Raw genomic sequence first — 121,896 nt, forward strand, 5'->3', positions numbered from 1 at the left:
GCCGCTTGTATTCGTGACCTTATTCTTTCGGTCATGACCCACACTTCATGACCATAGGTGAGAGTAGGAACGAAGATTGCTCGGTAGACCAGACGGGTGGCAGTGACAGCAGAGTCTTCAGTTACCACTTGAAATAAAAGATTTATCTGGGAGCAGAAATTGGTATGCAGACTCTTTTTAATCTTGAACTATCACTGTTTTTGCCGGTACCCAGCAGCCTATGAGGTTGTAGATGTGCGTGTCTTTTTGGTGTTTTCTCAGCCTCCTTTGCCACTCGCCATGATACTGACATCATACTGACATAACATGATATTGATACTGACCATGATACTGACAAATATATTGACATGATATTGGCCATGATATATGATATGATAATAATGTTTAAAAGAGAAAAGTCTGCACACAGCTCTGCTCCACAGTGCCTAATTTATTTTAAAACACTGGCATTGGTATCAAACACAACCATCATCAGGTGACAAAATCAATGACAATGACAGCCTCCCTGATACAGTATGGTATGTGGGTCACGTCACGTGACCGACAAGAATAGTTACAAACACCATTCTGTGAAAATATAGAAAAGAACCACCACATAACAAACAAGTTGTTAAAAAACTTGCTGGCTTGAGCATTTGTTACATTTTTATATAATATAAATATTTGTAAAGATTTAAACATTTTAATTTGATAAGATTCGTTTTTTTTTTTTTATTACATTTTGTACCGGGACTAAAGTGCTTAACGTTTTGACAGTCTGCTCTAAATGGTACATTCAAAGATCAATGAGAACAATTTTCCCCAAAACAAATGTGCACCGCCACCTACACACAATTCAGAAGCCACACCTTCATTTGATTGTAAAATCAATATATGTTAATGACGTTTAGAACACTTTCCTGGTAGTGTTTATGTGTGTAATATGTGGTTTTAGATATTTTAGATTTTAGCAGTGAGCCCAGTGTCTCTGATGTCATGGACACTGGGCTCACTTCCTTTCTGGAGTGTCCCTTTTAATGGAAAAAAAAGTCTCGGATTAAATTAAGAAAATGTGAACTTGACTATATTGAACTGAATGAAATATGAATCTTTTTGGATACTTTATCGCTTTTGGATAAAGTACTTTATCACTGTTGGACAAAACACTGTCTCCCTTTCAAAAGGGTTGACATAGAGCTTGTATCCAACTGAGCTTTATTTCTGCAGTCAAACATAGCTTAATATATTTTTTATGTTTTCTTTCAGTGCATGCTCCTTGGCACACACTTCCCATTTTTCATAAATGGCTCTTTTCATATACTGTAGTTCCGAGGGTTCATCTTGCTGTTAAACGTTAAAACTTCTAAATCACTCAGACATTGACAGAATCACCATGAAACTCAAAGCTACACCAGCATGCAGCAGGACATAATACCACATAGCACATACACCATAATGTTAGATAGTCACGGAAAAACCAGACGATACTTTTTTTTTTGTATTTTCTGGCAGAGAAAGAATTGCAGTATAAAATGTCACGGTGACATTTTCATTTTGCTCATCACAACTGCGACAAACCCAGACGTTGTCGTAGCTTCAAAGTGATCAGCAATCAGCCACTTGTCAACTCCGGAGAGGACAGGACCAGCTTCCAGCCACCTGAGGAGTCCCTGGCCTGTCCACAAGGATTGATGGGAAAGCCAGACATCATGTGTACTCTTTTTTACTATGGGCCGCTCCTCTGTTTTTCTCGCTGGAAAAACCTCACATCCATGAAACACGTTTGCCTTTCAGCTGCCCGGGCGAACAGGAAGGGGGCTATATAGGCTATAGCATGACATGTGTAAGTAGATCTAGCAGCATTTGAAGTTTTAAAAGCTTCTGCCTGAAAGATTTAGTATTAAGAGGGGGAACTGTATACGACACCCTTGCAGGACCCCTTATAAATTGGAATCAATTTTTCAAAGGGAAATCATAAAAACCCTTTCCCTTTCCCCCCTCTTGCAGTGCCATGCTGATGGCTCCATTTAAAGTGGGCCCATCCACATTCTTTTACCATTACTGCTAAGTATCTGCAACAGGCCTTACCTTCAGCAACAGAGAGCTGGAGTTGAGGTAATTCACTTTAATGGTCCAATTTGAAACATTTTTAATATATATATTAGGAAATGTTGTGGTATTGTTTGGGGGGAAAAAAAGGTTAAAGAATAATAATACTGGGCCGCAGAGAACGACAAAGCCATCCACTTCCTCCAAATTGAGTGAGCTGATGAGAAAAGCAAAGTGCGTGTAACAGCTTGGACGGATCCTAAAAGGCCCCATATGTTTTAAGAGGACGGTTAAGCGGTTCTGGTCCCGTCACACTTGACTGGGTGAGCTTGTAACAACGGGGACTCTCCGGAGGTATCGGTGACGCAAGTGACCGCCTGTCATATGGAGACTCTGGCTCTCTCTCGGCCGGCCATCACGTCTTTCATCGAGAGCTACAAAAGCTCTTTGAATAGTAGCATAATAACATTTATCACTTCAGTTTATTGTTTCTCTGTAGCTTGTCGAGAAGATCTCACTCTCTGAACAAAACCTCAAATGACGGGGAGTTCCTGGAAGACATTATGCCTCTCCTGATTGGCCACCGCAAATAGGATTTTTTAAGATGCTGGCTGAAACGATTTGTTACAATGTGGAGACTTCCTGTCCCTCTCTGACGTGCCATCCTATACAACAAGAAGGTCACAGAATGGCTGCGTAATGGGGCTGTGTTATCAGCCAGATCCTTCCCGTTGGGAAATCCCAGCGAGCGCAACAGTTACTCGTTGATGGCATTGATAATTTATTTATTCCTTTACGTCTCCTGTACAAGCTTGTAGATCTGCTATTCCCGTTGAATGTTAAATATTGGAATCTTCACCTATTAGGTGATATCATATGGATGCTAGAGTTCAGGTACAAAATGTTGTGAATAAATAAGACCTATGGGTTTGTGATAAACAAGTTACGGTATTCAGTCGTGGGCCTCGTTTTGGATAGCCTCAGTCAATGATTTGTGATGTATTCTAGAGGAATAAGGACCAAATTCCTAATTACACTGGCGGCAGAGTGGAGAGCTGTGGAGTAATGTGTCCATTTCTCCCACCATACTCCACTCAGGCACACTCTTTCTGTCCCTTGCCGCTCCCCTCTCGTTCCTTCCCACAGGATTGTAACAAATAAACGAGGCGAGAGAGGTGGGCCTTGCCCTCTGTAAAGAAAGTTAGTGGCATTACTTGATAGCGTGATGGCAGGGTGGTCTCCTGTGAGCCAAGTCCTCATAAACATAATAGACCCTCCCCCCCACCACACCCTCCCATCGCCTGAAGGCTCCAATCTGTTTGGCGTGGACGTGGCGTGGGTCTCGCAGCTTGGCGATGACCCGCCCAGCTGTCACTCAAGGGCTCACGCACACCGAGCTCCGATACGGCGGGCCCAGGGAGCACCAGGCAATGTGTACGCCACAGCTGTGAAAGGTATGATAGATGGACGACTGACTTTAAAGTCAGTTGTCAAGTTGAATTTACATTTACTTGGCATGCTTGCAAACTGGCCAAATACTTGTACACGTGTTCAGACCATTTTGAATGGTCTTTAGTGACAAAAGGAGGTTGTTCTTCCTCATCAAAATGAACGTATGCCTCCATGTGCAATGTGTATGAAAATCATCACCATCTTCCGGCGTGGTTGTGATGAGCCCCTGCCGCCTTCACCCTCGCTCCTCCCGTGTGTGTGTGTGTGTGTGTGTGTGTGTGTGTGTGTGTGTGTGTGTGTGTGTGTGTGTGTGTGTGTGTGTGTGTGTGTGTGTGTGTGTGTGTGTGTGTGTGTGTGTGTGTGTGTGTGTGTGTGTGTGTGTGTGTGTGTGTGTCGGGGGATGAATAGGGGTTATCCAGGATTCTTCGCTTCCCTCTAACACAAATACTTTCTAGGGGGACACCCTGATGGGACCAGCAGGGGCCCTTGACAGTCAAATCATCCGCTGAAGCCAGCAGTCCAGGCCCCTCACAAGCTGGGCAAAGAGATGAACTAATCGCAACCAGACATTCCCTGCCCCTCTCTCAATCCCCCTCTACCTTTGTCTCCCTCTCCCTCCCTCCATACTTTCTTTCATTCTCTCTCTCCGTGTCTTATCCGGTGCTCTCTCTATCAGCTCTGTCATTTCTTCAGATCTTCCTCTGTCCTTTCCCTCGCTAGTTACATTTACAAACTCCACAGCCTGGTGAATGTCCAAGTTAATTTCCAAGTCCTTCGTTGCGCCTGAATTAGGCACTTCCTCTTGTCAAGGGGATTGAGTTTGTGGGATGTATAGACAAGCCATGTTTTGCCACTGCAACGCGTTGTGAGCTTGAAGATCGGTTCTTTTCGGCGTAGAGGGGGAAAAGTAGGGGACCTAGTATAGACTCCTGGGGGACACCTGTCAACGAAGTATAGGGTGTAAGTGGATATGGGTTTACTTTTTCATAGTCAAATGTTCTCTCAGCGATTTACAGTATGTTTCTATGTTACTGTACTGGCATCATATCATTTTTGTGTGTAACAGATGTTACACGAAACTAATTTGCAGAAGGTCGCAGATGTTGTTTTTCTGACATCTTAGTACTACATTGCTCAATTTGTCTTAATGCCGTTTTGTAACAAGAAAATGGCCTTTATTGTTCTGTGACCCGTGGAGAGCATTGTCCCACGGGATATCTTACATTGTTTGAAACCCGAGGTCATCTAAAGCCCGCTGACGTCTCTAAACCTCCCCGAACACGCTGTCGTCTAGGCTTACAAATTCTCAAGCAGCCTAAGTCCACATAGGCCCACCAAGGTAATCCACAAGGAGACAAATGGGAGTGTGCCTGAAATGGAGAGGGTTAGTCTCAAACCTCATCAGCCGGACTGCATCTCAGCATACACACAAATATATACACGTATCACAGTATACATACAGGCTGGTGTGTGTAGTATACACAACACGCAACACAACCCGAGTTGCAAGCATTATGAGCTCCTGACCTGCACTCCTACACGTCAGGTTGGTCACTGGAGGATACCTGCACTATGATTAGTTAAGCTTTGGGTTTGTACATTAACCGTCTTCCTGCCATTGCCGAAGCCCTTCGGCAATCAAAGCCTCAATTTGATAATACACCTTGCTGCCATTGCCGTAGCCCTTCGGCAATTATACTTTTATAGTGCATATGATCGATCGAGCCATAATGCTACTCACGTTAGCCGGTTAGCTAGCAATGTTGTTAGCACTGCACTGGATCGTTCAGATTAGATCGCGGTCGCCATAAGAATCCATTCTATCCGTTTCTTTCAATCGCCTGTATCTCCTATTCCTTGTCCCAGATGGCATTTTTGGTCAAACCAGCGTTTCTTTGACGGCACAGAGCCGACGTTGTGCAGTGCTATATGTACCGGCATTGATTCGATTATGTAAACAAAGGTTGTCTTGGCAACGTAAAGCTGGCAGGGATAAGCTCACTTCCGGTTGAGGCAAAATGTGGCTTTTCAAAATAAGAGCTCAAATTAAAAAAATGCTGGCATGAATTAGGTCCTAATTTCTCAATAAATGGCAGCAGTAAAAGGGTTAAGGAGATCAGTGCATTGACTGTGTACTGTATGTAAAAATTGTGAATTTGATGCATTTGCTGTGTGTGTGTGTGTGTGTGTGTGTGTGTGTGTGTGTGTGTGTGTGTGTGTGTGTGTGTGTGTGTGTGTGTGTGTGTGTGTGTGTGTGTGTGTGTGTGCATGCGTCTTAAGTAATAATGTTAAACATAAAGCCGTACAAGTTTTCTTTTACTGCTCTCCCTCTGAGCTCATCCTTTAAGTGTGTGTGTGTGTGGACTCTGTTGGGGAGGGGAAGATGCCCTCCTCTCTCACTCGGTCAGCAACCTTCCTGGAGATGTGCTACATTGTAGCTCCTCCAGCCAGCTCTATACCTCCACCCAGAATGCCAGCTGGGACAGGTTCACTGGTTTGGTGACCCCGGCCCGGCCGGGCCAGGCCAGGCCAGGCTAGACCAGGCGATGACTAGTCCAGCCGTGTCCACAAATCCCCTGTGTAAACAATGGTGACTGGCTACATGCAGGCCAGACGGGCCACTGAATCACTCAAGGGCTGGGTGTTGGGCGGAAGCAGGCCACAAATCACTGCCAATTGCCATGATTCCTTTTGTGGAGGTTAAGTAGGGTCGTAAAAAGAATTTGCTTGCTAACATCCAACTGGACAGTGAAAACATTAGTGGCACTTTCTTTATGTTCCTTATCAATATACAATATAGCACATTTTTGCCCACAAGCATTCGGCTTATACCTCAAGCGTGGAACTAGAGTTATACTTCTGTAAAATCAGCAAGCATATTTTGCCATGATAAAGTGTTGTAACTTTTCTCCAAAGTTTTGGTCATGGTTTATTTGTTTTTTGAATGAAGCTTTTACATTTACAAAATTGCCTCATACTTAACTTTGCAACACAACTGCAAAAAACCTGCTAGTACAGATACAAAATAAGCAATGTATTGAGGTATGTAGTATGTAAGCACCAAATATACTGCACTGTAAATAAATATAATGCATTTAATTTAATGCATAATACCCTCTCAAAGCTCGAGGCCAAAAAGCAAAACATAATCACTTAAACCCTAGTTATAAAAAGAAAATGAAAATAGCAGACACATTGTGAGCCTGCATACATGCTATTTTCACTATTTTAGGGAAAGAAAATCTTTTTTTGTCAATTGACAACGTAAAAACCTAAAACAAAACAACTGTATATTTGCTCGCAGATCCATGTTTGAGTAACACTGGTTTAAAGGACCAAGCCATTGGCCTGGCATGTTTATCCAAACATGTTATCTGGAGAAAAGCTTGATTAATGAGCAAAATTCAAAGTCTGTAACTTAATAAATAACTGCAATGACGTTTTCTTAACACTGGCCTCAGTTATTCAAACCTAAACAGGCCTATATGGTCGAAGCTGTGACATTGAATAGACAATTAGACATAGATCACGAAAATAAAATGTACAAGCATTTTGCTGAATGCATATGAAATGAAATATGTTTAAAACATGCAGCCTATAGCTACAGGGGCTGCTGGACCTTAGATAGAAGATACATTTTGTCTGACACATATGTCCCGCAACCCCACATAAAAGAAAGGTGCAAGTCAATGTGCATGACCTTGCATAAACACTTGCTGTAAAAGTTAACACAGAGGATTTGAAGTGCTTTAGCTCCTTGATGTGGGCTCACTGATGACCTGCCCAGATCTGATCCTTTCTGAGAGACCAGCTGCCTCATATAGCCCAATGTATACTTTGTCGTACAACAGTCCTGTGCGCCCGGAAAAAGATCGATCTACAAGCTCACAACGCTTCGCGTCCGTAACACGTTGTGAGCTTGTAGTGCGGCTAATTTCTGCTCTCGGCACGGCTGTGTGAAAGAGCATAGCTCAAGCATATGGCTAAATGGGGCGGCTACTTCAAATCTTCAGCCTGGCAAGTATGATGCAGCTATTTCCGTGCAAAGGGGGCTACAATAGCGAGAGGAATGCCTGCGAAACCATAAAAGCAAGAGGGATCTGGAATCTAGATTGGAACATATATAAAGGAGTGCATTAATCGCTGCTGGAGGTTTTCGTTTCGGCATCCTGGAAGTCTCTTTTCCGCAGGGCAATGGCCATTGCCGACCTCTGTGTCTGCCTGAGTTGAGGTTTAACAAGTGCTCTCCACCCCCCCCCCCCCCCCCCCCCACCCACCCCATTGGCTATATGAAGACACTGTAGGGTGGGGAGAGATGGGATGGGAGGAAAATCTGTAAAGGATGTAGGGTGATGTGATCTACTGAACTAATCTTGTTCTCGGATACACAAGCCCCAAAGCTTGGAATAAATCAGTAGAGAGAAGCCGCCCTACCATCTCCCTTTCGGACTCGTGTTTTTGTTCTTTCCGTCTTTTTTCATTCTTCTTTTTCTCTCTCCAAGATCCCACATGTGCTCAATATATCACTTTAGAGTGTATCACCTTCTCCCTTTGTTTATCATCTCCTAGGATAGCCATGTGGAATCCTCATCTACTCCCCTTTTCCCTCATCTCCAGGATTTCCAAACGTATTTTACAAGCGACCAGTTACTGAGCCTAATGGTTTGCAGCAGCGGAGCTGGTAGCGCACATGATATCTCGAATGTAACAATCAAAGAGGCATGCAAGATTTTGGTATTTCCGCTGGCTTACAGATGTGCAACGGATTCCAGGTCCAGAGGCAGTAATCTCAGTTAAGGACATGGAAAAACACCCCTCCACTTCAAACGGGCCAACATCTTATAGCCATGTGTCACTAGGTCATACACAAACACTGGAAGGCAACAGCAGTCGGCATCAATGACAAAGTGTTTATAGTGCATCCCTTAACTTCACTGGCTTCAGTTGTCTACTGTGGAATGTCAAATAAAGAACACGGCGAAATGAAAACCAAGTGTTCATGTGTCCATTAATAATAATCAAATACATACGCGTGCGTCATATTGTTGACATATCTCTTTAAGTAGTGTGGCGTGCCAGCAGCAGCACCTGCCATGATTTCAGCCAACCAAACCCCCCACCCCCCACACACACACACATGATTGGGGAATCCCAGCGGGACTAACATTTTGTTCACTGGGGCAGTTCTTTGTTGACAGTAGGCTAGTTAAAGTATTGATCAAATGCTGTTTTCTCATCTGTCTTTGTTAATAAATAAGGCTACAGTTATGTGGTAAAAACATTGATCAACTGCACATGTATCATTGCTCTCATTCAGATGCCACAGGCATAGCTGCATCAACTCTTGTCTATGGCTCGCACCTTGATATAGCAGCCCCTGGCCCTTGTACAATGACAAAAGCTATGGTAATTCTCTCTCTCTCTCTCTCTTGCATATGGATAAAAAATAAATAAATGTATATATAGGCTAGTCCTATCCCTTGATCCTACACTATTAAATGCTTTACATTGAATTACAACTTTGCCAAAGTGACAGGAGAGAGCTGGCGCTGACAGAAGGTTTTCATTAAGCCATTAAATAAGGTGTGTACGTTTCCCCAAGAAAGACTAGAAGGACTCATCTCACCTGTGCCACGGGGGACCAATGGAGATCTGAGGAATGGAGAAGAGGAATCACTGTTGTGTTGGGGGAAAGAATCACTACATCATTTCTGTCAGCCAATCAAGCGGCTCCAGGGGAGCTGAGGCAGGGGGTTGGCATGGTTTCAGATGCACGCTCCAGTATGGAACACTCGGAGGCCCTGCGTATTTTCCAGGGTCAGTTTGACTCACTGCCAGGCCTGATAGATAGATGTGCTTCATGGTTCCAATCTCCTGTCTACATAAAGTAATCTCTCAGACATCTCCTCAGCACTGCTTCAAAACCTAAATAAGTTATACGTCACTGCTGGGAGAAACACAGGTTTTTATTCTGGCATAAGTACTTATTTTTTTGTTCGTCCAATGATAGCAAAAACAGGCACTCTAATAACCAGAAGAGGCAGCAACTGAGAGTTCAATGCATCAGAAATGGGGTTTCTAAAATAATCATCCCAGGTACACATTAGATTTATTTTAAATTTAAAAGATGAAAATGTAATGCCACAGTCCGGAAAGGAAGTATTCCAGGGAAATTCCTCTTTGAACGCCATCCCTGCCGTATAATTAACTCTAGTCTGGACAGATTATGACATAGTCATTTGTCCAACCACAGTGACCTACTGATCTGTAATATTCAGAGGGTTTTATTTTATTTTATGTTAAGTAAGGCATCCATGTCCTGCCAATGTTATTATTAGTATTTCAATGTTGATTTGCACACTTATTTCTTATAGTAAAATATATTTACGGTAGACATGAAATAGTAGTGGTGTGGTGTGGTAACACCTGTGTTACCAATGATGCTAATTAAGGTTCCATTCCATTTACCATAGCAGAGCCATTTCAGTGAGCCAACATGCATGCACAATATGGGCACCCTGACTCTGTTTGACCTGAATCATCTGGTCATCCTTGATTGGAAAGCACTTCGGGTCAACTGCTGTTGTTTTGCTCCGAGTGGAATAATAAGAGAGTGGCGACACTCTTTGATCTCGCCACAAAGCGGGTGCCTAATGCCTATGGGCTATAGTTCCAAACATTGGAACTATCCCATTGAGATAGAATGAGCACTTCCGCATTCCATTGTTACAATGGGAGTCAACACTAGTGTCGCCACTCTCTTACTATTCCACTCGGTTTTGCTTGACTTAAATGGAATGGACTCTTAATTTGTATAATTAGTAACATGCATTTACCCTGCTATATCATGTCAGAAATTGGTGGCCTCTGTGGAAAAGATCTATACAGGCTAAGAACTATGAGTGCAACAAGATAGCAAGACACTGAACCCCCAATTGCTCCCGATGTGCTGGTTGGTACCATGAATGGGTGAATGTAATGCACAATCTATGTAAAGCGCCTTGGATAAAGGCGCTATATAAATGCACCATTTACCATTTATTAAAGCTGTTCTTTTGAGAGGAACAAGTATAAGAATAATACAAAGACAATAGGCTAGAAAGGGAGTGAGCATTGAAGACAGTTGGGATCACATTTACTCTTTGGCAAAATATACAATGCTAATGTAAGCAGGAAACGCATATTAATTTTAATGTTTCACATGCAAATACTTTTTTAGTCTCCCACCATCTTGTGTTACACAATGGCAATGCTCACAAGACAAGCCAAGCCCTTCTCATATTTCTGACCCCAGCAAACCCTCGCTTGCACGAGTCCAGCTTTTCTTCTGGGTGAATGGGAATTTGCAGGCAGTGAAGTTTGTCTGTGATTGGTTAATGCCACAGCATATTGCTCCCAAGGGGAGAGTTTAGCTCTGACTTTATTGAGATGGAGTGAGCCATTTGATGATCTCGCGAGACTGGTGACAGTGCTTTGAACAGACACAGTACACTTTTTGTTTTGCAGCACACATTGTGTTGTTGAGGGCAAAACAGAAACTGATGCTGTGCTGTGAGCAGAGGTGCCCTGCAGGGACTTTCCATGAATTTGGCTACTTTCCAACTGATTTCCACAAGGCCAGCATTGCTTGTTACAATGGAAAAAAGGGGAAGCAATGTTGGTATATTAAACAGCATGTGTCATATTTGACGAGACCACTATGGCTAGCTGGTTGTGTAAGAACAGATGTTATGTTTTGCTTGACTGTGAAGTTTACCTCCAAAACAACTTTAAATTAAGCAAAGGAAGTAGAAAGCAATTTAAAATAGATAGATTTATTGCCATGTTTGAAGACGGCTGATGAAGAGAACTTTGCAAATCATTGTTGCAGAGATTGTTTATTATATTATTTATTATTTATTTAAGTATTATTTAGTAAAAATGATAAAATTCACATGCATGTAAGTTAAGACAGATATACTTATAGTGTTAAAATATTGAACATACAATCTGAATACAGTACATTTGTTTTAAATCAGTCAATCAATTATGGTCTATAGGTTTCAAGAGTGAGTGGGCATTTTGTTCAGTCTGTCATCACGGCACCAATTTATTCGTGCATTCAATTTCCCCATTGGCATGAATGGGAAAATGCGAACACTCACATTCAAGTATTTTTTCCTCGGAGACCGTAAGGGCTATAGTTTAAAAACTTGGAGGGGAGGTACATAATTATTACTAAAATTAATTAACTTATAATTATATTGGTTGGCCTCATGGTGGCGGTACAACAGCCCACTTTACGTTTTGGCTTATAACTCTTGAACCGTAGGTTGTAAAATCTAGATAAAAATTTCCCTAGTTTAGTCTGTCATCACGGCACAGAACATTAAAGGTGTTTTTTTTCTTCTCCATATTCTGTGCTCTCCGCAGTCTCCTGGGGGGGTCAAGAACTTTATTAGTAAGTAAAATGCTGTTCAGTACGGAAAATAACTTTATTATTGAATGTTAATAATTCCTTTTTGGAATCAGCTCGTAGCATAACTAATGGGCATCCGTGTCCATCTGGGGATATTGAGGCTATGGAGCAGCCTCCCAAACAAGATGAGAGAAAGTACAATGGAAAACAAAGGACAGAGATGTGTTTAGAAAGACACCTTGTGAAAAGGAGGAGGAGAAAGGGAGGAGGTGAGTAGTGACTCATCACCTCCTCTCAGATTGTTTTTCCACTTAACACATTGACTACATAACCTGTTAAACCAGCGTTTTATTCCATTGCGTAATACGATAAACCCGCTATTTGTTTTATGCGTTTAATTCGCAGATGCTTTATGATGACTTAACCGGAAATCAACCAACCACCGGCTTGCAAGGGCTTCTGGGAAACTGAGTCCAATGCAAAGTGAACGAGGTAGTATGGACGATCTTAGCCCGCTTTCCTCTTTGTCTGTGAGTTGGATTGCGGAAGTGGCTTATGTGTCTGCTCAATAACAAATCATGGGACTATTTTCAAGCGGATTTTCATCATAAGGAGGTATAAAACCCTGTGGTGTGGTTATGTGCAATGCTGTCTTATAGGGTTTCTTCCTGGAGGCTGAAACCTTGACAGTCAAACGTGCCAATGAAAAATAACATGTATAGTGATTAGTGAAATAGTGACATCACAATATCTTCCCCTCCCCTAACCCCTCCCCCTTTATCATACAACAACAGCTGTGGGTGCGGCTTCAGTTCAGGTGGATCACCACCCACCAGGCAAACCAGGGCCAGGCATGCTGAACTGGGTGGCATGTCCACATAAAAACATTTTAACAAATACTGTACACTTTTTTTGGAAAAAAAAAAATGTATATAAAATAATACCTGATCATGTTTTAGGGTGGAAAAAAATCACTGCACTCCATCTTTAAGCATTAAAACATTTCAAAACTCAATTTTTAGGATCAATTCTAGTCTTATATATTGCACTGATCAGAGCAATGGGCAACAATGAGTTATAGCCATTTGAAGAGTTAAATATTGCTCTAACACCTGGTCGCTGGCCGGCACTCAGTGGTGCACTGGTAAAGTGGGGCGGAAACTTGGGGGCGGAATTATGACACACAGCAACAGCCAATGGCAGCGTTTCCTCCTGCCGGTCAGTGCAGCGGACGCGGCAACTGCCGATAGCAGACACGGCAGTGTACCGTGGCTGGCTCCCGACATGCGTTGCCGGTAAGACACATGCGTGGCCAGTTAAAACTCACCCGTGGCTCCCGACATGCGTTGCCAGTTAAAAATCACCGTGGCTTCCCTGTGAGGTTAGGGTTAGGTTAAGGTTTGGAGTATTGTGTCGGACTAATGTGGAAACACCGCTGCAGACTTTAACTGATTAACTAATTAATTACAGCAACAATAATGCAATTAAAACATTAACACATTTTAATCGCGCTTAGTTTTTGCATCAGGGAATCTTTCTCACTGGACGAATTTCAGAGGTATCGATCATACCGGTGCACGTAATGGAAGAATAAGCCGATCAGACCTCTGCGCTTTGCTTGGACCAGTGGATGGGAAATTTATATAAAAAAAACTCATTGATTCACTCATATACCAAAGTCGCTGCTTCTTCGCCTGGAAAGGAGCCATTTTAAGTGATTTGAGCATCTGGTTAGGATGCCTCTCGGGCGTCTCCCTAGGGAGGTCCTCGAGGCACATCCCACTGGGAGGAGACCGTGGGGCAAACCAAGGCGCAGTTGGAGGAAACACATCGACTCACTGGCCTTGGAACGTCTCGGGATCCCCCAGGAGGAAGTTACTAATGTTGCTCTGGAGAGGGACGTCTGGAGCACTCTGGTGGAGCTGTTGCCCCCACGACCCGACTATGGATAAGCGGTTGAAGATGGATGGATGGATATACCAAAATCTGTTATATATATCTGTTAATATATTTTTTATCCCACGATTTTGTAACCCACATTTATATGTAATGGTTATTGTGACATATATATACTGAAATATTACATACAAATATCCTTTAGATATAATTTTTGAAATGGTTATACGGTATGACCTTTAAATTGTAACTCAGTGCATGATGCATTATCACCATGGCAACTCCCCCTGAGCCAAAGCTCTAATGCAGAAAAGCTGATCCGTGTTTGAGCGCTACAAAGTAGCTCCAGTTTGCTTGCAGTGGCTAAATGATTAGGCACATGTTGAAATCATTCCTGTTGACTTCCACTGTGTGGTGGACTCGTATCAAAGAGATGCTGACAGTCCTCATATAACTTAATCCTTCGCAGGAGGAAATAAAACAACTGTGCCGTTTGAGAGCGCACAGTGGAGTGGAGAGACTTAACCTGGCCAAGTGTAACTGAGAAGGCCATGTCTGGTAACCCCAGGTGCATGCGAGGTGTTAAATGATGTGAGGAAATAAGCAATAACTGGGGAGTGGGCGCACACTTTTCAAAAGCAATGTCAAGGTCAATAAGTTTGTCTGGCGGTGGCAGTAGCCAGCTGTAAGTACCAGGGAGCTTGGATTCTGTGGTGAGAATTTCAGTCCTATATAGTGAACATGTGGAAGGAAGCTATATGCACTTTCTGCCACAGACAGTTCAGCAGCCTGTCTAATCAAACCTTTTGTGCCCAAGGCACACCAAAGGGCAAGTCAACTCTCAACTGTGTGTGTGCGTGCATGCGTGTTTGTCTGAAGGCTACTATGCCTGAGTAGTTGAAAAGAGCTTCATGCAACTCCATGAGTTGCCATATCGATCAATATCTGTACAGTTTGTAAAGATGTACACTATGTGATGTGTGGCGCATAATATGATTAATCCACAACTCATTTAAAGCACATTCATTCAGTCATCTGTGTGTCCGTCATAGGGTTGAATTTAATGTATTACTTTAACACCATTAATTCCCATATTCGCTAAGACATTTATCATAATAGGAGCCAATAATATTAACCCATTTTGGGCGGGAACCCCATTTGGTATTTTTGAAAAATCGAAGAACCACTGACATAGAAACATAGCTTTTTCAGAAAACTGTCAGGATGTAGAAGACATTTTCCTGACAGTTCTCCCCAAGTCAACTTGACGAGAACGTTCTTCCCAAGGATGCAAGTCTGTTCTTTTCATTGTGATACAGTTGAGAAATGGCCCTCGTAATCTCTGCTTTAGAGTTTTGCCCTGCTAGATATTCCGTGATACAGAATACAGCCGTGCAGATATTGGGAATCAGCTGACCTTTCGGCTATCTTTGCAGTGTGTTCTAGTGCAACTTTGACCAGAGATAGGAGATGACGCAAAGTGATTGTAGTAGTTGCTATAGTTAGTTCTTAAGTCAGCGGCTTGGTGTGTCAATTAAGGCCCAGGGCTTTTAGGCTCTTGTTTTCAGTATGTTCACAACACTTGAGTTATTTTTGATTCACTAAATACAAATATTCAGCGTGAGCCTGATTTACATAAATGTGCAGATGTTTTACCACATAATTAAGGAAATATCTGAATAAATGAATGTCTGCACCATAATCACTCTGAATTTCCAGACATTGACCATTACATTATATGGAGGTATTAACGAAGCCCTTTTTTAAATTAACTAATTATTTGTTAATTACATTTATTTGTGAATACATTTTCTCCATAGACTTATAAAGAGAAAATGCAAAAACTCACATTCAAGTATCTTTCTTTCAGAAACCGTAAGGGCTACAGTTACACTTGGAGGGGAGGTTAATAATAATAATAAACTATTGAACCGTAGGTCGTAATTTTCTGGGATCATGACGCTTATCATCTCCCCATATAGGCGCCATTTGCGCCCATTTGCGCTCATTTTCCGCCACCGGTACACTATCTCTGGACCTATCCAATTAAAACACCACAGGCAGAATTTTGATGGTCCGTATGGTTCGGCCGTAATCGGCTTCCAAATTTAGTGGGAGAGGCCTATTTTACAAAAGATTCCACAAACGGAATGTTCAATCCACGCCAAATTGTAATCGCATGTCGAGGGTGGTTGAATCAACAGTTTGGCTCTCTGCAATTTTCATCCATAGGGGGCGCCACAAATGCAGAACAATTACTTTCACATGATCACAGGGGTGACTTGACATTGTAATTGGCTAGCTAAATCAGTGGGAGGGGCCTATATTTCCCCAGAATTGCACCTTTCCTGTACTACTTGACCGACGCGCAAGTGCCTCTGACACCAGACTGATTACACCTCAAAACACATACACATCTTGTTATACAGCCCTTCTCCGGCCATATGACAGACCTGAAAGAACACGCTTAATGGGACTCTAAAGCCATTTTTTATCAAGTAAGGTGTTTTGAATCTCACTAAAAGCTTCTTTTGTTTTGCTATCCATCACAGATACTTCATGGATGAAGAGCAAGGCCTACTGTACAGTATAACATGACATTAGTCATTTCCTGACAGTGCAGGAAACCGATAGCAAGTTGTTTGGTGGTGAATTAGCCCTTGGAGCGATTTGAGGTCAATCGATCAGCAACTCCTAAACGTGATGGAAAGGTTTCAAAGTAACATTTACTCACTTAAGTAACATTTTTAGGTACTTTTACTTTACTGGAGTATTTCCAATTTCTAATATTTTTTACTTCTACTCTACTACATCTTGGATCCAAATATTGTACTTTAATTTTATTTGAAAACTTGAGTTACTAGTTACTGTATATTGATTATTATTATGAAAACATACATGTCATTAACCACTCCATTTTGGCCATTTGAAAATAGCCGATCTACAATCTCACAATGCATCGTGGTGTGGCACATTGTGAGCTTGTAGATCTGCTATTTAAAAAAGGATTTGTAAATATTTGAAAACTGAAATGGGACATTAACATAATGAGTACATTCTACTTTTGATTTAAGTACATTTTGATACCAATACCTTTGTACTTTTACTCGAGTACATTGAACTTTTTATTGTAACGGAGTACTTGTATTGCAGTATTGATACCTTTTACGTAAGTAAAGATTGTGAGTACTGGTTGTACATGCTTTATATTGTGCTGTAGTTGCATAACGTTACAGTAGCTTTGTCGAAAAACTATAATGGGAGAGGTGGTAATTAGAGCATGTACCTCAAAGGAACTGGTCCAGAAGCTGAGATGTTCCGGGAGAAGAACAATGGCCTGTGGTTTCTAATCCAAGAGCTCTTCATTGTAAACCAGTGACAAAATGGAGGATGACATATCTGCCCTTGTTGTAGCGCTTTATGGCGATGTATAAGAAGAAAAAAAGTAGAGCTCATTCATTTCCAGCTTGTGGTTTTGTCAGGTTATGAGCACATTTTCCAAGGAGCTCTGGCACACAACCCCCAGCCTGGTGAACGACACAGCACACGCACGCATGCATGCATGCATGCATGCATGCACGCACGGCACGCACACACACACTACCAGCTTGTACATGGAGTGTGAGACTGGCCTGGTTTTCACACACTGTTCTTGGAGTCTGTCGAGCTCTGACTAATGATTTTGGAGACTGAGGTCTCCAAGGTCTGCGATCAAACTCCACTTCCTGGATCTACTCTAAAGCTGTAGTAATAAAATAAATGCTCGGCCCTTGAACTTAAAAAAAAGGCCCAAGACTCTACACTACACCCTGTCCACCCCCCCATATAAAGTATTCCCATTTCTGAATGATCCCTTGACAAAAGTTCAAAGGGGAAGTGAAAGTGGAACGACACTGGTTAAACATGATTATTCTGATCATATTTTATTTTAATAAAACATAATGATCACCAAAGATCCCACAGTTACAGATCAACTCAATTGATTTCAAAGACAATCTTTATAGACAGTGATGTCATGTCAGTGAAGAAACTAGCAGCTGGGGCTTTTTACCTTAGCAAAAAAAAATACGTTGGCACAGATTTGTTTTGTGTGAAATTAAAACCATGTTTAAATGTTCATTGTGTAGTGGCTGTTGAGTTTAGATGGTGATTATTTTAAAGATGCTAAATAAACTCATTAATTGGATAAAAGTTTTTAATCTATTCATGTTGAAATTATCAATGGACAAACGATAAAAGATTCATTACACCAATGCTTCATGAAGTAGAATCTGCCCTAATGATAATGTACCCGCTCCAACTGTATACTTTTATTTTGACACTTGCTTTGGCAATTTAAATGTATGTTTTCTCATGCCAATAAAGCTCCTTAGAATTGATAATGTCCTTTGAAGAATAAAAAAACAAAACATGAATTTTATCCCTCTATGAACTGCAGTGCATTTCAGAGTTTAAGATGAATTGTTCTCAAAGTGGGTTTTAGGACCTCCAGGGAGACCACAAGAAATTGAGGGTCCATGTTAAGCACTTTAACCATATTATATAGCCTACTTTGTCTATTAAAATAATACAGATCTATAAGCTTGATCTCCTTAGGAGCTTGGAGATCGGCTATTTCACACAACACACAACAACACTTATGGGGGTCCCTGGCACAACATCAGATGAGGGTCCACTGCCAAATATATATCAGTTTTGGGCTCCTTGACATGAAAATGTTTGAGAACCACTGGCTTAATATAATCAGACAATCATATTAAAAAAACCTCCAGAATGTTTGCATTGATTTAAAGAGACTCAACTTATTATTCAAGTGTGGTTCAGTGCCCTGTCTTAATCAATCAATGATGGACGTAAAAATGATATGAAACTTTTGTTCTCAGTAGCACTCTGTCCAGTCAAACTTCACCGAGAGGTACTTGAGGGATGGTGGGGGGGGGGTCACACCAAACATCTTTTGTTTCACCCCACCGTCCACCGCCCCCCACAGATGGAAAAAACATGGGAAGCAATTAAAGGCCCACAGTAATCCTCGCAAAGAGCCTTCTCACCACTGATGGTCTTGACACTTAGGAGGCCAGGGCGCCTGCTAAAGAGATAACGCTTCTTCTCCTACTTCTGTTACACCCCCCCCAGCACACACACACACACACACACACACACACACACACACACACACACGCCAGTGCTTTCCCCTCTTTAACGGATGTCTATTTATTTGCTTACACAGCTTTCCAGTGGCCCATTCACTCTCTGGAGGTTGATAACCTTCCAACACCTGTCTTACTCCACACTAATTACAACAAAGTCTGTTTTGTTATCTTTCCTTTTTGTGGACAAGAGTGGAATTCTTTCTTCATGCACACACACACACACACACACACACACACACACACACACACACACACACACACACACACACACACACACACACACACACACACACACACACACACACACACACACACACACACACACACACACACACACACACACACAGTATTTATGGTGAGGTGAAGTGGGTAGACACAAGGGAACCTGACACCACATTTACTGCCAATTGCTGTAGGATGATAAAGTGAAGCATTTTGTTCAGATACTGTACACTATTTGTCCAAGGCAGGCTTTGTTCTGTGGGCCTCCAGATCCATCATTATTGTAGTCAGGAGCAGGCCTTCCATTCAGTTTCCGTCATACACTTGCACATGGAGCAACAGAGTTCACCTACAGTATTATATAATGTCAAAATTGGAGCAAATAAATAGATTATATTATTTCCAATATCACTATATTAATCCAATTCATGAAAAGTGTTACTATTTTATGCTGTATGTTGCAAGTAAAAATGTAATCCTTTTTTTCCTTTCATTCAAAGATGCAATAGTTAATTGTGTCAATGCATTATCGGTAAATATACTTATACGGTATGTCAGTCAAGTCAGTGTAGAGAGACAAGAAACAAGTAAAGGGTTTGGAGACACACACACACACACACACACACACACACACACACACACACACACACACACACACACTACAGTATTTCCATATTTTTCTGTATTGAGATGTATCAACAGCTGCACATTTCACAAGTACCAACAATATGAACAGTTGCCTTGCGGGTAACCCCATTTTTATGCACTCCGGAAGGACAAACTATTGTGTAGCAAGGAGGAGAATGACATCTAAATCAATAGGATTCAGTGACCGCTGTTGTTTTAACTTTTGGCTGCTTCAGGTTTTACTGCCGGACAGAGTTTGGCTCTCTTCTTCCCTCTACTGAGGCCTACAATCCGCACCAAATGTTTCACATTACCCAGTGTGAAAATCCTCCTATTCTTGAGATTTTTTTACAAGTCCATACATCCGTGGAAACTTGATATTTCATATTTCATTCTGGTTTGTGGATGTCATTGCAAGTGGACGCCAGTTCACATGCAACTGCCCGACCGAGGCCTTTGATCAGCCTGACCATGACTAATTGTGGTTGGAGAACAAATGAAAGAAATATCAGAAGATTTCATGGGAATTGCCACAATGGCATGAGCCTCCTAGCTTCATTATTAGCATTAAAAATGTTAAATGACCACACTATGGATAAATAAGCCTGTTTCCTCCTGAGGCTATATACAAAAACAATTTGATGAGGATATGTTGAAACACATGTCCTTTGACAGCTTCTTTGCTTTGGCAAGTGCTTGTGGTCCCCCACAAAAGCCAAAAGTCCCACATTTCATGGAAAACATATACATAAACAGCACATAGAAACATAACTGTGCTATTTTCAAAAGCTTTTACATTGCCTTGGTCTAGTAACAAGTCATCCTTACATTTAAGTGACCTATTTCATGCATTCTGTTTTTATCTGTAATAAACTGCATTTAGAAAATGAATACTCTAACCACAAAATCCCCATATGTACTTCACAATAGAGACACGAATTGTTCTGGCAAACAAAATTCATTCCATGGGCCGAATATCAAGATGTAAAAATAAATTTAAAGCGGCGTAAATGTTCCAAGTGTTTAAGAGTGGCCGGGGTATCCCGAGGGGCTCATTGAGGAAGGCCCTTTGTTCCTTGTACAGGATGTAACTTTGCAAGATGGTTTCATTCAATTTCATGTGCTGACACACCTATATGCATTCAATATCTGCATCACACATGCCCTTCCTCACTACCAGGCTTCAGCTTAGATTGGCATGTAATGCACTGATTTTTTCCCCCTCCTCTTTCTTTCCTTTTGACAAAACAATTTCCACCCACAGTGTTGGTGCACAAACATGTCAAACAGCCAAGGTATGTATCCGTCCAAGTAGCATGTTGACCTGTGGAGCTTCAGGGAGCATTTGTAAAAAGGCGGCTGATTTTCCGGTTAGGAGGGCAGGTTAGCCACGGTCCCAGCAGCAGGTGACTGGAATGAGGTCATGATGTGGTCATGGGAGGGGGGGACTGTGTGTGTGTGTGTATGTGTGTGCGCGCGCACGCACACATTTTGAAACCTGGCAGCAACTGCTGTGAGGGAGGTGAAAGATATCAGAGACTATTCCTCCTTTTCCAGAGGTGTCGTTTCACACCGCCAAACCCTTGGTTTCTTCTGGTACAGAATCTTCAGAATGACAAGCGAAGGATTGATATGCTTATTCGTGGCAGAGATAAACTGCCACTTAGGGCCTCAAGAGATAGCTGGATAAAGGCAGGCCACACTACATACCAAGGAGATAGGCTTTGTACCACCTGTGTTGCATTTGAAGTGCTCTCCAATGTCCTGACTTTCTCTGATTATTTGTAGCATGTCATGGCTCCTTGTTTCAGGGGCATTAATCACTAGAGATGATATGTTAAGTGTTGTGTGTGCACTGGTTGCAATGTGCAGCACATCCATAGAATGAATATACCGTATACTTTTTTCATGTTCTCCAACACTGTCATTTTTGTTTCAAATTAACAACCCTTGGGGTTTTTTTGCCTCTACGCTAAACCATAAAATATCTATCTATATTGCAAGTTTGAAGTGCTGCTATTTTTGCCAAATGTTTGGCCGTTTTCTTTGAATATTCACCTATTATGATATGCCCAGAATATAGACACAATGGTCATGTGGTTAAGTATGCAGCTGGACCAAGGAATTGAAAATGTGGAACACGGTTACATCAAACCTCTTTATGATGATGTATAAATTTACTTCTTTAAATTTTCCAATTGTCAGTCCAGCTCAGTATCTCTTTTCCCTGGAGCTGGGATGCATTTAAAGGACATGCTGACTTTGCTGGGCATCCAGAATACTTGGCATGTTTTGGCAAGTTCTCAGCAGTATATTGTGCCTAGTGAGGTATTACCTTACGCTTCTTTCCTTCTCATCAATTGGCTGTGCAATGATTGTGACAAAGAGGCATAAATCTCTTGAACTACCTGTTTGATAGTCAGCCAGAGGTATCCACCAACAGTTGCCAAGGCTAGGAGGGGATTCCTGGGCTCAGCAGAGACGGTGCGACTGCATGGGCATTAGTTATAATAAGACTGAAATGTACATCCCATGTCTGGAAAGCACACACCATTATTGATAAGTCCCAAATCTCCTCCAATTTTCAATGGCTCGAGAATTTTACCCGCTATCTGATATGATTCATAGACTGTGATAAGAAAGATTAGCGGGTGTGAAATTCCCTCCCTTCTGTGCTTTGGGCTTTCATATCCAACAAGATGAATGAGCTTGATGAGTTCTTCAGTTTCCATCTAAAGCCTGATGTATATGTTGTTGTACGACGGTGTTGCTCACCGAGAATAGACGCGCTACAATCTGACAACGTGTCGTATCTTTGACACGTAGTGAGCTTGTAGATCGGCTATTTTCAGAGAGCGACACTGTCGAACGACAGAGCATAAATTAGGCATCAGCCTCGCTGCATTTGGCCTTCACGGTTCCCCCCCTCTCTCTTGCAATACAGCCACTTTACGGGAGCCATGAGAAATGCCGCCATCCAAAGAAAAAGAAAAGACTTTGTTAGGCTCCTTATGAGCTGATGTGAGGTATAGGAGCCAGGACGGGGAGAAGGGGAGAAAGAAAGAAAGAAAGCTAAAGAAAGAAAACATTGGTAATGGATCATAAATTATGCTTTTTACGGAACAATGTGATTCGATCTGGGTGTCAGCTCTTCAAAAGTGATTGGTGAGAGCAGAGCCAATACATTCTCTAAGGCTGTTGTGTTCCAGATGAGGTTACGTGTTTCCTCAGTGGGAGGAAGGACACTTAGGCAGAAACAATTAGTCTCCATGGACCAATAGGACAGACCATGCCAAAGCGCTGTAGAAATGGGAAAATCAGATGTGCTCTCAGACCAAACGTCAAATCAGATTGACTCATTTGTGGATCCTGTTCAAATGTGTGTGCATCTCTATCTGGACAGAACTCTATAGCTCCATAAATGATTTCCCATTGTGGCCTCCCAAAATCAGTGGCGGATAATAATGGGGATTTGGTTCAAGTCAACAACTTGGAAGGAATCCTTCTTTATGCAGTACAGAAATGGAATGTTATAAAAAAAACCTGTATTGTGTATAGGTATTATGTATTCAATCTCTATTTAATTTGACCTCTAATATTACTAACCGGAATAACCTGAAGATCATAGATCATACAAATTACTGAGGTATTTACCAGTGATTTGCTTAGAAAAGGTTTGCAGCATTTCAAGGGGTACACTGTCAAACAATTTAAAAATGTTGTGTCTATTGTGAATTGTTGTTGTATTGAATTGTAAGTAACCCTTTTAAGAAAGTTACTATACTGTGAATAAAGATGATTAAAAGAAAATAAACACAAATTAAAAGATTCACAGGAGGCAGGCAGTGATCACCCCATTTGCACAGTGGCCATGCCACTAAGATTACTGAGATGTTTGACAGCTAGATGTATTGAAATATGAACAAAAAAAGCAAACCTGTGATAGTTAGTGTAACTATATATTACCCACCCTTTGGTTGTTTGGAATCACATGGCGCCTTCACACATTTAGCTACTGTATGATTGGTTGCATCATCTGATGTTGAAAGGATGAAAGCGTCCTTGTGTGTTAGTGTGTTGCAGTGACATTACAGCCCTGCTGGCTTTTGAGCATGATATTTCTAACAGCTACTCCTTGCCAACTGGTTACAGCATACTCCTGTGAATGGAGTTTAGTTAATATTATCAATTTGTTATCTTAAAAATATATAGTATAGGCTACCGTATACCTGTAACGGTCATATCGCCCACCTCTGAGTGAAAGCATATTAGTGTTACTAATATAAAAGAAAGAAAGAAAATAACTGAATACATGCATTTCCTTTTTTAGAAATGTCTGATATGTTTGAAATTTTACCGGTTGTTTTATTTTCTAATATCCCAATTTTACATTTATGACTAGCTTCGCCATCACTGTCATCACTGCACTAGCGCCACCCTTTACAACAGTTGCAGTGTTCATTTGAGCGTCCTTGACATTCCCTCTATAACACAACACCCCCTTCCCCAAGCCCTCAACCCGCCGCTCTGTCCCAAAAGCAAGGAGCAAAACATCACACGGTGGAGAAGACTCTCAACAAGTGCAGCCGCCACATACCACACTTTAACAAGTATCTTACCACACTCACGCTGTAACCAAGTCAAACCATATGGTCTGGGGAGGGGGTTAAGGGGGGGGCAAGGCCCAACTGAGGAGCCCCATCCCCATCCCAGGATCAAGCCATAAGTCACGTTGAAATACCTTGGAGGAACAACATGTGGACAACTATCATCCTGAAGGTGGAAAACACAAACCAGACAGTCGGCTAACAGAGAGATAACAGCTTCCACTTATTGTAGCTGGAGTTGTTGCAATTTCTGTTAACTTATTAATTACTATATCCTAGAGCCACTGACACAAGGTGACACTGTGCCCTCAATTAGAGTGTGAATCATTTTGGACATTTTACTCCACACAGCAGAGCTAAACAAGGGGATGTTTTGAGGAGCTTTTCCTTCGACTCTTGTTGCATAGCCATGCATTAAATTACCTTGAACATCTTTGAGCTGTTTAGTCTAAGTCTAAGACAATGTTTTGTACAAACAACACTTTTGTAAAATGTGTACAGATAAAAGTGTTTAGTGTGCAGTTTTAAATTGCATTAATATTTCATTTGTACTGTATGTGTGGCTTAATTCAGCTAAATGTTTTCAAATGGGGTCCAATGGTCCATGGCCTAATCCTAATACATCAATTTGGGGTTCCTGACACGAAAATGTTTGAGAACAACTGCATCAAAACATTCAGTGCTTAATAGGTTCTTCAGAAAGTAGCCATGTACCACAAAGCTACTGGGTAAGGGTTCAAATGTATTTAACTCCAGCAGTCGACATCCTAGATTTAGTTGTTGCCAGAAGTGAATTAAATAAATTGATGCATTTTTGCACTGTAGGCCATGGAAGAGAAATGGAGTGATATAATTTCCTCACATCCCATGTCGGGCTACTTTCACGCATCTTTTGCCTCTCCATAGACAAAAGTGTTCTGCTATGCTAGCTTTCCATATAACTTTATAGGGAAGTTGAAAATTTGAATGAGTTCATGCCATTCATGCCTTCATCTTGCAAGCACTTTGTCTTGTGAGATGTATTTTGTGCACATTTTAAAGCCGGGGATTATCCTGCTTTTCTGAGTTGAAATTCCCATTGTCCTGTTATTCTGTTTCATTTTAGGCACATGTTGTACATCACCTTGTAAATCTTTGTTTTGAGTTAAGTGCACATATTTAAGGGTTAGTTGGTACAGTAATGAAAAATGCACATGATGTATGTTTCCTATGATGAAAAATAATCACTCTCTGTGACTGTGATATGATAAGGCAAGTGAACTTGCAGCACTGTTGACGGGTCCAGCTAAAAGTACCGGTGGCAGTTATCGGTGGAGTTAAAAAAAAAGGGGGGGGGAAAGGCTGTATTCAAATTGCCCAAACGTTCCTCTTTCAGACATGCAAACCTTTTTAGTTCTACACTGCATGGCCACATAATGGTTCACCACCTGGCCTGGGCAGGGGTTTTTTTATGTGGGAATTTCAGACTAATTCAGCCTGGAATGTCAGATGTGTTCTCAAGATGATGCACCTGATACTAAAAAGCAGTTCACAAGAACTCCAGTACAAGACAGATAGCTCCCTGGAGAGTGAGCCTCTTCTTTTCATATTATAAGCTTTCCCCCGCCCCACCCCACCCCACCCCCTTTCCTCATGGTGATCCCAGCTCGTATGTTCTTGACAACCTACCATCACAGTCCTTTAATTTCAACAATATTGCGAGTGTGTGTTGTGTCTGGGGGGAGGAGCCAAGGTGTATTGGGGAGGAACCTTACATGAGTGGCAAACGCACACGTGCACACACACACACACACACACGCACACACACACACACACACACGCGCACCTTCTTAGGTGCAGGCAGATGATGGGCTAAGACATCCCGGGCCCCCCAGCCCAGTGGGGGGGGATGGGGTACATGTCGGGGTTGCTGGTGGGGTGGTAGAGGGTTTTGGCAGCGACTTCAGAGAGGAGTGGACACCTCGGGATCAGGTCGATTAGGGCTTGCGTGCCCGTGTCCAGGTTTATGGTGGCTTTTCATAGGAACATAACCTCTTTGTTGGTCGGAGTAGTGGGGCAGGTGTTCTCTCCATCCTTAGAGGAGATGTAACCTGATGAGGCCCCGGGCGGGCTAGCCCCACAAACACTCCCAACCTGTGTCTGAGTCATAGACTGTCCACAGGGGCTCGCTCACGTTTATTAACCGGTGGAACATAACGGACCACTGGTCTCCCGGGCCCATGACTGAGGTTCTTCAGATCAATAGCAACTTCAAACCGTCGGTACCAGGTAGAAACCTTTCTGTCTCCAGTCCATACGTCATCTTTTAACCTCGAGACGAAGCATGAGGGGTCTCGATTCATCATGAAGGGATTTGGTTCTCAATAATGGCCGGCTTATTGTTCATTTTTCACACACACACACACACACACACACACACACACACACACACACACACACATTGTGTGTGTGTGTGTGTAACAGCCGCTGGCTGTTTTTACTTGCGCAAGCAGAGCGCGCAAGTAATGTTGTTTGTCCGGTGCTTCGATGCATATGCCGTGGCTGATTTTGAGAGTGACGTAATGAAGATATGTACCAATGCCAGGCTTTCGATGGTGACGTAATAAAGATATGTTTCAGTGTCGGGTGGATTAAAGGTATAATGCCTCTATGTATACACCTATACCTTTATTACGTCACCATCGAAAGCCAGTTATACCCTGGCATTGGTACATATCTTCATTACGTCACTCTCAAAATCAGCCACGGCATACGCATAAAACAACAAGTAACCACAGTGTGCTACTTTTCAACTTACAAATTACATATACATATATAAGGTAATGCCTCTATGTATACATGTATGTAATCTGAAACCTACCTTTATTACGTCACCAACAGTTTCAATGTTTTACAGAGAGGCTGAGATTTGAAAGTTCGTAGCGGTCGACAGTACTTGCACGCTCTACTTGTAGACAGTACTGTTCTAGTTGTTATTGTGTTTGATTAGTAGAGATAAATATATGTGGGGCTAATGCTATATATATGTATTAGTAGGCTTGCTTAGCTGTTCTAGGTTATTATTTTGCCTGGTATTGTGTGCTGCTTCTGTCCCCTGCAGATGATGAGTGATGTGTCCCTAATGAGCTGCCACCTTGAGAGGAGGGCCTGTTTGGCCCATGCTTGGATCCTATTGGCTAATCAGTCCTGTGGCACCTTGGAGGTGTGGCTACCTGGACCCATAAAGCTCAGTCTCTGCCTGGACTCTGAAGAGGAAACACTGCTTAGCGTCGGCCTTTCCTCCAGCCGCCACGTCTGTTATTTTCATCATGTCTGTTTAGTGTTTAGTTATGTTAGTTTATGTGTTGTTCTGCTTACCCCTATTATTTCACTCCCTTCGGGAAGGAGTGTTAGTTCTGTGTGTTTTAGTTGTAGTTGTGTCCCTGTCTGTTTGTTAGGGTGGGAGTGAGGTTCGTCTCGCCACCCTCACCTCCCTTTTAGTTTATTCACTGCATTCATCATTCATTACATGTAAGTGTTCATTCATTCTGGGCTCACAGAGCCATTCTGTTCACCATTTCGTTATGCAGTGAAGCCACTTTGTAACTTATTTTGTGAATTGAGTATTAAACCCGATACTCTTTTATGAGCTGTGTTGTTCTTTCATACATGTTATGGGCAGTAAAACCCCTAGACTTGAACAGTTCGTAACTGTGTGTGTGTGTGTGTATTATTGATTTTAAATGGTTTAATAGCTTTAAAAATAATTGTCTGTGAGATTCTATGGTTAGAACTGCATGCATAACATAGTAATGTAAACTCTGTTGTAACGGCAGGTTACAACACTTTTTTTGTTGTTTTTCTTCTTTGTAATTATTTGTTTGGTCCAAAATATTGTGTGTGTTGTCATGATTTGTTACGACAAGAGTTGGCTTCGTACAACGCTTAAAAGGTCTTTAAATAAATACTTTCTGAAATGTCTGAGGAAAATGCATTGAGATTCATTTCCTGGGCCACTCGTTGTTCTGAAAGGGGGAGGGACTGCGACGCTCTATACCCACTTCTATAGGATCCCCAAACCCTCTCACCTCCACTGCAGGATCTCCCCTCCCTTCTCCCTACGTAACATTTAAGTTTATTACATTCTTTAAACCTTGCTCCTATTTTTTTATTTTTAAGTATACTGACTTTTATAGTGTAGAATAGATAAATATCACAAATTAAAAAAAGGGAAAAATAAATAAATAAATCCAGTTTTATTGGTCAGTTTTTACGAATTTGTCCCGTTTGTTTTTGTCTCCTGGCAAAATACAAAGGTATTTTTTGTTTTTGTCTGTATTGTACTGTTGCTCCCCTTCCCCTTTCCCCAAGAGGACCACAATGGAAACAAGCCTAGCGGCTTTCTTGTGACTCTATCCTTTTGAAATGTATTTTTCAATAAAGTAATCAATCAATCAATCCTTTGTCTCTGTGGTACCTGGCACATTTGGCTACTGTCACAGCATCGATCAAACTTAACACTGGTTACTGTATGGCTGTACAGCTTAACTGGCTTAAAGTTTCCATTGCGTCATAAAGCGAGGGTATGTCTGTTAGGGAAGTTGTTTTGAGCACAGTGGTCTGCTATCAGGAAATGACAGAATTCAATCAGAATTCGTCAACCAATCAAATCGGCCAAGCCATGTAACAATGTAGGGAATGTGAATCTACTGTATACAATAATACATTGATAGTTGTTTCACTGATTGCGATTGAACAGCTCTTTTCTAGTCGTTCTCTGAGAGGAACGGTGAAAAGCGTAACAACAAGGCCCTCTACAAAGTACAGGTTTGACAACAGTATAACAAGAACATTTAAAAAATAATCACACCCGTGTTAACTGAGCGGTGCACGCTGCTCAACAACACGGCTGGCTTGTTGCCAGCGAATTTGCAGCTGTTCGTACTCCAGACCTTAGAGTATATAGAGACTGCACCGGATTTTTCCTCCCATCCACTTGCATTAAGTTGCTCTAAAGCGCATGAGGCAATTTCACTCCTCCTTCCGGGTAGGAACAGAGTGCATTCTGGGATTGAACGAGCTGGCCTGTTGACTATCATTGCACGCGTTCATGTATGAAACAGCGTTCACGTGGCTCTTACAGTATATGTATGAAACAGCGTTCATGTGTCATCATGAACGTGCGCAATGATAGTCAACGGACCAGCGCGTTCATGTGTTTGGCCCAGCGCTGCAATATCAAATTCGGCCACTATGTCCATTTCGCCTCAGGGTTTCCTCCGGGTGCCGTCTCTATTAATATATACTCTAAGCTCCAGAAACATACAGACAACCACATGCGGCCAGTCATTGGAGCGGTTAAGCACCGCTCAAAAATCACTTTAACTTCTTGATTATTCTCTTAATGACTGTTAATTAATTAAATAATTAAAAGTGCAAATTGAGACATCTCCGACACACACCTACTGCTCATGCCACTGCCATGTAAATGTAACGATTTAAGAAAGCTAGACGTTTACTCTAACATACTACATTCAGTCTATGCAAGGTACAGAATATAAAGTAAAACTAATTTATTGTTTTGACGACGTACTGTTTTGATCGTTTAGTTTTTTTGTGTTTCCATGGCCTGGTTTTACCAACTGTTCAAAGCCGAATGAGTCAAACCAACCACCTTAACAGCATTTCTTCCATTTGGGTGGCCATATGGTAGGAAAGACGCTAGCAAAGGTACACATGGCACAGTATCCCACTGACAAAGGAGAGCAAAACAGGCCCAACACATCAATAAAGAGAGTACATCTTTCACATGTAGAAATACCAAACTATCAGTCACACAGCAGGTAGTGGGGCCAAGTGGATGTGATCCTCCAAACTGGCTCTTATATCCTTTCTGAACATGTGGCTTCAAAGTGTGTGCCACCGGCCTCCTCCTATTCAAGCTTCTGATTGGAAATTTTGTTCAAAGAAACTGTCTAGAAAGGAAATTCTGTGCACTTCTCCTGTGTTCAAACCCAGTGGTGGCCAAAATAGGCTGCTCAATCAGTACTTGAATCAAAGTGTAGATACTCCTGGTAGAATATTACTGGGGTAGGCCTACATGCTTTTAAAAATGCTAAGTATTCAAATGTACAAAGTATAGTTTATTTTTAACATCAATGCATTGCATATTAAAATTTAGCTATTTTCCAAAACAAAATTTCCAGAAATGTTATAAAAAAATCTATATCGAAAATGGATCTACTGTAGCCTACAGGGACATATTATCCGCAAGCTTGATGTGACACACTGTGAGCTTGTAGATCTGCTATTCTCACATTTCCAATGGGGCTTACGTGATTAATTCATAATGTACCTTTTCTCTTCCAGAAATATAGTGTCATAAATACAATATTTTTGCCTATGTTAGTAAGTACAAATACTCAAGTAAAGTACAGACAGATACTTAAATGTGCTTAAGTATTATTTTGGCCTAATGACCCAACACTGGGATGTGGCAAGTAATTTCCATCTTGTAAATGCTCTCTTTTCTCTGCTCAAATAATCAGGCTGAACAAATGGCTTACCTTCAACACATGACCCATATGTCTTCTTTAATGGCTATTTCTTACACTTGGAATTGTTCAGAGATGATGACATCTTTATTTTGGATTTCATGCTTGACATTTTTGCATCCCACAGACATTCACAGACGGCACTTGTCGCAAACCTGATGAACTAACATAAGAAGTGTAAGTCATCGCCATAGTGTGTTGTGTGCTGCGGGCATGCAGGTACGTGGCCCATGTATGGTAGCAGATAATCATGATAGAGGTGAGAAAGAAGAAAGTCCTACTATGACCACACTGATGGCCATGTTGATAGCAGAGATAACACAAGTGCAACTGTTCTAGCATGCCATGGTTTATTATTGTCAGAGGTGTAAAGTAACCAAGTTCATTTACTCAAGTACTGGACTACTTTTAATTTACTTCAAATGTAATTTATTTTGCCATACATTAAAGTACCCACAACATCTCCGGGGAGAATTCTGTACCACTACAATTATTTGACATCTTTTGTTATTTTGCAGATTTTGATTATTTATACAAAACATGATGCATTTAAGTATATTTTGGTCTTTGGTACTGGCTTGTTTTTTCAATACAGGTATTTTACTTAATTGTAACAAAGTATTTGTATACTGCTAGTCTGCTACTTTTAGCAATACTGCTAGTAAAAGATTGCAGTACATCTTCAGCCAGTACTGTTTATATTTGTATGCTTTGCACAGTAGTGTAACTAAGTTCTGATGGATGGCTGGGCTGGTTATCTGATTTTCAGGCTATCTGCATGCCATCATCCTATTAATTTAGCTGTGAACGATAAAGCGGCTCATTGCCTTGCAGACGGAACGCCCGTCCCCCCCGTCCCCCGTCCCGTCCCCCGTCCCCCTCCTGGTCAGGGTCTCTGTTTTGATGAAGACCTCACCGAGATCAATGCTCAGATCTCATACAGTACGTACAACACCAACACCTGTGTCCATGTTGTTTGGCTATGCTCCATTGCTGACTCATAAAGAGGCGTTGAGAGACTGTCGAGGTCTGATTTTCAAAATAAATGACTTACAAACCCACTGGAGGAAGTAAAGGTCCTGGTTTAAACCAGGGGTTCTCAAAGTAGGGTCCCGGGACCCTCAGGGGTCCTTGAGGGGGTTCCAGGGGGTCTCCAATAAAATCGTTTTAACCATACCGCAAAGGGATTCTAAAAAGATGGCATTCATCTGGACATTCTATATGATTTCATGAAGAGGAGCTTCAAATTAACTGTCTTCTAGTAGTTTATTTAGCTTACTTTGGCATTATTAGTCCTCATGGTGGTGATAAAGAATATAGAAAAACATATATCGTTTAGACTATACTCTTGAAGATGGTGAAGATATTATTTTAGAAAATGAAAGAAATGTTCCATTCAGTGCAGTTTAGCAACGATGAACTTGGGGGCCGATAGTTTATTTGATAAACACAACTCCATAATTACATTAATATTGATGTCTATATGGAAATCCCCTGACAAACTGTATAATAGTTCTACTGCGTTTTCCCAACAATATGTGAAGTGGGAGATGGCTGAAAACACAGAAAGTGCTGCTGCTCAGCGGATTCGACCGTTATCTCTGTATTGAATAGGCGAAATCATCCGTTATCAGCACCTTCGAATAGGGCCAATAACTGCTGGCCCCCTTGTTGCTACACAGCTCTTCTGTTTACAGTTGGGCATTGTTGTTTCCACTCCTTTGTGTCTTATCTGTGTCCAACTCTCTCCTCGGATGACAATTCTACCTCACCATCCATGTTTGGCCGGAAAGTTCCGCCATCAGCAAGGTCTCTCGTACGCGGTGACAGTTCAGCAAAAGTGCCATCGCGGGCTGCACTGTCACTTATGCTTGCGCTGCCATTATGTGCCTTGCCCTTATCAGGCCTTTTTTATCTTCCCCTTTACAAATACTGGCTTGGTACGTGTGTACGTATATGTGCGTGCGTGCACATGGTGTAGTTCCTCAGAATTATCTGAACAGTGTTTTTCAAGAGAGCAAGCAGTGCAGCTGCTATAACACTCCCATACTTGGAAGTTTATGATTTCCCCGTTTCACCAAAGCGGTGCACTCCCCAGGGGGTCATTACAGGGCTTTTGACTTCATATTGGTACTTAACACTGCCAATAAAGGCAGGTCCAGTGTCATTAAACAGTACTGCTTATTCTTAACTGACGTTGAGCGTAGCAGTCTGCACTCTGCCCGTCTTGAACTCAAGGGGTTCATCTGAGATGCAGAACACACCAAGTTTTCATCACAAAACCTGTACTTTTACTTACTTTTTTTTAACCAGTGGTGGAAGAAGTAGGTCTACTCAAATGTTGGTATTTATAGTAGCAATAGCACAATGGAGAAATACTAAGTAGTCCTGTATATGTATTCAACATTTTTCTTATGAGTAAAAGCACAAAAGTATTGGCATGAAAATGGTGCCGAAAAACGAACAAAAACTAAAGTAGGCCTATTATTATTTATTTTTTCATTGTGTCAAATATTTTCTAAAAACTACCGTTTCTGCTAATTTCTTAATTGGTAATGTATGTTTTATAATATTCTAAAACAAAAATTTGCCTCTGATGTGTATTGGAGTATCAACATAAAATGGAAAAACTCAATTAAATAAATGTCAAAATTCTGACTATCACCATACTTGAGTACATAGTTTCAATCTACCGCATATTTTTACAATAATGTCCTGTGCAATATCTGCACTCCACATTTAGATTGTTGACCCTGAGAAATAAAACACACACATTAACTTTGTATTCCTTTTCATGTCATACAGTGTTGTTACAAAAATAAAAAAGGACACGCTTGCTCAAACACAGTCATCAAATTGATTGACTGCTTTCTTTCTTTCTTTTTTTTTGCACAAAGAAGCTGAAAAATCCTTCCAGATGTTCAGCACCACAACATGTATCACTTTGCCTTGATTTTCCTTGAGTTTAAAATAACACATAGCAATAACATTTGCCTTTAGGGGTCATGAGCGTGACTCTGTGCCTTTTTCACTGTTTGTCTAATGTCATATCAAGCACTGCCACGACGTAATCTCATGAAACCATCACCTCTACAAAGGATGTACACAGTTAAACCCTCAATGTTGATTTAAATCCACTTAAACCCTGACTGACAGGAGTCCCCCGGGGGTCTAATACCCCCTCCCCCTTATTCCCCTCTACACCAAATATCTTTACCGAAATTAGCCGATCTACAAGCACACAACGTATCACATTGTGATGCATTCTGAGCTTTTAGGTCTGTTATATCGCTGAATTCCCCACGATAGGGTTCAAGTGGTTACTGAGAGTGTACTTACATATTTGAACACTTACAAATGGATACATTAACACAGATTTGACTATATAGAAAAACAAGAGGAAGAATTTCATTTGGCAAGCAGAACATGATTTCATTCTGTAACAAATTCAGTGTTTACAATTTTCTTGGCTGTATTATTTTAGACAGATAAGCATTTTTCTGTCTAAAATGTGACTATTTTTCATTGCTTCAATGGTACCTGAACTTTATCCCCCCCCCCCCCCCCCCATGTTGAAATTCTAATATAAGCTTGTGTATTGGCACCTGGGGAGCGCAGGTTGCACTTACTGTATATTTATACAACAACTTCTTCTATAAAGGGTAGAGTTTTAATCATAAATCCCTATTTGACATCAAACAAGTGCTACTGGTAGGTGTTGTGTCTTAGTTAACCGTGTCTGTTTATGTGTAAATATCTATTCAAGCTTTTCAGGAATATGGCTTATGAGTTCACAGCCACAGCTACAAGGTTTCATTGTTACTTCTCATTGGCTAGTTCCAAAAATAGTGACCGGAGGTTGTGAGAATAATATTTCTACTCTTTGAATAGTGAGTAATACTGTACTTCTTTCTGTAAACAGTCTCACTAATTGCAGGGTGCCTACGTGCTATATGCAAGCACACACGCATGCTCAGCACACACACACACACACACACACACACACATACATGCACTCGCCCTACCAAATGGTACAAAAATCTATCTCAACACAGAACCATGGATGCACAATCTAAATAATACAGTAGATACAGCAAATGGAAAATATGAGAACACAGCGCAATAGTCTGGGACATTCATCAGTAGACTCTGGTCCTCCTTGCCAGTTCAATTACAGTAAGAGGATTTAGCGAAGGGAAAGTCCATAAAAAGTGAAGCCCATTTAATATTACGTTGGTCTTACTGTAATCACAGTGCTTAATATGTTGCTTCAGCTGTTATTTCTTAAGGTGTGCTGTCACTTTTGAGTGGCGGTTTCAAGACAGGATGTATAAACTGAGTCTTAAAGCTGATGTTAGAGGTGATACCATTCATTCTGCTCTTTCTTTGTGCAGGTGCAATCAAATGTATAACTTCCATCCCTCACTGGTATAGTTGAATTTCTCATGGGTACACTAAGTTCTAAATTGCACATAATGTGCACATAATGCACGGATTTGTGCAGAGGACACACAAGGCTTTATCTCTTGTGGTTTTAAGATCAATAGCCCTGTAGCAAAATTCATGTAGTACGCTGGCACCTGCTCAAGAATTAGAGACAATATAGCAGTTTACTGACGACAGGAGAGCGAAAAGAAGAAATACTCCTCAAAGGCACCTCACCCCGTAAAACAACAAGAAATAAACCAGCTCAAGTGTACCCATTCAATATTATTGTTGACATGACAGCTTATTCTGTTGGCAAGCGAGGGAAAAGGGCCTGTGACATGCTTCCTTGACACTTTTCATTATCACCTGCACAAAAGCAATAGTGAAAGATGAGGAGGGGTTGGGGGAGTGCGACGGTGGTTGGAGTTGAACTTGACAGTATCCCCACGCTCATTCATCATAGGCTAAGGTATCTGCATCATGCATTCAAGTCAATAAAGCTGGGTGAAACTGGAGCTGATTTCTTGCTAAATTCCGCCATTAGTCACAGGCCCATATTTCAGGATTAGCCAATCCTAAAGGGAGTAATTGTTGCAGAGGGAACTCTTAAGGCAGTCTTGGGCATGTGCACTCTCAACTTTTAAGAGCGTTTGTTTAGGCATAATTTAAGAAAGTGGTGTCATGTCATGGGATTGGCCCACAGTAGAATTCCAGGGTTTGTAGTCCTTTGAGGTTCGAGTGGAGGTGCATGAGTGATCTTACTGGCAAGCACAAAGGAGGGGGTATTAGACAAGTGCCACATGGAAAGGTTGCTGTATGTTTTTAGATGTCTAATGGTTACCTTCTCAAAGTATTCAATTGTCGCATTGATGTTTCCCTTTTTTCTCTCTTTTCTTTTCTTTTTTTCTTTTTCTTACAGCTGTGCATAGCGTGCCATGATCACATTTCTTTACAGAGGTGAGCCATGGAGAAGACGATATGACGCCACAGAGCCACTTAAGATCCATGGTGATATTTGATAGAACCCTTAATCGTTATTTTGGGGCAAAGCAGGACAACGGCGCCTGCAACAATATCGTTTGGCTCATTGGCCGAGAGTCCGTTGTGTGTTGCAAAGACTAAACTTGTATGTTAAATTGTTTTCAGCGCACAGACATTTTCAACACTGGACTGTAAGAGAAGCCGCTAGGAAACAAGCCACCATTTGCAACTCTAAACCATTTGATTTCTCTCCACAGTGAAAGAGAATAGTTCCCATAGAGCACTGTGAAACAAGTAAACCATAACATTTGGTCAGTCTCTCTCCTGTGGCTTCAGGACAAACCAAAATATCCCATTCAGAACAGGCTTGCACAGGCTCATGGTGCATGTTGAACTTCTGCTGAACTGGTGCTTAATGATTATAACCCAGATATATGCGGGTATATATGGCAAATGAGGGCACACTTAGGGAACCCCAGGGGCCTTGTTATGCTTGTGCTTTTTTTCCTTACAACTTAAGGAGGTCCACCTGTTCCCAGTTAAGTCACATCATATTACTTTTAACTCTCAGAAATCTTACAGTAAAAAAAAAAAAGTAAATGTCTACAGTCTTTTCTTGGTCAAAGGTTCTGTTCAAATCCAATGACCACGTTATATAATTGCCTCCTTTTATATACAGTAGCTTTGTTTTATATACAGTAGAACGGAATACGGAGGCACTGGACGCACGTTTGTGTTGATTCTTATCTGTGGAACTGACTGAACACGGAAACTGTACAGTACAACCCCACTTTGATGCATTGATACAGTGTAGTGTTCACATTTGAGTCAGTGAAGACCTCATAACAATTGACAGCAGGTGAACATTTGAAATTGGGAAAGGCTTAACCCAATTTTGGGCGGGAACCCCTTTTGGTGTTAGCATCATGTCATGCTTTAGCTATTGAAAAATAGCAGATCTAAAGCTCATAGTGCGCCACCGAGTGGCGCGCTATGAGCTTGTAGGTCTGCTATTTTTGAAAAATCGAAGAACGGACAGACATTTTCAGAATCTGATCTCAGGTCAGAACTAGTTCCCCCGCACCATGACAGCTTCCCGGGGATGGGAGTGAGCTGGCGGGGGTCAAGGGGTCAGGCACACCACATACAGTGTTACAGTAAGTGAATACCTTTCAACGCTGCTGAAAGGGAGAAAATATGAAAACGAAAAACATTGTGTCAGGGGTCACTGAAGGCCATGCTTGTTAAGGAAGAGTAACACTGGAGTGCAGTGCGGCCTGTAATGGCTTGTTAATGGGAGGAACCCATCTCCTGAGATTTATAACCAAACTGAAGCAGTAAGGATGACAAGGCTAAGTAGCATCAGTTGTCACTTGTGATGATCAGTTTAAACCCAAGGCACAAGGTTATTTTAGCCTCAGGTTTTGTCATGAATTTGTCCAAATCTATACATCTAAACATGCTTGAAATGGTGTGTGTGTGTGTGTGTGTGTGTGTGTGTGTGTGTGTGTGTGTGTGTGTGTGTGTGTGTGTGTGTGTGTGTGTGTGTGGGCTGTCAATAAACAAAGGTGTCACAGGAGATGCGTAAATCTAATTCAAACATGTTGCAATGTAACAATGTACCACTGCAGTACTGCCAATATGTTGTGCAATGCATTGCACAAAAGCTGGTTAGTGTATCATCACTCTAAGAGTATAAGTCAAACAGACATAAGAGCATATAACCGTGTCATAAAGGAATGAAACTGAATTCAAGTTGTTCAACCCAAGTACTTTTTAGACTTTCTGCTGATCGTCTCCAACAGCATTCACACTTATCTCGCCTCCTTTCATCGACAGGTTTCTACTGGTCACATCATTACTCCTTTGTCACTGCTGTAACTGCAAAGTGAATTCTCCTTGATGACTGCAATGGGCCTGCTATGTGTTGGCTCCATGCCAGCCCTGTCTACTTTTCATTGATGGCCCTGCACAGCAATTTGCCTGAACAAACCTATTCCAGCTGTATTGCTAAATCTCTGGAAAATGCATCACTGTGACAATTTCAGGCATGTCTTCCCTTTGAAATGGATTTTAAGAGATGTTCCTTCCTCCGAGATGTGTTATTTGAGTAAGAACACAAATAGAATCCAATTGGCTTCTGTCAGCAGCCAATTCAAATATGACATTACATTTGTCTATCAGCATTCGTTTCACCTACAGTGACAGCCTGATATTAGAGAACAGAAAGTGGATATACTAATCTATGTCTAGTTGGAGAGTGATTGCTAAATGGAACTAATCAGATGCTATTTTTGATAGAATTATAGGATTTAGATTGACTTTTAGAACCAAAACAGGTGTAGGTACAGGTGAACATCTCTGTTGTTAACTATCATTAACCCTAGCATCCGTGGGGACCAAGTATAGACTGGGGGACACCAACAAGATATATAGTGTTTTAGAAGTGGTTGTACATGTACAGATTTGCTATAGTTTGCTATTCACATGCTATACTGAATGTAATTGCGTCGCAGATTACTATGAAAACCTACAAAACCCGCCCGTCGCTCGGTCGCTCTTGACTGATACCTGTCCATTCAAACTCTAGACGGGCCCGCCCCAAAGTTATTAGTGCAGCCGCGCCCACAGCAGCCTGGCGAAAACTAGAATTCTCAACAGGAATGGGCCCTCATCAAAGACACTGCCCCAACTGCCACCCTTACATCTCCATATATGGAGCTGACCTAATCTGACTTTCCATTATGTTGATCTGACCTCATCAAACCCTGTACACTCAAGATACGCTCCATATATGGCCAGACCTCATCAAACCCTGTACACTCAAGACAGTGTCCTGTATGGAGCATGTCTTGACATACAGGTATATGGCCAGTACAGAATTCATTCCATATGTTGATCGAACCCCCCATGCCAAAGTTACGGCGCTCAGCAGTCTGCCGTCACCCAGGCGGATGCGTGCACGCAACCTCGCCCTCAGAGTGTCTTACTGGTGTATTTATTACCAGTTGCAGACTTTCACTGGCCGTCTCCATAACGTTGCAGAAAGTCTGCAACTTTCAATATACTGTATATCACAGTAATTGTCATATCGACAAACATAGACTAGATAAAATGGCAATAGCTAAAGAAAACATACTGTTTTCATATCAAAAGTCCATAATGTGAATTTTCTGTTTGATTTACTATTTCTCTTTATCTTCAAATATTGTTCAGTTGGGAGCCACATGCATATATCATTTGGGGAGTTAGGGTAGGTTCAGGGTTTCCATTTGGCAATAAAGGCAGGTAAAGTACATAAAAAACAACATTAACTTGTGGCTCTAGAAGAAAATAAAATACACTACAGCTTTTCATTCTGTAGGGGCCGACATAGGGGGATCTATCACTTTTTACACAAAGTACTGTTTCAGATACACTGTCTGTTGCTGATAAATAGTTTATTTACTGAGCCGGAGATTGTATACCAACAACAGTCCTGTAAATCTGATTTGTTGAGGGCTATGTTGCAAATTACTTTGGGCTGTTGTGGGCTAAGTGTCAGTGTGGTAGGACAGTTGGAAGCGTAGGATAGGGGGTGTGGAGTATGGGGGTAGATCACTGAAGAGTGCTTGGTACAGGAATAGAATACGTTGTTTTACAGATATATCTCTGTACTATACCACCAGTCTAGTTTAATAACATAAAGGGTATATCTGCACAGCACTAACTGAGATTCAGACATAATCTAAGCTTGTCTAAATATGAATTTATATTATCCGTTCTTCTGAATGGTAACACTGGGTCTGTACCTCAAACATTTCATGTCAAGGGCCCCCAAACTGATGTGTATTTGGCCGTGGACGCCAATTTGAAAATATGTTGTGTCATGGACCCCCACATTTGTCAAAATGTGTCTGTCTGTGTTTACTGTTGTAATCCACGTAACTCGAGAATCGTTCGCCCCACCGACTTCAAATTCGACACACGCGTTCCACACCACACAGGGAGTGCAGTGCCCGGTGTTGGACCCATGGTTGTCCAGAACCGCCTCAAGAAGGCCTCTGCCTGGGCTCTGGACAGGGCCTCCACCCACTGCCCAGGGTCCATATATGGAGCTGGCCTGTTCTGACATCATTCTGACATCTGCATAGACTCCATATTTGGGCATAAAAGGGACACAGACATAATAACTGGTTCCAACTACTCCCTTCTAAAAAACCGCTACCAGAGCATCAAATCTCGTACCACCCGTCTCAGTAACAGTTTCTTCCCCCAGGCTGTCAGGCTGCTGAACAGCTGACCTTCAACTGTATTGCACTGTCACTTCACAAGACTGAGAGTGCTCGGAGCAAAATAAATTTAATTGTATTTATACTCTACAGTACATAGTAAATAAACCTGAACCTGGGTGGGGCATTCATTTCCAACTTGCATCGTTCCAAGTAGGCCTTGCTCCACGGGCACCACTCTAGTCTATCTATCTATAAACTCTGTCTGTCTGTGTGTACGGCTGTAATGCACGTAACTTGAGAACCGTTCGCCCCACCGGCGAGTTTGTCGAACCCACGGTTGTCCAGAACCGCCTCAAAAGGCCTCTGCCCGGGCTCTGGACAGGGCCCCTGCCCAGGGTCCATATATGGAGCTGGCCTGTTTTGACATCACAACTCTCCATATTTGGGCATACTTGACATAGAACTCCATAAAGGACACAGAGACAGATACAGACATTTCCATATATGGGCATAAAAGGGACATAGACAGATGGGTGGAACGGGTACAGCCGGGTGGGGCATGGATCTCCAGATTCTTACTGACTTGGTAAGCAGCACTACGGTACGGTCTAGTCTTTTGAAAATAGCCGATCTACAAACAAAAAATGGGCCCTTTTAAAATGACCCCAAACATGTTTGAAAGTGAATTATCGCTTTATGTTTTTTTTTACCAGCTGCGAAGCAGGCTGGTCTACAATCTATCAGGTTGGTAGTGGCAATTTATGGTAGTGGCAACTTATCATTTCATTGGCTGCCGTAGTCACCTATCTTTCTGATTGGCTGCCTCGTCTCTAGGCAACCAGACACTTTTTGCCTCTAGCCGACCTCTCAGCGAATGGGATAGCATTGCAGCCAGTAACAACCCACTAGAGAGAGAGAGAGTGTGTGTGTGTGTGTGTGTGTGTGTGTGTGTGTGTGTGTGTGTGTGTGTGTGTGTGTGTGTGTGTGTGTGCGCGCAGCTAAAATATGACTGTCATTTTAGGCTTGTTTTTATTCTTCTCATTTTATTGCAGAGGACAGCCTGAACCCCCTAGTTTGGGTCCTGAGCAAACATCTATTTATCTTTTGGGTTTTGAGCTAAAAGGTTTGGGAACCACTGCTGTAGGCTACAGGTGTGATTGTAGACTCATGTAAGCCCAAATGCCTTCATCTTCACTAAACTTTGAACAAACAAGCTTGTAGCAGAGTAAATATGTTACACTACACGTACAAAGTATGTATGCCGTGTCATATGAAGATGTGCATGTCACAGCAGAAAGTTGGAATGGTTACAAGAAAAATAGATCGGATAGCAAGCAACAGAACATTGATAGTTCTGTGAGTGCTCAAGCTGGCTAATCGTGCAATAATAAAACAAGGGCCTGATGACAGGCTGACTTGTTTGTGAGCAACAAGTCATCACAAGATTCCAAGCTAGGGTTGAAAAAGTTACATACACATCTGTTCAGACAGAGGAAAATAGCTTTTGAATGTTAGCTAGATCTTTCTTTCTGTCTATTTTTCCCAAGGAGAATGATGGGGGATTTGTATTGTGAAAGGCCTGAGTGGAGAGGGGCAGGGCACTTTGACATGCTCTTTGTGTACGGAGGAATCACACATTAATTGTGGTACAGGGCGGCTGCCATTTCTGTCAATGGTGCTTTCGTCTGTGATGCTATAGGTAAAGAACCTTAGACCTGAATTCAAGAACTGAACACTTAGCTCATGCATTGTGCTCGCAAAGTAAGTGCTGAATATATGTGTCAAAGTTTGAGGGGTGATGTGTCTTAGGGCAGCGGCTCATCCCGTCAGTCAAAGACACATCTGTCATTACCTGAGTAAACGGTTAAGCTCTCAGAACTGTCAAGTAATGCTGGCATGACCTGACAGTGACAACATACTGCACTGTACCTCTTCAAGTTCTGACGCATTGTAGCCTACACAATGAATGATTGTTACTATTGATAATCTTCACTGTGGTGCAACTTGCTATTACTACAGTATGTTGCAGTTGCATATCATATAAGAAAGATGACATGCGGATGTCAAAATTATAATAATAAGGAGATGCTAAATAGCCTTGAGTAAATACGCTTATCCATAGTGATAACTGTCTTTTGCTTGCATTGTATACACATTTCTTTTTAGTTTCGCCCCTTTCTCCCCAATTTAGTCATTACCAATCATTTCATTACATTATGTGTGTTGTCAGTCACTGCTGTTGTATCCTACTGACTCACCTGCCAGTGAGGAGCCCTCACCGGGAGGACGTAGAGCCTTCATCCTACTCCAGTCCTGCCGCCAAACACTTCCTGCTGACAGGTGCTGGCCCAGCTAATATGAATAGTTTAATATATACACAGTGATATCAACGTCCCCGCCCAGCTTCCCTCCCCCGAACACAGGCCAATTGTGTCTGCATAGACGCACGTAAGCCGGATGCACCATGGTAGATTTAAACCCACAACCCCGCTGTGGTCGGCAGGCATTTTACCATGCGCCACCCGAGTGCCTATAGTGTACTAGTATTCTTGTAGCACATACTGTTGATACAGAGGAGATATTGCACAGGTCTACTACTATCTAATAAATGTTTCCCAAACACAGGGTCATTCACGAACCATTGTGGGTTGTATAATATAGGCACATTTTTATAGGTCGGGAGTTCTTCTTAGTTCTTATAAATAAAAAACTATTCAAAAGATTTTCTGAAATATATAAAAATATAACTAGTAGCCTACATAATGGCAGAAATATGTTCTAGATAGCCTGGCCATGTTCAACTATGGCTATCTAGACACTATACACTATAGTCATGATGCCACAGGTAGTACAGGTCAACGGTCTGAGTCAAACTATAAGATACAGAATACCATTCTACTGTACACTATTAGCCTGGGTTCCAGCCTGATTCGCTGCTTTCTGCGGATCCGAAAATATCACTGATTAGCACAGTGACATTTTCAGATCCTTGGAATCAGGCAGGAACCCAGGGTAGTAGTAGTAGTGGCCTAGTAGTAGCGGCCTTCAGTCTCGAGAGACCATGGCTCAAGCGCACTTGGATTGGATCAGGTGGTGCTGAGGGAACAGTACTGTGGGTGTCTGAGCAGTCTGACAGTCTCTTTGGCAGTGATGTCATTTGAATGCGCTGCCGTCGCCTGCTGTCGCCTAGCTCTCCTTTCTGCTGCTGCTTTGTTCATATCTGCTTCTCTTCTGGATTCCAGTCCAGACCTCCTGCCTCCAGCAGGCACCATCACTTGCACTATCCTCCCAGTTGTCTACGCCTATGCCCATGGATTTCATGTCACGCTTGCAGACGTCTTTGAACCGCATGTGGGGGCGGCCCACTGGCCTGGTGCCAGTGGCAAGCTGTCCATAGAGCAGGTCCTTGGGGATCCTCGCGTCTGCCATGCGGCGGACATGGACGAGCCATTTAAGACGTCGCTGGCGTAACATGGTGTAAAAGGCTGGGCATCTGAGCCTGTTTGAGGACTTCCTCGTTTGTGACACGATCTTGCCATTTGATGTTAAGGATGCGTCTGAGGTTTCGCATGTGAAATGCGTTGAGGTGTCGTTTTTGTCTTGAGTATGTGATCCAAGACTCACTCCCATACAGCAGGATACTGATGATGCATGCATTGTAGACAGCCATCTTGGTGTGGGTCGATAGTTTACTGTTGGTCCATACTCTCTGGTTTAGCCTAGCAAAAGTTGTTGCAGCTCACTATGGCTACATGACATATGACATCATACAGTATGAGTACTGCCACGGTAATTGTAGCACAGCACTGGGCTGTCCTGTCCTGTACCAATTTAAACATGAAGTCACAGAAAGAAAATTAAACACAGGCCAGTCACTCTTTGTGCCTTTTGAATATGGCTGGACAAATTGACATTATACCTTTCCTCACACTCCCTCGCACATTAACACCCCAACCCACTCCCTGGGTAGTCTGTGGATGTGGTGTATAAGATGAAGTGGCCCTAACAGCTCACAGATGCTCACCATGCGCTGATGGTGGGCAGGTATTCAGGGCTGACATCATCCACCCGGGGCCAGAGCGCTTCACTGTGACAAGCTCAAAACACATGGTGGCTTAACACTTCCAGCTTCTCCTGTGCTACAAGTTGAAAGACTTGGAAACAAAGTTGGGTACGTGGAGCCAAACTTTCCCCTACTCTTGTGTTTTATCCACCTCCACTGTTGGGCGTTGATGGGGACACATCTCAATTATGGAAACAATTGTTTCAGTAACAGTGGCCAGTGCAAAACTTGAACGTGTGTGTGTGTGTGTGTGTGTGTGTGTGTGTGTGTGTGTGTGTGTGTGTGTGTGTGTGTGTGTGTGTGTGTGTGTGTGTGTGTGTGTGTGTGTGAGCGAGAGCAAGACAGAAAGTGAGTGATTGAGTGAGTATGCACACATGTTAGTTTTTTGTCTTTTGTTTTGTTTATAATACAGCAGCAGTGTGACCCAAGTGTTTTCTGTACTGTAAAAAAGTTGTAGGTCAATTGCTGGTTCAGAAGACTATAAACAATTCCTTTTATACAAAAGTGTGTTTATATTCTACATCTGTGCTTATGTGTCTTCTGTCAGGAGACATGGCGGGATTATCCGTGATCATCATTCTACTGCCTCGGCCTGGCTGAGGCCACCAGATGTCAGGCAGGTTGTAATATTGAACAGAGTGCTTTAACAAAGACTGGCAGAACACCTGCAACAAAGGCAACTACAAAGAGGTCGTCTCCGACAGCATTTCCTCTCCCCTCGGCCTCCTACATGACCCCGGCACCATCTTGGAAAAGGATTTGAGAGCCGCTGCTCTTGATCAGACGCCGGTCCCCAGAGAGTGGTCAAAAGCGGCTCTCGCAAATTGAGCACTGGCGGGGCAGAAATTTAGGGTGGAGTGATAGAGGGCACATCGCACCTGCCAGTAAATCTTACACAAGTTTTCCTGTCATGAGAAGCACATGAATAGAGAAATGACAAAAGACTATTGGTCGGAGGGCCCAGGGATGTTGAGGAAATACTTTAATGCCGTAATAAATGGATAAAGTGGACATGTTTGAATAAATAAAAAAAATCTAAAATGGATGTTGATCTGTCCTTCCCTATTCAGGCTAGTGCCAAAATTGAGGAAAGACCTTTCCAGAAATAGAACAATACACCAACAGATGGACTTTCCTGTAAGAGAATGCTGTATTCCACTTGCACAGTCCCACACAATCTAGGTCTGTGCCAAGGTAGACGGAAGATATTCCAGCAGTGTGTGTCTCTTCTTAACACCATATTCCTGACCTGTAATGCTTAATCATTCTCTCTCGTATGATGAAATAAGCTAGTGTAAACAATTTATGCCTGTCTGGTGTTGCCTTTATTGTGCTGGCCCGACACAATAAAGGCAACACCAGACCAGCATATTATACTAGCTCTTAACACCAACAGCCAGCAGTGCTGGGTACCTATGTTGGTATTAAGAGCTATTCGTTAGACTGGGATGGCCAGACTAATATCACAGCTGAGGGCTTTTTTTTTGCACTGGCAGATTCGTCTGGTTTCCAGGCTAGTGTTATTGAGTCATGAATTGGATTGAGATGGGGAAGGCTAACACTGTACCTGCAGATGGTGGCATTTTGTTAACCTGGAAAAGGCTTCTGCTATCGAGATGAAAGTGATCACTCAGAAACGTTCTGGAGAGGCAGGCTGGACATAAAGCCTTCCAGGAGAATGAAAATCACACCTGTACAACCCCAACTGCTCTGCAATCTTCTGATTCTGGTCCAACTTTCTCTCTATCCATGACTTCAACTGTTGCAACCTTGGTGGTGATACGGCTTTATGTGTTGGTTGCTGCTCCCACCTTACCTTATTGGAACAATCAAGTACCGTATGCCTCTGCAGGAGGACAGATGCTGTTCTGGCTGCTTTTACTTCAATCTCTCAACTTTAAATGTGAAGAATGCAGTTTAACCTGCCTACTTCTGTTGTTCTAGTAATAATGATAATCTAACAATGTCCCATTGTTCATAAAATATAATAATAATTCATAATAATAATGCATTTAATTTATATCACACTTTCATAGTGCTTTTCAAAGTTCCCAAAGAGGTTCCATACATTTTTCCTTTATTGTTCTTGAGATCTGTTAAGGCAACAACAATAGATTGTTTTACTGTTTTAGTTACAATAAATGTCAGTAATATATCAATCTGACAGTAATTACACAGTGAAATAAATAACCTATGATGACAAAACATAATAAACAGATAAAACACAAACTATACTACAAAATACTTGATACTTGTACATAATAAATCAATTCATCTTTTTGCATGAACGTGTTGTATCACCTGTTTCTTTCTGCTATGCACACATAACCACTTGATAATCTGACTCACAAATATGTAATAAATGTTCCACATCCACAGTATAAGCATTGGTTATTCAAATAGGACTATCAGATAACACACACTGTTGAAATGTAAACAGCTCAGCACCAAATGTGGCTCATGTAAAACTAATTCTAATTCTAACGCACCTGGACATACTTTGTGGACAGAGTGTGTGTTGCACACACCTGGACATACTGTGTGTGTGTGTGTGTGTGTGTGTGTGTGTGTGTGTGTGTGTGTGTGTGTGTGTGTGTGTGTGTGTGTGTGTGTGTGTGTGTGTGTGTGTGTGTGTGTGTGTGAGTGTGTGTGTGTGTGTGTGTGTGTGTGTGTGTGTGTGTGTGTGTGTGTGTGTGTGTGTGTGTGTGTGTGTGTGTGTGTGTGTGTGTGTGTGTGTGTGTGTGTGTGTGTGTGTGTGTGTGTGTGTGTTTGAGTGATGCAGACATACCGGTATACAAGTGTGTTTGAGTATCATTACTACTCTCTGATCTATGGGGCATGTGTATCACATTTGATGTAATTCCTAATTCTGGACAAGGAAAATAGCCTAATGCTCTCATAGCGATTTAAGAGGTGAAATCAGTTATTATATACATGTCCAAAGTTTGCCGCAGGGGCCTATATCAATATATCAATAGATAAATTGATACCTGTGTGAAGTGAGGGGCGCTCTCTTATCATCAGACATACATCATCATACATCATCTCATTCCGGCCAATGACAATTTGCGTCCTCACCTTCGTCTTCAATGTTTGTGTTTACACAATGTTTGTGTTTAGACAACATTAAAAACGTTGTCAATCCATTCAATGTTAATTTTTGCACAAACACTCAAAACTGTCCATTCATTGTCAATGGCATTCAATGGTTGTGTCAGGACAATGTTTGTGTTTAACTGTTTACACAAACCCTCAAAGCTGGACACAAAAACATGAATCATATATTGAGGGGCATCTACACAATGTATACAACTATACACAAGGGGGTGGCATAGCTGAATGGTCCTGCAGATCCCAGGTCTGGCCAGCAATGTGTCAAATACCACTGATTGAAGTGTCCTTGAGCAAGAGGGTTAGGTGTCTTATGTCTTAGGTGCTCCGCGCCCCTGGTGGGCAGCACTCAGCTCATGGGTTGAGCTGTAGCCAAATATCCCCCCGCGGGAGCAAGTAGGTCAATATTATTATAATTATTATTACAAGAGGGCCTCAAATGGGTTTACCATTGTGGGGTGAGGCCCATTCTTTTAAAAAGCCATGGAGTTTGACTAAAACGTCATGCCAATATTTGTTCCACTCGGACCTTTGGCAAAGGGTTTCAAGGTGAATGGAAGCCACAGCCACAGCCTTTTTACTGTCAAATGACTGTGGGTGAGCCCTTTCCTGGCTTTGTGAATTTGAAGGGGATGGTGGTTTTAACCACTTCGCTAATTAGGATTGATTATTTGGGTATATTTACATTCAGGAACCTTGCGAACCTCCTATTCAAGATGTATTCGAAAGAACAGAATTGTTGAAGAGGGGAAGTCAAGATCAAAGTTTATCTGTGAGGTATTCAAATGACTCTGGGGTCATCATAGTGTCAGTGTCGTTCCTCACAGCAAATGGTGTGTCAAACATCTGAATCATAATTATTTTATTTGGCAGGTAGGCTTATGATATATGTTTGCACATTTAGTAACATGGAATTTGTCTTTGATACAGAGACAGTGACTAAAGGTTTTTTTTAACATGAGAGTAAAAAAATGCAACGAAATATATATATATATATCACGAATAGGCTATATGTAATTATACAGTGTTGCAGACAGACAGACAGACAGACAGACAGACAGACAGACAGACAGACAGACAGACAGACAGACAGACAGACAAACATTGATTACACTTAATGTAGCCTACAATGCTGCTATATTCCCAATATTCCCACATATTATTTTGCCCTCTAAGTTGATTATAATACAACATTATATCACATGCAGTTGAATTGCCTCAGTGTTTTACAATAAGGTTATTTGTACTGTATGTTCGGATGTTCCACTAATGTAGTCCTAAATGTAGACAATCTGTGAAGTGTAGACAATCTATGAAGTGTAGGCTAATTGTCAGATATACTGTGAGCTATATGAATATTTGAGACTAGCTGGAGCAAATGGCCGGTGAAAACAGCTTTGTCATGCATGATGAAAACAAAACAAAGGTTTTGATATCAGAACAATGCAAATATGCCTTCACTAAACTTGTGTAGAATTTGCATGTAGGCTATTGCCTCTCACACTCCACATTGCTATAATCGGCCTTAACTATATGTTAGTGCTATGTAAACTGAGCTTTACACTCAATCACTTTGGACGTGACATGTTTGTTTTGAGCTCAGATGTCTGCTAATTCTTTCATAGCAGGTGCGACAGTTCTATAAATCCCTCACACGTCAGAGTCCATGATAATATTTAGACATTGCCGCCACCTTGTGTTCAAAGTTAAATGTTGAGGACTGTAGGCCTACATGTTAAAAGCAATGTAATGATAATGTGGTTTTATTAGGCATATAGTAGATTCATAAATACCTAAAAGTCGCAATCCAGTGAATCCACATGCCTATAGGCTAATGACCTCATAAATAGTGATAAGTTATGGATAACTTATAAGGATAAGGATAAGGATGGATGGAAGTTATTATTATGATTCTACAAATTATCTTACTATTCTGTTTTTTTAATCTATCTATCTATCTATCTATCTATCTATCTATCTATCTATCTATCTATCTATCTATCTATCTATCTATCTATCTATCTATCTATCTATCTATCTATCTATCTATCTATCTATCTATCTATCTATCTAATTATTATAATAATAATATTATCACATTTCTTTGTTTAGCTATGGTTCTAAATAGGCTAATAATGATTTTATTTTGTAATCCTAAAACATGGTATTATGAAGATTCGATTATTACAATGTAATTATGTTTTTAATTAAATAAAATCGTCTCGTCTTTCAATATCAATTATTAAAAAAGCCCTGATTAGGTGATGGAATGGTGATGTAAAACAAAAATGGACAAAACAAACATTAAATTCTCTTTATTGTCAATGGCATTTTATGTTTGTGTTTTATAGGGACAAGATGACGTAAATTTCCTTTCATTGTCAATGGCGTTTTTAATGTTTGTTTAACTAAAAACAAACATTAAACCTGGAGGAGGGCTAGCTCTGGTCCATAGCTCTAATGCGTTTCATTTAGGGCAGAATCGTAGAAGCAGTAGAAGGCTATGGACCAGAGCTAGAGGGCCCTCAATAATATGAGGTAAAATCATAGGGTAAAATATGAACGTTTCACTTAAGCCACGCCCAATAAAGGGAGAAGGATGACTGACGCGTTGCTCAGCCAATCATTTGACAGCTGGGTGGAATTTCCTGTGATCTTGACAAATCAGTCATGACAACAACAGAGACGGAGAAAAAAAGTAACTTCAACATGTCAGCAAAACACGCAGGGGGAGGGAACTTGAGGACAGGACAGCAGGGATAAACTGAAGAAAACGCATTAATTATACCTAACGAGCTGCATGCGATTTCAGCCCTACCGAAAGGTAAATGGGGTTCCAGTGTTTCGCTTTTGATAAACGTCTGCTGTTAGACAACGCAACGTTGCTGTCCAAACTTTTGACGTGGACGGACGGTTCCCTGCTAGCTGCACCAAAAGCTAAATAAACCAGATTCCATACTTCGTCACACGACGGTGTCGCGCGTTGCAAATAGCAGACCTACAAGCTCGCAACTCGTAGTAGACGTTACGCGGAGTGAGCTTGTAGGTCTGCTGTTTTCGGAGCGCGATACCGTCTCGCGACGCAGCATAGATTATTATGCTAAACGGCAGCAGCTAGCTGTGTTAGCCGAGGTCGCTAGAGCGTTTTATGGACCCGAAACGATACGGACAGTGTCTGTCTTCCACAGTGTCTCATTCATAGTGACACGCGTTTTGTTGCATGCCATTAAAATCTTTCTCTGTTGCCACCTGAAGGCAGTGCCCTGACTTTGTGTGTAAACTTTCGTTTCCCCACAGTCAGTGAGGCTAGCTGTCAGACATGGCCACCACCAGTTTTGGGTGAAGCCATGAGATCCAATCAGAACTGGCCCCCAAAAATGATAACGCTCTCACTCAGTCAGCTCAGCTGTGTTACATACAGAATAGCTATTGTTATGAGTTATTTGATACTTGGGTGAGATAAAATGTGATACAAATGTTCATGTTTTTAATAAATAGATTATAAATAACATCCCGCCGTTGTTTACTAATAGGCTACTAACGGAAACGGATAGCTGTTGAGAGATTTAACCCACAACAAAACATTATTTGCTATTGCTAGCCTAGCCCTGGCTATGCTTGCTATTGCATATGTATTACATACATATATATGGAATGTATGTAATATTCTCCAAGTTTATTTAGATTTAGCCTTTTATCGAAGCCAAAGGATTCATTGCACGACAGGATTCCAGTATAATGAGTATAATGTAAAACTAAATATTCAATAATCTATTGCCTAAAACTTTTTTTGGTTGGTACTATATAACTGTATGAACCTGCTACAAGTCAACACGTCCTAGCAGAAAAGCTCAAGACAGCCAGGCTTTATTTGTTAAACAAGTGGCCATGGGATCCTGCAGACAAAAAGTTTCTGTTTTTGGCTATATAGAAGTGTATATTTGTAGTCTCTAAATGTTATGATGAATTGAATATGGTGTAATGCTTTATGGTGTCATCCACAGTTAACAGTCTTGTATTGAGTTGTGCTTGAAATGTACTGTAATTCTCCAAACACACACAGATTTACATAGGTTAATTTTAATCAGATTGAGCCCTACATGTACAGTACCATGTTAGCAATAGGATTGTGACAACTGACAACCCATCCTTTTTTCCTCCCAATAATCCAGTAGATGTCCACCCCTACAGACTCATCAGGTGGTATGTCCCATCCGGGTCCTACCCCTGGGCCAGGTCTGTCTCCGGGGCCCATCTTGGGTCCCAGTCCCGGTCCTGACCCCTCACCAGGCTCCGTGCACAGTATGATGGGCTCCAACTCAGGGCCCGGCACCCCCAGCGCACCTCATGGCATGCAGGGCCAAGGACAAAGCGAGTACTCTCAGGACGGCATGTACCCAATGCACAAGGTATGCAAATCCCACACACCCAGATACATCGGTCTGCCAATATATATCAACCATTATTTTACTTTATTGATGATGTTATCAATCAATTATGCAGCCAATGTATTTTTTTTTCTTTTTTCTTTTTTTTATCCCACGATTTTGTAACCCAGTTTTCTTTTCACCCAGTGCCAATTATCTAATGTATTCCTGGGCGCTACACTTCCTCTGCCAACCTGGGGGGGCAGCGGACTGACCTCATGCCTCCTTCTATGCATGAGGAGTCCAAGCTGCTTCTTTTCACCTGACAGAGGGGAATTTCCCCGGCCGGACGTAGCGCGTGGAAGGGACACGTTATTCCGACCAGTTCCTTTCCCCTCCATCAGGCGCCCCGGCTGGCCAGGGGGAGGTAGTTTTAGAGACCAGGATTACGGCATGTTTTTGTGAGGGTATCTACCCTAGGGGACACAGGGAGAACATGCAAACTCCACACAGAAAGGCCCTATCGCCAACCCCCGCCTCGGGTATGGGCACTGATGACGCGGAGGAGGGAACACGCCGCCAGTGCCCACAGTGTCCCCAGCGGGAATCAAACCCAGGACCTTCTAGCTGTGAGGCGACAGCACTAAAAAAAAAACATTTTTAAACCCCTTTCAACCTGGGGTCCCTATTATTGTATGCAAAATTGTTCAAATGTTTTCACAAATTTTCTAAATTGGCATATCTACAAGTTTGATCTGTAGCTAACATTATGAATAGGGTGAATGCAATTAGCATAATGGATGACCACCACAGTTATGGCTTGTACACACTGCACGGTATTTGCTCCGATTAAACGGTCGGGGAGCATTTTGGGCGCTTGCCGACAAAATTCCCGATCTGATGCAAGATCAGGCTTTGATCACCAAGGTTATGTGAAAGGCTCTGCGAGAAGATATAGCACCGATAAAAGCGCTTTTCGACGCCTTCCTGACCGTTTCTGAATATCTAGCAGGTTTGATATTTGGCTCTCTCACCGACTGGACTTCATACAGTATGAACTGGGTTGCGACCGCACACTGAGAAGGCCATATTACAGCCAATGAAATCACAGGAAAGCTAGCTGGCTGGCTGGCTTTTTTGGACCTCGTGCGCTCTCTGTGTGTGTGTGTGTGTGTGCGTGTGTGCGTGTTGTGGCGTGCACATGCGGAGAGAGACAGAGTTATTTAATGAAAATCAAGATTGAATGTCCTGTCTCTCTATAGCGCACGTAGGCTATACGCTATCACAAACATTTCGCCTTGTGTAGCCTGGCTATTCCTTTGTGTGTGGCGTGCACACAGAGAGAGAGAGAGAGACGTCCTGTGTTGGTCTCGCACTTGTATCACGGCATCCTGCACGTGCGTGAGATGTCAAAATGAATTGGAATAAAAAACAAATGATGTAGCCTATATGTATCGGGTCTGGATCGCATCTTGGTGAACTCTTGCAGTGTGTGATGCCTAGTCGGCTATCAATCGTTCAGTGTGAAAGCCACACAGATATAATGACTCGCCGACAACTTTAAAACTCCTACAGGGGCCATTACCAAGATCAATGTGAAATTCTACACATCATCACCTGGAGCCCTGATAAGGCACATGCATTGCTTTTATTGTCATTGTTTGAACATTTATTTTGTTCTGGTGGAGAAGGTGAAAAACGTGTCTTAACGTTTGTTCAGCTTCATGCTGAACAAACATGGATCATGGATCATCTTTTGATTTCTCATGTTTGTTTTCAGCCGATGGAAGGGATGAATGACAAGGCTATGGGTGAGGCCATGCACTTTGGTCACATGAAAGGTGTGGGGATGAGGACTCTCCACAGTGGGATGGGCCCCCCACAGAGTCCTATGGACCAGCACAGCCAAGGTACAAGTACACCATAGCAATCAATTAAAATAAAGTGTAATTAAAATAGTACATTAACACATTTCACAATTTATATTCAGACCTATATTATTACAAATCTAAAGTCCAATGTACCAACACCATTTAAAAAAAAAATATTTTTTATAATATTTTTAATAATGATTGACTATTTTGTGGTGTTGATGCTTAAAATCCAAAAATCCCACCCACTGCAGGTTATATGTCCCCACACCCGTCCCCAATGGCTGCCCATGAGCATGCCTCCAGCCCCATGTCTGGAGGTGGGGGTGGACCAACGCCACCCCAGATGACCCCCAGCCAGTCAGGCCCCATGATGCCCATGGATCCCCAAGGAGCCATGTCCAATATGGGCCAGCAGGGCCGTGGCCCGTCTGCCTTCAGCCCCGTCCAGCTACAACAGCTCAGAGCGCAGATCTTGGCCTATAAGATTCTTGGCCGTGGGCAGCCCCTGCCTGAAAATCTCCAGTTGGCTGTACAGGGCAAACGCAGCCTGCCCACCATGCAGCAGCAGCAACAGCAGCAGGCAGCTAATGCTAATGCTAGTCCTTTCAACAGACCACCAGGTAACATTTTGTTACTGTTATACTTTTATTACCCAGAATCAATTACATGTTATGGTCATGCAGTTGTTGTCTCCACCAGGCCGAAGGCATGGGGAGAGAGTATGTTTTGCACTCCGTCCGTCCGTCCGTCCGTGTGTGTGTGTGTGTGTGTGTGTGTGTCCGTCCGTTAGCAGCTAATCTCGGCCACCGTTAACCCGGTCGATGCCAAATTTTGCACACACACTCCCTGGATGCCAACGATGAACCTCTGCCCCAAACTTTCCAGAACGGCCTGTTATAGCGCCACCAGGAGGCCGCTTTGTGCAAAACAAGTTTTTGCACAGCACACCTACAGATTTTGTCCAAACATCACGCAAATTGGTACACAGTCTCTCTAGAGCCATTCAACCAAACCAGTCTTTCAGATTTCTCAGACTCCATCCTGATTGGTTAAGATTGGCTTCCAAAGTTCACAGGAGTGCTCAGTTTCAAACAAAATGCTGCAAATCATGAACACATCGCGTGATTTCCGTGAAATTGTGCACCCACATTCCCACTAGGCCATGGACAAAATGCCACATGAACAATTTCAACTCAGCCTCAAGGTGGCGCTATAACTGGCCCAAAAGTGTTTTTACCTCTAACTGCACGGATCTGTGGATAACCTGGTGGAGACCTGTGCCCAGAAGGGCACTTTTTCTAGTTTGATACTGCTTTCTTAAAAAAAGAAGAAAAAAACCTAATGTGATCACGGGTGGAGTCGTATGATACTGTGGAGTCGTATGATACTGTGGTAAAGTATGGGCAGGCTTCTTTAGGCAGTGTTACCCTTCCATTCACATCCTAATGGCTAATGGCCCTCCGATTCCATTTAGGACAGGGGACGTGCCTTGTGTTTAGCTGTGTACCACACAATACACAAAGTAAGAAAGAAGACATAATGAAAGCCCTTGTATTGTGTCATCAGGTATGACAATGGCGCCTATGGGTGGTCCACAGTCAAGCCCCTGCCCTACCCCAACCATGCAAGGACATGGTCAGAGCACAGGACCCAAATCTTGGCCTGAAGGTGAGCATAAAGAAGGGGGTGGTTGAACCTGGGGCCATGGGACAGAAAATATTCAAATTATGTTGATCTCTGTATTCCCATGGCAATAGGCCGGCGTTAACCTGACCAGCCTGTGACGTCATCTATATGACAGTTGTTTATGACAGCCGACGCAACAAAGCGCCCAAGGCAGAGGGGGAGAGACATTTCTCGCGTTCAGTCCATGCCTTATGTCGCTCCTTTCGGTTGGGAAATGATCCCCAAGGCGACGGACCGTCAGCCGCGGTCGCCGACGCACTGGACGCAGTCGGAGAACAATACCCCTGGCGACCTTTGGCAGCAGAGAGCAAGAAACTTTTCCTCCTCTGCTCCTAGCCCCCTCTTTCCGAAAGAGGATGCCACTTCCGCCGGCGCCTTGAGTTGTAAACGTAAATAGTACGGAACGGCATGGATAGATCCAGTGGCGTTTCCAGGAATTACATTTTGGACAGGCAAGATGTGTTAATTGTAGGATTTGCATTCCAATGGGTGACACTGATTGAGGGTCACACTCTACTCAATAATAGTTCTCAGTTCTTGTTTTTGTCCTCAGTGTATGGATTTTGGCCAGGCAGAAATGGATTTGGACAGGTCCTCGCCTTATTGTAGATACGCCACTGGATAGATCACAGAGAAACAGGACAACATGACATCATCGTTCGAAGCACAGCTTTGCAAACTCGTCGTGATTATCCATGGCTTTATGACTGCACAAGCCCGGACCACAAAATCCAGAACAGTTGGAGATTGCCCAGTACGAAAATGCTGTATGAAAGACATGCAATAATATTCTGCTACATTGTAGCCTTATCACTATAGTCATGGTTCACATGACGCTCGTACTTATGAGAGTCCTGTTCAGGGCTTATCACTAGAAAAACGATCCAACGTTCATCTGAGTAAATTGAGTACGGCTGGTGATTACAGTAAGAAATTCAACTGCAGCAAGCGTCAGATAAATTGTGGTTGTATATAAGTTGTATGTAAAGGCAACGTAATGTATGTGCGTGCATTGCATATAGTCTACCCCCCAACGTACGTGAAAAAATACCTTGTCCCGGCGTGAGGGTTAAGGGTGACATTGATGACAAGGGTGACGTCTTCAGTCATGAACTGGATATTCCCCAAAATACCTTATTTTGAAGTCAATTTTGGACACCTATCTTTTTTATGCAATTAGTTGCAGTCTGTCATTTGAAAATTGCAGTAGTTCATATTGCGATTTTAATTATTTCTCGATTAAGCCCTGATAATGACAATACTAGGTAAACTAGTATCTGTCATTCTGCCTAAACATTAACAACATGCTATCTAAATAATATAATACAGGTAGCTCTTGTTTTGTTCTTTAAAGTGACCTTTGGTACCTTGAAAACGCCATACCATGTGAACAACTGAACATGGTTGTGAGTTAATTACATTATGATAAATAAATAAGTGATGACTAACCCCCTGTTGGAGTTGGAGACAGTCAATACAGACAGTCAGAACTTGACCTGTCGACCATCCCAGCACTACTTTCAAATGTTGTAATTATTTACAACTAACAAACATATGAAAACATTTCACCACACAGGGCAGGGCGGCGAAGCTCCAAGCACACCTCAGAAGCACCTGACTCCAGCCACAAGTGGACGCCCGTCACCGGTACCACCCCAGGCTCCCGCCGCGCCACTTGGGCCCATGCAAGGCAGCTCGGTGACCCCGCAGCCTCCAGGGCAGCAGGGAGCGTCTCCCATGCTCCAGCTCCAACAGAAACAGAACCGTGTCACTCCGGTCCAGAAGCCCCAGGGTCTGGACCCGGTAGGGATCCTACAGGAGAGAGAGTACCGGTAACTATGTGCCACTCACTCACACAACCCTCACACGAGTATGGGATGTGAACGCTTATCCCAATTTTGGGCATTGTGTTGATTGTAAAGCGCACGCTTACAAATTCGATGTGAAGTTATTTTAAGGCTCAGAAGTTTGCTGAGTTTGGACACTACACTATTGCAGACGAGAGAGAGATTACTCAGGTTACATGTTCTGATAATTCTATTGAATGTTGTCAAACAGTCAGCTTGTAGTGACAGCGTGGATGTGCTGTCACAGTACTAACATGGATGTATTAACGTGTTTGAGGCTTGTTTGCAAAATAATAGACAAAAAAAAACGAAGGAACTGACAGCTCAATCTACTGTCACTCAAGCTACTATGCGGGTGTCCGGAAACAGATGGTAATTATATGTTTAGCGGTCTGCTCAGCCTCTCCACACTGGCATGCTACACTGTTTGCCACGCCCCACTTCTTCATTGATGATTTGACGCATTCGACCCCAGTGGATACTGGTTCAGGAGGTTCAATTGCCAGCGTGGTAGGTCCTCAACTGTGACGGCACCCCCTGAGTCCAGAACATAGTGATGGATTCCTAGAATATAGAACGGAACATGTCCTGTGCTGCCTTATTGTAGGGATGGCTTGAGTCTGCTTGTAAGCGCTGCTGTCATGAAGGATGTGCCAGTCATGTTTCTAGTTTTTCCTTGCAAGGGCCAGGGTAGCAGCTTCCCTTCGATGGCCCTTAGGGGACACCATTGCTCAGCCTTCTCTTCTGAGCCAGATGTGCTGGCCATCGCTGGTCTAGAGCAGGGGTTCTCAACATTTTTGGCTGGGGACCCCCGAAAATGCTTTGGCCATGTCTCGCGAACCCCCGCCCTGCCCCGCCCCCCCTTCGTACCACCAATACAAATTGGCCGCTACAATAACCTTAACCCATTCTGACCTGAGATCAGATTAAAAAAATGTCTTCTACATCCTGACAGTTTTCTGAAAAAGCTATGTTTCTATGTCAGTGGTTTTTTCAATTTTCCAGCCATTCATTTGCAACCTGGGGCTCGCGACCCCTCAGGGTGTCTGGGGGGTACCCAGATTTTTTTTTTTTTTGCAAAGTTCTGAATGCCTGCAAAATGGAAATTAAGAGTTTACATAGTTACACATAGTACAACTTTCCTATCTCGTTTCAGTATTTATATTTAAGATGTATTTTCTCTATTATCCTGCTACCCTAATAGACAGGGGGTACACGAGCACATGGCCGTTTATCCGCCGTCTATCTCCGACCGAACCACACTTTTACCACACATCTCTCTATGCAAAATAATTTCTGCACGCTCCCAGAATTAACATAGGCTACATTGCATTCACTCAAATGTCTTATTTACTTTGCAAATATTACTTTTGTGAAACACGCTGTTGTTGCGCAAGCTCAACAGCCTACGTCAAAATCGTCATGTTGGGGACAGACTAGCCTCGATACCCAGGCTTTCATTTCGTCTGCGCGAAAGATGAAAGCCTGGAAAAAGCCGTGGGCCGTGGGCCTTCCGGGTGGGCGTCGCTCTAAATGATGTGACGTAGCGCTGCACTAGGGGGGAGAGGAGGGGCCGGGGGTGACGGACAGATCGATGAGATCCAATCAGGGTGCGCGCATTTCTGAGGCGCGACCCGCCCCTCTAGACCAGAAATGTCTCTGCTTAGGTCAGGCTAGGGCCAGACTGGCCAGTCCTTCACAGTGACACGCGTTACATGAACCACGTGATCGGGATGGTTTCTTACCCCTCAATGTCGTGAACGCGCCCTTCTAAGGCAGCCTGCGACACGCCTACTCTACACTGCTCCATAGAGCAACACTAGCAGCACAGAGCCCAGCCATCCGAAAGAAACCGTCGCGCAAACGAAACCGAAACGAAACCGAATGCTTCTGACAACATTTGCCTGTGCGTGCTTCTTGCGTGCGCATTTCCCAACTCTCAGTGATTTATCCACACATTGCCCTGTGTGTGTGTGTGTGTGTGTGTGTGTGTCGCGTCGCCCTCCAGCCGCAATTGCGAGTGTGCGCTGAACCCAGACTCACACACTATCCATTCCATGCACATATTAGTCCTATATTTACTACAGTACGCCTGACAGACAGACGAGACAGTGTTGTCGTTAAGCAGCTCGACCCTGCAGCACCTCAACCCTAGCTGACAGGAGTGACGGTGCTGTGCTGTGCTGTGAGTAAACTGACAACGCTTGGCTTTCTGACATCCCTTTCTCACAATCTACAACAATAGATTTGTTACTAACATTAGGTTGTGGCGAAGTAGAAACGTGGAGAGCAGATAGTGTGTTTTGGACAAACAGGCTAGCATTGGTGTTGATTTGGGTCAAATGGAGTCTATATGGCTAAAGATAAATGAACACATGACGTCGGTGGGAGAGGAGTTATTGTGTGTTTTGGACAAACAGCGTGGTGTTGTTTTGTGTCAGCTGAAGCTTCATGTGTTTGTGTTGGAGCGCCTCAGTGTGGCCGTATAGGTCATGTGCAACCTCTTCCAGTCATGTGCAACCTCTTCCAGAGAGAGATGGAGACACTAAATAAATCTCAGCTGGAGAAACATGTTTGCATGCATCGCTGCCTTGCATGCTGTGTGCTACTGTTGAGTCTGTCACTCACTTTGACTGATTTATGGCATTGACTTTCTGTTAAAATCCAACTATGTTAATTTAAGAACTCTGGACATATTAGGTCATTGTTTATTAACTGTGCACACGTGTAGCCTATTGTATGTCAGACTGTATGTCTGTCACCCCACAGTCACAATCCTTTAGTAATTAGGCTGTGGAAATATTCACACTACTTTTACAATGCGTTGTCAACACGTGCCGAGTTGACAAAGATTGACAGATTTCGGAGAAGACTGATAGTTTATCCTTTAGTAATTAGGCTTTGGAAATATTCACACTACTTTTGGATTTGCAGGCCTGGCGCCACGGGGGGCAAAGGGGGTATATATAGTTACAGACAAAACAATGGTACATTTCCAGGCATTCAATTAAATTCCATTGCTTGAAAGAAAGGAAGTAAGGATGCATCTTAATACAGGATGCAGCAGCATCTTAATGATCTCCCATCTAGAACTGGAAAAACAACATTCCTCACCTATAGGCCATCCTTGGGGTGGGGAGGGGTGCTAATGTCATTGTTGCAGTGGTCAGGGTGCTTAAGTGGGCAGCTACTGTAACTAGCCAGGGGTGCTAATGTCATTGTGCTGGGTGTGGTCAGGGTGCTTAAGTGGGCAGCTTAGCTACTGTAACTAGCCTATTTATTTGTTTGTAAAAATGTCAATAATAATTTTTTTTTATTTTTATATTTAGCAATTTTGGAATCCATGTAATAATAACAATCACAATACTACTAATAATAATCATAATAATAACAATAAGCTTCTTTGTAAACTCACTAATTTACAAACAAGCTCACATCAGAACAATAATCCATGTAATAATAACAATAATAATAACCAACAATAATAATAACAACACTAATAACAGTACAGTACAGTACAGTACAGTACAGTACAGTACAGTACAGTACAGTACAGTACAGTACAGTACAGTACAGTACAGTACAGTACAGTACAGTACAGTACAGAGGACAACATTACAGTACAGTGCAATACTAAGGAGTGCAGTACAGTACAATACTAAGGAGTGCAGTACAGTACAAAGGGGTACAGTACAGCACTCGCATCGCCCTCCCGCTATTGCCTTCTTCCCATTTGCCATGCATCGAGGATGCGCTAGGATGAGCGGGCCACAGGCCCGCGAAATTCTAGTTAAGGTTATTGTAGTGGTCAATTTGTATTGGGGGTGGGGTGGGGAGGGTCGCGAGACATGGCCAAAGCTTTTCCGGGGGTCCCCAGCCAAAAACATTGAGAACCCCTGGGCATTGCATAGCAATGTTTCCAGTGGTTTTCTGGTTCCATTGACCAAAATTCGACCCACATTATTCCCATAGAGATTTCCAAAAATATCTATATTAATTATTTTAAGCCTAGCCTCAAGCCATCCAATATCCTGGTGGATTATGACCAGACCATAACACATCGGATTACGTGGGGAATCTTTTTTTTAAACTTTTGTACACTGAGGATTTGACTGTGTACTATTATATGACTGCAATACGGTAGTCCTTTTTTCCTGATCACTTTATATTCACAATAAGCTATTCCTGTAGCTTTTACACTTACACTGTGTTGTCTCCTCAGACTGCAGGCTCGGATCGCCCATCGAATCCAGGAGCTGGAAATCCTGCCTGGCTCTTTGCCCCATGACCTGAGGTCCAAAGCTACGGTGGAGCTCAAGGCTCTGCGTCTGCTCAACTTCCAGAGACAGGTAGAGCACACGGCAGTCACACGCCTTTCATCATGTTTCACACCAGTTTCCTCTGTTACAATTAAGCCCGACACACACAGGCTGCGCAGCGTAGCAGCACAGTATCGGCCGCGGCGCTCTGCCAGGCGGCTGCCGACTTCGTACAAAAAAAAAAAACACTTTCACCGCACGGCAACGCCTGGAAATAGAACATTGGAGAATCGGAGCGCCGGGCGATGCACGCGGTGTGGGATAGGTCCATTGAGAATAATGGAGGCGGCTGTTTTGACGCGTGCCTATGCAGCCTGTGTGTGTTGGGCGTTAGGGTGCAACAGATAATCTGCCTAATCGATTATGAAAAATAATCAATAGTTACTATTTTGAGCCTATCATTCTAGTTGAAAAGTTTCCAAAAAAGTGAAATTATCTACAACTTCACCACACATTGCGTCATTGCGTGACCTTGTAGATCCACTATTTCCACACATTTTTAAACAAAAACACAAAATCGCACTTTTATTCAATTACCGGTAATCAAAAAAGCAATCCATGGAAGAATCCCAAAGACAATAATCATTAGCCCAAGACAGCAGTCATGTATGTCTTTCAGGTTTCACACCATTTTCTCATCGGATATTTTCAGATGAGGCTCGGTGGCCAATTACATATAGTTTTTGGGGTCCTTGACATGAAATATTGAGCACCACTGATACAGAAATATAGGTAAGAAAACTTTAGAAACCCTTTTTTTTTCTCGACGTCAGGCCTAAATGGGTTAATAGGATGGGTCAACTACAGAGAGGACATTTACCCTGGAGGATCACAAATACCCTTTATGAGGATAACCCCTACACTCCCTACAGTAAATCCTCAATGTAGCTGCTTGTCTTCCTGATATCCTCCCTGGAGTGGATTCTGCACCATATGTTTTAGATTGAACAAAACGAAGTACTAACTATATCAGGGCTGCAACTATCGATTATTTCTTAGCAATTATTCTATTGATGTTTTGTTTTTCGATTTGAGAAGAGTGTTTAAAAAAATATATATCAATGAATTGACATGAAAACAATGATACATTCATTAAATCTTATCATCTAATTAACCACTTAAGCCCTATTTTAAACTTTGCTGATCTACATACAATCTTACAACGTGCTGTGAGAATTTTAGAAAATGTTTGTCACCTATAATGAGGCAATCTGAATACAGTTGCAACTCGGGTGCGTTTCACTAAGAGTAGAGGGTTTAACTTCAGCTTCATTCACTTCCAAGGAGTTCGGATTGGGGGGGGGGGGGGTTACGTTTCATATGTCAGTGAACATAATATGAAATATGTAAAAACACCGGAGTCGCAGACCCACAGGAAACGGAACGTGGTCGCACAATCATATCCTATAATCTATGTCAAAATCAGCAAAAAAATAAGTCTAATCAAATTCTTTGTTTATTTTTTTATATTGATTAAATTGATAATGTTGTATTAACTATTGCAGCCCTAAACTGCATTTTGGGAGTTGTGTTGAGTCCCAGTTAAATTGTTTAGATGGCTAGAAGTTAAAAGAGAATGGTAGTTTGACTTTGATGAGAAAGTTCTTCCAAATTAAGTACATTTGACGATTCTTGTTACTTTTGTTCTTAAGAAAATGACATACAAAGAAGCATCATGGGATTTATTAAACATATGGAGTCACTTGTGTGCCTCAGGTGTAACAGATATTGAATAACAATTATTACTGTTCATGTTGATTTGAATAATCAGACACCCTGTCAACACCAGAAAAGGCATGCAGATTTAAGGCTTGTATGCAAATAAGTCATGGGCTAAAGAAGCAACCGAAGCACAATTTTTGACAGGATTAGATAAAAAAAGCATGGCAAGAAATCACTAATACTGTTAATGCAGGCAGCAGAAAGACACTCCATTGATGTTGTAAAAAATAAATGGTTTGACTTAAAATGAGAATCCAAAAATATATAATGTGAAGCCGGCACAGTTTATTAGCCACAGCCTGATGGCAGGACAATAAATTATTGAAGACACTGCACTGTAGAAGTATTATATATGGAATGTAATACATCTGAATTACACAAAACATGAGTTGTGTCCAAGCACATCCAACATACTGTACACACTGCTCTATAACGAATGCTTGGTGTTAATAATAGGGTTATAAAACCAATCAATAGCCCATGCTGTAGGTTTACGAATGTTGTACTGAAACAGTTTGTTGTTAATATGAGGTTTGGCACTAATGTAAATGATTCTGCACAAAGAATAAGGCAATTCCAATTTCCAAGTACATGATAAGCTTGTCATTCAAAGTGTCATTAGTTGTCTTACTACAAGTAAGAAATGGGTATGTTTCCTGCTAGCTGCCATTTACACTGATACCGTGAAACCCAAACTGATGCACTGTATCGGTCGGGCTCTAGGAAATACACTGTGAGGTTAGTTTAAGTACAGATAATTCACCCTACCTACCTTCACCAAAATTACTGTATTCTAAAAGCAATGTCTGGGTTATAAACCATCTCTGTTCATTCCTAACTCCAGGTGCTCCTGGTTGGCTTAGGTGAAGGTGGTCGTGAGAAGTCGAAAATACACTGTTAAGTCCTACCGTAATTCAGAGCAACATAAAATGGAAAATAATTTAGATTCTAGATTTGTTTATTTCTCATTTTAATTTTACTTTCTTTTTAAAAATATAGTTTTAGTTAACCACTTTAAACCTGGCACGTCATTATTGGCCAAATTATAGGACATTGAAATGTTTCAACTGCAACACAATTTGATCTTGTAGATTGACTATTTTCTAATTAACTCTTTTACTTGTTTCTCTTCCCAGTTGAGGCAGGATGTGGTGGCATGCATGAGGCGAGACACCACCCTGGAAACGGCCCTCAACTCCAAGGCCTACAAGCGCAGCAAGAGGCAGACGCTCAGGGAGGCACGCATGACAGAGAAGCTGGAGAAACAGCAGAAGATTGAGCAGGAGAGGAAACGCAGGCAGAAACACCAGGTGAAATATTCACCAGCCACCTGCACACATACATACGTACACTAGATGGTAGCACTGGTATGCCTGGTACCGAAAACACGAAAAAATATTCAAATGTCCCCCAATAAAGTTGATTCTGAGGTACGAGTCGGATCCATTACAATTACCACATGTCTCAGGTGGGGGAATCTGATTGATTGAAAACTTTATTGAAAATTAATTCAAAAGGATACAGACACAAGAAAGCCGTTAAGCTTGTTTCCGTTGTGGTCCTTTTGTGGAAAGGGGACATGGGGAGTAACAAAACAAAACAGACAAAAACAAAATTTGTATTTTGCCCTGACCCTGTTCCTTTTGGGGAAGGAGACAAAGACATAACAAAAACACAGAAAAAGGTACAAAAAACCCTACCAATAACCAATAAAAACTATTATGTTTAACCTATTCTAATCTAAAAGGTCAGTATGGATTTAATATTTTAGATCATGTTATCAGCCAACCATCTTTTTAATGTGCATTTTAAAATAGGAAAGATGATTTTCCCATATTGCTGTAAAAATGGCAGGGTTTAAAATCAGTAGGGCTACCTCTGGTGTAGTGCCTGTGGGTATCACTAACCTTTGAAAAGTAGTCACTGAAATACTTTGGTGCTGCATTATTTCTAATCCTGTGAACAAGGCACATTTTAAACTGGGATACTCTCTCCTCCACTTTAAGCCACCCCAGACTGGTGAAGTGGGCAGGGAGAAGATGAGTTCTAGGACCACTCTAACCAATTTATTTTGGGAGGTCTGAAGTTTCTTCTTAAGGTTCATAGAAATGCCTGTGTACCAAGATGTACAGGCATAGTCTGAAATGAAATGGACAGACCCTTGAGGACCTGATCAGCTTTTTCTTTTCATATTAAAACAAATATCGGAAAGCTTAAAAAAGACACATGTGTTGTGTAATTGTTTTAAAATTCATATTGTGTGTGTGTGTGTGTGTGTGTGTGTGTGTGTGTGTGTGTGTTTCAGGAGTATCTAAACAGTATTCTTCAGCATGCTAAGGACTTCAAGGAATACCACAGGTCTATTACGGGCAAAATGCAGAAACTCACCAAGGCCATTGCTACCTGGCACACCAACACCGAGCGAGAACAGAAGAAGGAAACGGAGAGGATTGAGAAGGAGAGAATGAGGAGACTCATGGTATGGGACAAGACTTATCAGGCATTATTGAACAACTTTCTCGTTATTTACAATCATTGTTGTCATTAGCTTCACTATAATTTACGACATGAACCCTAGCATATTGGTCATGTCATAGGAAAGCATTTGGTGAATATTCTTGAAAATAGTTGCGACGCATGTTTACGATGTGAATTGGCTATTTTTGGATAAGAGTAGAGGGGAAGAAAAGGAGGAGGTCAAGTATAGACCCCTGGGGCACACCGGTCATCCAAGTATATATAAGTAAGTGGTAAATATACATGGATAACAGCAGTTGCTTTAAAGGCACATCCACAGCAAACTGTTTTATTACAGAGCAGTGTTGCTAAATTCTGCAAAAGTATCATTGTTGATGAAATATGCTGATGCCGACAAGCAATTTCCCCAACATTCTCTGATTAAAAGTGAAATTTCAAAGTGCTACACCAAGCAGTTTGCTTTTATCAGTGAAAGTATACATTGACAGGCACATTGAAGCTTCTTAATGAGTCAGCTCTTCTGGGAGCTGAGAAAGTATTTGTCACTTTTTAAACTGTTACAACGTACCTCATAAGGATTTCTTTTAATGAAATCTAAATATTAAAGGGACACTTCACCCTTTAGAACACTTTCCTGTGGGTCTTTATGTGTGTAATATGTGATTTTAGATATTTTAGATTTTAGCAGTGTCCATGATGTCATGGACACTGGGCTCACTTACTTCCTGGACTACATCTCAGTAAGACAGCCCTCCCCCTATCCACAAGGGGGAGCAGTGCACCAAAGTATTATGTGAATTGTAACCCAGGAGAGAAGTGAACCCAGTTTCCATGACATGGCAAACACTGCTAATATATTAAACCACATATTGCACCCACAAATCTCCTAAACGTCATTAACACATATTCTTTTGCAAAAAGGGTGAAGTGTCCCTTTAACCTTCGAGCATCGAACCTTCCATTGCTTTGTGCCAAGCTGCAATTCATTATAGCTCCTATGTGGGGTGAGATTGCATATCTATTGGTGAAAAAAGAGTGAAGTTCCACACTGTTAAGCACCAATAATAAAAAAATAAAGCGTCTTTGTGTAGGCTACTTAGGAAAAAAAGTGCTATATAAATACCAGATATTATTATTAATAAGACGAGTTATTTCCAAAAGTAGGTTTCCAATAGCCTCCATGAAACAGACATGTGCCACTGTGTCTTATAATTTGTTGCAAACTGTTAAATAATAAAGTATTCAATAAATAAAAAATAGGCACAATAATCGTCAGACTCTCTCTGGCCAATAATAGGGGGTCTATTTTAGGCCAACTGCTTAATATGTGCGCAGCCAGAAGATCGCTGCACAAGGCATTGAAGGCGATACTTCTAATTAGCGCAGGCCCGTACTTACATTTGTTGAATGTGCACTCGATGACTCATGTTTTGCTGCAGAAAGCCATGTGCGTGTCGCATATTTGTCACACAGCCTTTCTTTTATACTCTTGTTAATTTTAAGCGTTTCCACACGGGTGATTTTCATCATTGACTGTGCATGGAGTCCAGTCGAGTGTGTCTGTGTCCTTATAAAACCAAATTTTAAATTATTGTAAACAACATGAACATAGTACTACTGTGAATTTATGATATATACTGTAGGCATATATATTTTATTTTTGTGTAAAATATAATAATGATATCAGAAGATTTTTTTAATCGTGCAATGGTGTCATGGAAATTGTCAATCTACAAGCTCACAACGCATCGATTCGTGACACGTGTTGTAGATATGCCAAAATAATAATATAAAAGTACCGTGTTTAGTTTTTTTTTTCAAATTAATTGTTTTATTCATATCAATATATAATATGTTTTAATAATCGAATAAATTCATTAGTTTGTTTAACTGTTGCTCCCCTACTTGAAAACTACACACCCCATTCCAAACGCAGTGATATCGCTACCATTCTTACGCACAGCCGCATAGTTATCTCCCCCCCTCATTGACTCATTGTCCCTTGTCCGCACCTGCCTTGTAGGCCGAAGACGAGGAAGGCTACCGCAAGCTGATTGACCAGAAGAAAGACAAGCGGCTGGCCTACCTGCTGCAGCAGACGGACGAGTATGTGGCCAACCTCACCAACCTGGTCCACGAGCACAAGGCTGCGCAGGCCGCCAAGGACAAGAAGAAGAAGAAAAAGAAGAAGAAGGTACGGATGGAAGGTCATTTTTATTGATCGTCAATACCAGGTGTGAGCTTATGTAATGTTTAACTGCTGTTAATTCACAATGAAAGTGGCAAAGGGGCATCGCAGTTCTCATTTCATTTTCCGACAGACACAGTTATCATTTTGTTTAGATAACAAATGATGGTTTGTCTTAAAATGAGAGGTTGTCTGGTGCTATCAGGGCACACTTCTTACACACAGAGTTTGTGTTTGCGTAAGACTAGCTTCAAACTGGTCTCAGCCAGAACAGTACCTGCACTGTTCTGGCTGAGACGCAGATATTTCCTTACTATTTTGAGTCTGCTCAGAAAATACAGGAGTTGTTACAGTACCATTTACAATATTTTACAGAAACTCTTCAGTCAAAGAGTTCCTTTCTCTCTGAAACTCACAGTAGTTCTGAATACAGTCTTTAGTTTTAGTAATATTTTTGTCATCTGAACGTTTGACTTTAGTCTAGTTTTAAATCTATGTACAGTTAACTACTAAAATGTACAGTATTTGGCTGGCGTCATAATGCCTGATTTTACGACCCACAAGCTCACAACGCGCTTTTTGTTTGGTTTTAGAAGGCGTTTTTAGAACCGGCCTCAAGTCTAACATAACTAGTATGTATAATTAATTATAATTATATAATTATAATAATTCCCCGGCTAATTGTCTGTTAGCCCTGGCAGTAGAATTCTTTGTTGGTGTGCAGCAGAGGCGTTCCTGGCAGGGCGTTAGAGAGAACTCACTAATGCACACAGGACCAGGGCTAATAGTCTGTGACATTTCATATTTGTTCATATGTTTGACATGCAGAAGGTGGATGGAGATGGTGAAGGTACCAGTGCTATAGGACCTGATGGAGAGGTAAGGTTGAATCCACATAAACACTTATTGTCAGGTTCAGTCAGTTTAGTTATTTATATTCATTTGTTGCACAATGGTTACAAGTATGTTTTATGGTTTAATAAACAAACAGCAAATTAAGCAAACTTTTGTTCTCTTTTTGTTCACTGGTGAATTCACTTATGTTACTGTAGGGGTTGAATGTATACAGTTATTCACATTTACATGACAACTCAATAACTGCACAATTCTTGCATTGCCTGCATTTGGTGTTAACCACTTAACCTGGCATCCCTATTTTGGGCATGACATTACACTATTTATTAAAATAGCCTATGTGCAAGCTCACAACGCATTGTGACGCGTTGTGAGCTTGTAGCTTGCCCATTTTCACCAGTTGACACAATCGTACGACAAAGGTGGTGATTAAGTGGTTAATTGATTTATATGAGCTACTACAGTAGCTAGCTACAATCTTCTTGAAAGATTTGGCCACATACAGTATTAGCAAAGCCTACATAGTCAGTTTAGAACATGAGCATAATATGCAGGACTTGCAGGTGTGTACATGTTCATTTAGAAACATTAGCATCATATGCAGTTGTGTAATGTACATAACAAGCCTCCATGAGACATGCTTAAAAAACTACCAGCAGGTACAGTCAGTGTTTAAAATGTGTTTAAAGCGTGCTTAAAATACTTGCTTGAGGTGTCCTCTTAATCTGAAGCAACTCATTTTCACTTTGACGTTCACACACTTGTCTATTTGTCCATTAGCCCCTGGATGAGTGCAGCCAAATGAGCGAGCTCCCAGTCAAGGTGATTCAGACGGAGACTGGCAAAGTCTTACAGGGGACGGACGCCCCCAAGTCCAGCCAGCTGGAGGCCTGGCTAGAGATGAACCCTGGGTAAGACCAACCGTTGTTGCTTCTAAATAGTACATACACTTAACCATGTGAACACCCTAGCATTCCTATTCTGGGGGTACATTCGCTGGACAAGCTTGTAGATTGGCTATTGTGTCGATGGAAAAAAGAGTGGGCCCACTACAGACCTAACCCCAACAAGTATAAATGTACTAAGTATAGATGGCATAACTGGGTAATCAACAGCTCACAAATAACTGAGGGGATGATCAAGCTACTCATTTTGCCACAGTGATATCTAAATATCTAAACATCTAAATAAAAGACTAATTGGTGCAGTCACTGTTACCGTCTTTATCTCTTGCTTGTTCACCAGTTGATGGATTTTCCTAATTGCCTTTTCAATGCAGATATGAAGTGGCCCCACGGTCAGACAGCGAAGAGAGTGGCTCAGACTATGAGGAAGAGGTTAGTGGCCATGCCATTAATCACTGCTGCACAGCAGAGGGTAGATTGAGAAATAATGTCACCGTTGTCCAGTGGGATTGCTCGTGGTTCAGTGCATCACAGACCGAATTCATTACCACTGTAGCATGCACGGATTGCACGCACACGCACACTCGCACTCAACACACACGCGCACACGTGTACACACACACACACACACACACACACACACACACACACACACACACACACACACACACACACACACACACACACACACACACACACACATATACACACACACACACACACACACACACACACACACACACACACACCCCCCTTGGGGACAACTCGTTGTTTATTATTATCTCCAACCACTAAGGTCACATTCTCACCTAATACTTCGGTAGACTCTATGCGAATGGGCGGAGAAGTTGCGATTCTTGCATATTTAATTTGCTGCGGCTTCACACTGGCTGTGTCAAGCGCAGCAAGGAAACGAAGCAGGGAATTCTATCAATGTGTTCAATTCATAAAATACACAGTGAAAGCTATGGTGTTAAAAAATGTAAAGTAAAGTGAGGGTAACGGATGTGTCGTGTACTGTGTGTGTGTGTGCGTGCGTGCGTGCGTGCCAGCCACTGTTCTTTTGGGCACATGAACGAGGCACTGCGGAGACGGGAGCGCAAAATTATCCGAAGTTTACAATAGTTACTCCCAGAGTCCCATTGATGATCATCCGATCACCATATAGCCTACAGTTATTATGCATATGCCATGTTAGCTATGCCTACAGTTTATAAATCATGCTGAGCTAAAGGTGTGTTTTAACTTTGAAGTATTTATATTTAAACAAGATGAAAAAAGTCTCCACTCGGATCCCCACACACAGTGACAGTCCTCCATGTTTACGCACGACAGACAGACAGAATATTCTGTACACTGCAGTGTTTTTCCTTAAGCAATAGATTAATGTGCTCGTTCTCATATTTCGATGAGGGCTTCCTATTTGACCACGTCACATGGTAACCTAACGGGACATCTTTGTACTGCGTAAAATGAATATCCCTTCTCCGCCTCCAACTGTGCAGCTCCTTATCCACCACATAGTTTGCTTCATTTCCTTTATTTACTACGGATTGCATTCCCACCTGCACCAAATCGAAATCAAGTGCGATTGGAAGCGAAGCGAAACCCCCGTTTTTTGGCGGAGTAGAATGCGGTTCTTTGATGCGCATTAGGATTCGAATGAGCCTTCACACCTGCCAAACGAAGCGCACTTTCAGACAATGTGCAGCAGGATTCGTTTAAATCAGAGGAAAAGCTTTCTGGTGTGAAGGTCACCTAAAAGTCCATTAAGTCCTACGGTGTTTTTATCATGTGTTAAAGGAGGACGAGGACTCTGCGTCCAAGGCAGACTCTGAGGAGAAGAGGCCCGTCGAGGCCAGTGGGGAGCAAGTGACAGTCGACACGCACATTATGGAGTATGTATAATTTCTCATTATATGGAAACATGGAGCAGGAGAAAATGGCACTCCTCGGTCCAGGGGGGCTGTTGTCACGCTCACTATTCGCTCATGTTGATTGGAGCAGCTTGGAGCAGCTTGGAGCAGAGGACACTCTGACCCATTTTAAAAACAGAATCATCCCACGCCGCTCCCACTCCACTCTGCTCATTATGCTCTATATACCAGTCCTTTTTGTTCACCAGTTGAAAACCGAATCAAAGTCAATTACAATTACAATTTGGGCAATTAGCAGATGCTTAACACATCATTAAATTAACAACAGGGAGACTGAAATATACATTGTCATGCATCACGCTCTAGGTCTGCCAAGCAAGACGTAGATGATGAGTACAGCGTGCCGGCGGGAGAGCCCAGTTCCTTAGTGTCGTACTACGGTGTGGCTCATGCCGTCATCGAGAGAGTGGAGAAGCAGTCCTCGCTTCTTGTCAACGGCCTCCTCAAACATTACCAGGTACACAAACAAATGAGTACAACGCTTTGAAAGTCGCTCAGGCTACCATCAAGTTGTCAGTCCTTCACGTTTAAACGCAACACAAATAATTTGTTGTTTGATATTAGTGTATGGCGTTTTTATGTACAGTAATGCTAGAGAAGGTTACAAAATAAGCTGTAGAAGCATTTAAGGGCCTATTGTTGTCTCAGCACTCTTATTATGCTGACGTAGGCTCTGCCGAAACGCGTCCGTATGCTGCCTGTGACTAATCTAAATGTTATCTACCGGTAGCTAAAGAATCTTAAAGACATTTCTGTGAGTGCTGGCATGTTTCTGTTTTGATAAACCCGGTAAACAGATTATTGGTCCAGATTGGGTTTTGCTCAAATTCCTTTGTTTTAAGTTATATCACCTATACTGTATCTCTCTATGGTGTCTAGGTCCAGGGGTTGGAATGGATGGTGTCCCTCTATAACAACAACTTAAACGGGATCCTGGCTGATGAAATGGGACTGGGCAAAACCATCCAGACCATCGCCCTCATCACGTACCTGATGGAGATGAAGAGGCTCAACGGTCCCTATCTCATCATCGTTCCTCTCTCGTCAGTAGCTCTCTGGGGGCTGGGCTGGGGGGGGGGGGGTGCTAACCTCGCGTCACCAGGCTTTGTGGTCTGTGTTCCAAAATCGCTGTGTGAACCGGCCTGGAGCGGATGGTAATTTACGTCATGTTTTGTAGTCTTGTTTTGTAGTCATCAGGCAGGATACCACAAGGCGGAAATAAGAATTCTGCCATTCTAGTACTGATTCCGTCTTGTGGTTTCCTGCCAAATGACTACAAATCATTGACTACAACATGGCGAAAGTTACCATCCGCTCCCGACCGGAGCATAAACCTGAAATGGAATGCTGCCCAGGCTAGGGGGGGAATACAAGCAAAGCCTGTATTCCTCTCCCTAGCTAAAATCCAGTATGCCAAATTACATCTGAAAAAGAAAATTTAAAGAGCGTGTGACAAAATAAATTACGATTTAAAATGTATTGCGGCTATGTTTACATGAACAGTTAAATCCCCTTTTCATTCAGAATAAAAGTTCAATCCTATTAAAAGTCATGTAAACACCTACAAAAACTTAAATCGGAATGAAAATGGCCAATCTGATTTAAAATCCAATCTGATGTAAACAGACTTTTGAATCTGATTGAAATAATTTTGGACTCATGTCTACACTCATTCGGATTCAAGTTCACCCTGGTCTTTCTACGAAAGCTCGTTTCCTTGAACACTCTGGCGCAAGAAGAGCATAACAAACAAGATAGTAACGAAGAGCAAGAGGTGGCCCAGAGCAGAGACACTGTACTTAATTCAAACTTTAGAAGATTTAGGAATAATCCAGAGAGCAGACGGTATAAACTATAAAGTATAAAAATGCGGAATTCTACAAAGCTGTTGCAGACAATATGAGAGAGGATGGATATCAAGTTCAGATACGGACGGTAGCTGCTCAAACAAGAACATCTGGTTGCTATCCAAGGGAATCCAAGTTTTCTTCCGGTAAACGTAAAGATGTAAACGTATCCGCCTTGCCCCCTATCCAATCAGAAGCCTTCCCAGCCCCAAACCTGATGTGGAATTAAATAATGGCATTTAAAATGAAGCACTCATTTGGAATGTCCATTTCCCATGTAAACATTTTCATTCCGAATGAAAAGCCTCAACATGTAACCGCAGCCACAACATTACGTGATTCCCTAGTATGACCCGGGAAAGAGTCAAACAAAGGTGCTTTATCAGCTAGGACTCAAAGGAAGGCGGTGCCCACCATCGAGTCGTTCGGTTATGTGGTTGTCCAGAACCACCGATCGATGCTCACAGATAGTGAATATAGTGAGAGTTGTGTGTGTTCAGAGAGCTCTTTGTCAAACTTCAATCTCTTTTTGATTGTCTGTCTTGTTCCTCATGTAGAACCATGTCCAACTGGGTTTATGAGCTTGACAAATGGTCCCCATCTGTGGTCAAAGTTGCCTACAAGGTGAGAGGTGTCGCTGTCTTAGCCATTGTTAAAAACTCATTCACTGCCAGATTAATTACCTAAATGACCATGTTCTTAACTTGTTTTGTGAAAGGGCACTCCTGCTTTGCGGCGAGGGCTGGTGCCACAGCTCCGCAGTGGGAAGTTCAACGTTCTGCTCACCACTTATGAATATATCATCAAGGACAAGCAAATACTGGCCAAGGTGAATGACCCCTCTGTTTTAATTATTAGCACTTTCATGTACAGCTAGACAGCTTAATTTAATTGAAGCCCAAACTTATTGGGACAGCACCATTTGTGACCAGATTTGACTGAGGGGCTGCCATCCAGCTTTTCACCGGAGGAGAAATTATATATTTTTTATCCAAAATGAGTTAATAGCACAGACAGACTCTTCACATACTAGAGCATATCTGAAATAAATATCAGAGCTGAAATCGACATGGTGTAATGTTAAGAGACCACAGAAGTGAACCTTTTGAGCCCGTTTTCTCAACTCGCTGTTTTCTGTAAGACATTACTCTATAAGCCATATCTCCAAAACTGGTGGGTCAAACTGAACAACCAATATGTCAATTTGAAGCTGTGATTCCATGCTTTCATATGACATGAAAAAACGAAAATTTAAAACAATCCAATTCCTCAGTCAAATTTGGTCACATTTGTTATGGGGTGCATGACTTAATCAAAGTCAACACACATGTGTTGACTTTGTGGCAGCGGTGGCCGAACAGTTTGCGGAGCGGTCTTGATATTGGAAGGTCACTAGTTCGTATCCCCGGACCGGCACGTTACAATTACCACCGCTGAAGTGCCCTTGAAATGTTCTATGAGCAGGGCCTGGCTGTAAACAAGTTCTTGAGCTTAGTCCAGTTACCCTGGGTAAACATAGTACCTTTCCTTTCCTTACACACACACACACACACACACACACACACACACACACACACACACCCACGTGAGAAATTAATTTATCCGCTATTGTTTGTAATAATTAGACAGATTTACCGCTATATTTGCAATTTTTACATTGGCCGCTTTTCTTTCCATGGCCAAACATTGAATCGTGTGCAGATTCGCTGGAAGTACATGATTGTGGATGAGGGCCACCGCATGAAGAACCACCACTGTAAGCTGACGCAGGTGCTGAACACCCACTATGTGGCGCCGCGCCGCCTCCTCCTGACGGGCACGCCACTGCAGAACAAGCTGCCCGAGCTGTGGGCGCTGCTCAACTTCCTGCTGCCCACCATCTTCAAGAGCTGCACCACGTTTGAGCAGTGGTTCAACGCCCCGTTTGCCATGACAGGAGAGAGGGTAAGACCCCCCCCCCCCCCCCTGAAGAACACATTGGGTTGTTTATGTTGGCATTTGTGTTCTTGGTTGAGCAGATTCGATGTACTGTATTTGCGTAAAATAGCCAATCGACGAGCTCACTCGCTTGTCAATCTGCTCTCTCTTCTGCTAAAGGTTTCCCCAGAATTCGAATGCTGGGGTTTAAGTGGTTAAATGCCCAGCAGAAACGTCGTTTTATGCTTTATCCAACCAAGGAAACTCCCCCCTGTCAGGTGTAAAGGAGCAACTTGGACACTCATGCATGAAGGAAGCATGAGTTCAAGTCCGTTGCTCTCCCCAGGTTGGCAGAGGAAGTGTAGCGCCCAGGATTACATTAGATAATTGACACTGGGTGAAAAAGGTGATGCAAATAAATAAAAATAAGTGCTCTAAACAGACATTAAAATCCATAGACTTGATATTCCCGGTTTAGGGGGTGAGAGCTATCTGCTTTAATAGATGATAGATGCTCGTCACATATATGACTCAAGCCCACCACACACCGGCTGCGTCCCCCGCGCGTCGCCGCGCGGCGGACACAGCCACCTCCATTATTTTCAATGAACCTATCGCACACCGGCTGCGTCCGACGCGCGCTGGCGCGCGGTCACGCCTCGCCTGCCGCGCCGATGCACCGCTGTTCTATTTTCCAGGCGTTGCCGCGCGGCCTCCACCCGGCTATCCGTGGGTGTGGCAATGGAATATAGTCAACAAAACTCCCCAGCCACGTGGTAGCGCGCCGCGTCCTGTTGGTGTTGCCGTGCGGCTATGGCGCGCGGCAATACTGTGCCGCGGCGGAACGCGTGGTGGTCGCAGACGGTGTGTGTCGGGCTTCAGACAGCAGACTTTTATCCGCACAATCTTGCTAGCCACCCCGTTAAGGGAATGTTTCTGTCTAACGCCAAGGTTTCCATACCAACAAATGGCAGCAAAGGAAATAACAGACTCTATGAAGGCCCTGTAGAACAATATCACCAAGACATCAATTCAAGGAAGAATGTTTGAGAGTCCCGCCTTGTAAAGAACTATAATTGCCTTTGACAGCTGTCTGCAGTACGTTTAATTTAATTTTGAAATGTGTGCTTTGAACAGATTTTCATTCAAGCAAGTCAAAATAACTGAGCCTTCATACAACTTTATAAGAGACTGAGATTGAAAGCTTTAAAGTCACAGTGACTGTAGCCCAGACGTTTTATTTGTAAAAAAAAGTCTGGGACCGAGTCCACTTCAATTTGGCATAGAGTAGCGCAAACGTTGATCGTCTGCACCTTTGTTAAATTGACACACACTCTTTCTGTCGCTCGAATTAATTAGTCTCATGTCGCGCAGCTTCGTCTAGATTCTGCCTATGCCATAGAAAGCATAGGTGGACCCCAGGCTACAGTGACTGTACCTCCTGCAAAGTTATAGGGCCATTTTTCTGACTCAATTGTCTTACTTAAGGAAGAACATTTTTGTAATTTCAGCTCCAGGTAACCGAATTGCTGGCCCAGTCTGAAGTGTTCACTCTGATTTGACAAGATCCGTCTCAGTCTGAATGCAACAAGCTGAAGATGTGACCCAAGTCACATATCAAACTGTCCAAAATGTCACTTTCTGTGTGATCCGAGCGCTTCTGACGTGACACCATTACAGAGCCCGAGTATTTTCATTTAGGACGCGCTGAGCTATGTAAACAAGAGAGAAAACGAGAGCAAAAGCAAGAAAATAAGCGAGAGGACAGAAAAGAGAGAACCCTCGGGGCACAGGTCTCCAGCAGGCCAGGTCAGGTTGTGGCCTCCTGGTGGCGCTATAATAGGCCAATGTGAAAAGGTTGCCATTTCTTCTTACGCCTTCGATGGCAATTGGATGAATTGAGGCATTTTGTTCCAAAAATGTGTTTTGCTAAAATCCACCTGTTGGTGGCGCTATAACAGGCCAATGTGAAAAGGGTGGTATTTAATCCTCAGCCTAGTAGGAAAGTGCGTGAAAGATCTCACGTAAATTGTAATATCAAAAAATGTGTTTTACAAAAGTCGGCCTCCTGGAGGTGCTATAACAGGCCGTTCTGGAGAATTTGGGGCAGAGGTTCATCGTTGGCATCCAGGGAGAGTGTGTGCAAAGTTTGGGATCGACCGGGTTAACAGTGCTGGAGATTAGCTTGTAACGGACAGACGGACGGACGGACGGACACACACACACACACACACACACACACACGCGCACGTGCACGCGCACGCGCACACGCACACGCACACGCACACACACACACACACACACGCACACGCACACACACACACACACACACACACACACACACACACACACACACACACACACACACACACGGACGGACGGACGGAGTGCAAAACATACTATAGTGCACCATACGTTTGTTTTATAGGAGCAATATCAGAACTACTATGGACAGATGGTGAAATCTGTACCAAAGTCCTGACGTCACTTGTTCATCCCCTAGGTCGCGGAAGTTTTTCTCATGGAGAATAACATTGGGTCATTTCAAAATCGTTTCATATATGAATTGTGGTCCAAAAATGTACAAACTGTCTCGGCGATATTGTCGGGGAGGTGTCTCTGTATCGTCATAATTGATACAGTCTGTTTCTTACGAAAATGTTACTAATTCGGCGGCAGTAACATTAGCGTTATCTCGCAGTCAGTTAATCAACGGACTTTTGGAACACAGTTCTTATCTGACACGATATGAAAAAGTCTATTGGAATTCAGAAAGGGGGGGGTCACTCTCGCACTAACTATGTATGCCAACCATCTCTTCTGTGACCTCAGGTCGACCTGAATGAGGAGGAGACCATCTTGATCATTCGTCGCTTGCACAAGGTGCTCCGCCCATTCCTCTTGCGCCGACTGAAGAAGGAGGTGGAGTCTCAGCTGCCAGAGAAGGTGGGACGAAGACCAAGCTTGCATCACCAATACAGGATCATTTTAGATTTTTGGGATGGCTATTCAGATATACAAGCTCACAACGTCACTGCGAGCTTATAGATCTGCTATTTTCACAAAAAAATAATAAAAAAATATATATCTTAATATATCTATATATCTTATATATCTTAAAGTGCAGATCTTTAACTCATCTTTGCTTCTGGGAGTCCCTGGAACAAATTATTTTGAGACGGGTTCAGCGGCCAAATACACAATACAATTTGGGGGTCCTTGACGTGAAAAAGTTTGAGAACCACTGATTATAGCAACATAGGCTTTTTCAGAAGACATTTGTAGAATCGGCCTCAGGTCTTAATGGGTTAATGTGTTGTGTAGTGGGAATTCGGGCCACCTCCGTGTGACTGTGCTTTTGTGTTTGTCGCGGCTATTCTCACAGGTGGAGTATGTCATCAAGTGTGACATGTCTGCCATCCAGAAGGTGCTTTACCGCCACATGCAGAAAGGCATCCTCCTCACCGACGGCTCAGAGAAGGACAAGAAGGTAACGACGCCAGCGTGCGACCTAACGTTTCTTTTGTTTCAACATATGTAATTGATTGATTTCCTCAGTCCTCATGTGTTTTATTCATGCGTCCCGGTCCTTTGATAGGGTCAACCACAGAAAGCTCTTTATAAAAATGAAGCAAAGAGGAGTGGCTGGATATGTTGGGTCCAGGCCTACTGGAATGCTGGTCAAATGGAATGGGAGTACAGTATATCAACCCCATATGGGGTTAGCAATGGTGCCAGGCAGGGGAATTCTGTCTCCAATTGTATTTAATTTATGTATGGATAGTTTGTCTGCTACATAGGGTTCCTGTAATACTGAATGCATGGTCAGTGAAACATGTGAACCACCTCATGTATGTATGCAGATGACCTGGTGGTCCTCAGTCCCCGTAGTGCTGGTCTACAACAGCTCCTTGACATAATGCTCTATGTATGGTGTGCAACATGATTTAAAATATAATGCTAGCGCCATAATAAATGAATAATGAAATGCATTTTTATAGCGCTTTTCCAAGTGCTCAAAGCGCTTTACAATGGTTCATTCATTCATACATTGTGAGGTGAAGCGGCGAACAGTCGACACCAGCGTCCTCACTTTTCCCACATTCACACACCAACGGTGGCGAGCTCACGCCGACCGACTCATTGGAGGCAATGTAGGGTTCAGTTTCTTGCCCAAGGACACTTCATTTTGGCAATGTCGAAAGTTGTATACTCTAGCAAACACTATTGCTCGTAATTTCAGTCATTGTTCTACTAATGTGAAAGTGTCATTGTTTAAGCCTTAAGGCATATTGCACACCGCTCTATACTGCCCACCTGTGGTCATCTTATGAGAAATGTTGCAAGTTGCATATAGACCGATTCACAGAGGGTTTCCTGGGTGCGGCCATTACTGAGGTGTACCATTGAGTGCAGCAGCACTGATTAGCTACACCTGGCCTATGCAGCACCTGCTCAATGGATTACCCCTCAGTAATGGCCGCGCCCAGGGCACCCCTCTGTGAATCGGTCTATACATTGATGCAATAAGAATACTCCTTTAAAAACCCAGAGGGGGCAGTGCTAGTCTGATGTTTCTCACTGCTGGAGTGAGCATTTTTAAAGCACTTCTAAGATTGAATGCACAAGTTCATGCAACGGCTGGATGTATCTGCAAACAGCATCACTGTGGCGCTCTCAAGCCCCACTATGAGCTGTGCAATGGAAATTAATGGTCTCACTATTAATAAGTAAACAACATCAGGAAGACGCAGGACTCAACCATTAGGATTCGAAATCCATTCTTTATTGTATATGTCATCACACCAGAGAGAGACTAGTGTCTCTCTCCAGAGCTTCCCTCCGAACTCCCCACACACATCCCCAACACATATTTTATACTTTCAGGAGTGTACAGAGTTTCAGGAGTAACAAGAGATGGTCATTCCTTAAATGGACTATTCTATAGTTAACTCACACAGTTTGAAATAGGTTTACATGAGTCGGCAGTCTCTAATGAGTTTGTCAGTGAGGAACAGGTGGTAATTAGAGTGTTAAGTATAATCTACTAGTAGGCTACATTCAATGAATCAATACCATAGTGTTTATATGCATTTTTGCCACCACAGCTGTTCACAGGGTCACGCTATGCATCCAGACTAAGGTTGCACTGGATCAAATAACTGTGTTTTGCCTGTGGGTAGGGTTGGTTGACCATGATAAAACCATGATAAAATAACCATGATAAAATAACTGTGTTTTACCTGGGATACAAATACTTTATTTAGTTATGTGATCTGTGCCTTTTCTAAATATTTTTAGAGAACGACACAAATATTGGCATGCGTCCAAAGGACAAAATGTTGATTATGTTTGGATTGCAGATAGGACATTAATTTCCTGTTGACAGGAAATGAATTGCCTTCATCAGTGTCGACACTGATGAACTGATGAAGGCTGGATAGCCGAAACGGCTGTCCGTATTTGTTAAAATATGAAATAAACTATTTGAACTGCAGTCTTGGTGTGTGCGACCCTTACTTACTTACTTACGCCTTCTGCCCCTTCTGGGGCATAGGCCGTCAACAAGCGATCTCCAAGCATCTCTGTCTTGAGCTGTTCTCTCCAGCTGGTTCCAGGTCGTCTTCATGGTCTTGATGTCTGCTTCCAGGTCTCTGCGCCAGGTGTTTCTAGGGCGACCCCTTTTCCGCTTGCCCTGTGGGTTCCATGTTAGGGCTTGTCTTATGATGGTGGTCGCAGGCTTTCGTAGGGTGTGGCCTATCCATCGCCATCTGCGTTTCCTCATTTCTTTTTCCGCCGGAAGCTGGTTGGTTCTCTGCCAGAGTTCGTCGTTACTGATGGTGTCTGGCCATCGGATGTGGAGGATCCTCCGCAGGCAGCTGTTGATGAAGACCTGCACCTTCTTGATGGTGGCAGCTGTAGTTCTCCATGTTTCTGCTCCGTATAGGAGGACCGCTTTGATGTTGGAGTTGAAGAACCTAACTTTGGTGTTGGAAGTCAGTTCTTTGGAACTCCAGATGTTCCGTAATAGGATGAAAGATCCACGGGCTTTACCGATTCTGGCTCTAACATCAGCATCTGTGCCCCCCTGCGTGTCGATCACACTGCCTAGGTAAGTGAAGGCTTCAACTTCATCCAATGCCTCGCCGTCCAGTTTTATTGTGTTGGTGTTAGCTGTGTTGATTTTGAGGACCTTGGTCTTGCCTTTGTGGATGTTGAGTCCGAGTTGTGCCGAAACGGCTGCCACGCTGTTGGTCTTCTCCTGCATCTGTTGTTGTGTGTGTGACAGTAGTGCCAAATCATCTGCGTAGTCCAAGTCGTCGAGTTGCTTCCAAGGTGTCCACTGGATTCCGTACCTTCTCTGTGCCGTGGAGGTCTTCATTATCCAGTCAATGGCTAACAGGAAGAGAAAGGGTGAGAGCAGACAACCTTGTCTAACCCCAGTCCTCATTGTGCGACCCACTACCTTTATTTTGATATGTTTTGAACGGGTAGCGCACCTATAGTCAGAGCGCGGTGGTCATATGAAGAGTAATTTACTGTTTCTAATTCTATACCCTGGTTATTCTTTGCAGGGCAAAGGTGGAGCAAAGACCTTGATGAACACCATAATGCAACTGAAGAAGATTTGCAACCACCCGTACATGTTCCAGCACATTGAGGTGGGTGGTGCTTGGAATGTTGATACCGTACATGACATACTGAGAGAATCATTAGTTGTAGCTCAAAATCATTATTAATACATTTTCCGTTCCCAGTCTTGATAATGTCCAGATCATGTAAATAAAATGTACTTTTCTAATTTAGATTAAGGGATATGAACCCTAGTGCCTCTATTCTGGGAATGTCATAATAGGCTATTGGCTATTTAATAGCTAATCTGGAAGTTTATATCGCAAATGCAACCATACTGCACTTAAATACTCAATGATATCCATATACCCACGCACACACATAAATATATATACTTATTAATTGTTAACTCTAGATGTACCTACCGCTGACATCGAAACGTTAGTCTGTCTATCTATTGTGCACCTGTAACAAGAGGCTTAAATCTTCCAAATTCCATTGCCTTCCTTCTTTACTTATTCAATGTTCTCTGTTTCCAGGAGTCTTTTGCTGAGCACTTGGGTTATCCAAATGGTATCATCAGTGGGTGAGTTAGGGTCATCAAAATGTGTCTGTACACAAATGTGTCTGTGGCAAGACTTGTCCATGTCTGCTGCAAATCATCTTTGATTTAAAGAATACAATAGAGCCAGTATACAGTAGCTGCATTCCCAGTCTCCAGGACTTCTTAAGAATATGTACAGTAGGACACTGATGTAATTAATGCAGAAATGCCACTGGCGTAAAGTTACAATACTTCTAATACTGCTAACAAAGCCAAAGTACAGTGTACGCAAACAATTGATAAAAGGGTTTAAAAGTCTTTCAATCGGTCAGCCAAATGTGTTATTATTACTACAAAAAACCCCAATTCACATTAAAACGTCGGATGGATTGGACAAAACTACAGACTTTGCACCATTTTTCAAAGAGAAAAGGCAACAAAGATTCTGCTTTGAAATTGGTTTTAGTACATACATCGTGTCGATCTGAACTCTTATCGATAAGGCTCCCCAAGCCTCTTGAAGCTAGCCTTGTTTAACCATTTCAAAATGCAGGCAATTTCCGGGAGGGGGTGGTTTACGAGGCTATCTTGTAGAATGTAGAGGATCAGCAACGATAAGTCATGTATATCCTTCATGTCTCCTTTTCAGAATGTTTTTCGTTCGGAATATGTGACATAAACATGCCTTTGGTTGTCTTATATGCCAGCATCAGTGTTTGTAGTATTTCCGACTTCGTTTCAGAGAAGATGTTTCATTATAGAAATTGTGTTTTGATGTAATTATTCTTCTCTCATCTCTGGCTCTTGAGTAAGATATCATTACCTTGTTGGAAATCGATGTGGGACTATGCTTTCTGGGCCGTATGAGCATCCTGTCCTGTCAACATAAATTAAGAACTTTTTGATCTGCGGGAGCTTCCAGTAAATTAGATTTCTCCTCGTAATGGTTTTGTGACAGCTCTGGTCCATGGTGCAATTTATCTTCTCCCAGTCGGAAGACTGCTGGCGTATGTCATGATTTTATGCAACTGTCAGATGTTTTTTTGTGTACTTTACACATCCACCCACCCACGCACGCATGCACACACAAACACACACACACACACACACACACACACACACACACACACACACACACACACACACACACACACACACACACACACACACACACTGGTGGCTTGATCATTCTAAGAAACAAACAGCAGTTTTAATATATCCTATCAAAGAACCTGACAGATGACTGGTGCAACAACTTGATTTAACTTGTCATGTCATATCAGTAGCCCAAACAGGCCTGTGTAAATGATACAGAATTGTCAACCATTGTGATTGCCACTATAAGGAAGCTCATCGTGGCTTCTAGGCTAGCGAGTAGTTGTCTCTTACATGCACCTCCAACATTACAATTTCCTTAATATTAGGACTTACCACAAACTCAAAATCACACCCGTGTGAACTAAGTTGTGCAATTCTGTGCGGGGCTCCCCGGAACTTTCAGACCCACAGGAACGCGCCCCGGGTGCCGGCCCGGTTCCGGCGAGCCGCCCCGCATCCGAAAACGGTTGAGAAATGACAGAGTTACCGTGTGGGGAAATTAGCAGACAACACTCTCTCACAAGTAATAGTGTGGTATTCTCTCTCCCTTCCTCTCTCTCTCTCCCTCCCTCTCTCTCACACAACACGACACCGTCTCAAATGTTTGGGGACTGGTTCTGAACAATTGTCTGACGCATTCAAAGGCTTAGTTCAGATTTATGGACTTAAAGCTGTAGGAAATGTCCAGTATCACTACGCCAGCACCAGCACAAAAAGATAGTGTCTTGTGACAGAGGGGTCAAAGTTGAACAAAGGTTGTGCTATATGGTAGAAATAGATCAAGTATACAAATACCGCTAGTTTTGTGGATTCATTTATTTTTGATGAGTGGCACCCAGTAAACCCCCACCAAATGACTGGAACTTGATATTCACCAAAACCAGGCCAGAAATCTGAACTAACCCTTTAAATAGTTTTCCATCTCTGCCATCCATTTAACTGTGACTGATGTTAGTTCTGTAGGGGAGCTTGGGACAGATACATGATGATACCCTGCATATTAACCATCACATCATGTCCACACAGACATGAGCTGTATCGGGCCTCTGGGAAGTTCGAGCTGTTGGACCGCATTCTGCCGAAGCTGGAGGCCACCAACCACAGGGTTCTCCTCTTCTGCCAGATGACCACTCTCATGACCATCCTGGAGGACTACTTTTCCTTCCGCAACTTCAGCTATCTGCGTCTGGATGGTGCGCAAAGTTACATTATCAGTAGTTTAGAAGTGCTCTGTGCTCTGCTTCTACCCCCCTCCTTTCCTAGAAATCTTGGTGGCACACAGCTTTGACTGGAAGCAGATACGCGCTTTGTGATAATGATCGGATTTGCCTCCAAATGTACAGTAGGTGTCTGTGTCTTATCTTAATATACTGAGGTGAAAAAGATCAAGAGAAGCCTTTGATCGTTCAGCTTGTTGGCTCATCCAGCTCTGGCAACGTGCCATGACTTAACGTGAAGATTAGGAGACTTAGTCATGTTTGATTACTTGCCTTGGAGTCCCAAACTTTGAGTTTGAAACGGTTTGACTCGTTTGGGTCCTATACAAGTACATACTGTACATTTTTCTGTATTTATTCTTTCATTTACTGCATTAGTGTACTGCACTTCTGGCTAGACGCCACTCTTCATTTCATTGTCAAAGTATTTGTATACTATGTGCAGTGACAATAACTTTAATCTAATCTAAACCTAATCTAAGTAGGGTACAACATCGGTGGCAAGCAGTGGGGAGGTATAAAGCTGTTCTTTGGAGTGGTTGCGACACTCAAAATGCTGATTTGCTTCTACAAATTGTGTTAAACATACGCTGCTCCTTTATATCTTGCCCTTGTGAACAGGGCAAGACATCAGAAATAGGTTATTGTATACACTAGCCCTTACACCCCCCCCCCCCTTGTGGCCGTGGGGGGTACTGCGCCCTGGGTGCGTTTTCACATTTTTAATTCACTAATAAATTCACTATTAATTTATAATTTGTTAAATTGGAAAAAGGGCTTCGTTAAGACCTCCATATTATTGAGTGGTGCAACCACTCCAAGGAACAGCAATGTCCGTGTTCACCTATGGGTTGGTTCACCTATGTGACTACCTATGTGACGTTAATGAGCACCAGTATGACTATGAGTACCAGTAGGGGCGCTGTTGTGCCAGAAACAGAGAGAGAGAGACAGTGCTGCAATGTTGCCTGCTAATGAGAGAGAGAGAGGAGTTGCACCACTCAGTTCACACAGGTGTGATTTTTATGGTCAATGCCTTTGTGAAAAGTGGGAGCGATTGGTGCAGGCAGTGAGGAGCTACGGCAGTTACAGTGACACACACATATACATTCATTCATTCAGACAGACATTGGCTTAATTATAGTATGATTATATTGCCTGATGTTGTTCTTTTTTTAGGAGCTACCAAGTCTGACGACCGTGCCATACTGCTTAAGAAATTCAACGAGAAAGGCTCTCAGTACTTCATCTTCCTGCTCAGTACCAGGGCTGGAGGCCTAGGCCTCAACCTGCAGGCTGCAGACACTGTCGTCATTTTTGACAGCGACTGGAACCCACATCAGGTCAGTTAAAGGTTGAATCATAGGGTCAAGTTGACATTTTGGCCTGAGTGTGGCGCTAGAGGAAAGCTCACTGGGTCACTCATGTTGTTGAGGCTCATTCTCCGGGGAGCATGAGCACTCTGTGAGTTTCATGGCAAATAAGCCTGTTAGATCTTACAATATCTTGTGGGCAAGCAGACATTCTGGCCTACGGGTGGGTGGCACAGGAGGAAAGGTCATAGGGTTACCAATAACAGTAGGGTTCACATAGGTGCACACAGCAATACATGTTTATACAATACTGTTTCATACCTGAAACAGTCTCTGAAACCATTCACATCCCCATACCCACTTAGACATACACAACATCCCTATCTCATGGTTCCCAACAGAATATTTTCGGAATCTGGACGCAGGTCATTCCACTACAAAGCTCCATCTGACTGGAACAATCTTCCGCTTTTATCAATTACCTCTCTTGGCCGCTTCAGGACTACAACCTGTTCATGCTTCTAATACTGCTTGAACACATGTTTACTTCTAACTTACAGGTAATAGTACATCCATTATTTCCATATGTAAATGAGTCGGGGGCCGGGGGTGTGGTTGGGAGAATGGGAGCAAGTTAACTGTACCTGTATGTCTTGTGTATTTGTACTGTATGTCATGTTGCACCTACGTATGTGTCTTTTGTACTGTGTACTTGCACTGTAATGTTGTAGTTGTATGTATAGGACCCCCTCTAAAATGAGATGCTGCATCTCAAGGGGCCATCCTCTCAATACAATTCTGACAACATTCTACAACCAATACTTTGATATATATCATCTTTTGGACCAAAGTGGTGGATGAACACGACATTGTCTTCCTTAAGAGTACTCTCTTAGAACTTAAGACATGTTTGAAGTTTTTCTTTCTGTTTATATCCCCCTCCAGTTAAAATGTCTTTGAACTGAATACTTCAGAGGGTACCGTGTGAGATTTCTGTATGTCTGAAATGAAACATGGCTGGAAGCAGAGTAATGCCCAGGTTAGCAGAGGAAACAGAGAGGAAACGCTTTGATGGTGTTGACATCTGTAAATCGAGTGTGAAAACCTCGGCAGGTTTGATCAGCAAAGATGGACGTCTTCTGTTTAGCTCAATTATGTATGCTGAGTGATATGTTATAATATTTACTGTATGTACTGTAGCTTAATACCCGGTTTATGCAGGCAGTGTTGCATTGGTTAGCTATCTGTCCTTCTATCAGTCCCCTCACCCAAGTCAGAATTGCTTTTCTGGATAGATACACAAAGGTGCTTTACATAAACAGAACATGTTTATTGTTGAAGCAAAACATCCTATACAAGAAATGGGAGCTACAAAAGAGGTCTGAGAAACAGAAAGCCCAGTCACCACAGGTGACAGCACAGCATTATATTCACTTGATAGATGACAGATGTCCAGCCAATTGTGTCTTCCTGGCCCATTATGAAACCATGCGATGAAACCATTATGGCTGCAGTTCTGCCATCTATTTCTCATTTTATTATTACTGTCTGGTCGTTTTGTAGGACCTGCAGGCCCAGGATCGCGCTCACCGCATTGGTCAGATGAACGAGGTTCGTGTCCTTCGACTTTGCACGGTCAACAGTGTCGAGGAGAAGATCCTGGCCGCCGCCAAGTACAAACTCAACGTGGATCAGAAAGTCATCCAGGCTGGCATGTTCGACCAGAAGTCATCCAGCCACGAGCGTCGCGTCATGCTGCAGACCATTCTAGAAACCGAGGAACAGAACGAGGTGGGCTCATAGTTTGCAACAGATTGAAGGGTTGGACAATGAACTGAAAATATAATGAAATTGACATTTAGGACCAATAATCAAAGTCATTTTGCTCATGTACTGTAGGTTAATCAAATAATTGAGAAGCATGTTCTATTTTCTTTAACCCATTTTGGGCGGGAACCCCTTTTGGTGTTAGCATTATGTTATACTTTAGCTATTTAAAAATAGCAGATCTACAAGCTCATAGCGCGCCACCGCGTGGCGCGCTACGAGCTTGTAGGTCTACTATTTTTTTTAAATGACTGACGACTGACATAGAAACATAGCTTTTTCAGAGAACTGTCAGGATGTAGAAGACATTTTTAGAATCTGATCTCAGGTTAAAGAACACATTATACAGGTATATCAACGAATCCACACAAAACATTCTAATATATATACTTTTTTTAATAACAGATAGGATTAGTTTATCGAGGTCTAATAAAATAATTTGCATGCGAGGTAGAAAGGAATAAGGTGTCAACATTGTCTGTACTGACATGGTAGAACTCCAGAGACAGTAGGTGGGATCAGGGAGCGGACTGACATAAAACATTAATAATTACAGTATTGACCCCTTTTGTGATCAATTTCAGCATGTTTAATTTGTGTTTGTTAGAATCAATATGCAATTGTAGTCTGTATAGAATCAGTCTCATATTTCCAGCTGGAACTGAGACATGAAAGGAGAATGATGGCCACAGCACAGTAGTGATTAGCCATGGTTCACATGACGCCATGACGAGCGTCATGACGCAACTGCAGCCTGTTTTACGCAATCGCTACATTTACATTGTAAACGTGTACATAAACATTCAGATTCCAAATATAAAGTACTCGCCACGGGTGTTAGAATATTGCTGGTACAGCGATTAGAATTGCTGCATCCTGTGTTGTTTAATAAAAAGCATTTTTTTCCGAACTGTTATTTTGCCATTGGCTTTCAACTACGCGCCCCTATCGGTCGGCTTTTTGTTTATATACACGTTTTGGACTGTAAATGTAGCGATTGCGTAAAACAGGCTGCAGTTGCGTCATAATTAGGGCTAAGTAGTGATTAGACATTGAGAATAGGACATTCTCGTGATGCTCTTTCATCATCCAACCCTAGGAGGAAGACGAGGTGCCAGATGATGAAACCCTCAACCAGATGATTGCCCGTAATGAAGACGAATTTGAGCTCTTCATGGTGAGAAAATTACCTCTGTGTCTTTGCTTTGAATTAGGATGGGAATTTTGACAAGCTTGATTTATAAGATGGAGAAAAATATCCCCCCCCCCTAAAATAATTGTATACCTGACCACCTATTTTGCATATCTCCATATTTCATATTTTTCATAAACTTCATACGCAAAAGTAGCGAAAAAGAACTCATAGATCGGCTATTGTCCGCGATTTTTGAAAACAATGAAAACCTTTGCCTATAATAACATGCCCAACATAGGGATTCCAGGTTGAAAGTTGTTAGAGTAAAAGAGGTCAAAATTAAAAGTATTAACAAGCTGGTGAATGAATGAATAACTCCATTGGGTCCATTTGGAACACTGGTTCTTTCATAAATTTTTTGAAAAATAACAGGTTTCTGCCTGGCAGTGACAATATTTTTTCTGCCAGCTCAATCCCACTCGACGTACCTATTTTTCCTACTGGCTTGGAGAAGAGCCACTCTGGTTTAATAAATCTCACCCAGCTTTGCTGTATATTTATTACAGAAGCAGCATCTAGACGCTTTGTTTATATAACCCCTAACCCTGTAGGTCTATTAATGCAAAGAAGTAATGTTCTTTGCAAAGTATATGCACCAAACTGCTAAGTTGTTAGACCTTTTCTTTACTGAGCTTTACTGGTTTTGACGGCCTGAAGGCCTGAAGGCAATCCATAGCTCATCTACAGCATGACTAGATCCTGTTTTAGCTCATCAACCTTTTTGAAACGCGAAGGTGGCCTTTCCTCCCCGATATCACACACGATTAGAGATGTCCCGATACTGTATCGGATCGGATTTGGTTATATCGGGTCATAATCGGTATCGGCGAATATAGTTTAGTTTTAGTTTATTCGTTTTTTTTTCTCTCCATACAAAAACATCCTTAATTCATCACAGTTGAACAAAAAAAGGTATAGACTGAAGCCTAGTCTTATTACGTCTACCCTTTTGTCATTTAACTTAAAATAATAAAAATTAAAATATATATGTATACCCCTTTTACAGGTTTTCAAACAAAAACAGTTAATGTGTTTTCTTTCTACTGAACAATGTAATATTCAAGTAAAAGAATAAAATAAGTGCTTACATGCTTTTTTTTTTTTTTTTTTAAACAAACAAAACATTATGCTAATAATAGTCACAGTAGTAACATTTTCACACAAAAAATCTCCAAAAAACAAACAAACAAACAAACATAGCAGTATGGCCAAAAACCCAGTAACACTTGATTTGAACCTTTACTCTGTGTAGCTATTTAATGTTTTTGAATACCTTCTTAAGTTTATCCTTAGCTCCACAGTCTTTCAGTTCATCATCACATCTATTCCACAGCTTCACACCCTTTGTTGTTATACAACTACTTCTCACGTTGATCCTTTCTTTTTTTTTGTTTAAACATAAATGTTCCTCTGAGTGAATAACAGCTCTCTCTCATTGCGAACAATCCTTGGATACAGTCTGGAAGTGTTTTCATTTTAGCTCTAAACCAGGGGTGTCGAACTCAACCTAGTAAACCTTTGTGGAGATCTTCTCAGTTCTCATTGTATGCTAGTTACTGCCATTCAGGATGGAAAATGAAATCCATTTGGATTTGGGGAGAAGTAGTTTCATAAGGGGCTGGTATGAAGTAAAGAGAACATGTTCAGTTCACTAGTCTACACTCTACTCTACACCTGCCTTAATTTCATCTGATTGTCTGTCTGGCAGGCACTTAACAAGCGATCGTTAACTGTGTCTGTTAGAGAGAGGGGCAGAGAAGAGTGGCTTTGCTCAACTTGATTTATACTTATATTCTCCACTTTGATGAAGGTACATGTTCGATATATCATGCAGCCTTCCTTATTAGCCTATATTCTGGCTATTAAAAAAGGCAGGCGGGCCGCAGAACACGACGTCACCAGTTTGACACCCCTGCTCTAAACAGTATCTCTAATGTTTTTAAATCAACTAAATCCTTAAATTTCAAAGCAGGACATATAATAATAATTCATTCGTAGGGTGAATATAGTCAAGCCCATTTACAATCCTTATGGCTTTTTTTTGCAGTAGGGTGATACAGTTTGTATTGGTTGTATAGGTGTTGCCCCAGACTTCAGCTGGGGCAACCAGACTTCAACATGTGATATATGGAGTTATGAATGAGCAGTACAGGATATATAATGACTTCTGGTCCAGGCAAGGCCCCAGTGAGGCTCTTCAACGTTGAAGCACTGGGCCCTAGTGGTAAGAGGAGGGACTGCAGGCGGACCTGTGGATTCATGACCGGGAAACCCCGTGCAGCTGGGCTTTAACATTGAGCACTTCCCCATTTGACCACCAAAACTTGGTGAAGCTTCGCGCCGGTTCAGTTTCTATCCTTCTTTATACTCTATGGGTCCAGGATATGTTTAGTTTTGTGCAGAATTGCAATGGATTTCGATATTTTTGATATTTATATGAGGTTTCCAATTTAGTTTGTTGTCAATGATTACTCCCAAGAATTTGTTCTCCCACACTCTTTCTATTTCTACTGTATCAATCCTGAGTTTGATATAGTCATTGATTTTACGGTTTCCAAACACAATACAATTAGTTTTGCTTACATTCAATGATAGCTTATTTATATCAAACCATTTCTTTAAATTCTCCAACTCCCCTTCAACTGTATCCAAAAGTTCATTATTTTTTTCCCCAGAGCAAAGTAAAGTATGTCAGTCTAACCAATGATCCGACACAGGGGTAAGGGGTTGACACTATGGCAGGTACCGGTAAATAAAATCTTGGGGCATGTGTTTGCTTTCGAGTTGCCCAAACTGCCCAAAGTGCACATTTGAGTGAGGTGTCTGCTATAAACACAACACAAGATATAATAGCTAGATAGCTATAAACACTATTCCCGGTCGGTGGTCTTCAAAAGAAGATTTATTTTCATTTTTTTATTATTATATATACATTATTATTCTTTCGTGCTCAGACCCACCCAGCCAGCCATCCAGCCACACACATAGCTCCGTAAGGGAGTGGTTGCACCACTCAAAAACTACAGCAGTAGTTAGGCAAAAAACGGTTACAATCAGTGTTGTACCCGAACGCCTTCAAAGAACGATCGTTCACGAACACGTTCATATTTGGGGGGAACGTGAACTGAACGTACTGTATTTCTGCTTGATGAACGCCATTGTGAATGCGTTAATTTCTGGCGTGTGTGAACATCACTTTCTCACGTTCAACTTCGTTCAAGAGTGAGTGTTTCCATAGAGCCTTCCAGGCGAAATCCCCGGCGCTAAAACACACCGCCTTCTCTGGCGGGCTTGAGCAACGAGAGGCACCGCCGGGCCTCTCGTTGTGAGAGTTATGTACGAGTTATCAATTATTTCTTTGAACTTAACACTTCAGAGTGACTGAGTGCTGTTTGTATGAAAGGAAACAGGACTTTTTCATTAAAGCAGATTAGCAGAGGAAACCAGCAGTGCAGAGCGGAAATCCTTTGATCTTGCTGTAGGCAGCACACTGCTTAACACACTGGAAAAAATAGACAACCTAAAAGCTCACATGGAAGGATGCGACACGCCATCATGTATCGGAGCATGCGGTAAACTAGACTGGGGGGGGGGGGGGGGTGTGTGTGTGTGTGTGTGTGTGTGTGTAGGCTATACTTACTGAGAGAGGGAAGCCAAACTCAAGCCATGAAATACCATGACATCTCCAGTAATAATGGTGCCAAATAATGGCTGGGTTTCAAATTGTGACTGGGTGTCATTGTGTGAATGTGCAATTAAAGGCCAGTCCCCAATCCAAAAATAAAACATGAAATTAGCCTAATGGCTCTGAAGGATAATTCATCATATTTTACACACAGAAATGATTCATGTACAACAACGCTCGTCGTCATCACTCGTGCTTAGTATCGCCTTTCAACAGAAAGCATTCTAGCGCACATGCATCCATTGCTGGTGATAAAACGTGTAAAGCAGTGTGCCCAGTGGCTGAATAACATTTCCTTTTCCAATGCTGTCCCACGGCTGAATATCCACTGCCAACTTAAAAGTCAAAACAAAGTGCCACTGCCATGGAGTTCCTCGGCTTGGAAATGAACACTTCTAGTTGCATAATCAGTTGAACCGTGGCTCTGGTAGGTTTTTGCTGGTTCCTCAGCCCACCAGAGTTACCCTCCCTCTGTCTCTGACCAGAGTTACAGTGCAGACCAGCCCATTACTCTGGGACACTTCTGCAAAAACGTGTCCCTTGCTTCTTTCTTATAAATGATTTATTTTGAAAATTAGGCCTTATTCTTTATTAATTCGGCCTTTTGCATAATCTTGCAAACAGCCTGTCTCTGACAGCCTGTCCAATTAAGTTCTCATCCTTTTCTTTAATAATTGGCCATGAGTGTATTGAGAGTGTTGAGACATCAGTAAACCTTTTTCAGTGTGAGATGTTTAAACATACAGTAGCCTAAGTGTCCACCCCCCCCCCCCCCATGTACAAGCCTAAAAACTCCCACAAGCTGAATAACAAAAAAAAAGGCTAGGGTAAGTGATCCGACCTTTGCTGTGTGTTACTCCCCCCGTCTCTCTCTCTCTCTCTCTGTTTCCTGTCAATCTCCACTACTAGAAACTGGCAGAAAAAGACCCAAAAATATATTAAACAAAAAAAAGATCAATTTGAATGGTTTGCATGGTTGGTATGTAAATAAATGTACATACCGCCGCATACAGACTTGCTTCTTGATTATTTGACTAATCGAAAAAGTAATTGATAAAGGAATAATCAGTCAGAAAATAAATAATAGTTATAGCTGCACTACCATCTGCTTATCGAGCTGACGTCCTCTCACGACTGGCTCCCTCTCTCTCTCCCCCTATAGCGCATGGACCTGGACCGACGGCGCGAGGATGCCAGGAACTCCAAGCGTAAGCCCCGGCTCATGGAGGACGAGGAGCTGCCGTCCTGGATCATCAAAGACGACGCGGAGGTGGAGCGCCTCACGTACGAGGAAGAGAAGGAGAAGCTGTTCGGACGCGGCTCCCGCTGCCGCCGTGACGTCGACTACAGCGACGCGCTGACTGAGAAGCAGTGGCTACGGGTAATTGTCACTAAAGTTTTGTTAATGTTAACCATTTCAACCCCCCTGGTGTCCACATTCTGGGCATTCGGACAAAATGGGTGAGTTAGAGTCTCAGGACGAGCATGTATTGCGGTGGTCCTCAACAGGCACACCTCTCTGCGGACCCTGGAGAAATGATAGAATAAAGGGAAAGGTCTGGGCCGTGGCTCAGCGGGAGTGACCCCCCTCATCTCTCTCCCCATTTCCTGTCAGCCTACTGTCTGTCCCTCCATAAAAATATAAAATAAAGGCGAAAGCCACAAAAAAACATTTAAAGAGAAGAAAGAAATTCACCGCAACTGCGAGTTGAATTCTCCGTTGTATTTGCTCAATGCCGAGAAACGCAATTAACACACTGAATGTGTATATTATGGGCCGGCATGTCATGATGACAATGTTGCGCTGACTGGCTCACTAGCAGTGACACATTCACACATTCAGTTGAATGAACAAAATTTGATTTTTGGAGGTGTGAATAATGAATATTTGTCAAAGTGAAAAAATATATTTTCATACTCTGCCACCCCAGTGTTGGTTGGGATGGGACCCGGTTTGTATAGCTTGGTTTGACTGTACTAAACAGGCATAGTTGTTTCTAGGGGTGGGGGGCAGCCCCACCCCGTGGGGCCCACGCAACCCGCAATTTTATTTGCGTGTGCATGAGACTGGACCATGGTCTTATTCATTTGTGGACCTTCAGCATATCTAGTTGAGGACCCCTGGTGTATTGTATGAGAAATACATTTTAGTATGTATAACTCTATAGTATATACCCAAGTGCACATCAATAATAAAATAGAATAATACACCTGCCACTGTCAATCTGCACGTACTGTACAAGAGAAGAACGTTTATTAACCTTTCGGTCACTGAAGACCTTCATCAGGCACCATGTCTGAAGAAGGTAATCAGTGATGCTATATTATAAAACGTAGCTGGCGACTCCCCTGTGTGTGTGCTCATGAGGCCTAGTCACAGTCATAGACCTTTCCGCTTGTTTCTCTCACAGGATCACTGCTATAAGTATACTGAAAGTGCCCTTTCACTATCTCAGCCAAGGTAGGAAGCAGAGATGTGGAGATTGTGTACGTGTTTGTATACCTTTCATGCACACTGTCAGTAGGCCAATGAAATTGTACCCTGATTTTTTGGAATCTTTCTCATGGTGGCACTATACCAGACCACTGTGTAGGGCCTAGTATGGTGTAGGGCCTACACTATACTAGTAAACTAGTATTGTATGGCCTACACTGTAGGCCATACAATAAAAATGTTCCCTTGATTCCTCTGAGAATTACACAACACCATATAGGCGCAGCTATTTGCACAATATTTATCTGAGGAACCGAGACAGAGAAAAACTCCTACAATTCCAGGTGCTTGTCAGGGGTGGGGGTCCCCCCCCCCCCCAGTTCAAATATGATTGTCACGGCCTGAAAAGGCTGAGAACCCGTGAAGTAACAACATGGATGTCAGTGCAGTAACCCCTGGTTCTTTTCCTGCTGCAGGCGGTTGAGGATGGCAACCTGGAGGAGATGGAGGAGGAGATCCGTCTGAAGAAGCGGAAACGCAAGAGGCGCCCGGACAAGGACTCTTCCAGCAGAGACGAGGGGGGGAGCAGCAAGGCCAAGAAGAAGCGTGGACGCCCGCCCGCCGAGAAGCTGTCCCCCAATCCCCCCAAACTCACCAAGCAAATGAACACCATCGTGGACACGGTGGTTAATTACAGAGACGGGTAAGGAGTAATTTCTCAGTTTTCCTTTATGGCAGTTGTGGTTGTTCTCAAACTTCTTTGGCTTCAGTACAACCTTTCCCTGGTTTCTGAATCCACATGTACCCGTGGCGACCCTATACTTTTAAAGAGCAATTTGAAAGTGGAAAGAAAGTTAAGGTAGTTGCGCTGCGCACCCGACAGAGTGATATACTTCTCCAGTAAGTGGTGCAGAACCGAAAAAGTGATATACTTCTCCAGTACAGCGGTGCAGAACCAAAAAAGTGATATACTTGTCCAGTACAGGTGCAGGACCGAGAGAGTGATATGTGCAGGATGGACTGTAGTAAACATTAAATACTTTCCCCCCTCCTGTAAAAACATCGGGACATCGGATTAAATAAACACTGATGTCCGACGTGGTCTCACCAAAGAGAATTTTAGTGATCAAAGACGTTTTTGGTCTGACTCGGTCGCATTCTGACTTTTTTTTCTTCTTCTTCACCAAATGCCAATAAAATAATATGGGTTGCGCATATTTAATAGTCTGTCGGCAACCGGAGACCAATTTATTATTTTACGTGGCCTCAACATCCGAGCAAAATGTAATAAATAATGTATTTTTTAATGAATTATTCATCTTTAACAGTTATACTACTGAATAAATTTAATTTACAGATCAGCAGGTTCACACACAGTTTGTCATTGTTTCATCATTAAACATAACAGTAAAATAAATCTTATAAACCATTTCCAATTTCTCTCACATACCCCTTGCAATACTTGTACCCCTAGGGTACTGTTTGAGAAACAGTTTGAGAAACAAGTTTATGCCAGTCCTGCTTCGTGTTTTGCCAAATCAATAATTCATGTTCCTCAAACAAAAAGCCATTGCATGTTTGCAAATTAACTACAGAATGTGGCTACACGATTCTCAAAGGCGCTTGGAAGGGGAGATTACAGCACTGTGCACCTTTTTTCTAGCCAAATTCCCCACCTAGCCTGTCAAAGGCGCCAGTGCAGTACACTAATGAGTACATGCAGTGTTACTGTTTTTCTTCGGAATATTATTTGATGGCAAAGAGGTAGATCAATCAACGAAGGCATTTTTGTCACTGAATTTTCATTTAGGTTATTGTTCATTTACATTTAGATTATTGTTACACATTCTTGGAATTGATGTGACCAAATGCACTTCTGATTTCTTCTGCAAGGACATCAGATTTATATCCATCTTCAGTGTGTTTCTTCTTTTCTTTTGTATTTTCACAGAGATTTTAACGACATGAACCCTAGTATCCATATTCTGTGCATGCCATAATACATTCTGCAAAAACAGGTGAACATTTGATAAAAAATACCAGATCTACAAGCTCGTAGGCGGGCTATTCACACACACACACACACACACACACACACACACACACACACACACACACACACACACAATAAATATAGCAGCGGCCCAGGCCGTGGCGTAACGGTCTGGGCACCTGACTGGTAATCCAGTCGCAGTGTGCCGCGGGTTCGACTCCCGAGCCCGACACGGCCTTTACTGCATGTCATCCCCCCCATCTCTCTCCCGTTTCCTGTCAGCCTACTGTCTGTCCCTTCAAAAAATCAATAAAAGGCGTAAGCCGCAAAAAAATATCTTAAAAAAAAAAATATATATATAGCAGCGGTGGGGTTGGATTGTATAGGCTATAGCCTACACATGTAAACTGTCCAAAGGCCAAATCTGTTGCCAGAACCAGCAGACTTTCTTAATCCAACTCTCGGTTTTATCTTTGGCCACTGAGTGGCCGTATGTTTTTCTCTGCTGCTGGTCGAGTTGTCTGACTACTCGGAAATGTTACAATACATCGCAATCGTAAATTGAAGGGTTTGTTTTTGTTGAGTCAAAAGCTGATTTGAGGGCTTATTGTGTTTACTGGCACACAATAGGTACAATGTTCACTGTCAGCCCTCCAGTGCTAATTTAAAGATGGGGTTAGATCCCCCCTAAAACATGATCATCAGGTACTATGATTATACTAGGAGGAAGATTTCTTTCAAAACAGTGTACAGAAAGTGTTAAAATTGTGTTTTTATGAGGGGTTAGGGTTATGATGTCACTGAAATGGTGTTATTTCGATTGGGCCTTTGACTCAAAGGCTTTCAGCTGTCAGGAAGAAACCCAAAATACACAGGGAAGACACATTTGAATTTTTTAACCACACCTGGCTGGGGGTCTGTTAGAGTAATGTTAACTCCATAGACACATGCAAAGCAGAAAAAGTACAAACATCACGGCACTCCATCTTTAAGTTAGAGACACAACTCTCGCTGTCGGAGTTACAAAACGTTTAAGTAACCTGCACCTATTGAACCTCGTTTAGCTAAATCAGTTTTTGTCAGTCTATCAGTCCCTCCTGGTACACACAATATCACTGACCACTAACTTAATGAGTAGGTCGAGTAGCTCTGAGAGAAAAGCACGGCTGCATTCTTTGTTTTGATTACCGTAGTGTCATTATCGTGGTTTGTGTTATAAAAGCACGGCTGAACTCTTTGTTTTGATTACCGGTAGTGTCATTATCGTGGTTTAAGCAAGGCTAGAAAGCTGTTTTAACTAGTGATGCACCGAATATTCGGCTGCAGAAAATATTCGGCAGAAAATGGCTAAATATGCATTTTCGGCCTATTCTGTTTCGGCCCAAATAGGCAGAAAATATATCACCGAATAGTGTATGCAATTAATGCATTCAAAGAGCTGAATAAATGTTTTATGGATCCATAATAGTGATTATTATTTAAATTAAGTTTTGCCATAACCATAACATAACATTTGTAGAATCAAACTCAGGTTAATGGGTTAAGGGAGGATACTAAAACAGCGATATTCAGTTACACTTCATACCAATGATACTGTGCGGGTGTAGGTATGTTAAGTGATAACCACTTTCAACATGGCATTATAGGCAAAAGCTTTCTAAATCTTTCAAATTTTCCAAACATCTACAAGCTTGTAGGTCAACAATCTTTGCTATTTGTTGTACAACAAAGTATATAGTGCTTAAGTGGCATTCTGGACTAGACCTGTCTGGCTGGAAACATTGTGGTTGCAAGGACTGCATTTCTGACCTTTCAGCTACAGGACTGTGTCACAGTCATTACCCGGTGATTGAGAGATTATTTATTCTGTACTTACTCTGTATAAACATACTATTTTAACTAGTGATGCCCCGAATATTCAGCCGCAGAAAATGTTCGGCAGAAAATGGCTAAAAATTCATTTTCGGCCTATTCGGTTTCGGCCCGAATAGGCAGAAAATATATCACCGAATAGTGTATGCAATTAATGCATTCAAAAGGGCTGAATAAATGTTTTATGGACCCATAATAGTGATTATTATTTAAGTTAAGTTTCGCCATAACCATTTATTTTGCCATAAATCAGGTAGCTTTAAGGTACGGCCATGACAGCAATGGTTGGAAAGAAGATGTATAATATTAATCATATTCGGATATTCGGTATTCGGTTTTCGGCCAACTGTTTCCTATATTCGGTATTCGGTTTCAGCCAAGAATTTCAATTTAGGTGCATCCCTAGTTTTAACCAATCAGATTGCTTCCTCAAACGACCTGTTTTTAATTGAGCAATATTACACTTCTGCGTTGCTTTCGGAACTCTCCCTGCGGGCGATTTCCTGGAGGATTGCATGCGTGCATTAATGACGTTAAACCACCCCCTCGAGTGCAATATTGCAATTATACAACAGTTACCCTTAAAACTAAGAGAATCGCTGAAAAAAATAAATATTTCAATGACAGTGATGTAGTCACTACGACCACAAATGTCCCAAGAAACTAGCTAGCCTAGCCACCGAGTGCTGCGCTCTGAGAGAAAAGCATGGCTGAATTGTTTGTTTTGATTAGGCGTTGAAATAATGTGGTTTGAAGCACGGCTAGAAAGATGTTCAACCAGTCAGATTGCTTCCTCAAAACGACCTGTTGTATAATTTTAAATATTTCACTCCACTTTTTCTTTTTCTTGGCTTGTCTTGGCATGGTGCCAGAGATTTTAGGCACGGTGCGGCAGGGGAAGGAATCATACACAAATATACAAACATCATATCAAAACCTGATCTAAGTGTAGACAAAGCTCACTGAACTGTACAGAGAGAAGACTACATAATGCATTTCTATGTAATAACGTATTAAAAACATACTGACAAGACCAAAATAATACATATTTACATTTACAGGAATGGTTTGATGTCAAACTCTTCATTTAGACTGTATGGGGCCATAGTGTTTAAATTATAAATGTGGAACATTTCTCTTTGGAGCAGCCGACGCTCCTGATTTCCCCCTCTTGGGGATTTGTCCACCTTTTCGACGCCTAGATATCGAAACTGGCTAATATTGTGGCCAGCTTGTTTGAAGTGTAGAGCAACGGGGTTACGCTCGTCCCCGCATCTAATATTGGAGCGATGGTCGCTCATGCGGGTACGGAGGGCTCGGTTGGTTTTGCCAACATAACCTAAGCCACAGAGCCAATGAGATATATCACATTTGTGGAACTGCATGTGATCACCCCACGGATCTTTAGCCATTTACCACTGTGGGGATATGTGTATGTCTGCCATTTGGTAGTGAAACCACACTGGGCACAGTTACCACACCTAAAGTTCCCCTCGGGAATATTATCAAAAACTTTGAGTATAGGATCTGACGAGCTGGTCTCTTAAATTTGGAGGGCGTTTGAATACTACTGCTGGGGCTTGTGTGTGAACAAAGTGTTAAGCCTAGGGTCTGACTGAATAATATGCCAATGTTTAGAAATTATTATTGAGTGGTGCAACCACTCCAAGGAACAGCAATGTCCGTGACTCCGTGTCCGCCTATGTGACGTTAGCCTATGTGACGTTAATGAGCACGAGTATGACTATTAGTACCAGTAGGGGCGCTGTTGTGCCAGAAACAGAGAGAGAGATAGTTATTTTTAAAATGTCAACAGCGACATCCAACCATTCCTGTATCCATCTCACACACTGGCAAAAACCCTTGCCCACACTATGTAAAATACATTTCATACTCAGTCAAGCTCTGCGAGCTAAAAAGAAGAAGAGAGAAAAGAAAATCGTTGGATAGAGAGAACTATGGAGAAACTGGTCATTTCACAAAGGCATTCCGTGCCAAAAACCTGCGGTGTCATGCTTTCCTCTTCGTCAAGTCCAAGGACTTGACGCCAGTAGAAAGAAGTGTTCTTCAAAATAAATTCCCCTGTTCAGCTGACCTGGATCACTGGGTGCAAATGAAACAAAGTAATGTCATCTCTTAGGACCGGTACACTGTGATACCCAAGCCTATTACGGCCCTGTCTGTGGGCCTGGCTGGCTGGCTGGCTGGCTGCACCACTAGGTCTTAACTCCCTTAACCACTTGAACCTTGCATCCCTTTTCTTTTTCTAGTTTGAATTTTTTGCATCCATATAGGACCTCTACTATCCAGATTTTGATGATCCCAAGAACAAAGCTTACCTTAAAGTGTGTTTTTGAGTGGTGCAACCACTCCTACAACCAGCAATGTCCATGCCTATGCCTGTGCCTATGTGGCCATGAGCACGAGTATATGACTTATTTGTACCAGTAGGGGACGCCAGAAACAGAGAGAGGGATAGTACTGCTGTGTTGCCTGCTAATGAGAGAGAGAGAGAGAGAGAGAGAGAGAGAGAGAGAGAGTGGTGGGGGTGGATGTTAAATTATTACCCCTATGAGACCTGCGGAAATTCTATCTGGAACACCAGCGAGGCTGTCTTTCGGAGACGGTGGCACGCTCAAATTAATAGAGATAGACCAAAGATAGAGATACCATTTGATTCTAGATAACGTCTGGTTTCCAATGGGACCAACCTTGTCATGCCACCTGGTCAGGAAGGGGTCTCATAGGGGTAATAAAACATTGAAAAAAACACACTTATGGTAAGCTTTGTTCTTGGGATCATCAAAATCTGGATAGTACAGGTCCTAGGGAAGCAAAAAATCCAAACTAGAAAAAAGAATTAAGGGGGTGCGTGTAGACCCCTTCTGGAGCCTGGGCATGTTATAATTGGCCATTGTTATGTGAAAACACACACACACACACACACACCTTGCAAGTGAGCTTGTAGATAGGCTATTTCCGACAAAGAGTCGGGAAAAAGGTGGGGGCCAAGCACAAACCAATGGCTGGCCCCAGTCAAGAACGCATATAGGGTTTAAGTGGTTATCAAAGACCCAGGTGTAGTGGATTGAGAACATTAGCGTGCATATCTGTGTTCCTGCCACGGCAGGTTATTTGCCCATTGTGTTCTTATTGCTCAGATATGCACTGGCAGCCTAGTTTGAAGGAGTGCTCCCTGGAATCCACCCACCTACCTTTCCACCAACTGAATTATTTCCTTTCTCTCTCGGTGCACCTCGGTCATAACTCTGGCCCTCCATTTCCACGGAGAGATTTAGGATTTTCCGCTCTCAAAACTGCTCCCGAGAAGCAGCAAGCTCCAGAATGGAACAATGTGCCGCGCCAAATTAGAAGGCGAGGGCCATCTTTATTCCAAGAACGAGGTGCCACTGCCTATACATATCGTGAGCCCCATCTCTTAAGTCTTAAGTGGGCAGGTAACAGTCTGGGGTTTTCTCAAGTGGAATGATGGGGCAACTGGCCTCCGATAATCAAAATGAGATTACTGTGGTCTCACATATGTCACGGACAACCTTGATTGTCTTGAGATTGCCAATTGTTTTACTGTTTTTCCAATTCACATTTCATCCAAGGATGTTTGCACTGAAGCCACTGAAATGGTTGCTGTTCCCAATAGGCCCTGTAACTATAACAACCGGGTTAGAGCTATACATTGGAGATGTGCAAACCCATTTTCTTTATATCAACACCATCCATGTCTGGGGCTTTGGCACAGTCCATATAGAGTAGTGCTTTCAATTAAGGACCCTGCCAATTGTACTCTCTCAGAGTTACAGATCATCGGAAATGTAACAATAGCGTTTTCTCTGTCAGTTGATTCTTCATATCCATATGAGTGAAATGGCCGTTTTTTTTCCAAACACAGTTCTTATATGAGGCGATCTAAAATCCCCCTATGGGGATTACACTGCAAATAAAAAGTACATGAACCAGTGGACTTAGCGCCCTCTACCGATATTGACGTCAGACTTCGGTGCTCTTCCACTAAATTATTGAGTACTTAATTGGACTAATTAATGAATTAATTACGAATTATTAATTAATTATTATTCATTAATTAATTACTAAAGTAGTAATTGAGTACTATAGACGAATAACAGTCCAATTCCACATTTTATTCTGACCCCTCCACGAAAAGGCATCGTTGTCCCGACCCCTTATCCATTTATACATTATGGATAATTAGTGTGGACTTAAACTGTTATTCGTCTATTGTAGAATGATTGTGTCGGGGGGGCGGGTTAGGATGGTGTCTCTCTGTCTCGCAACCCGTTGTCATGCTGTGATTTGAGCCGCTGCCTATGAAAGTTGTGCTGCCTTTTAAAGCAATAACCGACTTCCCCCATCCAGATAGGGCTATAGTGCAGAGTGGATGGGATTATGGGATGTATGGGGCGGGTCGTCCAAGCATGCATTAATTGCGTTAATTTTTTTCATCGAACTAATTTCACAAATTAATTAACTTAACTCGGCTATTTTGACAGCCCTAATGTATATATAATACATTTGTGTACAGTAATGAGCAGGATAATATATGTCTATATACATACAGTATATACACACACACACGCTACCTTAGAATATATGTAGACCTATTTGATGAACAAAATTGCCTTGACATTAACGAGCATCAACAAGCATCAGCTGGACAGACACGCACACCTGCCCTCTCCAGTGCTCTAGTCTAAAGTGACTGGAGTCTGTCCGGTAATCTCGCATGTCATATTGGGTTTTTTATAGGGGTTCTTATGCGGTTTGGCCAAGCCAAGGCACAAAGTCTACAAACACAATTAGCCTGTCGCTAAGTCCCACCCAAGCCCGTTCTTGGCCAATACCACGTTAGAAACGGTTGCTAGGTTAGGATCCTGGTCAAGCTTTCAATGCTGGTCAAAATGGTTTTGCAGTGTCAATAAATATTTAAAACATGTTTTTGTTTTGACTTCGGTGTTGCCACATTGTGTGAGAGATATAAGCCAACCCACCTCCAAAAACAAGCCAACTCTTAAAGCCAAATCAAGAAAAACAAGACAAAACAAACAATAATATGACCATATATAATCCTAATAAAAGTATTGTATGCATTTATCATTATAAATACTATGTAGTCCTATGTCTATGATAATTAATGTTTTGGTAATGTATTACAGTACTAATTATTAGCCTTAAGCCAAAAGTAGCAGGAAATAAGCAGACTTGGCAACCCTGACAAGTTTGCCTACAAAACGATCTGATTGGTCCAAATCTGTACACGCACTCCTGATGTATAGCCTCGGTCCCAGACTTAACATCCAGACCGTTGGATGTAAACAAAATAATGTATCTGATTCTGATCTCGTCCACTTGTCGCAAACACCATACACAATTTTGGACGTGTTTTAGGGAGACGCTTTAGGAGAAATGTCTGGGACTGCAGCTGGGTGCATCTCAAACAGCATGGCGACTTGTTTACAAACGATCGAGGAACACCAGAACGCTTCACTGTATATCTCCAACCAATATAGTTATTTTTTAAATCTAACAAAAGACGAAAATAAAACGGCATGAGTTTTCCTGATGTCATAAACTGTCAGAATCAGCTTTTGTTGTGTTCGCTTATGTGCTAACTGACTGATTTTGAGAGCTGTTCCCCGTTACAATGGAAGTCAATGAGAGCCTATTTTTATTTCTAATATGTAGGCTACTATTAAACTGCACAACGGAGCGAAATAATTCATGGAATGGACTAGTTTGCTCATAAGGTAAGAAAACAAACCCACACATGCTGTACAGCAAATATATTTATTGACACTGCAAAACCATTTTGATTGAAAGCTTGACCAGGATCCTAACCTAGCAACCGTTTCTAACGTGGTATTGGCCAAGAACGGGCTTGGGTGGGCTAATTGTCTGTGTTTCGGAGGAGGGAAAGAACGATTAAATGGGAGCAGTAAGCTCTTCCCCAAACCCTAATTGCTCAATATCGAAGTCATTTGACAAATTTTCACTTTTACAGTGCTTCATAAATATCATTCTTTGCGTGCAAATAAAGGAAAGAAACGGAAGGTTACGCCAAAAATAGCCATTTTGCAAGATTGTTGTGAGCTTGTAGATCGGCTATTAAGTATAAATCAACCCTTAGGAGTGTTAAGAATGTATCTTGTGTACATTACATAATACATATCTAACCGTGTACCATATCAAGGATGAATGCATATCAATTGTTATTCACTGAGGCCTGATGTGTCGTTCAACAGCGCAGGAAGACAACTTAGCGAGGTCTTTGTCCAGCTGCCATCCAGGAAGGAGCTCCCAGAGTACTACGAATTGATCAGGAAACCTGTGGACTTCAAGAAGATCAAGGTAGGTTTATAATACAAAAATTAATTGCCATCAAAGCCCCATTGTGCAACACAGCAAAAAACAGGATGTTGTATGCAAAACAATCACATTCTCTGCCTTCGACAAGCCTTTGCAGCAGAAAAGTTCCGTTTAATTAGAGAGATTTATTTTGTTCACTGGGATGTAGGCACACAATAATTAAATTTATTCTGCAAACAAAGGAATTATTTTCTTCTTTCAATACGGTATGTAGTTTTCAAAAGCCAGAGGATAGTATCTCAACAACAACAAAAATAAATGCACGCAGCTCAGTCGTTTGGAATCAATTGTTGTACCCAACTCCACAGACACTATCTCATCACCATCAATGACTATTTGCTGGTGTGAATGAGCACTAGTCCTAAAATCAAATATGACCACCTTACTTTTCTTAATATTCAACTGAAGGAAGTTACTCTTGCACCAACTCAAACCAATAATAGCTGTGTTGTCGGACATTTTAACAATTCACGTGCTATATGACTCGAGTCACCTTTACAGCGTGTTGTGTACAGCGTGAACAATACCGGTGAAATAATCCTGTGTTGGTCATAATAGGGAGAGATAATGCTTCATTCACCCTGACATGCTGTACCCATTCAGTCAGGAATAACTCCACCAACCTGATGATATTGGTGTTAACACCACATGTGTCTCGATCAGTACAAGGCTGAGCCATCAGCACCCAGCGGTGCTTTGCGTGGGTTCATTCCTTTGAGGGTTCTACACAGGGTTCTAATATAATGACTTTTCTTAACCAACGCTCCGTCTCAGCCACGGGCCACCCTTGGCTTGCTGGCTAAATCAAAGAAGCTGTTTTGAAAGTGTGCTGTAGCCCCCAGATGTGATCAGAGCAGTCTCTGAAGTAGTCAGGACCTATGAAATAAATGGTTTCACAGTAGAGGGAATTGGAACTGACCCATATACTGAAATATCCAACATGACATTTTGATTAAAACAACGATATTACATAGTATTCAGTATTCAATAATTAACGCAAATAATGTTATCACTCTCTCTCTCTCATTAGCAGGCAACAGTGCAGCACTAATACTATCTCTCTCTCTCTGTTTCTGGGGCAAACAGCGCCCCTACTGGTAGTCAGTCATACTGGTGCTCATGCTCATGAACACATAGGCGAACCAACACATAGGTGAACACGGACATTGCTGTTCCTTGGAGTGGTTGCACCACTCAAAAACAACAATACATTTGGAATGCTGCCAGTAGTCGATGAAAGTACGCTTGGAACTCCCTGTGCTGTTATCGTGCGTTTGTGTCATCAGGAACGTGTGAGGAGCCATAAGTACAGGAGTGTGGGAGACGTGGAGAAGGACGTGATGCTGCTCTGTCACAACGCCCAGACCTTCAACCTAGAGGGCTCTCAGGTCTGAACCTACCAAAACGCTTTCATCTTACCTGGCTCTCGCCGTGTGCTCTCGTCTATTCACCTCTCTTTCTTTCTGTCTTCATCCCCCTGGGCCTGCCTATCTCCCTTTTGGTTCTGATTCTCCCCGTTTCCAGTTCCACACACTGCTGCTTATCAGGCTTGTTTTTCCAGATCTACGAGGACTCCATTGTGCTCCAGTCTGTGTTCAAGAGCGCCAGACAGAAGATCGCCAAGGAGGAGGAAAGCGACGACGACACCGATGAGGAGGAGGAGGAGGAGGAGGATGAGGAAGAGTCAGAGGCTGAATGTAGGATGCCACATCAGTCACACACGCAATACATACGCACACGTGCGCACACACATTCCCTCGTGTACGTCAGAAAGCCCATTGGGAGGCTCTGTATCAGGGGTTCCTAAACCTTTCAGCTCGAGACCAAACGGATACATTTGGTGTCTCCCCAGGACCCAAAATTAATATACATGATGATGAAATGACCACTTAAAACAGTTTAAGAGCCATAAATGTCAAGACGTCTAATTGCCAATTATGTACCGGATGCCACGGACGACAAGACGTCTTCCCTTGGGAATTAATTTTTTTTTACATTACATGCATAATAGAATTACAAATTCTTTCTTTCTTTATAATGGGATAATTGGCACTCAAAGCCTAAACTGGTGACCACCAGGTGGCGCTGAAAGAGTTAAGCCCTATTTAATTAAGCCATTCAGGCCTGACGTCGAAATTAAAAAATCTAACCCACTCTATTTTATAGTATTTTTTTTTTACCTTTTTAACCAGAAAAGAAAAGAAGAAGAAGAAAAAAATATATATACATTTGAGCGTTGGTGAGCATTGTGTAGTCAATTTAGTCATTTGGTGGCTCCCTCTGAGCTTGTAGATCTGCTATTTTTCAATAGCTAAATTATAATGACTAGCCCTTACCCGTTAGATACGGGGTACTGCGCCCGGGTGTAATTGACTAATATATTCATTAAAGGGGGGATGTCACGGCCCTCGGGAGCTAATAATGCTATTAAAATTAGCATTTTGGATTATGACATCAGGTCGGGATCGCACAATTTGACCAATGAAATTGATCTTGTATCTGGACTAAGGGCAGAGCGCCTCTGGGCTCTGCGAGTTAGCAGTCCTGGTGGCTATCAACTCATGCTAGTGGTTTTGGTGTCAGACTTAGCTTCATAATTGTTGAAAGTGTCAACCAAAAAACATTTTTTTCACTGGAAAATCTTCGTTACAATGACATTGAGTTGACGTGTAAGTTTTACGGTAAACTGTTGCGTTTTTTTTTTTTCGCGTGACGAGTTCCATGCTCTCCCCGTCTCCCCCCGTCTCCCCCCGCTGACATGGCCTCAAACACGGCTAAGTGCTGAACAGGGCTCCGTGCTGGAGCCCTGGAGCTTCACATGAGGTTACCACTGCCTGTCTAGCGCCACAGCGCCGGGCTAACCTGAGCCCTCTCTCCCTCTCTCGACTCTCTCTCTCTCTCTCCCTCTCACACACACACACACACACACACACACACACACACACACACACACACACACACACACACACACACACACACACACACACACACACACTCTGTCTCTCTAATGATTAGGCCAGTTGCTGTATAGTGTTGTATATAGCCTTGTCTGATCAGCGATCACCAGGGAGCAGCGACAACACACACACACACACACACACACTCACGTCTCACACACTGCGTCTTGCATCAGCCTTCAGCGCGCATATGGACTGCCTTACGCACCGCCAGTCTCTCCCTCCGTATCTCTCTCTCTCTCTCTCTCTCTCTCTCTCTCTCTCTCTCTCTCTCTCTCTCTCTAATAAGAATAATAAAACGCATCACAGCGCGACAACATGTGAAGATTAGATATATTCGAAGAAACTATAGCATTTAGGAACCACTGGAAAAAATAACAAGTATCCGTGCGCAACTATAGGAGCTCTCCAATAGCCACACTCAGGCCCAGGCTATACGTCCATGGATCTTTTACAAAACGCACATTTCTTTGTGCGTTTGGGCCTTTCAGCCACACGCAAACGGCGTTTTTGGCCACTCAAACGGAGGTTTTGGAAACGGATAAATAAGTGGAGATTTTCGAAAATATTTGTTTCAGTGGAGCTGTGTAGTCATGCGAAACGGAGCTTTTGAGAAACGATGATGTCACCGCTTATTAGCGCATATCATTTTTACTATAATTAGGCAATAATATGCAGCCCATTGACTGCATGTCACTCTGCCTACATGCTGACAATGTGCGCACGTTGTATTAGCCTACATTATAACGTGACATTTATTATACAGCTCGAAAATATAGCCTCTCTGCAAGCTCACAACTGGTTGTGGACACTTCTATAGGTCTGACTCTGCTATTAATTTCTGTACCAAGTCGCCAGAGCAATGGTAAAGTGTCTATCATTTTTTAATTATATGGAGAGAAAAGTCGAGAGTCGGGATCTGGAGATTGCTGACAGACAATGAAAGAAACATATACCACTCACAATTTAGGTGGCTTTAGGTGGTACTTATTCCTTCATTAAAAAATATGATTGGCACCTCATAAGTGTAAATATAAAATCCAATATAATATAGCCTACAATTGAAACCTGCTACTGCAGTGATTTTATCCTGTGTTCAATGCGTTGCTGCGTTTGTGTGTGGACATATATCTCTGTCGTATGGCCAGGGATTTCTTCTAAAACGGAGGACGAAAATATCCGTTTTGCAAAAGATCCATGCACGTATAGCCTGGGCCTCAGAAGGCATGTGATGTCTTCGTCTAATGAAACGATCATCTCATTAATCATTGACATGGCGTTATTTAGGCTATAATGATCAACTTGTATGGGTGATCATTTTATGTATATCAAATATTCTATTAACTCAAGGTAATTAATGCTACAGCTCTGAATATAAATGTCGGAACTGGTGTAAAATGGAGAATAATAGGGGATTCACACTGAGACGGACTGAATCCGTTTCATTGGAACCGTTTTCGAATACGGTTGCCTGGTCCCCGATGGCCATGATTCACATTGCCCGAGATTCAACAGCGCACCCGGGTACACTTGCATAACACACTTTAATCCTCCTGATGACGGTGTGCTTGATGGCTGGCGCGCACGGACACTGACCATCAACTGTGCGACATTGTCTCAAATAAATCCAGACACACTGAATTGCATTGCCTCTTTGGCTTTTTGCCGTTATACTACTTGTCAGCCTGCCTGCTATTCACTGTGTCAGTCAGTTCTGTGCTCCAGTGTATTAGTTTGCTATGGATTCTACTTTAGCATTATTATTATTTTGTTTTACTTTGGAAACTGTGCCAAGCAAAGCCCAAGAGCCACGTGTAGTCCGCAGAATAAGATCAGCGCGGTGCTGCGCGTATAAGCAGATTCAACAGGAGAAGGGCGGCGTTGAGAAATGCGCTGGTGTTACGCATCGTGCAGAGGCTGTGTTTTTTTTTGTTGACGCTTGGCTCGTCGACTGCATGCATTCACATTGGAACGATCCGTATCTGAATACACTTCAACGGTCCAGAGACCCTCCCCCCATGCGGTCCCGGGGACGGTTGGGCGATCCGCTCCCGGGAACGGTGCGCATCATTCACACTACCACAACATCTGCCAAGTGGTCCCGAGTGCGCACCCGGGACCATAGTGTGAATCCCCTATTAGTCTGTTGCAGTGTTGCACTGAAAACCAGAACAGGTACGCTCGCCCCTTTTCCAACTCACCCCCACGAAAAGTGAAGAGCGGTCGCCCTGGGATTTCGAAAAGTGAAGGCGGCTTGCCCCAAAGCCATGAATAGCTCGCTCCCAAAGTGTGATTATCTCGCCCCACAGCGTGGATATCTCGCCCCAAAGCACGAATATCTCGCCCCATGTTTATTTCATGTTTATTTTACCTTATTTCTCATATTAGAACCTTTAGAATCAATGTTGTTTGTCAAAGGAGAACATTTAGAACCAGTTTGTTGTTGTTGGTCAAATTAAAATGATGCATGGTACCCAGGGGGCAAACCACCCTTTTTTTAGGAAACCTGCATTTGCCATGACCTCAAAGGTTGTCCACCAGAAATAATATCTAAATTGTCAAAATTAATAATATCGAAATTGTGCTTTACCATGATTTCTGAGTGTTGACTGTTTTGGCAAACACAAGCAATATTAATCCATTGGCTAATGTATGGCCCAGAAGGGACATATATCCTTGAGCTTGCATATTGTCAATATGGCTGCAAAAGAAAAGAGACAATGTCTCTTTTCTTTTTCACGTTTCGGGTAGTCACCATCTTGTAAATATGCACAATAAGGGTCCAGACACACCCAATAATAAAAAATAGGTATTCCATTGAGTCTCTCATGGTCAGAAACCATGAAATAGACACCAAGTTTGCATTTCTAGCTCATCTGGTTCAGAAGTTAGTGCCAAACCTATATTTTCTGATTTCCAGCAAAAGAAATTGACCGGGTTGTCCATATAGGTTGTGATCCTATGAGATATTATTTCTGGTGGACAACCTTTGAGGTCATGGCAAATGCAGGTTTCCTAAAAAACGGGTGGTTTGCCCCCTGGGTACCATGCATCATTTTCATTTGACCAACAACAACAAACTGGTTCTAAATGTTCTCCTTTGACAAACAACATTGATTCTAAAGGTTCTAATATGAGAAATAAGGTAAAATAAACATGAAATAAACATGGGGCGAGATATTCGTGCTTTGGGGCGAGATATCCACGCTGTGGGGCGAGATAACCACACTTTGGGAGCGAGCTATTCATGGCTTTGGGGCAAGCCGCCTTCACTTTTCGAAATCCCAGGGCGACCGCTCTTCACTTTTCGTGGGGGTGAGTTGGAAAAGGGGCGAGCGTACCTGTTCTGGTTTTCAGTGCGCAACACTGCAACAGACTTATTCTCCATTTTACACCAGTTCCGACATTTATATTCAGAGCTGTAGCATTAATTACCTTGAGTTAATAGAATATTTGATATACATAAAATGATCACCCATACAAGTTGATCATTATAGCCTAAATAACGCTATGTCAATGATTAATGAGATGATCGTTTCATTAGACGAAGACATCACATGCCTTCTGAGTGTGGCTATTGGAGAGCTCCTAGTTGCGCACGGATACTTGTTATTTTTTCCAGTGGTTCCTAAATGCTATAGTTTCTTCGAATATATCTAATCTTCACATGTTGTCGCGCTGTGATGCGTTTTATTATTATTATTAGAGAGAGAGAGAGAGCGAGAGAGAGAGATACGGAGGGAGAGACTGGCGGTGCGTAAGGCAGTCCATATGCGCGCTGAAGGCTGATGCAAGACGCAGTGTGTGAGACGTGAGAGTGTGTGTGTGTGTGTGTGTGTGTGTGTGTGTGTGTGTGTGTGTGTGTTGTCGCTGCTCCCTGGTGATCGCTGATCAGATAGGCTATACAACACTATACAGCAACTGGCCTAATCATTATGATTGACTACTATTGGTATGTCTGTAAACGAGTAAACTATTGGTATGTCTGTAAAAGAGAGAGAGAGAGAGAGTCGAGAGAGGGAGAGAGGGCTCAGGTTAGCCCGGCGCTGTGGCGCTAGACAGGCAGTGAAGCTCCAGGGCTCCGTGCTGCGGAGCCCTGTTCAGCACTTAGCCGTGTTTGAGGCCATGTCAGCGGGGGGAGACGGGGGGAGACGGGGAGAGCATGGAACTCGTCACGCGAAAAAAAAAAGAAACGCAACAGTTTACCGTAAAACTTACACGTCAACTCAATGTCATTGTAACGAAGATTTCCGACCGATTTTTTTTATTTTTTATGATACTTTCACGTAGTATGACGCAGAAAGTTACCTCAAAACAGGTAGCCTTTAGTGCGCTAGCCACTCAGCTTGACTAGATGCTAGGCACGTCAGAGCCTGAGATATAGTCACGTGTCGTTTGAAATCGTTTTCATTCCGACCACGTGATGTTCCTTATCAGCAACGTTAATCTCGGGCCGTGACATACCCCCTTTAATAATCATTAATGTGTCAAATCGAAAAAAGGGCTTCGTTACGCCCTCCATATTCATATGGTCAATGCCTGTGGGAGTGATTGGTGTAGGCATTGAGGAGCTACGGCGTTGTTTCTGACAGACAGACACACACACACACACACACACACACACAGACAGACATTGTTAGAATTATAGTATGATGTATGTAACCACCAAAAGGGGCTCCCGCTCAAAATGGGTTAATACTGGATGGTGGCTGTTTTAACTACTCAAACAGTACTTTGTTGACTGGTGTCCCTCAGGCATCTGTGGCGTACCCCCTCCTTTATTCCCCTCCAAATCTCTTTGATGGAAATGGCCGATCGACAAGCTCACAAGTCGTTCTGAGCTTGTGTAGATCATCTATATAGTTTCGCCGAATGTTTCCGCCCAATAGATGCTAGGGTTCATGTGGTAAATTACCTTTTTCATTTCAATTAGGACAGTCTGGCTTTAACCCATTCTGAACGGGAACCCCTTTTGGTGTTAGCATTACGTTATGCTTTAGCTCAGGGGTTTTCAACTGGTTTTGACCCAGGGACCACCATTCTGACTAGCAGCAGCCTGGGGACCACCACTGTTGTGTCGGGTGGGTTCATCGTAGATCTACGATGGACCCACCCGACACAATAGTGGTGGGGCATTCATGCACCATGGGTTAAGATTGTTTTTGTTTTCTTCTTACTTGTTACTCACTAATCACACTATCACAGGCTACATTCATGAGCTGGACAAAATAAACTATGTTTCAAAGTATTTTATTATCAAAAGTTTTACTAAAGTGTGTTTTACTTGTACTAAGCAGGACTCAAAATAAGTCTCAAAATAATAATCCATTTCAGTTAATCACCCAAACACTGAAGACACATTTGACACTTGGTGCATTTGACAGTCACAGTAGGTTTGTTTCTGACAACCCCCCCCCCCCCCCCCACACACACACACACACACACACACAGAAACAGAATATATATTTTTATCTTATTCTATTTTAATAATCTCTTTATTTTAACCAACCTACAACCTGCACTACATTTTACTAGGGCCTTATACAGTAGCCTACCTTTCTAACATACAGAGGGAACTGTTCATTGTGTACCGTCACTTTAAAAGCGTAATGTATACATAATCGTACGACGGTGTCACGCACCAAAAATAGCCAATCTACAAGCTCACACCGGGGCTCCACCGGGCGCGTTGCGCCTCCGTCGTGTGCGTCAAAAAACGAACCGGGCCAACCGGGGCAATTTTAATGCAGTCACGCAACGCAACGTGGGCAGTGGAGCCACCCTTCATTGATTAAAACGGGAACATTCCCTGACGGAGACGCGACGTTGACGGGCCCGGTGGAGCCCGCACCTGGTTGCATCGCGTTGTGAGCTTGTAGCTCTGCTTTTTCGGCAACGATAGACTGAGAAGTTGCACAGAATAGTGAATACGTCACGTATTATGTGAGACTATTCAATCGATCCGCGGCAGATATTATAACTCTATGGCAGGGAGATTTGACTTTCCCAAACGTATTATTATGAATTGAATGAATAATTTATGGTACCGTCTTACCGTGCTTGCCTTGGGCAGCAAGCACGGTAAGCATGCATGCGTTGGGTGGAAGAGCAGGATGGTTGTTCCGCTGGCAGCTGATGACTCCGTCAGCTTTTCTTTTGGTTTATTTGACTTTTTGAAATGTTAGATTCGACTTAAGTTATTATTATTATTATTATTTACAAACAAGTAAAAAGAGTGCAAATAAGTTTTATATTATATATTAGAAAGGTAAAAAAAAAGTAAAGAAAAAAAAGGGAAAAATATAACTTTTCTGAATGCCTGGCTGCGGACCACCAGCAGTACCTCCGCGGACCACCAGGGGGCCGCGGACCACCGGTTGAAAACCCCTGCTTTAGCTATTTAAAAATAGCAGATCTACAAGCTCATAGCGCGCCACCGAGTGGCGCGCTACAAGCTTGTAGGTCTGCTATTTTTTGAAAAATCGAAGAGCGACTGACATAGAAAACATTTTTTTTTATCTGATCTCGGGTCAGAATGAAAACTGTCAGGATGTAGAAGACATTTTCAGAATCTGATCTCAGGTCAGAATGGGTTAAATTCTGCCTGTTCCTCTCCCCCCCCTATATCTCCTGTGCAGCCAAGTCGGTACGGGTCAAGATCAAGCTGAGTAAAGACGAGCACGGCCATGCAAAAGGCAAGAAGAGGCAGAGCCGAGGAAAGGCTAAGCCGGTGGTCAGTGACGACGACAGCGACGACGACGAGCAAGAGGACAATGTAGGTCACTCCACATTGACCCCGTTGTTCACGCGTCTTTCAGGGTCAGAGCAATGTCATCGCCGGCCAAAGTTGACGGAAATTCAATATGCATAGACTTTAACTTTAATCCAAAAACAAACGTACGTATTGTTCTGTTAAGCCGGCTGGGATATTTTGATGTTATATCGATATCGTAATAGGAGACTACCGTAGTAGATATCGTCTTTGATTTTCAATGTCGTAATAGCATGTGTTATAAGCTTTATTTTATCCTTACTGACAAATCTCTCTCTCTCTCTCTCTCTCTCTCACACGCACGCACACACACACACACACACACACACACACACACACACACTTTTAAGTTATTCAAGACCCTCTTCCATCCACTGGCACCAGTTTGGTGTATATTCACTGAGCCTGTCGGCTTGGGCAAGATATTCAAAGGGATTAGGAGGCAGTCGGTTAGGAAGGTAGAAGTGGAGGTGTCTGGGGACATCTGCTTCACCTGCAGACTCCCACTACCTTCTGAAGATCTCTTGGAAGTTTGTGGTTGCTAATTAGTTATTAGTTCCCTTGGCCCTGCTGATGGTATTGTTGTCCTTTCTATCTCTCCCCCCCCCCCCCCCCCCCCCCCTCTATCTGTCTCTGCAGGACCAATCAGACAGGAGTAAGAGTGACGATGATTGAGGAAGCAGGTGGGACTTAATCAATAGCACTTATTAAAAGAAAGAAAATATATTCTTTATTACTATGCTCTCCCTTTCTCTCGTTGTTTTCCCCCCACTTTGGCTTGCTGTGGTGTCTTTGTATAGAAGCCCTTCACCGCCCCCCACCGGCTTGAAATAATGTAACGAAAGAAATTGTGCTTACAGCAATAACCCAGTTTGAATATATTTCACTTTGGAGGAGTCTATTTTATAGTACATTTTTTTACCTTTTTAACCAGAAAAGAAAAAAAGAAGAAGAAAAAAATATATATACATTTGAGCGTTGGTGAGCATTGTGTCGTCAATTTAGTCATTTGTGAACACAGTGAACACATACCAGCTAATGCTGTATTTGTAATGGCTTGCTTGCAAAAAAAAACGACATAATTATTTCACTGTACAAAGAAATGGCCCAGGACATTTCTCTAGAATAATTTCTAACTTTCAAATTGCTCATTTATTTGATTTATAGCACCTACAGAGTGAAACGGGAAACACCTAAAGAAATTACAATAGCACACGATGTGTGCACATGTACTGTATGTGGGCCTCTATTACTAATCTTCTTGTCACTTTCCAATTACACAGATGATAAAATGCTGTCTAAAAATATCAAATATCCAGCCAGAAAGACAAAGTCTTTGTTAGTGCCTGATGAGCTAAAAAATTAAATTTGACATTGTCCTGATCGGTAAATCCTTTTATTTTGTTTTATATATATTTACTGTATTGCTTTTTAAAGAATGTCATAAGCTTGCATTTTAGAGGCAGCACCTCTTTTTAGTTACATCCAGTTATTTCATATACTCTTCACTTCATTCTTTTCAAGTTGTTGTACTGTAGATGTTGTATCACAGGACAGGGTTTTTGCGTTTACCCATTTTGACCTGAGATCAGATATTAAAAATGTCTTCTACATCCTGACAGTTTTCTGAAAAAGCTATGTTTCTATGTCAGTCGTTCTTCGATTTTTCAAAAATAGCAGACCTACAAGCTCGTAGCGGCGTGCTATGAGCTTGTAGATCTGCTATTTTCCAATAGCTAAAGCATAACATAATGCTAACACCAAAAGGGGTTCCCGCCCAAAATGCCCAAACTCTCAATGCAGTAGAAGAGTGATTAAAACCCATTGAAGCATCTGCTTTGATCTCTTCAGATTCTCCAGCGAGCGAGCGTGGTATGATTTTAAATCGACAAATTTGTAGACAAAAAAACACTTGTTTCTTTAATTGCTGCCAGCCACTCTAGCTTAGCGGTGAGCATACTGTAGCATTTGAGCATATGTTTGGTATAGCAGTGGTTCTCAAACATTTTTTCAAGGGACCCAATTTCAAGGACCCAATAAGTTTAACTAAGGGTCCCTTTCGAATCTCCTCAAGGAACCCTGGGTGTCCATGGACCCCCACTTTGATATAAAGGTTTCCCATTGGGTATTTCTGTACATTCGCAGTGCTAATACCAAACGGTAAAGAGGCAGAAAGTTGCAGCTGACCTAGCCAGTTATTTGAGATTTTGTTTCCTCACAGCACATTGACAGCAGTGCAAGGACAACTTCACATTTCGAAAAGAAAACAGTATTATATTTTTTAGGAACAAATTGAAGGTGATTTGACAGTGTCATATTATAGATAGAACATTTAGTTACTTATTTTTTAACTCCCATACTATTGTTTTATATGTTGTTTGTGGCATGTCCTCGTATTGCAATATACTGTATGTGAATATACAGACATATATTTTTTGTGTACCCTGTAATAGCGAGCTTTCCATAAGTGTGACTTAATCTTTGCTTTCTTTGCACAATATCTTTGTGGTTGTATCGCATAGCCCAGAGCAAATAAAATCTCACAGATTTTCAGCACATATTGATTTGTTTCTTCTTTTTGAAACTTACCTTCCTTGAAATGGCATTTTGCCATCTTACTTCTCTATCGTGACATAGAGTACAACAGGAAACGTAGCTGGAACATATCTGTTCGTTGTCTTAGCACAGGGATTTTTCAACTAAATCAGGCAGGGTGCCTCCACCAGGCCGAAGGCATGGGGAGAGACCGAGAGAGTATGTTTTGCACCCAGTCTGTCCTTGTCTCCACCAGGCCAAAGGCATGGGGAGAGACTATGTTTTGCACTCCATCTGTCCTTGTCTCCACCAGGCCGAAGGTAGAGAGTATGTTTTGCACTCCGTGTGTGTCCCTGTGTCCGTCCGTTATCAGCTAATCTCCGGCACTGTTAACCCGGGCGATGCCAAACTTTGCACACACACTCCCTGGATGCCAACGATGAACCTCTGCCCAAAATTGTCCAGAACGGCCTGTTATAGCGCCACCATGAGGCAGCTTTTCACATTTTTACCTGTAACTGCACCGATCTGCATGAAACGTTGCATGCACACTCCCTAGAGGCCAAGGACAAACCTCTGACCTGCATTTTTCACATCTGCCTTTTATAGCGCCACCAGGAGGCTGACTTTTGTAAAACCTTTTTTTTTTATTACTCCAGATTCTGTCCAAAAATCCAGCAAATCGTTACACAGTATCTCTAGTCATATGCTCAAGATAGATCTGTCCCATATTTTATATTCCATCCTAATTGGCTATGATTGGCTTTCAAAGTTTGCAGGATTGGCCCGTTTTGAAGAAAGCCTCTGTTTGTTTGTTTATTGTTTTGTTTGGTTCGTTAAACGCTTGATAATTGTCTCCACCAGGCCGAAGGCATGGGGGGAGAGTATGTTTTGCATTCCGTCCGTGTGTCCGTCCGTGTGTGTGTCCGTGAGCAGCTAATCTCCGGCACCGTTAACCCGGTCGATGCCAAATTTTGCACACACACTCCCTGGATGCCAACGATGAACCTCTGCCCCAGAATTTCCAGAACGGCCTGTTATAGCGCCACCAGGAGGCCGCTTTGTGCAAAACAAGTTTTTGCACAGTACACCTACAGATTTTGTCCAAACATCGCGCAAATTGGTACACAGTCTCTCTAGTTCACATCTGGCTTTTAGAGCGCCAACAGGAGGCCGACTTTTGTAAAACACATTTTTGGATATTACTCCTCCGGATTTTGTCCAAAAATCCCGCAAATCGTTACACAGTATCTCCATAGTCATGTGCTCAAGACGGATGTGTCTGATATTTCATATTCCATCCTAATTGGCTAACATTGGCTTTCAAATTTTGCAGGATTGGCCTGTTTTGAACAAAAAGCCTCAAATCATGAACGCAGCGTGCAATTTGACGTGAAATCTTTCACGCACTTTCCTACTAGGCTGAGGAATATAGCCCACCCATTTCACATTGGCCTGTTATAGCGCCACCAACAGGTGGATTGTGCATGCGTGCGATCAACACGGATCTGCACCATTTCCCATATTCCATCCTGATTGGCAAAGATTGGAACAAACAAACAAAAAACATGTTTATATTACTCCTAAACATTCCTATCCTCCTGGTGGAGACCTGTGCCCAGAAGGGCACTTTTTCTAGTTTATTATGTTTTTATTGTCTTCACCAGGCCGAAGGCATGGGGGGAGAGTACGTTTTGCACTCCGTCCGTCCGTCCGTGTGTCCGTCCGTGTGTGTGTCCGTGAGCAGCTAATCTCCGGCACCGTTAACCCGGTCGATGCCAAATTTTGCACACACACTCCCTGGATGCCAACGATGAACCTCTGCCCCAAAATTTCCACAACGGCCTGTTATAGCGCCACCAGGAGGCCGCTTTGTGCAAAACAAGTTTTTGCACAGTACACCTACAGATTTTGTCCAAACATCGCGCAAATTGGTACACAGTCTCTCTAGTTCACATCTGGCTTTTAGAGCGCCAACAGGAGGCCGACTTTTGTAAAACACATTTTTAGATATTACTCCTCCGGATTTTGTCCAAAAATCCCGCAAATCGTTACACAGTATCTCCATAGTCATGTGCTCAAGACGGATGTGTCTGATATTTCATATTCCATCCTAATTGGCTAACATTGGCTTTCAAATTTTGCAGGATTGGCCTGTTTTGAACAAAAAGCCTCAAATCATGAACGCAGCGTGCAATTTGACGTGAAATCTTTCACGCACTTTCCTACTAGGCTGAGGAATATAGCCCACCCATTTCACATTGGCCTGTTATAGCGCCACCAACAGGTGGATTGTGCATGCGTGCGATCAACACGGATCTGCACCATTTCCCATATTCCATCCTGATTGGCAAAGATTGGAACAAACAAACAAAAAACATGTTTATATTACTCCTAAACATTCCTATCCTCCTGGTGGAGACCTGTGCCCAGAAGGGCACTTTTTCTAGTTTATTATGTTTTTATTGTCTCCACCAGGCCGAAGGCATGGGGGGAGAGTACGTTTTGCACTCCGTCCGTCCGTCCGTCCGTCCGTCCGTGTGTCCGTCCGTGTGTGTGTCCGTGAGCAGCTAATCTCCGGCACCGTTAACCCGGTCGATGCCAAATTTTGCACACACACTCCCTGGATGCCAACGATGAACCTCTGCCCCAAAATTTCCACAACGGCCTGTTATAGCGCCACCAGGAGGCCGCTTTGTGCAAAACAAGTTTTTGCACAGTACACCTACAGATTTTGTCCAAACATCGCGCAAATTGGTACACAGTCTCTCTAGTTCACATCTGGCTTTTAGAGCGCCAACAGGAGGCCGACTTTTGTAAAACACATTTTTGGATATTACTCCTCCGGATTTTGTCCAAAAATCCCGCAAATCGTTACACAGTATCTCCATAGTCATGTGCTCAAGACGGATGTGTCTGATATTTCATATTCCATCCTAATTGGCTAACATTGGCTTTCAAATTTTGCAGGATTGGCCTGTTTTGAACAAAAAGCCTCAAATCATGAACGCAGCGTGCAATTTGACGTGAAATCTTTCACGCACTTTCCTACTAGGCTGAGGAATATAGCCCACCCATTTCACATTGGCCTGTTATAGCGCCACCAACAGGTGGATTGTGCATGCGTGCGATCAACACGGATCTGCACCATTTCCCATATTCCATCCTGATTGGCAAAGATTGGAACAAACAAACAAAAAACATGTTTATATTACTCCTAAACATTCCTATCCTCCTGGTGGAGACCTGTGCCCAAAATGGCACTTTTTCTAGTTTATTATGTTTTTATTGTCTCCACCAGGCCGAAGGCATGGGGGGAGAGTACGTTTTGCACTCCGTCCGTCCGTCCGTGTGTCCGTCCGTGTGTGTGTCCGTGAGCAGCTAATCTCCGGCACCGTTAACCCGGTCGATGCCAAATTTTGCACACACTCCCTGGATGCCAACGATGAACCTCTGCCCCAAAATTTCCACAACGGCCTGTTATAGCACCACCAGGAGGCCGCTTTGTGCAAAACAAGTTTTTGCATGCCAAATTTTGCACACACACTCCCTGGATGCCAACGATGAACCTCTGCCCCAAAATTTCCAGAACGGCCTGTTATAGCGCCACCAGGAGGCCGCAAATTGGTACACAGTCTCTCTAGAGCCATTCAACGAAACGGGTCTTTCAGATTTCTCAGACTCCATCCTGATTGGTTAAGATTGGCTTCCAAAGTTCACAGGAGTGCTCAGTTTCAAACAAAATGCTGCAAATCATGAACACATCGCGTGATTTCCGTGAAATTGTGCACGCACATTCCCACTAGGCCGAGGAAGAAATGCCTTAT

The 121,896-nt window shown here is 42.5% G+C and overlaps 1 protein-coding gene across 4 annotated transcripts; it reads left to right on the forward strand.

The window, feature by feature from the left end:
• The first annotated feature begins 50,393 nt into the window (after nucleotides 1-50,393).
• Nucleotides 50,394-118,090, forward strand: smarca2 (SWI/SNF related BAF chromatin remodeling complex subunit ATPase 2). Of its 4 annotated transcripts, none has more exons than XM_083784649.1 (34): nucleotides 50,394-50,537; nucleotides 51,886-52,122; nucleotides 53,861-53,990; nucleotides 54,206-54,574; nucleotides 55,521-55,622; nucleotides 57,217-57,472; nucleotides 61,710-61,836; nucleotides 64,665-64,838; nucleotides 65,834-66,007; nucleotides 68,030-68,200; nucleotides 69,023-69,073; nucleotides 69,830-69,960; nucleotides 70,329-70,386; nucleotides 71,758-71,852; nucleotides 72,198-72,348; nucleotides 72,771-72,934; nucleotides 74,296-74,362; nucleotides 74,457-74,567; nucleotides 75,440-75,682; nucleotides 78,488-78,601; nucleotides 79,041-79,145; nucleotides 82,231-82,317; nucleotides 82,768-82,814; nucleotides 84,897-85,063; nucleotides 86,267-86,430; nucleotides 87,964-88,191; nucleotides 89,327-89,404; nucleotides 94,270-94,488; nucleotides 96,018-96,244; nucleotides 105,682-105,787; nucleotides 107,092-107,193; nucleotides 107,367-107,502; nucleotides 115,401-115,537; nucleotides 116,174-118,090. In XM_083784649.1, the coding sequence occupies exons 2-34, from the start codon at nucleotides 51,889-51,891 to the stop codon at nucleotides 116,207-116,209; spliced, it is 4,761 nt and encodes a 1,586-aa protein (XP_083640775.1). In that variant the 5' UTR covers nucleotides 50,394-50,537; nucleotides 51,886-51,888; the 3' UTR covers nucleotides 116,210-118,090. The 4 variants fall into 4 exon arrangements, with proteins under 4 accessions (XP_083640775.1, XP_083640774.1, XP_083640777.1 ...); XM_083784648.1 differs by having other exon boundaries at nucleotides 50,397-50,537; nucleotides 51,889-52,122; XM_083784650.1 differs by having other exon boundaries at nucleotides 50,405-50,537; nucleotides 51,905-52,122.
• Nucleotides 118,091-121,896: the final 3,806 nt, after the last annotated feature.

This window comes from Protomyctophum parallelum, assembly GCF_964188405.1.
Source record: "Protomyctophum parallelum genome assembly, chromosome: 15".
In the NCBI taxonomy this organism is placed as follows: Eukaryota; Metazoa; Chordata; class Actinopteri; order Myctophiformes; family Myctophidae; genus Protomyctophum; species Protomyctophum parallelum.

Coding starts and splice junctions, on each gene's coding strand:
- smarca2 (XM_083784648.1), top strand. CDS start 50,514: ATGCGATTTCAGCCCTACCGAAAG. Junction 52,123..53,860: donor GCATGTACCCAATGCACAAG/GTATGCAAATCC, acceptor GTTTGTTTTCAG/CCGATGGAAGGGATGAATGA. Junction 79,146..82,230: donor GCTCAGAGAAGGACAAGAAG/GTAACGACGCCA, acceptor TATTCTTTGCAG/GGCAAAGGTGGAGCAAAGAC.